This window comes from Ornithorhynchus anatinus, chromosome 5 (genome assembly GCF_004115215.2).
Source record: "Ornithorhynchus anatinus isolate Pmale09 chromosome 5, mOrnAna1.pri.v4, whole genome shotgun sequence".
Taxonomy (NCBI): Eukaryota; Metazoa; Chordata; class Mammalia; order Monotremata; family Ornithorhynchidae; genus Ornithorhynchus; species Ornithorhynchus anatinus.
Window position 1 is genome coordinate 16,363,837 of NC_041732.1, and position 140,590 is coordinate 16,504,426.

At 50.5% G+C, this 140,590-nt stretch overlaps 4 long non-coding RNA genes across 8 annotated transcripts; all 4 read left to right on the forward strand.

The window, feature by feature from the left end:
- The first annotated feature begins 58,632 nt into the window (after positions 1-58,632).
- Positions 58,633-106,043, forward strand: LOC114812202. 2 transcript variants are annotated; one of them, XR_003759854.1, is made up of 5 exons: positions 58,633-58,732; positions 68,715-68,871; positions 100,073-100,175; positions 104,082-104,172; positions 106,005-106,043. It is a non-coding gene; the product is annotated as an uncharacterized LOC114812202 (long non-coding RNA). The 2 variants fall into 2 exon arrangements; XR_003759852.1 differs by having other exon boundaries at positions 68,727-68,871.
- LOC114812203 lies at positions 94,700-96,777 on the forward strand. The gene is made up of 3 exons (XR_003759855.2): positions 94,700-94,838; positions 96,017-96,116; positions 96,619-96,777. It is a non-coding gene; the product is annotated as an uncharacterized LOC114812203 (long non-coding RNA).
- A 23-nt stretch (positions 106,044-106,066) lies between the features above and the next one.
- On the forward strand, positions 106,067-115,085 carry LOC114812201. Of its 4 annotated transcripts, XR_003759850.2 has the most exons (9): positions 106,067-106,107; positions 106,657-106,801; positions 108,019-108,121; positions 110,069-110,123; positions 110,335-110,447; positions 111,527-111,632; positions 112,171-112,315; positions 113,574-113,725; positions 114,886-115,085. It is a non-coding gene; the product is annotated as an uncharacterized LOC114812201 (long non-coding RNA). The 4 variants fall into 4 exon arrangements; XR_003759849.2 differs by lacking the exon at positions 110,335-110,447 and having other exon boundaries at positions 110,033-110,123; XR_003759848.2 differs by lacking the exon at positions 110,335-110,447.
- A 1,008-nt stretch (positions 115,086-116,093) lies between these two features.
- On the forward strand, positions 116,094-118,873 carry LOC114812204. The gene is made up of 2 exons (XR_003759856.1): positions 116,094-116,347; positions 118,545-118,873. It is a non-coding gene; the product is annotated as an uncharacterized LOC114812204 (long non-coding RNA).
- Positions 118,874-140,590: the final 21,717 nt, after the last annotated feature.

Genomic DNA, 140,590 nt, shown 5'->3' on the forward strand with positions numbered 1-140,590 from the left:
GAAGAGGGCCAAGAACTGACCCTTGAGGAACTCCAACAGTTAAAGGATGGGAGGGGGAGGAGGCTCCGGCGTAGGAGACCGAGAATGATCGGCCAGAGAGGTAAGAGGAGAACCAGGAGAGGACAGAGTCCGTGAAGCCAAGGTGAGATAAGGTATGGAGGAGGAGGGGATGGTCGACAGTGTCAAAGGCAGCAGAGAGGTCAAGGAGGATCAGAATGGAGTAGGAGCCATTGGATTTGGCAAGAAGGAGGTCATGGGTGACCTTAGAGAGAGCAGTCTCGGTAGAGTGGAGGGGACGGAAGCCAGATTGGAGGGGGTCTAGGAGAGAATGGGAGTTAAGGAATTCTAGGCATCGATTGTAGACGACTCGTTCTCCTCCTCCTCCCCCCTCCCTCTCCTTCCCCTCCTTCGAAGCCCATATCATTCGCCTCTACCACCCCCTCCAGTTACTTGTCGCTGTCATCTACCGCCCTCCCGGTCCCACCTCCGACTTCTTCAACCACCTTGACCCCTTTCTCACCTTCCTTCTCGCCTTCTCTCTGCCCACTCTGATCCTTGGAGACTTCAACATCCATATGGATGTACCCGACGACTCCTCTGCCGCCCGCCTGCTATCCCTCCTCGACTCTGCCGACCTCCTCCTCCACCATACCGCGCCCACTCACCGACTCGGTCACACCCTCGATCTCGTCATCTCCTACCGCTGCACTATCTCCTCCCTCACCAACTCTGAAATCCCTCTCTCTGACCATAACCTTCTCACCTGCCTCATCTCTCACACTCCCTCCCCCTGCAAATCTTCGCTACTGCCCCACAGAGACCTCCGCTCTCTCGATCCCATCCGTCTTTCCAATAGCATCTCGCCTCACCTTGCCGCCCTGTCCTCTCTTCCCACTCTCGACGATCAGGTCTCCGCTCTCAACTCCACCCTCTCTACTCATCTCGACTCTCTCGCCCCCCTTTCCCTCCGCTGCTTTCGCTCCACTAACCCACAGCCCTGGATCACCTCCTCTGTCCGCCTCCTACGCTCCTATGCTCGAGCTGCCGAGCACTGCTGGCGAAAGTCCAAGCACCAAGCCGACCTCACACACTTCAAATTTATCCTTTCCTGCCTTAACTCTGCCCTCTCCTCCGCCAGGCAAAACTTCTTCTCCTCCCTCATCGACACCCATGCCCGTCACCCCTGCCGATTGTTCCGGACCTTTAACTCTCTCCTTAGGCCCCCTGTTCCTCCCCCTCCCCCATCTCTCACCCCCAATGATCTGGCCGCCTATTTCCTCACGAAAATCAACACAATCAGGTCTGAGCTCCCCAAAGTCACCCCTCCGCCTCTCCCCTCCCCCCCACCAACCCTCTCCCCTACTTTCCCATCCTTCCCTGCAGTATCCTCAGAGGAGATCTCCTCCCTCCTCGCAAGTGCCACCCCCTCCACCTGTGCCTCGGACCCCATTCCCTCTCACCTTATTAAAACCATCGCCCCTGCCCTCCTCCCTTCCTTAACTTCTATTTTTAACCACTCAATCTCCAATGGCTCCTTCCCCGCTGCCTTCAAACATGCCCACGTCTCCCCCATCCTAAAAAAAACCCGCTCTTGACCCCACTTCCCCCTCCAGTTATCGTCCTATCTCCCTACTACCCTTCCTTTCCAAAATCCTAGAACGAGTCATCTACAATCGATGCTTAGAATTCCTTAACTCCCATTCTCTCCTGGACCCCCTCCAATCTGGCTTCCGTCCCCTCCACTCTACCGAGACTGCTCTCTCTAAGGTCACCCATGACCTCCTTCTTGCCAAATCCAATGGCTCCTACTCCATTCTGATCCTCCTTGACCTCTCTGCTGCCTTTGACACTGTCGACCATCCCCTCCTCCTCCATACCTTATCTCACCTTAGCTTCACGGACTCTGTCCTCTCCTGGTTCTCCTCTTACCTCTCTGGCCGGTCATTCTCGGTCTCCTTCGCTGGAGCCTCCTCCCCCTCCCATCCTTTAACTGTTGGAGTTCCTCAAGGGTCAGTTCTTGGCCCTCTTCTGTTCTCCATTTACACTTACTCCCTCGGTGAGCTCATTCGCTCTCATGGCTTTGACTACCATCTCTATGCAGATGACACGCAGATCTACATCTCCGCCCCTGTCCTCTCCCCCTCCCTTCAGGCTCGCATCTCCTCCTGCCTCCAGGACGTCTCCACCTGGATGTCTGCCCGCCACCTAAAACTCAACATGAGCAAGACTGAGCTCCTCATCTTCCCTCCCAAACCCGGTCCTCCCCCAGACTTCTCTATCACCGTGGATGGCACGACCATCCTTCCCGTCTCTCAGGCCCGCAATCTCGGTGTCATCCTTGACTCGTCTCTCTCGTTCACCCCACACATCCTATCTGTTACCAAGACGTGCCGGTTTCACCTCTACAATATCGCCAAGATCCGCCCTTTCCTCTCCACCCAAACGGCTACCTTACTGTTACAGGCTCTCGTTATAGACTGTAAGCCCGTCAAACAGCAAGGACTGTCTCTATCTGTTGCCAACTTGTTCATCCCAAGCGCTTAGTACAGTGCTCTGCACATAGTAAGCGCTCAATAAATACTATTGAATGAATGAATGAATGAATGAATATCCCGGCTAGACTACTGTGTCAGCCTTCTCTCTGACCTCCCTTCCTCCTCTCTCGCCCCGCTCCAGTCTATTCTTCACTCCGCTGCCCGGCTCATCTTCCTGCAGAAACGATCTGGGCATGTCACTCCCCTTCTTAAACAACTCCAGTGGTTGCCTATCAACCTCCGCTCCAAACAAAAACTCCTCACTCTAGGCTTCAAGGCTCTCCGTCACCTTGCCCCTTCCTACCTCTCCTCCCTTCTCTCTTTCTACCGCCCACCCCGCACGCTCCGCTCCTCTGCCGCCCACCTCCCCACCGTCCCTTGGTCTTGCCTATCCCGCCGTCGACCCCCGGGCCACGTCCTCCCGCGGTCCCGGAACGCCCTCCCTCCTCACCTCCGCCAAACTGATTCTCTTCCCCTCTTCAAAACCCTACTTAAAACTCACCTCCTCCAAGAGGCCTTCCCAGACTGAGCTCCTCCCTCTACTCCCTCTGCCACCCCCCCTTACCTCTCTGCAGCTAAACCCCCTTTTTCCCCTTTTCCCTCTGCTCCTCCACCTCTCCCTTCCCATCCCCACAACACTGTACTCGTCCGCTCAACTGTATATATTTTCATTACCCTATTTATTTTGTTAATGAATTGTACATTGCCTTGATTCTATTTAGTTGCCATTGTTTTTACGAGATGTTCTTCCCCTCGACTCTATTTATTGCCATTGTTCTTGTCTGTCCATCTCCCCCGATTAGACTGTAAGCCCGTCAAACGGCAGGGACTGTCTCCATCTGTTGCCGACTTGTTCATCCCAAGCGCTTAGTACAGTGCTCTGCACATAGTAAGCGCTCAATAAATACTATTGAATGAATGAATGAAGTCACACAGCAGACATGTATTGGAGCTGGGATTAGAACCCAGGTAATAATGTTAATAATAATGTTGGTATTTGTTAAGTGCTTACTATGTGCAGAGCACTGTTCTAAGCGCTGGGGTAGACACAGGGGAATCAGGTTGTCCCACGTGGGGCTTACAGTCTCAATCCTCATTTTACAGATGAGGGAACTGAGGCACAGAGAAGTTAAGTGACTTGCCCACAGTCACACAGCTGACAAGTGGCAGAGCTGGGATTCGAACTCATGACCTCTGACTCCAAAGCCCATGCTCTTTCCACTGAGCCACGCTACTCCTTCTGACTCCAGGCCCATGGTCTATCTAATAATAATAACTGTGGTATTTGTTGTGGAAGCACAATGGTCAAGGTCCTGCTTTGGTCCACCTTTCTCTCTCACCAGTCCCTCTGCCTAAGGCCCACTTGACCACTTTGGGTGTGCCTGATGGGTTGATTGACTCAAAATGAAGAGCCAAACTCGATCTCAATCAAGCACAGTACGACGTGGTAAAACCACGCCCTTGAACCAGTCAAGTCCCTGGCCCTACTTATCACCTTTTCAAAAGCGGTCCAGAACTAAACAGGAAATGCCCCAGGGACTCACTGCTTTCTATCCTAAAGTACTTCTATTGTATTGTTCTGATCATTAAGAATGCTGTACTAATGGCATAGAAAGAAGCTCTGTATTGCTTGAAATCGAGTGCCCGATGAAGCACTAGTAGTAATAAAACTTGTTTCTGACCTACCTTTTTCTGAACACAAGGTAGAGTCTGTAAAGTTTTTCTTCCACATTGTTGAGTCCTTACTTTACACCAGTGTAGTAAGCGCTGGGCCAGATACAGGATAATTGGGTTGGGCAGTCCCTGTCCCAGATCGGGCATAATAAAGCTCTAATCCCTAATTTACAGATAAGGTAATTGAGGCCCAGAGAAGTGAAGTTACTTGCCCAACGTCACACAGCAGACAAGTGGCGGGGCTGGGATTAGAACCCAGCCCCTTCCGCCTCCCAGGTTCTGTTCTATCCTCTAGCGGAGCCGGGATTTGAACCCATGACCTCTGAGTCCCTAGCCCGTTCTCTTTCCACTGAACCACGCTGCTTCTCTAAGCAAAGCACACAGAAAGTGCTTTAACAAATGCCAGTATTACATAAAAATTTGAACTACCTCTTCATGTGACCTGGGTGGGTAGGGGCTAGGTAGAAGATGTCATACATATGAAAATGTTTAGGATAGGCCAAGGCATTGACCTTCAAACAGCAGCTGCCCGGCAAGGGCACTAATTGCTCTGACCAGGGGGTCCAATATTATTGATGATGGTGGCAGGATCCTGCTGACTAACGATTCCCATCCTGACTAGCTGACCAGCAGAGTCTATGCTGGGGTCTGAGAGGAAGTCCACAGGGTTTCTGCAGATTTTCGCTGGGACAGATCCAAGTTAACCAGGCCAGGGACAGACCCTGCCTGACTAGAGACTTTCCGGTCTGAGTAGGAGGGAGAAGAGGCATCAAATCCCCATTTGGCAGTTGAGAAAAATGAGGCACAGAGAAGTGAGGTGTGGTACCCAAGGTCACACAGGAGGCAAGTGGGGGAGCTGGAATTAGAACCCGGCTCCTCTTGCTCCCAGGTCCATGCTTTCTCCATTATTCATTCAATAATATTTATTGAGAGCGTACTATGTGCAGAGCACTGTACTAAGCGCTTGGAATGTACAATTCAGCAACAGATAGAGACCATCCCTGCCCAAGGACAGTCTCACAGTCTAAATGGGGGAGATGGACAGCAAAGCAAAACAGAACAAAGCAGAACAAGACAACATCATCAAGATAAATAGAATCAAGGAGATATACACCTCATTAACAAAATCAATAGGGTAATAAATAATATATGCAAATGAGCACAGTGCTGAGGGAAGGGGAAGGGAGAGGGAGACATACTAATGTCTGTCTGCCCCCCCCAGACTGTAAACAGGTGATGGGCAGGGAAACGCATCTTCCAACTCTGTCATAGTGTTCTCTCCCGGGCGCTGAGTACGGGGGTCAATAAATCCGAGTGATCGATTGAAGACCTCATCTGAAAAATGGAGATGAAGACCGTAAGCCTCATGTGGGACAACCAAAGTGGGTAAGTGGAAAGAGCCCGGGCTTGAGAGTCACAGGTCATGGTTTCTAATCCCGGCTCTGCTGCTTGCCAGCTGTGTGACTTTGGGCAAATCACTTAACTTCTCTGTGCCCCAGTCACTTCATTTGGACGGGTTGGGCCGCAAAACCACTCAAAACCATTAGGGCTTGCTGCATCCCAAGATCATTTTAGGGAATGATCCTGCAACGTCCTTGAGTCTTAAAAGCTAATGCCCCTACTAGATAATCTAATAGATAATCTCCAGCCTCATGAGCGGGGCCTCCCCTTGTCCTTTAAAAAGGGAGACTAATCTATCCATCTTGTATTTACTCACCCTGCCGTGTCCACTCTTAGCTTCTTGAAAGCAGTCTGCAGGCTCTCTTTCACATCTTTGGCTTCGGATTTCATGGTGGGATGTGTTATGCCCATTCCTTGTTACCGCCGCTCTGATTGCCTGTCAGTAAGGCCCGGACCAAAGATTCATCCCCGGACCCCCATTCCTCCACCCTCCAGCCTGAAACTCTTTGCCACCCTAACTGATTCTAATCTCATTTCCTCTTCTCCCACTCTCTCCTGTGTTGGCTTTGCACACCCTTTATTGACCCCTCAGCCCCACAGTATTTGTGTCCCTATATGCAATTTATCTCCATCACCATCTACCCCTCTAGTCAGTAAGGTCATTATGGGCAGGTGACATGTCTACCAACTCTGTTTATATTGACCTCTTCCCAGCTCTACAGACAGTGCACTGCCTACAATAAGTTCTCCATAGAAATGATAGATGGATTTCTCCCGCAGACACTCCCTGGCTGTGAGAGCAGCTGCCAAGAACTCCCTGTTGCTGACAACACCAGCAGCTCTCCAGGGTTTGTGCTTCTGTTGTCTCAGCAGAGTCGTGAGCCCCGGGAAGGGGGATTAGGAGGAGGAGGAGGAGCAGCAGCAGTTTGTTTTTTTAATGGCATTTGTTAAGCGCTCACTGTGTGCAAAGCACTGTACAAAGTGCTGTGATGGATACAAGGTGATCAGGTTGGACACAGTCCCTGTCCCACAAGGGGCTCACAGTCTTAATCCTCATTTTACAGAGGAGGGGATTGGGGCACAGAAAAGTGAAGTGATTTGCCCAAGGTAACACAGCAGACCAGTGCGTGCCAAGCACTGTACTAAGCGGTGGGGTCGATACACGATAACGGGTCGGACATAGTCCCAGTCCTAAATAGGGCTCGCAGTCTTAATCCCCATTTTACAGATTTACATTTTACAGATGAAGTAACTGAGGCTCAGAGGAGTGAAGTAAATTGCCCAAGGTCATCCTGCAGACATGTGGTGGAGGTAATAATAATAATAATGATGGTATCTGTTAAGCTCTTACTATGTGCTAAGCACCATTTAAGCTCTAGGGTAGATACAAGGTCATCAGATTGTCCCACGTGGGGCTCACAGTCTTACTCCCCATTGTACAGATGAGGGAATTGAGGTACACAGAAATTAAGTGGCTTGCCCAAAGTCACACAGCTGCTAAGTGGCGGAGATGAGATTAGAACCCCCGTCCTCTGACATCCGGGCCCGTACTCTTTCCACTAGGCCATGCTGCAGCAACTCCCTTTGAATCTTAAAAGGGGGATTAAGATCGCGAGCCCCACATGGGACCTGGACTGTGTTCAACCTGATGAGTTTAACTCTTATCCTGGCATTTAATTCAGTGCCTGGGACATGGTAAGTGCTTCACAAACACCATGGGGAAAAAAAAATCAGTGCCACCGGAAGCAGACGGTGCAGACTCCTGCCTGAGATCGAGTCAGCGACAGTGTTGGCTGAGAGGACAGCAGGCAGGTATTGTACTAGAAACGGCATGGCTTCTGGGGATCTACGTCAGGAGGAGGAGGACCATGTTTCAAGCAGTGGGTCCATCCCATTCCTCTCTGAGAAATAGAGTTTGTGGTGAGCAGGAGCGCAGAATCCATTTCCTCAGAGATTATTCTCCTACCCCATGAGCAACAAGGGCCAAGGAGGAATTGGAAGGAAAACTGAATTATCTTGCCGAAAAGTCTGAGGAGGTCTTGAATTGCTGAGGAGAAACTGAGTTACCTTGCTCAAAAGTCTGAGGAGAACTTGAATTGCTGAGGAGAAACGGAGGAATTTTTCCAAAAAGTCTGAGGAGGACTTGAATGGACCGTGGCCGTGACAGACCTCTCCTGAGATCCAACCTCACCTTGCGCGGCTGGTGAAGATGAGGGACGTTGTCCGATCCGATTATATCTGATGAAAATCTCATACCACAGCAACCAATCATGAGATAGAGGAGATGGAGGCCCAGGGCGTAAGCCGGTGCTGGAGGAGCAAAATGCCACCAGGTGATGTTAGAGAGGCGCGGCCCTCCAGATTCATTAATTCAATCGTATTTATTGAGCACTTACTGTGTGCAGAGCACTGCCCTAAGCACTTGGAAAGTATAGTTCAGCCACAAAGAGACAATCTCTGCCCACAACGGGCTCACAGTCTAGAAGAGGAGAGACAGACTTCAAAACAAGTAAACAGGATTCAATAGCATCAATAAAAAGAAATAGAATTACACATCAGAACAAGTAAAACAGCTACTAATATAAATAAATACAATCATAGATATGTACGTATATACCCAAGGGCTGTGGGACGGGGAGGTGTGGTAGAGCATAGGTAGTGAGTCGGGGCTAGGTGGGGGTGGAGGGGGAGCTGAGGCAAAGGGGGGCTTAGTCTGGGAAGGCCTCCTGGAGGAAATGAGCCTTCAGTAGGGCTTTGAAGTGTGATTGATGGATTTGAAGAGAGAGGGCATTACAGGCCAGAGGTGGGACATAAACCAGGGGTCGACAGCGGGACAGGCGAGAACGAGGCACACACTGGAGGAGCGGAGTGTGCGAGCTGGGATGGAGAAGGGGAGAAGGGAGGTGAGGTAGGAGGGGGCAAGGGGATGGGGAGCTTTGAAGCCAATAGTAAGGAGTTTTTGCTTGATACAGAGGTGGATAGGCAACCACTGGAGATTTTTGAGGAAAGGGGTGACGTGTCCAGGACGCTTCTGTAGAAAGATAATCCAGGCAGCAAAGTGAAGTATAGACTGAAGTGGAGAGAGATGGGAGGTTGGGACATCAGAAAGGAGGCCGATGCAGTCATTCAGTCAGGATAGGTTGAGCGACTGTACTAATGTGGTAACAGTTTGGATGGAGAGGAAAGGGCAGCTCTTGGCGATGTTGTGAAGGTAAGACCGGCAGGTTTTGGTGAAGGATTGGATGTGTGGGCCGAATGAGAGATCGGAGTCGAGGATGACAGCGAGGTTGCGGGCTCGTGAGACGGGAAGGACGGTTATGCGTCCACAGTGATGGGGAAGTCAGGGAGAGCCCAGGATTTGGGAGGGAAGATAGGGAGCTCAGTCGTGGGCGTGTTTGAGTTTTAGTTGGTGGGAAGTCATCCAAGTGTCCTGAAGACAAGAGGAAATGCGAGCGTGGAGGGAGGGCAAGAGAATAGGGGAGAAGATAGAGAGTTGGGTATCATCCACATAGAGATGACACTTGAAGCCGTGGGAGTGCATGAGTTCACCTAGGGAGTGAGTATAGATTGTGAATAGAAGGGGACCAACAACTCACCCTTGAGGAGCACCTACAGTTAAGGGATGGAGCGGGGGAGGAGTTCGTGAAGGAGCCTGAGAATGAACGGCCAGAGAAATAAGAGGAGAATCAGGAGATGACAGAGTCACTTAAGCCAAGATTGGATAATGTTGAAGAGGAGGATAATGTTGAGGAGAAGGGGATGGTCAACGGGGTCAAAGGCAGCTGAGAGGTTGAGGAGGATTAGGATTGGAGGAGAAACCATTGGATTTGGCGAGAAGTAGGTCATCGGTGACCTTGGAGAGGCAGTTTCAGTGGAGCGGAGTTGATGGAAACCAGATTGGACGGGGTGCAGGAGAGAACTGGAGAAGAGGAATTTGAGGCAGCCATAGATGACTCGCTCCAGGAGTTTGGAAAGGAAGGGTAGGAGGGAGATGGGGAGATACCTGGAGTGGATATGGGTTCAGGGAAGGGTTTTTTTAGGATGAGGGAGACATGGGCATGTTTGAAGGCAGAGGGAAAGAAGCCATTGGAGAGTGAGCGGTTGAAGATGGAGGTTAAGTGGGGGAGGAGGGAAGGGGTAAGAGTTTTGTTAAGGTGGGAGAGAATGGGGTCTGAAGCCCAGGTGGAGGGGGTGGCACTTGAGGGGAGGGAGGAGATCTCAGAAGATGCTGCTGGGAAGGAGCATGGGAGAGTAGTAAGAGGGGGTCGAGAGGAGGGGGGATGGAGGAGGGGGAGGGATGATTTTGGGGAACTCAAGCCTGATGGTGTTAATTTTCCTAAGGAAGTAGATGGCCAGATCACTGGGGGTGAGGGATGAGGGAGGTGGAGGAACAGGGGGCCTGAGGAGGGAGTTAAATGTCTGGAATAGCTGACGAGGGTGATAAGTATGGGTGTCAGTGAGGGAAGAGAAATCATTTTGCCTGGCAGAGGAGAGGGCAGAGTTCAGGCAAGAAAGGACAGATTTAAAGTGGACAAGGTTGGCCTGGTGTTTAGATTTCTTCCAGTAGCGTTCAGCAGCTCGAGCGTAAGAGCCGAGGAGGTGGCCAGTGGAGGTGATCCAGGGCTGTGGGTTAGTGGTGCGATAGTGATGAAGGGATAGGGGATCGAGCGAGTTGAGTTGAGTAGAGAGGGAGTTGAGACCATCTATTTGGTCATCAAGAGTGGGTAGGGAGGCAAGGTGGGGTGTCATGCGCTGAGAGAGATGGATGGGGTTGAGAGACCGGAGGTCTCGGTGGGGAAGTAATACAGATTTACGGGGAGGAGGAGTGTGAGGAGGCAAGTGAGAAGATTATGGTCAGAGAAAGGGAATTCAGAGTTGATGAAAGTGGAGCTTGTGCAGCGGTTAGCGATGAAGAGATCGAGTATGTGTCCAAGTTGGGGAGGGGGCCAAGTGGGGTGGAGCAGGAGGTCGGCAGAGTCCAGGAGTGATAGAAGGCGGGAGGCAGAGGAGTCACATTCATTAGAAGCAGTGTGGCTTAGTGGAAAGAGTCAGAGGTCGTTGGTTCTAATTCGTTCAGTAGTATTTATAGAGTGTTTACTGTGTGCAAAGCACTGTACTGAGCACTTTGAAAGTACAATTTGGCAACAGTTAGAGACAATCCCTACCCATCTAGAAGAGAGGAGACAGACAAAAAAACAAAACAAAGCTTGTGGACAGGCATCAATAGCACCCTGGCTCCACCCCTTATCAGCTGTGTGACTTTAGGCAAGTCACTTCACTTCTCTGTGCCTCAGGTACCTCATCTGTAAAATGGGGATGAAGACTGTGAGCCCCACGTGGGACAACCCAATTACCCCGTACCTATCCCAGCACTTAGAAAAGTGCTTGGCTCATAGTAAGCACTTAACAAATACCATGATTATTATTATCCTTATTATCTGGGAGAAAAGCAGTGCTGCCTAGTGGATAGAGCCCGGGCCTGCAGGAGAGAAGGACCTGGCTTCTAATCCAAGCCCTGCCACTTGTCTGCTGAGTGACCTTGGGCAAGTCACTTCAGTTTTCTAAGCTTCAGTTACCTCATCTCTTAAATAAGAATCATAACAATAAAAGAATGATAATAATAACCGTGGTAGTTGTTCAGCACTTACTATGTGCCAAACACTGTTCTAAGCACTGGAGTAGGCACGAGGTAATCAGATCAGTTACAGCCTCCGTGAACCGGGGGTGTTCTGTCTTGGACATGTTGAGTTGGAGGTGGCAGGAGGACATCTAGGTGGAGAGGTTCCGAAGGCTGGAGTAGAGGTGAGCCTGAAGAGAGGGAGAGAGAATAGGGGAGGAAATGTAGAGTTGGGTATGATCAGCAGAGATGATGGTTGAAGCCGTGGGAGCGAATGAGTTCACCGCAGGAGTGAGTCTAGATGGAGAACAGAAGGGGACCGAGAACTCAGCCTTGAGGAACCTCTCCCGTTAGGAGATGGGAGGCGGAGGAGGAGCCCTCCAGACTGCACTCTATCCACTGTGCAGGAATGAACCCTTCTCAGCCAAAGAAGCACTGTGAGAGAGAGTAGTGGCTTCTGGGGATCTAGGTCAGGGCGACACGGTGTCGATTATGGTTTCCGGTCCATTTGTCTTTTAGAAGCACAGTTGTGTGGGCTCCTGTGTCCAAGTAACCAGGGGTGCAGGTGGGAGAGCAGAAGGTAGATATTGTACTAGAAACAGGTCTGTTGGGCCTGCAGTTCTGGACTTCCAGTCCCTGTGAAATGAGCCTCTCCCAGGGATCGGAGAAGTGCAGGGTGGGCAGGGATTAGTAGGACAGAGTGTAGCAAAGAGCTTAGCTGCACTTTTCTGGTTGATGACTGTGGTATTTGTTAAGCGCTTACTGTGTGCCAGGCACTGTACTGAGCGCTGGGGTGGATACAGGCTACTCAGGTTGGACACGGTCCCTGCCCTACATGAGCTCACCGTCTCAATCCCCATTTTATAAATGAGGTAACCGAGGCCCCAAGAAGTGAAGCGACTTGGCCAAGGTCACCCAGCAGACATGTGGCCGAGCCGGAATTAGAACCCATGACCTGCTGAATCCCAGGCCCCTGGTCTATCTACTACGCATGTCTGAGGCCATCTATTTGTTTAGAGGAACAGGGACAGACATGAATACGAATAAATTCTTTATAATCCATCTTTGAAAGCACGTAAGTTTTCTGCCAAGCCCGTCCCACTCTCTCTCCAGCTGTGAGCACTGTTATTTCCTGGCAGCAGGTGTGGTCCTCATCTGTTGACAGAAGGCAGGATGGGGGAACTGGACCCTCCGCCTCACTAATCCAGGTTCCCCAGTTCTACATGTCCATCGCCTGGGGCCAGAGGAGAAGCTCTCGTGCCGCCTCACTCCCGTGAGGCCAAGGATCCTCTTCCCCTTTTCCAGGGAGGCTTTGATGGTGAGTCCCAAGACCCCAAAGTTCTGTGTCCCATCGGCTCTAAGGCCACTGACCTCTTTCTCCAGCAATGTGCATGGTTGGGGCCGGGTGACCGAGTCGAGAACACGACCGGCTGTGGCTCTTTCTGCAGATACAGCTCATCCCAACTCCCCGGCCCTGAGGACTGTCACCCTGCACTTGGGCAGTCAGGTCAATTCTCAAGTGCAGCCCACCACTGAAAGCCTTGTAGTGCAGTTCCAGTCTAAGGAAAGGTGGCGGGGAGGAGGGGGAGGGGGAGTGTGTGTGTGTGTGTGCATGTGTTTGCATGCATAAATGTGTGCATGTGTGTGAAAGAAGAGGTGAGATTTTGGGAGAGTAATGAGGAGTTGCCACTGTCATCCAGGAGGCTGGTTTGGGAATCAGGAATTGGGACTCTGTTCAGGAAGCTGGCTTTAGGTGACCAAATGAGCAGACCAAGAGCCCTGCACATAATAGTAATAATGCTGGTTTTTGTTAAGCGCTCACCATGTGCCGAGCACTGTTCTAAGCACTGGGGTAGATAAGGGGTAATCAGGTTGTCCCACGTGAGGCTCACAGTTTTAATTCCCATTTTACCAATGAGGAAACTGAGGCCCAGAGAAGTTAAGTGACTTGCCCAAAGTCACACAGCTGACAAGTGGCGGAGCTGGGATTAGAACCCATGACCTCTGACTCTCAAGTCAGTGCTCTTTCCACTAAGCCATGCTGCTTCCCACCTGTCCACAGGTGGGGACCCCATCCATGTCTAATAGTGGTAGCTTCTATGGGAGTGGGGACCCTCACCAAGGCCACAACCTGGATAAGAGCAGCGGATTTCCCAGCTCTAAGGGAAGGTGTTGTTTATGGCTGGTGAATATGTTTATGAATTTCCATGCTTCAGAGTGCATCTGTGGAGGAGGAGAGAGTGAGGAGGGGGCTGCCATACCCAGCACAGAGGCTGGGACCGAAATGGGAACCGGGACTCTGTGCAAGGAACTGGTTCTGTCTGAATTGACTGTGGGATGGAGGAGCCCCAGGAATGCTAATTCTACAAATGGATCAAACCTTCTTGCCCCTGCATCCCTGTCTGCATATCCACGCAGAGAAGCTGTGTGGCTCAGTGAAAAGAGCACGGGCTGGGGAGTCAGAGGTGGTCGTGAGTTCGAAGCCCGTCTCCTCCGCTTGTCAGCTGAGTGACTTTGGGCAAGTCACTTCACTTCTCTGTGCCTCAGTTACCTCCTCTGTAAAATGGGCATTAAGACTGTGAGCCCCACGTGGGACAACCTGATCACCTTGTATCCTCCCCAGAGCTTAGAACAGTGCTTTGCACATAGTAAGCGCTTAACAAATGCCATTATTATTATTATTATCATTATCCTCAGTCCTCCTGTCTCTCCCCACTCCAGTCCATACTTCATTCTGCTGCCGGCATCATTTTTCTACAGAAACATCCAGGACGTGTTTCCCAACTCCTCAAGGAACTCCAGTGGTTCCCCATCCACCTGCGCATCAAGCAGAAACTCTTCACTATAGGCGTTAGAGCACTCGGTCACCTTGCCCTCTCCTACCTCACTTCATTACTCTCCTACTACAGTCCAGCCCCCACCCTTCACCTCTCTCATGCCAACCTTCTCACTAATTCTTGAATTCATCTGTCCCGCCATCAACCTATTGCCCACCTCTTGCATCTGTCCTGGAAAGCCCTCCCTCCTCCTATCCAACAGACGGTGACTCTACCCCCTCGCCTTCCAGGCCTCACTGAAGGGACGTCTTCTCCAAGAGGCCTTCCCTGACGAAGACCTCCTTTCTTCTTCTCCCACTCCCTTCTGTGTCACCATGATTTGCTCCCTTCACGCGTCCCCCTCTTCCAGCCCCCCAACAGTTACATCTGAAGCTGTAATGTATTTTTTTTTTTATCAGTGCTGTCTCCCCCTCTACACTGTAAGCTCATTGTGGTCAGGGGATGTGTCTGTTGTATTGTTATAACGTACTCTCTCAAGTGCTTCATACAGCAGTCTTCACACAGTAAGCACCCTGTAAATAAGGTATACTGACTGACTGATTCATTCTGCTCAGCCAGAGTCTTGGCCTTATTGGTGGGAGTGAGGAGCAGAAGCCCTTTTGGGCCACTGGTCTTTGGTCTTCTGTCCTGGCAGAAACGTGAACCCCGGTAACCCCGCCCCAAATGGTCACACCACCACTGGCCACCGACACCTCCCAACTTTCCCCTCCCCATCCTTGACTTTCCCCCCGAGACCCAATATGAAGCATCTCACACCCCTGCCTCTCCCCTCCCCATCTCTGACTCTCCCCCAGTGACCCGGCAGGGACCATCCAAAACCCCTGACTTTCCCTTCTCCACTAATCTCTGTGCCTCAGTTTTCTCATGTGTAAAAAGAGGATTCAGACTGTGAGTCCAGTGTGGGTCAGGGACTGCGTCCAACCCACGTATCTTGCATCTCTCCCAGCGGCTAGTACAGTGTCTGGTAGAAAATAAGCGCCTAACAAAGACCTTAATGGTTACTGTTATTATCCAGGAAGTCGGATGTGGCCAGTCTGGGGGGGATTGATCAGCATAAGTGCTGTTCTCATTTCTCTTGCCACCTGACTTTTTAAAATTTTGTTTATTTCAATGATGATTTTAATGTTATTTGTTTAGGCGTTGCTTCTTTCTGCTGCACTGCGCTGTTTATCTACCAACTGCGTTCAAGCACTGGGGTCACTAGCACAAACGGATCCGGGCCGGAATGCCAGATCATTCAATCGATCGGTCGATCGATCGGTGCTATTTATTGAGTTCTTACTCTGTGCAGGGCACTGTACTACTTATTTATAAGATTGAAGTACTTCCCATGTGCCAAGACCTACTAAGCTCTGGGGTAGAGAAAGGATGCAGAGAAGCTGCATGGTCCTGCGGAAAAAGCCCAGGCCTGGGAGTCAGAAGACCTGGGTTCTAATCTCAGCTCTGCCACTTGTCTGCCGTGTGACCTTGGATAAGTCACTTAACTTCTTTGTGCCTCAGTTCCCTCATGAGTAAAATGGAGATCAAGACTCTGAGCCACATGTGGGATAGGGACTGTGTCCAACTCAATTGACTTGCATCCACCCTAGTGCTTAGTGTAGTGCCTGGAACATAGTAAGTGCTTAACGTATACTATAATTATTATTATTGTAATTATTATTTTTAAATGCTCCCCAGCGCAAAGTACACAGCGCCACAGATGGTGAACACCAGTTGGAGACCTCCGATCAATAGATCGATACGGTCGTTTCCTTCCTAAAGCCGTCCCCTCTCAGACCGACTCTGAGAGAGGACAGATCGTGGCGGGTCCCTGGCCTGGAAAGACACAGACGCTTGCCCTGGATCTCCTGAGAGGCTGGCGGCAGGTCCGCTGGCTACCGATATGTTCTCATTCCTTCAGTCATATTTATTTAGCTCTTCTTGTGTAAAGAGCACTGTACCCAAGGGCTTGGGAAAGTACAATACAGCAATAAAGAGAGACAATCCCCCACACACTTACACTCTGCGGGGGAGAAAGACATCAATACAAGTAAATAGACATCACTAAACATAAATAAAATTGCAGATAAGTGCTTTGGGGCAGGGAGGGGGAGAAGGGCACAGGAAGCGAGTCCAGGTGATGATGATGATGATGATGATGATGATGGTATCTGTTTAGCGCTTACTATGTGCCAAGCACTCTCCTAAGAGCCGGGGTAGATACAAGGGAGCCAGGTTAACCCACCTGGGGCTCACAGACTTAATCCCCATTTTACAGATGAGGTAACTGAGGCACAGAGAAGTTAAGTGATTTGCCCCAAGTCACTCAGCTGATAAGTGGCAGAGCCAGGATTAGAACCCACCACCTCTGATTCCCAAGCCCCTGCTCTTTCCACTAAGCCATGCGGAAGGGAGTGAGAGGTGAGGAAAAGTGCGACTGAGTCTGGGAAGGCCTTATGGAGATGTCCCTTGGGATGTCCCTTCCCGCTTTGAAAGGCGGGAGAGTAATTTGCGGATTTGAGGAGGGACAGCGTTCCGGGTCATTGGTAGGACGTGGGCCAGGGGTCGGCGATGAGACAGGCCAGAGTGAGGCACGGTGAGAAGGTTAGCACCAGAGGAGTGAAGAGTGGGGCTGGGTTGTAGGAGTGAAGGGAGTTGAGGTAGGAGGAGGTGGCAATGTGACGGAGAGTTTTAAAACCAATGCTGAGGAGTTTTTGTTTGATAAAGAGGAAGATAGGCAGTCGCAAGAGATTTTTGAGGTGGGTCGTGACACTGCCCCAACGTTTCTGTAGAAAGATAATCCGGGCAGCGGAGCTAAGTGTGGAGTGGAGTCAGGCGAGGCAGGAGGTTGGGATGTCAGAAAGGAGGCTGATACAGTAATCTAGGCGGGAGAGAATGACTGATCGTACTAACACGCTGGGGGTCGTGATGGAGAGGAAAGGGCGGATTTTAGCCATATTGTGAAGGTGAGACCGATGGGAGGTGGGACCTGGACTGTGTCCAAGCTGATGAGCTTATATCTATCCCAGTGCTTAGTTCAGTGCCCGGGACAGAGTCACTGTTTCACAAGCACCATGGGAAAAAAAAGCCAGTGCCACCAGAAGGTGATGGAGAGTTGCAGGCTAAGAGAACCATGTCCCCATAACCCCATGGGGCGATAGAGAAGGGCAGCCTCCCAGACCAATGCCTGAAGCTGCGATGGGGTACTAGAGAAGCCCAGCTTCCCAGAACAATGCCTAGTAGCCCCATGGGGCAGTCGAGAGAAGCAGCATCCTAGAACAAACCTACTGCTGTACCATACTCTACAATCCTATACTGCCACGAAGCACAGCCACGCTGAACAAGCCAGCTGTCACCAGAGGGTAATGGAGAGGCACAGCCTCGCAGTATAAAAGATTAGTGCCACAAAAGGGCAGGCTGCTGGTCTCCGAACTGAGGATGGTTCTGGTTCCAGGGGCTAGGGAAATCTCTCCAGAGCAGCTGCTCAGTGTTTCTCCTTGGCCTCAGGGATCATCCCTCTTACAGTGTGGGCACATTCCACTCCCAGATTTATCCCATTACTTAGTGACCCGTATCGCTCTCCCAAAGGGAGTCTGTGCATTTGCGTGTATCGTAGGGGGGAAGAAGAGTGTCGAGGCAGCGGTCACTCATGGGAGAACAGGGGCTGGGGTGCCGTGCAGGAAGCTAGTTCTATCTGACTTGACTGGGAGTGAGAAGGCCCAGATCCCTTAATTCTATAGACAAGTCAAGCTTCCCGGTGACTGTAGCCGAAACTCTTCACCATTGGCTTTGAAGCGCTTAAGCACTTTGCCCCATCTTACCTCTCCTCGCTGATCTCCTACTGCAACACAGCCCGCACAGTTTGTTCCTCTGGTACTAAACATCATGCTGCACCTTGATATCGTCCATCTCACTGCCGACCTCTGGCCGACATCCCACCTCTGGCCTGGAGCGTCCTCCTTCCTCATATCAAACAGGTGACTGCTCTTCCCCACTTCAAGGCCTTAATGAGTCACTTCACTTCTCTGGGCCTCTGTTCCCTCATCTGTAAAATGGGGATGAAGACTGTGAGCCCCATGTGGGACAACCTGATTACCTTGTAACTACCCAGTGCTTAGAACAGGGTTTGGCACATAGTAAGCGCTTAACAAATACAAAAATTATTATAAATGAAGACATATCTCCACCAGGAAGCCTTCCTTGACTGAGCAATCCTCTTCTCTTCTCCCTGTCCTGTGCCACTCATACCTGCTCCTTCATTATCTTCTCTCCCTTCCCCATGGCACATATGTATAGATCTTTGTATATCAGAAATTTATTTATTTATCCACTTATTCATTTATATTAATGTCTATCTCTCCCTCTAGACTGTGCCATCCATGTGGACAGGGAATATGTTTGATGTTATATTGTAATCTCCCAAGAGCTTAGAGGAGTGCTTTGCACCCAATGAACACTCCTTATAGATGAATAATAATAATAATGCCCTATTTGCAGGATCACCACACAGCCTCAGCCCTCAGAGAAGGGACCTTTCTGGGCTCAACCCAGAAGCTTGTGGGGGTCTAATATCAGGCGGAGGACAGAATGTCTGTCAGTGTCTCGACCCTATTTTTCTCTGAGTAGCAGAGTGAACAGCCCCCTGCCTGAGATCAAGTTCACAGGGGTGTGCGCTGAGAGGACAAAAGTCAGATAATATTGGACAAGCAACTGAATTCTATTCACTGTGCAGTTCTGCACCCTCACTAAGTCAGTTTGGGTTGATGGAGCGCTTACTGTGTGCAGAGCTCTGTATTAAGCACTTGGGAGAGTACATTCCCTGCCCACAATAAGCTTACAGTCTATGGGAGACTGGAGGTCCTGGAGTAGCACAACTAGGGGTACAGGTGGGAAAACAAGCAGGGTTTTTTTGGTTTTTTTTACTAGGAACTGAATTCTATACTGTGCGTAGTACTGGATGGTCCATCTAGAGCTCCATCCACCTCCGCATCAGATAGAAACTCTTCACCATGGGCTTGAAAGGGCTCAATCCCCTTTCCACACCAACTTCACCTCGCTATTCACCTACTACAAGCAGCCCACACCCTTGGCCTCTCTAATGCCAACTTTTTCATTGTACTTTGATCTCCTCCGTCTCGCCACCAACCTCTCACCCACATCCCACCAATGGCCTCAAATGCCCACCCTCCTGACAGACAATGACTCTACCCCGCTTCAAAACTCTACTGAAGGCCCATCTCCTCCAAGAGACCTTCCCTGACTAAGCCCTCCTTTCCTCTTCTCCCATGCCCTCCTGCGTCGCCCTGACTTGCTCCCTTCACCGCACCCCCCCCCCTTCTCGTCGCCCAGCAGTCACGTCCAAATCTGTAATGTATTTTCTTATATCAGTGTTTGTCTACCCCTCTAGACTGTAAGCTCAGTGTGGTCGGAATGCATCTGTGGTATCGTTACATTGTACTCTCCCAAGTGCTTCATACGGTGCACTTCACACGGTAAGGGCCTAGTAAATAGGATCGACTGACTGACTAACTCTGTTCAGCCAGGGATTTGGCCCTGCGGGGCTGAAGCCCTTTCAGGCCAGTGGTAGATGGTCTTCTGTTCCAGTAAAAACTTGAACAGTAACCCCAAACCAAATGGTCGCACTGCCACTTGCCTGGCCATGTGAACTTCTAACCCCCGTGTCTCTGCCCTCCTCATCTCGGACTCTCCCCCCGTTACCCTGGATGGACCCCAACTAACACCCCTGCTTTTCCCCTCCCTGACTCTGACTTTCCTTCTCCATTAATCTCTCTGCCTAAATTCCAAATGAAGACTGTGAGTCCAGTGTGGGACAAGGACTGTGTTCAACCCAGTGACCTTATATCTACCCCAGCGGTGAGTACAGTGTCTGGCCCATCATAAGTGCTTAACAACTACCCCAATTGTTTCTATTATTATCCGGGAAGTCGGATTTGGCCATTCTCTGGGGGATCGATCAGCATTGGTACTGTTCTCATTTCTCTTGCCACCTGACTTTTTAAAATTTCAGTTTTGATTATTCTAATTTCAGGTATTTGTTAGGCCTTGACTATTTCTGTTAGGCCACACAGATATGCGGATATTGAAACTTCACAGATCGCAGGGTGTAGACAATGCAGAAGGGAGAAGGAGTCTGGGGGAAAGAGGGTTTCATCGGAGAAGGCCTCTTGGCGGAGTTGTGACCTGCATGGTTTGGAGAGGGGGCTAATGGTGGTCTGGCATATGTGGAGGGAGGGAGATGGAATTTCAGAGCAGGGGAAGGACTTGGGCAAGGAGTCAGAGTCCAGATAGACGAGTCGGAGCCTCAGTGAGTAAGCGGGCGCTGGCGGAGCAAAGTGCCATCGGGTGGTGATAGAGTGGCTCGGCCTCCCAGAAGCAAGATCTGGGAAAGAAACAGCATTGCCTAGTGGATAGAGCCCCGGCCTGGGGGGTCAGAAGAACGTGGCTTCTAATCCAAGCCCTGCCACCTGTCTGCTGAGTGACCTTGGTGCAAGTCACTTGTCTAAGCCTCAGTCACCTCATCCCTAAAATAATAATAAGAATAAAAGCATAATAATCATCACAATAATAATGATCGTGGTATCTGTTAAGCACTTACTATGTGCCAAACACCGTCCTCAGTGCTGGGGTAGCTATAGGGCAATTAGGTCAGATAAATCCCTGACCCACATGAGGCTCACGGTCTTAATCCCCACTGTACAGATAAAGTAACTGAGTCTCAGAGAAAAATAATAATTGCAGTATTTGGTAAGCGCTTACTATGTGCCAAGCACTGTTCTAAGTGCTGGGGTAGATACAAGGGAATCAGGTGGTCCCACCTGGGGCTCACAGTCTTAATGCCCAGTGTTCGGATGAGGTAATTGAGGCTAAGAGAAGTGAAGTGGCTCATCCAACGTCACACAGCAGGCAAGGGGCGAAGATGGGATTAGAACCCACATTTTCGGACTCTCAAGCCTGTGCTGTATGCAGTAAGCCACGCTGTGGGGATGTGTGTATGAGAGGCTAAGCTTAAAGGGGAGAATAGTGAGGAAAGGGCTGCCACATCTAATACTGGGCTTGGGGCTCTGTGCAGGGCACAGGTTTGGTTTGACTCGACCGCAGCACCGAGAAGACCCCAGGCCTGAATTCTGTAGAAAGGTCCAACATCCCTGTGCCCGGTCCGGTCTTCTGGGCCACCCTGCCTATCCTCAGCCCCACAGAGAAATGAACCCTTGTCAGCCAAAGAAGCTTTTTGATCTCTAGTGGCTTCTGGGGATCTATGTCAGGGCGACACAGTGTCGATTAGGGTTTTTAGTTCATCCTTCTTCGAGAAGCGGTGTTGTGTGGGCTCCTGTGACCACGTCACGAGGGGTGCAGGTGGGAGAGCAGAAGGGAGATATTGTACCAGAAATAGGTCTAGTGGGTCTGCAGTACTGGACTTCCAGTCCCTGTGAAATGAGCCTCTCCTGGGTATCGGAGGAGAGGGGGCTGGGCAAGCGGTAGTAGAGCAGAGTGTGGCGTTCAGCTTAGCTGCGGTTTTCTGGGGTGATGAGGATCGTGGTATTGGTTAAGCACTTATTGTGTGCCAGGCACTGTACGAAGCGCTGGGGTGGATCCAGGCTAATCAGGTCGGACACGGTCCCTGTCCCACACGAGCTTACAGTCAGAATTCCCATTTTATAGATGAGGTAACTGAGGGCCAGAGAAGTGAAGTGACCTGCTCAAGGTACCCAGCAGACAAGTGGCCAAGCCGGAATCAGAACCCATGACCTGCTGAATCCCAGACCCCTGCTCTACCCACACTACGCCATAAATGTCTGTCTCCATCTCGTTGTCTAGAGGGATGGAGGTAGACATGAAGATGAATAAATGATTGATAATCCATAATTTAAAGCAAGTAACTTTGCGGCCACCCCGTACCACTTCCTCTCCACTTGTGAGCACTGTTATTTCCTGGGAGCAGATATGGTCCTCATCTGTTGACTCAAGACAGGATGGGGATACCTGGACCCTCAGAATCTCTAATCCAGGTTCCCCAGTTCTGCGTGTGGGTCGACTGGGGCCGGTGGAGAAGCTCCAGTGCCGCCTCACTCCCATGAGGCCAACGATCCGCTTCCCCATCCCCAGAAGAGGCTTTGAGGGTGAGTCCAAGACCCCCTAGTTCTGAGTCCTGTTGGCTCTAAGCTCTGGGAGGGAAACCCTCATGGGCCTCCTCCTCCTCCAGCAATGTGCAGGTTGGGGCTGGATGACTGAGGGAAGAACCCCACTGACCGTTGCTTCTTCTGCAGATGCAGCTCATCCCAACTTCCCAGCCCTGAGGACTATCCCCCTGCACTTGGGCAGATAGGTCAATTCTCAAATGTCCCCCCACTATTGAAAGCCCTGTAGTGCAGTCCCACTCCAAGGACAGGTCTTGGTGTGTGTGTGTGTGTGTGTGTGTAGATGTGTGTGTGTGTAGGTGTTTGTGTGTGCACACACGTGCGTGCCTGCATAAAAGAGGGGGTTAGCTTTGGGAAAGGTAATGAGGAAGGGGGTGCCACTGTCATCAAGGAGACTGGTTCTGGACTCAGGAACTTAGACTCTGTGTAGGGAACTGTCTTTGGTGGACCAACTGAGCAGGCCAGGGCCCTGCACGCCCCCATCTGGAAGTGGGGACCCCCTCCATGTCTAATAGAAATAGCTCCTATGGGAGCGGGCGCCCCCCTCCGTGTCTGCAGCAGATTTTCCAACTCTAGTCCTTTTGGAGATATGGAGCCAGGAGCTGGGCTGCCACCTCGATCTCATCAACGATCTAGCAGGTCTCTGTCACTGCAGTCACTTACAAACTAAGCTGCAGTCTTGAGACTGTACTTCTTCATTCATCCATTCATTCATTTAATCGTATTTATGGAGCGCTCGTCAATTGAAGCGATTCTTCTACTTTGCTTCCTCAGATCGCAGGTGAAAGCGTTCAAGTCAGAGGTGGTGTTGGAGTGAATCCAGGTCCCTTGGCCACGCTGAAGCACGGGGCCCACTCTCCTCCAGAACCTTCGCTTCCATTGGAAGTATGAAATCAGATTGTTTTGATTGCTCGTTCTTGGTTTTGGTGGTCTTGGTTGTGTCGGTGCTCGGTAGAGGCTCGATCGCCGCCCCTGAGCGTCACGTCTCTTCTTTTGGCCAATCTCTCAGGTCACCTTGTTCTTGAGGCCTTTCCCCCCCTTCCCCGCAATGCCTTAGGAGGTTGGACTGTTCCAACGACCCATGCCCGGGGCCAATCGGGAGACGCGGGGAGATGCCAGCGTACATCCGCCGAACTCTCCCCGCGGGATGAGTCGATGTCGATCTGACCGTGACAGATCGTCCTCACGGTCTGCTGAACTCATCGGGAGGGGTGTGTTTCTGTCGAATTTCCCGGGCACAGCCTTCGCCGCCGTCCGCCAAATTTCCCGGGAGGGGCGAGTCGGATTTCCCATCTCCATCGGGAAAACTGGCAAAGTCGTCGGGGGGGACGTTTCGCAGCGATCCGACGGCACCGCCCATCTGGGCTTCACGAGAGAATGGATAACGATCGCTGTCGGTAGTGTTCCCGAGCGCTTATCGTGTCCAGAACGGCAGGATCGAGCACTCGGGAGAGTCCGACAGACTCGGCCGACACGTCCATGACCCACAGTGTCCTTATGGTCTCGCGGCGGGTAGATAGACGGTAAAGTAAAATTTTTAGCTAAGAAGGATGTGTGGTATTGTTCAAGGGTTTAATATAGGGTGGGCCCTGTATTCACCTCTACCGGGGTTCATGGTCTAAGTAAGGCGGGGAGGGAGAAGGTTCGAATATCTCTTTTACAGATGAGAAAAGTGCGACCCATCAAAGAGGGACCAAGTGGGCCAGGAATCGAGGGAGGTCAAGAGTAGGAGGTAGGAGGTAGGTAGCGTCTATTCAGGAGCTCGTATTCTTAGCGAAAAACACTTGACTTTACTTCTCTGCAGAAAAAGATCTACTCAGAGGTCCTGCCCCTCTCTCCTATGCAGACACAAACGTCCTCACCCCGAAGTCCCGGCTCTCCCATCGTCTGGGGTGTGACCTTCATTCATGGTCCCTTTCCAGCACCACGGCACTAAGTTACATATCTGTAATGGAATGATTTAGATTAATGTCCGTGTCCTTCCCTCTAGACCTTAAGCACGTTGTGGGTGGGGAATGTCTGCTTATCACTGAGTCTTACTCTCCCCAGTGATCAGTACAGTGCTGTCCATACAGCAAGCCCTCAGTAAAGCAGAACATTTGACTCCATCCAAGGCCAACCCCGATATACAGCTAAGAGACCCATGACTTATGTCTACACGGGTATACCTGAATGCACTTATTTTACTTTATGCAGATGATGGTGTACATGATCTTATTTTACTTTAGGCAGACACTTATTCTCACCCTCTTATCTCTACAACACAGGACTTATTTCTACATGGGCACCCACAGACATTTCATTTCCAGACTGACCCACAGGCTTGGACCAACAACCTCTGAATTGAGAGATGGAAGACTTACCTCAGCTCCACTTGCTGCTTCACACCTGTTGCCTGCATCGCTTAGCCCTTTCAGCTCTCCATCTAAGAGAGAACAGGTGGTGTGAAGGGTCCTTTTTTTTTCTTTTTTGGACTTCATCCTACCCTTGAAATGGAAACAGCTTGGCTTAGTGGAAAGAGCAGTGGCTTGGGAGTCAGAGGATGAGGACCCGCCACTTGTCTTTTGGGTGACCTTGGGCCAGCCCCAGAACTTCTCTGTGCCTCCTCTGTAAAATGGGGATGAAGATTGTGAGCCTTATGTGGGACCACCTGATGACTCTGTATCTGCCCCAGTGCTTAGAATAGTGCTTGGCACATAGTAAGCGCCTAACAAATACCCTAGTCATCATCAAATAGGATGAATGAACATCTCTTATTGTGTGGCCTGCTGTAGCAGAGAGGGGAGGTGATGGGCCCCAGAGACTGGAGACCTGGATTCTAGTCCCAACTCTGGAGGTAGAATCTTACATCCCTTCTAATGGAGTAAGTGGGCTCAGAGTGCCCAGTGTTGAGACACTGGGGCAAAACCTTTAACCAAACTTCATCAGTAACTTGGAAATTTGGGTTTTATTTTGACTTGACTTTTCATGAGGCTAATGGAGAACAGGTAAAGTCAATTTACACTAGGAAGACAGGAATATTAACAGTTCAGTATGATAGGAAGGATCTCCTCCTCTCTTCTCTCTCTCCCTTTTTGTGTTTGTGTACTTTGCTTCTTTCTGCTTTTCCTCCTCCTCCTCCATGGCTCCATTTCAGTGGCAGGGCAAGTTGGGCCGTTGCCTTGACAATTCATGTTGATGAGGGGAAGGCTGTCAAGGCTAGGGAAATAATAATAATCATAATGACATTTAAGCACTTATTATGTGCAAAGCACTGTACTAAGCGCTGGTGGGATACAAAGTGATCAGATTGTCCTGTGTGGGGCTCACCATCTTCATCCCCATTTTACAGATGAGGTACCTGAGGCACAGAGAAGTTAAGTGACTTGCCCAAAGTCATACAGCTGACAAACAGTGGAGCCGGGATTAGAACGCATGACCTCTGAGTCCCCAGCCCGTGCTCTTTCCCCTGAGCCACGCTGCTTCTCTAAATTCATTTAATAGTATTTATGGAGCGCTTACTATGTGCAGAACACTGTACTAAGTGTTTGGAATGTACAAATGGGTAACAGATATAGTCCCTGCCCTTTGACTGGCTTACAGTCTAATCGGGGGAGACGGACAGACAAGAACAATGGCAATAATTAGAATCGAGGGGAAGAACATCTCATTAAAACAATAGCAAATAAATAGAATCAAGGTGAGGTACATCTCATTAACAAAATAGATAGGGTAATGAAGATATATACAGTTGAGCAGACGAGTACAGTGCTGAGGGGATGGGACGGGGGGGGGGGGAGCAGAGGGAAAGGGGGAAGAAGAGGGTTTAGCTGCGGAGAGGTGAAGGGGGGGGTAGAGGGAGCAGAGGAAAAAGGGCAGCTCAGTCTGGGAAGGCCTCTTGGAGGAGGTGAGCTTTAAGTAGGGTTTTGAAGAGGGGAAGAGAATTAGTTTGGCGGAGGTGAGAAGGGAGGGTGTTCACGGACTGCGGGAGGACATGGCCCAGGGGTCGACGGCGGGATAAGCGAGAACGGGGGATGGTGAGGAGGTGGGTGGTGGAGGAGCGGAGCATGCGGGGTGGGCAGTGGAAAGAGAGAAGGGAGGAGAGGTAGGAAGGGGCAAGGTGATGGAGAGCCTTGAAGCCTAGAGTGAGAAGTTTTTGTTTCGTGCGGAGGTCAATAGGCAACCACTGGAGGTTTTTAAGAAGGGGAGTGACATGCCCAGAGTGTTTCTGCAGGAAGATGAGCCGGTCATTGGAGTGAAGAATAGACTGGAGCGGGGCGAGAGAGGAGGAAGGGAGATCAGAGAGCAGGCTGACACAGTAATCTAGCCGGGCTATTATGAGAGCCCGTAGTAGTAAGATAGTCGTTTGGGTGGAGAGGAAAGGGCGGATCTTGGCAATATTATTAAGGTGAGACCGGCAGGTTTTGGTAATGGATTGGATGCGTGGGGTGAACGAGAGAGCTGAGTCAAAGACAGGGGAAACAGCGTGGCTCAGTGGAAAAAGTCTGGGCTTCTGAGTCAGAGGTCATGGATTTGACTCCCGGCTCTACCACTTGTCAGCTGTGTGACTGTGGGCAAGTCACTTAACTTCTCTGTGCCTCAGTTACCTCATCTGTAAAATGGGGATTAACTGTGAGCCTCACGTGGGACAACCTGATTACTCTGTATCTCCCCCAGCGCTTAGAACAGTGCTCTGCACATAGTAAGCGCTTAACAAATACCAACATTATTAAAGGCGACACGACACGAAGGGAGGGGGAGAGGACAGGTGCCGAGATGTAGATCTGTGTGTCATATGCATTGGGCAGCCTCTGTAAAGCAAGTGATAGCTACTCGGAGTCTCCCTTTGGCCATCCTTTTTTCTTTTGTTTATTTTTGGGAGGTGGTATTGTAATAGAACCTCTCCCAGCTTTTAAAAATTTACAGCACCTAAGAGAAAATAGTCCTATGACTAGGACTCCTACTTAATGAGGGTTTAAACGGCTTTGTTATCTAGTAGCTCTTTCTGCAAATTTCAATAAAAGGTAAGGAGGTAGCAAGGAATGGGTACTCTGAAAAGTTTACGATCTTCATTTGCAAATTTCAATAAAAGATAAGGAGGTAGCCAGGAATGGGTATGGTGCCAGGTTTATGATCTTCATTCATGGTGTCCATTAAAATGGGGAAGATTTTACTCAGAAAAGCTTTCAGGATAAAAATCTCGGATCAGGCTTCCAAAATTTAAAACCTAATATTTATTTTGTAGAGCAACATTTTGACACCTGTTTAGTTTTGCTTTTCTTTTTAAGAAAAAAGATTGGGTTCAGGGAGTAGCTCTCACTTGAGTTGGAGAAGCAGCGTGGCCTAGTGGAAAAAGCACAGGCTTGGGACTCAGAAGGTCCGGGGTTTGAATCCCAGGTCTGCCAATTGTCAGCAGCATGGCTTAGTGGAAAGAGCACAGGATTTAGGTGTCAGAGGTTGTGGGATCTGATTCCGGCTCCACCCCTTGTCAGCAGTCTGACTTTGGGCAAGTCACTTCACTTCTTGGTGTCTCATTTACTTCATCTGTAAAATGGGGATGAGGACCGTGAGCCCCCCGGGGGACAACCTGATTACTATGTATCTACCCTAGCGCTTAGAACAGAGAAGCAACGTGGCTCAGTGGAAAGAGCCCGGGCTTGGGAGTCAGAGGTCATGGGTTCTAACCCCGGCTCTGCCGCTTGTTAGCTGTGCCTCAGTGACCTCATCTGTAAAATGGAGGTTAAAACTGTGAGCCCCACGTGGGACAACGTGATGACCTTGTATACCCCCAGCGCTTAGAACAGTGCTTTGCACATAGTAAACCCTTAACAAATGCCATCATTATTATGATGATGGCTTCACTTTTCTGTGCCTCAGTTCCCATTTCTATAAAATGGGGCTGAAGACAGCCCGACAGGTACCAGTCCAACCCGATGTGCTCGTTTTCACCTATTCACCCCAGCACTTAGTACAGTGGCTTGCCCCTAGTTAGCACTTAACCAATACCACCATGATGATTAGGATTACAATCCCACCCTAACCTATCCATCGCTAGGACGTGAGGCTGCTGTGCTTTCTTCCAGGTCTCCAAGCCGCCGGGACAGGGGATCAGGAGACTCACCTTCAAGACCTCCTTGGGGAACATAGTTCAGAACACGAAAGTGGGGATAATCGCCGGAGCTCCTCTGCCGGTCCTGCCAGATCCAAGCCAGAAACCTTGGAAGGCATCCCTGGATTAGCGATCCCAGACTTCTGGGTTTCTCACCGTGCCCTCTATCGACGGCAGAGGACCCCGTCGAAACTCTCCTATCGCCAGGAGAATCATGAGTCTCAAAGGTGGAGAGGGAAGGCTTGAACAGTTGCAGACCACCTTCCTTTTTTTTTTTTTTTACAAATACTCTTTCCCCTCCTCCCCTACGATAACCCCCCCACCGGGAGAAGTGAGGTATACAGACTTGACACTTAATAGGAAGACATCCCTCTTGCCTGCAAACACAAGCACTCCCTGCAACAATCTCAAAGTCTGTTAGTCCATGAAGGACTTGTAGGCCAGGGCCTGGAGGTCAGGATAGACTGGACAAAATTCAGTTCTGAATACAGTGCCTGCCTTCCAAGCTCCCTAGCTTCACTTCTGACAACTCGATCTCAGCACTCTGCTTTTCAGAGAGAGAGAGAGAGAAAAGAGAGAGAGAGACAGTCGACACCCTCCTTGCCTGACTCCACATGCTAGACACTCAGAAGCTATTCCTGGCAGGCCTAGACAGGTCCCTTCTCGAGGGGCTGAAGATATGCAGGATGACAAGACTGTGGGCACAAGGAGCTTTGACCCATCTGGAGAATTAAGGTCCCCAGGTCCCCCAGTCAAGTCAGGCAGAGACAGTTCCCCGAACAGAGCCCTAGCCCCTGATTCCAGAACCAGACTTGGTAGCAAGAATAGTATCCTCCACTTCACTCTTCCTGCCCCAAAGGTCACCCCATTACTCTCTCTCTTTATCAAACACCCACACCCACACACTCTGCCGCCGCCCCCCCCCCCCCACCCCCACCATTCCAAGTAAACAAAAAGTCTTTTCTTTCTGTTGGCAACCTGGACCGGGGTTCCATCTGTCAGTGGAGGAGTGTGGGAGAATTGGGAGAGGGGGTAGTGGGAGGGAGCGAGGGGAGGGGCAGAGGGAGGGGGAGAGAAGAGAAGAGGGAAAAGAAAAGGAAGGAAAAAAATAAGAGAGACCAGAGATTCCCCGCTGCTGCCGGGGCTGCCGGAGACATCCCTCGCCGTGGCCTCGGGTCATCTATGGGAAGCAGCGTGGCTCGGTGGAAAGAGCCCGGGCTTGGGAGTCAGAGGTCACGAGTTCGAATCCCAGCTCTGCCGCTTGTCAGCTGTGGGACTGTGGGCAAGTCACTCAACTTCTCTGGGCCTCAGTTACCTCATCTGTAAAATGGGGATGAAGACTGTGAGCCCCACGTGGGACAAGCTGATTAACCTGTATCTACCCAGCGCTTAGAACAGTGCTCTGCACATAGTAAGCGCTTAACAAATACCAACATTATTATTATTATCTACCCTGGAACTCTGGGAGGAGAAGAGAACTTAAATGGAGAAGAGGAGGGAGGGTGGGTGTGTTTCAGAATGTGACATCTCTATGTTTGGGGAAGTCCAGAGTCCTTGGAAATGGCTGGATTGCCCCTTTCCTCCTGCCCTTTCCAAAAGCATCGAGCGTTACTGCTTATGGAGCGGAGGGAGGAGCGGGCTGCAACTAGTCCATTTGAGAATGACTGATGCATTGAGCTGATTGTAGCTCAGTGGGGGGGAAGGAATGCTTTTAAGACTGAAGGAATCGCGGCGCCCCATTTCACAAGGGCTCACGGAGGTGGCCATCTCTACCTGGATACGGACTCTGTCTGCACTTGCTTTCTAAAAGATCCATCGAAGCTGGCAGCTTGACAAGTCAGGCACCCCAAGTTGGAGGTAAAAAAGGCCACTTTCCTATTAGGAATGCCTACCGGCCCTCTTGTACTCTCCCAGGTGCCTAGTGCAGCACTCTGCAGACAGTATGGGCTCAATAACTGCCACTGACTATGGTTTGAAGGAGAAACCCACTTTTAAATGTTTTTTTTTTAAATGTTTTTTGTGAAGCGTTTACCAGGTGCCAGGCGCTGTCCTCAGCTCTGGGGTAGGTACCAGTTTATCGGGTTGGGCTTAGTCCCCGCCTCCCCAGGTGTACTGAATGACCGATGATTCCCCATTTTCCAGATGAGGCACAGAGAAGAGAAGCGCCTTGCCCAAGGTCACGCAGCTGACAAGTGACAGAGACAGGATTAGAAGCCCGGCCCTCTGATTCCCAGGCTCTTATTCTATCCAGTTGACCACACCGCTTCTTGTCGGCTTGGAATCTATTGTGACCAGACCCCTTTCTTTGGCTGATAAACCCTACAGGGGGATTGTGAAAATGTCCACAGTGCTTCTCATGTAACATGAGGCCAGATGTCATAGAAATAAAGTCTTAGTTTTATTGTGGGCAATGACATGCTCATCGAATGAGCTCTTTTCCTAAGAGCACAGCAGAATCAAGGAAACCATTGTTTATCGAGTGCTTATCTGTGCAGAGAGCACTGTATTGAGTGCTTGGGAGTGTTCAAGATAAGAGTTGGCCCGACATGTTCCCTAATCATGAGGAGCTAACCGAATGAAACAGGGGGATGGGGAGGAGCTCATTCATTCATTCAGTCGTATTTACTGAGCATTTGTTGCATGCAGAGCATTGTACGAGGCGCTTGGAAAGTGCAATTCGGCAGGATTTAGAGACAATCCCTACCCAACGGGATCACCGTCTAGAAGGGGGGAGATAGACGAGACAACAAAACCAAGCAAGTGGGTAGACATCAATAGCATCAATATAAATAGAATTATAGATCGATATGCATTCTTAATAAAATAAATAGAATAAGAAATATGTACTTATATACCCAGGTACCTTGGGGTGGGCGGGGGTGTGGAGCAGAGGGAAGGAGTCGTGGCAATGGGCAGGGGAGGAAGAGCAGAGGAAAAAGGGGCGCTCAGTTTGGGAAGCCCTCCTGGAGGAGGTGACCTTTCCGTAGGGCTCTGAAGGAGGGGAAGGAACTTTGTATATTGGCAGACTATTCAGCCTCAGTACTCATAGTGATTTTTGTTTTTTCAATATGGTTTTATGGAAAAAACCAATGACACTTCTAGAATAAGATCACTTTTTTTGAGACTAGGATGGGGAAAGGAAGCCAGTTAACTGTCTTTGAAAACACGATCGCTTCAAACCGTTCACTTGGCAAGGTTCTGGCTAAGGCATGGGAAGACATGGAGGTGATGTTTCCTGTGGGAGCCTATTGGACCTGGGGTGGGTTGGGAGAGATCCAAGGTAAATGAAAAGCAGCCTGGCCTGTGGCTAGAACCTGGGCTTGGGAGTCAGAAGGACCAGAGTTCTCATTCTTACTCCTCCATTTATCTGCTGTGTGACTTTATCTGACGGATATCTGCCTCAGTGACCTCCCGGGAAAAATGGGGATGAAGACTGTGAGCCCCATAGGGAACATGGGCTGTGTCTAGCCTGATGATCTTGTATGTTTCTGATCATCTCCAGTGCCTGGTGTAGTGCCTGGTCCCTAGTGAGAGCTTGACCAATACCTTAAAAAAGGGAGAATGGCAAAATTTGCATGGAGACACTTGCCTGGGGTCAATAACAGAGATTGCCGATTAGTCTGTTTGATTGTCTGTAGTTCTCCGAAGAGCGTGGAGTGCGTTAAAAAGCCAAAGCTAGGTTTGAATACAGTCCGGTTGCCCCGAGCACCTCATTCAGCGGGCCGATAATATCGTGACCTATTTTTACGTACCCCTTACTGTTGAATAATAATGTTGGTATTTGTTAAGCACTTACTATGTGCAGAGCACTGTTCTAAGTGCTGGGGTAGGTACAGTGTAATCAGCTTGTCCCACGTGAGGCTCACACTCTTAATCCCCATTTTACCCATAAGGGAACTGAGGGACAGAGAAATCAAGTGATCTGCCCACAGTCACACAGCTGACAAGTGGCAGAGCCGGGATCCGAACCCATGACCTCTGACTGCCAAGCCCGAGCTCTTTCCACTGAGCCATGCTGCTTCTCTAATAATAATGTTGGCATTTGTTAAGCGCTTACTATGTGCAGAGCACTGTTCTAAGCGCTGGGGGAGATACAGGGTAATCAGGTAGTCCCACGTGAGGCTCAAGATTAAGGCTTCTTAATCCCCATTTTACAAATGAGGTCACTGAGGTACAGAGAAGTTAAGTTTTAAACTCCAGAGTTTATTTCATAAATCCTAATAATAATAATGAAAAGTATCGTATGCTAGGTGAGTGGTATTTTTGGCCCTCTGGATGCAGGGTACAGGGGCAGGCCCAGGAATGGAATCCAGGAATTTTACTTCCAGACCTGCACTCTCCCTGTCCCGTCTGCAACCTCTGATCTATTCTTTGGGCTTTCAGCCCCGGCCAGGGCAGGGCAAGCAGCAGACTCACTGGCCAGATGCCCAAAGATTATCTTTGGGGCGGTGACCCAGAGGGTTCAGGTCGCTCCCCCGATGGTCGTGGAGGCAGCTAACGTACCAATTAAAAGCCAACGTAGTACGTCAGCAAAGGTTGGAATCGACTCCGGAAACAGATTTCCTCACGGACTCCCTCGGGCTTGTCTTGTGGGTCATTTACATTTGGATGATTTTTCCAGAGTGCACTCCTAAACACGGAAATCTTCCTCCAGTGCCACAGAGAAGCCGCATGGCCTAGTAGAGAAAGCATGGGTCTGGGAGTCTGAAGGTCATGGGTTCTAATCCGGTCTCCACCACTTGTCTGCTGTGTGACCTTCAGCAAATCACTTCACTTCTCTGGGCTTCAGTGACCACATCTGTAAAATGGGGATGAAGACTGTGAGCTCCATGTGGGACAAGCTGATTACTGTGTATCTATCCCAGCACTTAGAATAGTGCCTGGCATAGAGGAAGTGCTTAACAAATACAATAATAATAATTTTAATGAAGTCTCTCCTGGATGCAGGGCACAGGAGCCTGGAGCATCATTGGAGGGACTGAATCTTCTCCACAGGTCCTGTCTGAAACCCATCTGGGGTTGAGGTATCTGCCGCTTTAAGACAGCGAGCCCGAGGGGCCGCGTTTTCCTAACGTGTCCTCCGAGGTCCTCATCAACGCTTCCGTCTCCGGGAGAATAAGTCGAGTCACGCCTGGAGAAAGAACAGTTAGGAGATTTCAGACAACTAGCTCCTTTTTTGGGCCAGCACTTCCCGTCCTGACACCCAAACACTGACCCTAATATCAGGAGGAGTGAGGTGTTTAACACACCACCGCAGTTCAACGGACCACAGCACACTACCCTATTAGCATTTATCTGTCACCTTACTCAGAACCCCAGCTCTTAGTCCCGGGGGTGGGCAGGAGGGTGGGGTGGGGCACCCATTCTCCAGGGCCTGGAGGTCCAGCACAACGGCCCAGTCCAATGTCTATGTACAAAGCCTTCTCACTCTGCTTTTCCTTACCCGAATCCCAGCGAATTTCATCTCCCTGTGGAGGCTTCACAAATCTCCTTCTCAGGGAGGAATGGGGTGAACATAGGGCTGCCATCCTGCCCTGCTCCTGACAGTGGACTCTCCCCAGGAGCCACCCCTGGCAGTCCCAGAAGGGTCCCTGCTTCAGGGACTAAGGATGTGTACTGCCCTATAGCCAGGACAGTGGGCCCAGGGAGGTTTGGGCCATCTACAGAAGTAAGGGTCCCAGATTCTCAGTCTCACCGTCAAATCAGAGAAACTCAGGGCCCTGAACAGACCCCAAATCCAGTTTGCACAACCAGCCTCCGGATCAAGAATAGCAGTCTTCTCCTCACTATTCCTCTCCCCAAGCTAACCCCAAGATTCTCTCTCACGCACACATACGCAAAAAAGACTTCTCTTACTGATGACAACCTGGTCCACAGTTCAATCTCTCAGTGCTCAGTGGTGGGGCAAATCCAGGAATGAGCTTGACTGTGCCCTCACTTCAAAGGTGTGAGCTCTTCAAAGTCACCCCTCCCCCTTCTCCATCCCCCCCGACCTGCTCTCCACCCTCTCCTCTACTTTGCCATCCTTCCCAGCAGTGTCTTCAGAAGAGATCTTCTCCCTCCTCTCCAATGCCACCCCCACCCCCATTCCCTCTCACCTTATAGAAACTCTCGCCCCTTCCCTCATCCCTGCCTTAACTTCCATCTTCAACCACTAGCTCTCCAACAGCTTCTTCCCCTCTGCCTTCAAAACGGCCCACGTCTCTTCCTGTCTAAAAAAGGCCTCCCTTCACCCCACAGCCCCCTCCAGTTATCATCCCATCTCTCTCCTACCCTTCCTTTCCAAACTCCTAGAACGAGTCGTCTACATGCGCTGTCTCGAATTTCCCTCCTCCGATTCTCTCTCGGAACCCGTCCGTTTGGGCTCCCAGCCCTTCCGCTCCACTGAAACTGCCCTCTCAAAGGTCACCTCCTTCTGGCCAAAGCCAATGGCTCCTCCTTTATCCTAAACCTCCTCGACCGCTCAGCGGCCTTATACGCCCTAGACAGTTTCCTTCTCCGCGACATGTTATTCATTCATTCATTCATTCATTCATTCTTATTTACTGAGCGGTTACTATGTGGGCAGCACTGTATTGAGCACTAGGAATGTACAATTCGGCAACAGATAGAGACCATCCCTGCTCAATAACAGGCTCACAGTCTAAACGGGGGAGACAGACAGCAAAACAAAACAGAACAAAACAAGTAGTCGGGCATAAATATCATCAAGATAAATAGAATCCAAGGTATATACGCATCAGTAACAAAATAAATAGAGGAATCAATAATATATGCAAATAGGCACAGTGCACAGGGAAGGGGGAAGAGCAGAGGGTGGGGGAAGGGAGAATGGGGAGGGGAGGAGGAGCAGAGGGAAAGGGGTGCTATCTAGGGTTATCCAACCTGGGCCTCATGGACACCATCCTCTGCCGGTTCTCCTCTCATCTCTCCGGCCGTTCATTCTCGGTCTCCTTCGCGGGATCTTCCTCCCCCTCCCATCCCCTAACTGTAGGCATTACTCAGGGGTCAGTCTCGGTCCCCTTCTATTCTCCATCTACATTCAATTCCTCGGTAAACTCACTCTCTCCCACAGCTTCAACCATCATCTCTATGTGGATGATACCCAGAGCGAAGGAGGGGGACGGTGGCAGTGATCCAGAGCCGTGGGTTAGTGGAGCGAGAGCGACGAAGGGTTAGGGGAGCAAGTGAGTTGAGTTGAGTAGAGAGGGTGGAGTTGAGAGCATCTATTTGGTCATACAGAGTGGGTAGAGTGGGTAGGGAGGCGAGGTGGGGTGTGATGTGCCGAGACAGATGGATGGGGTCGAGAGAGCGGAGGTCTCTCTGGGGGAGTGATAGACATCTATGGGGAGCGGGAGTGTGAGAGAGGAGGCAGGTGAGAAGGTTATAGTCAGAGAGAGGGATTTCAGAGTCAGCGAGGGTGGAGACGGTGCAGCGGTGAGAGATGATGAGATCGAGGGTCTGACCGAGCCGGGGAGTGGGCGAGGTGGAGTGGAGCAGGAAGTTGGTGGAGTCTAGGAGGGATAGAGGGCGGGAGGCCGAGGAGTCTCCGGCTACATCCGGGTGGATGTTGAAGTCTGCTAGGATCCAAATGGGCATGCCAAAAGAGAGAAGGAGGGTGAGACTGAGTTCAAAATGGTTAAAGAAGGTGGAGGTGGGACCAGGGGGACGGTAGATGACAGCTACAAGAATCTGGAGGGGGTGGTAGAGGAGGAGGTAGAGAGGTCTTCAGAGGAGGGGAAGCAAAGGGAAGGGGGAGGAGGGATGGTGCGAAAATAGCAGTGGGGTGCAAGAAGGAAGCCAACACCTCCTCCCCTCCTTCCCCCCACCTTTCCATCGGTGGATCCTGGGATGCCTGCGTGACCGCACTCAAACCCTGTTCCTGGCTCCAAATGGCTGGATACACCTGTCCCGGAGGGGCTGCCCAAGGCAAGAGAGAATAATTAGAAGCACTGTGGTCTTTGTTATGCATTACTATGTGCCAGGCAGTGTTCTAAGCGCCAGGGTAGACCCAGGGTAATCAGCTGGACACAGTCCCTGGTCCACATGGGACTCACCATGCTAATTCTCATGGTAGAGATAAGAAAAGTCAGGCGTAGAGAAGGGAAGTGACTTGCCCAAGGGCACGCAGCAGACATGTGGCCGAGTAGGGATTAGTCTCCATGGCCTCTGACTCTCAGGCCTGGGCTCTTTCTGCCTCCTCCCGCTCCCGTTACAACATCACTCGTGCGGTCGATTGTCTTCATTTAGGGTTTCATTTTGTGCAAAGTAGTCCATCAGGTGGACATCCTGGACATCCTGGTGTGTGCAGAGCACTTCCCTAAGCGCTTGGAAGAGTACAGTATGGCAATAAAACCAATTTCCTGCCTGCAATAAATTGAAAGTCTAGAGGGGGAGACCACCTTTAATAAATGGCAATAAAATGACAGATATGTCCATAAGCCACTGGGAGAGTACCAAACAGTAAATTTTGGTAAGAATAATTCTGGTCTGTGTTAAGTGCTTACTCTGTGCCAGGCACTGTCCTAAGCCCTTGGGGGTGGGGGGGAAGGGTACAAGCCAATCAGGCTGTACACCGTCTCTGTTCCCCACGGGGTTTCCAGGCTTAATCCCATTTTATAGAAGAGGTCACTGAGGCACCAAGAAGATCGGTGATTGGACCCAAGTCACCCAGCCGACAAGTGGCCAAGCCAGGAAAAGAATCGGTATGCACCTTCCCTACCTCCCAGATCTTACAGTCTAGAGGGGGAGTCAGATGTGATTGGAGAGAACTAAAAGTCTAACTAGGTACCCTAAGAGCTTGGGAGAGCACAATACATCACAGTTCTTAGCGACGTTCCCTGCCTGTAAGATGCTTACAGCCTAGATGGGGAGAAGCAATGTGGCCTAGTGGATAAAGCAGAAGGCTGGGAGTCAGAGGGCCGGGGTCCTGTGCTGTGTGACCTTGGACGAGTCAGTTCCCTCCTCTATTCCTTAAATGACTTCATCTGTAGCATGGGAATGAAATCCTACCCCCTTCCATGTCAACTGTGAGATCCAAATGGGACAGGGACTGCGACCAACTGGGTTCATCGGTACCTCCCCCAGTGCTTAGAACTGTCCTTGACACATAGTAAGTTTCTAACAAGTACCGGAATGATCAGGATTATTCTGATCAAATGAGGGATATATAATAAGTGTTGGGGCACTGTGGGTGTGTGGCAGGGGGGAAAGAGGGTACAAACTCACGGGCCACCACAGCACCCACCATGGCTCCTCCTCTGTCCTTTAGTGGCTGCTCAGCACAGCATGGGCCCCCAGAAAGGACCCAGACAAATTAGCTTCTGTGCTCTCTCCCCCTATATGGGTGGGGTTTTATGAATCATAGTAATCACCACCAGAATAATCCTAGTAATATTAAGACTAATGGTATGTATTAAGTAGATGTACCATGTGCCAGGCACTGTTCACGGCACTGGGATGGATCCACACCAATCCGTTTGGACACAGTCCCCCTCCCACATGGGATGTTAATCCTCATTCGACAGATGAGGGAATTGGAGGGCCAGAGAAGAGAAGTGACTTGGCCCAGATCACACAGAGGTCAAGTGGTGGAGCTGGGATTAGAAGCCATAATAATGATGGGATTTGTGAAGCGCTCATGATGGGCAGTGCCTGCACTGTCCTCAGTGCTGGAGTACATCCACGCCAAAATGTTTGGCCCCAGTCCCTGCTCCACGTGGGTCATGCGCATGAACACGCACTCACCGTCTCAGTCCCCATTTCCCCAATGAGGTCACTGAGGCAGAGAGATGTAAACTGACCATCTCCATGTCACACAGCAGACAAGTGGACTTATTGGACTCCAAGGGCCACGCTGTAGCCCACTATGGCATCCTCTCATTTCTGTCCGGCCGCTCCCCTCCGGGCCTCCAGAAAAGGCTCTGTCACACGGGAATCGGGCTCCGGGCCGGTGGTCGGATTAGGGTTCGGGTTAGGGCTCAGTTTAGGATTAGGGTTAGGGTCAAGTGTAAGTTTAGAATGAGGGCTAGTTCAGGGTTAGGGCTAGTGCCTGGGCTAGGTTTAGGGCTAAGGCTGTGGTTAGAGTTCAGTTTGGGGCTAGGGTGACTTGGGACTTGTGGGAGGATGAGTGTCAGGGTCAGGTCTGATGCCGGTGAGCTTCAGGGTTAAGGCACATCAGGGTGGGGTTAGGGGCAGGGAATCCTTCTGGGGCAGCTTTTGGGTCCATTTTGGGTCCGGGTTAGGGTGCGGTTGGGGGTTTGGGTTTCATTTCGATTTCTGAGATGCCGAGGGTGAACGGTTTGGGCTCAGGTTCACGTGAAGTCACTTGTAAGGATGAGGGTTTTTGTTTGGTACAGGTTGGGAGGTGTGTCAGCGGGATGGGTTTGGCTTTTGGGTCAGTTCCCGATGGAGGTCATGGGTGTTAGGATTCACTCATTCATTGGTTCACTCGTATAGATCCAACATTTACTGTACTAAGCGTTTAGGCGACGTACTAAATGCTGTACTAAGGATTTGGGAGAGTACGGTCTGATGGCAGACAAAGACCCTGCCTACAATGAGGTGACAGTCTAGAGAGGGAGACCAACATCCGTATTAAAAGGAGTAAATAAATAGAGAAATACAAAAAGGACCCATAGGTGCAGATCTATCACTATGTGCAGTGGGGAAGGGAAGAATGATGAATGAAGAAGCAAGTACGAGCGGCAGAGGAGGGAGAAGTAGAAGAGGAGAGGAGGGCTCAGTCAGGGCAGGCTTCCTGGAGGAGATGTCCCATCACTAAGGTATCGAAGCCGAGGAAATGAATGATCTGTCTGATAGGAGGGGTGAGGGTGTTGCAGGACAGAGGCAGGATGTGGGCAAGAGGGTGGCAGTGACATAAGTGAGGTCGAGGAAGAGTGAAGTCTTTTGCACCAGAGGAACCCAGTGTGGGGGCTGTGTCCTAGGAGAGCAGCGAGGTGAGATAGGAGAGGACAAGGTGGTGAAAGGCTTTAAAGCTAGTGGTGAGGAGTTTCTGCTTGATGCAGAGGTGGATGGGTAATCCCCGGAGTTTCTCAAGGAGGGGGGAATCCTAGTCAGACCTCTTTTGTAGGAGAATGATTCAGGTGGCAGAATCATTTCCGAAGCAGAATCGGTATGGACTGGAGTGGAAAGACATAGGAGGCAGGGAGGTCGGTAAGGAGGCTGAAACAGTAATCCACGTGGGATAGGATCAGTGCTGGCATTCCTGCTGCAGCATTTTGGATGGAGAGGAAGGGGTGGATTTTGTCGCTGTCGTCGAGGTCGAACTGACAGGATTTCGCAGTAGCTGAAATACGCGGGTGCAACGAGATAGAGGCGGCAAGGATCCTAGCGAGGTTTCAGATTTATGAGACAGGCAGGATGGTGGTCCTGTCTGCAGTGATGGGAACGTGGGCAGGAGGTCAGGGTTTGGGTGGGAAGAGAAGTTCAGATTGAGCCATATGAAGTTGGAGGTGAAAGGTGGACATCCGAGTGGTCATGTCCTGAAGGCAGGAGGAATAGTAGGATGTTTTCAAGGAAGGGGGAGGATGGCACCGGGTGATGGATGGGTTAGGGTGAGGTCACTTGAGTGTCAGGGTTGGGTTTGAGGTGGGGGGGGCATGGTTCCACCTTGGCGGCTTGGCGGGGCGGGGGACTCAGAGAGGGTTTGCATCTGTGATCTCTTTGGGTCTTCTCCTTTGCTCCTCATCTGTCCCTTGCACGCCTCCTCAAATGCCATCATCAGGAGGTTTCGATTCCATCCCAGGCCACGGTGGCCCTCTCCAGCCCCTATTCCTGGATCATCCCCATCAGAGTGATTTCACAGAAGTGTGCCTGTCCCTACACTGAGCGTTCGCACAGACGTCAGCTCCTCGAGCCAGATGCCATCTCTCTGTACCCTCACTCTCATTAATTTTGGGGGTGGGGGTGGGGTGGGGAGGGGAGGCTGAGGCACAGAGATGTGAAGTGAGACGCCTAAAATTCCACAGCGAATTTTGGGTGCAATCGGGATGAGAGTCTTTACCCTTCGGGCTCAGACGTTGTCGGGGAGATGGAGGAGATAGAGACTGGACGGGAATTCGGTTTCTTCCCCGTTGGAGGTGCGGAGGGTGGCGGGGAGACGTTTTGGAGGCTGAGGATGCGGCTGGAGCGGAGGGGAGAGGCTACCCCTGGGTCGAGGGGCTTGAGACCCTCCTTCCAGCAGGACGTCCCGTTCCCTTTCGCTCCCGTCTTGTCCGGGGTCGTGCCCCGGTCCCGATTCCTCTTGTCCCCCGGTGGTCCGGGGGGACATCCCCATCCCCCGGAGGGAAATCCCGGACCAGCCTAAGAGAGAAAGGGCATCGCCGCCTGGTCCCCCGCCTTGTCCAAGCCTCCGGGCTCCGTCCATCGGCGGGCCGGGATTCCCAGGGGCCCGAAGTCCACCCTCCATCGTCTTTTCCCGGACACGCAGATCCCCGGGGATCTTTCCTCCCCCCGCTTCATCCCGGGTAGGCGATTTTTCCAGGTGTTGGGAATGAAGGGTGGGCGCGGGTGCTGAACTCCGCCCCTTCCCCTGGCTAGATAAAGGCCGTGGGGAGGAGCTGCCTTTCATCGGTCTTTGGGGTCTCCTGGCCGGACCGGCCGGACTTGGGTCTGCCCGGGGGAGGCTGCGGTTTGTTGGGGAGCTGGAGGACGGACGCTGCCGGCGGCAGGTGGACACTGGCACGGAGTCGTTGGTTTGTGGGAGCGGTGAAGACGGGGGAGGGGAGGAACTTTTGTCCCGTTCGCGAGGTGTCTACGGCGGGAGTGAGCGGCCTGGGCGGGGAGGGGCGTCCCCGTTTCGGCCCACGCTTTTTTTGTTTTTTTCCGGGATTGGCCCGGGGCGGATGGGCGATTTGTCTCTCTGACACGAGCCTTTGCAGGGCGACGATCTGCTCCGTGTTGGTGTCGATTCTGCCTTCTGTTCTCTGTCGCATCGTCCCGGAGCTGGAGAGCTTCAGCCGTCGCCTGCACTCACTCTGCGTTGGAGTTCTTGCTTCCCGCGGGCGATCTCCGCAGCTGCCTGCAATTCCGGCTCCCAGGAAATCAGGATCTGCAAATCAGGATCTGGTGCTCCTCGGAAAGGGGAGGTTTTGTTTTCTTTTCTGTCTGGGTCTCGCCCTGGGAGTCGTGGGATGAGCTTTTAGGGGCAGGTCCTTGACGTGCAGCCTCCCCCCGGGAGGGAGGAGGTGGGTTTTGGACAAGGGGCCCGGGGCTCTCTGGGTGGGGCCGTGGCTGTGTCTGCGGGCCTGTGGGGTGGAGAAGTTCTGGGTTCCAGAATTTCTCTTTTAAAAGGATGTCACCTCCGTGGGCCTAAAGCCCGGCATGCGGGGTGACCCTGGACACTTTGGGCTCCCCGAGCAGGGATCTCCTTATTCTGGCCCGTGGTGGTTTCTGGGAGTCGAGTTCGAGGAATGAAGCTGGAAGACCCCGCCCGTCTCCCACTAATTCTATTCCTCTTTGAAAAGGAGCGTTATGAGATGGTGTGTCTTCAGATCATCATGAGATGAAAATATCATCGGGATCATCATCAGAGTAATAAATAAGCTCTCAGTATATGCCTGGAGCAGTAATCTTCCACAGGACGGAGACGATCCCATCGGTTTGTGCACACTCATTGTAATAATAATAATAATGTTGGTATTTGTTAAGCGCTTACTATGTGCAGAGCACTGTTCTAAGCGCTGGGGTAGACACAGGGGAAGCAGGTTGTCCCACGTGTGGCTCACAGTCTTAACCCCCATTTTACAGTTGAGGGAACTGAGGCACCGAGAAGTGAAGTGACTTGCCCACAGTCACACAGCTGACAAGTGGCAGAGCTGGGATTCGAACTCATGACCTCTGACTCCAAAGCCCATGCTCTTTCCACTGAGCCACGCTGCTTCTCTTGTACCATGTACCATTGTACCATCTAGGGCTCATAGTGTTCTACCACACTGCCCCGCTGAGGACCCTGAGGCCGAGGGAAGTGAAGTGCCCATCCCCAGGACGTACAGTAGAGGAGTGGTGGAGCCGTGCCGAAGCCCCTCGAAGTTCTGAGTCTTCGCTCTGTGCTTCATCCTCTCCATCTTCAGACTTCCCAGCGTGATGTCATTTCTCAGTTGTGCGGCTGTTTGGATGCACCCCAGGCAGAACTGTTAACTGAATCTGATCTATTTTGAGTGGAACCTTTTTTTAAAAAATTATTTTTAATATATATATACTTGGTATGTGTAGTACAGGTCCCTCAAGCAGTAACACAATTGGAATAGCTGGTTGCTTAAGAGTAGCCCTTGCCCTGGCCTTTCCTGGCCCTTGCTTGAACCTTCTGTTGCTTGCAAATAATGGAATTTTCCCCATGTATAAGGGGTTGTTCCCAGGTAAGTGGGAGGATGCCGTGAACTGTTTGTGTGTGTTTCAGGAAACCATCTTAATTTGGAGTCCTGTAGCATCCTACCAGTTTTGGAAGTAAGGACCCAAGAAGTTCAGTCCAGTCCTGGGTCTTGCAGGGTGTCTCCCACGCCTGTTCAATTAGCAGTTGCTTTGGACATCTCTTGTTTTTGTTCCAGAGCTTCCTTGGCCTGGCCTTGTCCTGGTGGTTCAAATGGAGAAGCCAGAGTGTCTGTGCGTATCCTCTGATATATTTGGAAGGTGAGGTTGATGGATGTTGGGGTGGGGGAGGCACGTCTCTTAGCCATACTCTGTAGGGCTGGCCTGTTTTTACCTAATTTTTTTTTTTTTATTTTTTTTTTTAGGTCTCAAGAATGCTATGCCTTCTTCACTCCTACTGTAGTGCCAAAGAGCCCTGTTGGGAGGCATCTGGATTCTAGTGTCATCTCATGGTAGGTGAGAAGGAATGATAATTGGCTTTGGTCCTTAGAAACACAGACTCCACTATATCATGGACTCCTATGACGATGACCTGGATTGTATGTCTGCTCAAAAATTTCAGAACCTCCTTTCACCCCTAATGCCCATTTCTTCTTATTTGCCATGAATCTAACTGTAAGTAGGACATCTAGTGACATGCACTTAGAACAAATATTGAGTACATTCTAGGACTATTCCCCCCTCCCCCCACAAAATAGTCTGGACTCCTAAGGTACTGCATTGGTTTGTGCATTGGTTTGTTCTCCAAAGAAATCCATATCCCTGACCGTGACACGGAGAAGAGAAGGCATAGTGTTTCCACAGCCATGAGGATCGTGACTGGGCAGCTGGTGTGAAAACTGGATCCAGAGGGAAGGTTTTGCATTGTAAATTTATATTTTGTGCGTGTGTGTGTGTGCACATGTACATGAGAGAATGGACGTGGTTAGGGGGAGTTAGATTGGACAAGACGGCATTAGGGCAGAGTTGGCTATTGTGAAAAAGTGATTCCTGGGAAAGAGGTCCAGGGCTCTGTGCAGGGCAGTGATTCTGTTTGTTTGGACTGGGGGTGTGAGGAGACTCAGGGCCCTTAATTCTATAGATGGGTCTCAGCTCTGCATGCTCCCAGTCCTGTGGGCAGAATCGGTCTGTACAGACACCGTCTCCTTCGAAGGGACTCTTCTGGGTTGGACAGTTGCTTCCATGGAAGAGAACAGGGCAGTGTTTCAGTGAGGAGAGAGGCAGGGAGGTTCCTGGTGTCCTGGATCCCTTATGAGGAACAAGACATGTGGGGCCTCGAATGGGAGGTGGAGGTCAGTGCCGAAAGACAAAACGAGTTGTTTGGAGTCGGTGCCATGAAGCGTCAAGTATAGAGTGAGGAAAAGGAACCCCTGAGGAACGGCAGTGGAGTTGGATTGCATTACCTCAAGAAAGGTGGTGTGCCTCAGGGAAAGCAACCCTATGCACTTGAAACTTGGGGTAGGGATTCCTCTGGGGAAAGAGGGGTCAAGTCAAGCAGTAGCATGGAGTGGAGTGAACCATGCTCTCTTGGGAATTGCCTTGGCCATCTGTTGGTCCCCAAGAATGGATCTTTCCCTATCTATCGGGGTGTGGGAGGCATTGTAAACAGAGCCTGTGAGGGAGAGTGGAGGATGGGTGTGTATGTATCTGTGTGAACACTTCAGATTTATTTGAATTATCTGAAGGACAAAAAGAGATTTATCAGGGCTTAGAACAGTGCTTGGGACATAGTAAGCGTTTAACCAATACCATCATTATTACTACTCTCTGGATTCCTTTATTGGCCTACCAGATTTTTCAAGTAAGCTTCCTAGAAATCAGGTACAGTGAAGATTAGTGCAGATTCCCCCCCACCCCTGTGAATCTGGTATTTGCCTTCGAGAGCGCTTGTCCTTTGCTTCCAGGCTTATTTTGGCATGGGTGTGTGGTGCTCTGTGGCAGGGGGAGCTAAGTGACGAATCTCGGGTGTCGGGTTAAAATTTGTGTGGTTTTGACAAGAGGTTGTTTTGGTGCAGGTGGAGACCTGTCTTTAGAGAAACTGAACGGCTTGCCTTTTTTTCCCATTTGTTTTTCATCCCCCCCAGGCCACCATCCTCTCCACTCCTCATCTCCAATCCCAGGCTACCGCATGGGGGAATCCAGAAATGAGGAAAACTTCAAAAACATCTCATGGCAGGTGAGAAGGAAGGAGAGTCATCTCTGGTACTTAACCACAGGGATTCCATTCGGTCATGGCTTCTGGGCTTCATCGTCTCTCCCAAGTTTTCCCAAGAGCCTCCTTCAGTTAGAAATACTTTCTCCTGACGTATCGCGGGGACAAATGAGCGTGCGTCACACACTCATTTGCAGTTAATGCGTCTTGAGTTCATCCTAGGACTACTGTTGCCTCCTCTGCAGATCCTGGAAGGTCCTGCATTGGCTCTGTCCCCGGATTAGTCAGGATGTATTGAGAAAGATCACCTCTTCCTCGGGAACAGAAATTCTGTTTTTTTCATTCTCTCCAAATAAAGCCCAGAGAATCACGTTGAGGCGTGCGGTGGATCCGGAACAAACACGAACTTCTGCCGAGTGGTCTGTGCGGTTTCTCTGATCGGCTTAGCTAGGAGGCAAGGCCTTCCCCAGTCTATCCGGGATCCATCCTAAAACCTTAGCTGTCATTCGGGTCATCCTCTTTGACTCCTCCCATCATTTTTTGCCAACGGGGGAAGAACCGGAAACGATCGACTCGGCTCGGACCCATCTTGTGCCAACGTTGATGAAATACAAAGGTCACTTGGAGGCTCCCTGGCCCCGAGGATCATCTGCATGTGAAGGGGAGAACAACAGAATCCAAGGGAAGGTGTTGGCCTTTGTGAATTTTGAGTGTGTGTGTGTGTGTGTGTGAAGAGAGAGAGAGAGAACATTTTGATGCGGTGAGGTAGAGTTGGGTTTGGGGAGAGAATGAGGAGGCCACTGTCGAGTCAGAAAGTTGTTCTGGATCTGGGGGCTGGGGCTCTGTGCAGGGAACTGGTTCTGTTTGGCTTGCCTGTTGGTCTGAGGAGACCCAGGGCCCTTAATTCTATAGATGGGTCTCAGCTCTGGGTGCTCACAGTCCTGTCTCCAGAGCCACTCTGTATATCCTCAGTCTCTTTTGAAGGGACTTTTTTCTGGGTCTGACAGTTGCTTCCAGGGAAGAGACCAGGGAAGTGTTTTGGTGAGGAGCAAGACAGGCAGGTTCCTGGTTTCCTTTGGCATCATTTTAGAAAAAAAAAAATCCTTGGGGATTTTAGCATGAGATGGATGTTAGTGGGGAGGGATAGAATAAGTTGCAGGGAATGAGTTTTTTATGGAGAGTATAGAGTCAGGTTTAGAGTATTGCACCCTGAGGCCTAGTACTCGAATCGGACTGCCCTCTATCCCAAAATGTGGGAACTCCTTGGCCTCGGGGGCAAACAGCCTTCCACCCCAGAAACTTGTGATAGAGATTTCTCTGGGGAGAGACGGGTGAAATGAAGGAATAGGGTTGAGTCTAGTGTCCATTCTTTTCCTGGGTATTGCTTTGACCCTCAGTAGCTCCCAAAGGTTGGATCTTGGCTTATCTGGCAAGGGTTGTTTCCATGGGAGTAGGAGGACACGGACCACAGTGAAATGGAAAGAAACAGAGAGAGGGAGAAAAGGAGAATGAGAGAGCGTGTTTGAGCATGTCTCTGCGTCAACACCCCAGATTGATTTGGAATCCTGTCGTGGCCTACTAGAATTTTAAGTGGGTTGATGAGAAAAGAGGTGTGGGAATGAGTGTTGCAGGTTCCCCCCACCCACCCCTGTTTGGCCAGCATTTGCTGTGGACAGGTCTTGTAGTTGGGATGCAGACCTTCTTGGGACTGGCTGTGAGGGGATCCAGTGGCTGGGGAGGGAAGAATAGAGAAGCTAGGGTGTCTTGGGTTGTTCTTGCGTGTGTTTTTGCAACAAGAAGTAGATTTGGGGGTGGTTGAAAAACTGGTTTGAAAAAAAATTTTTTTCTTTCCACTTTTGTTTCAGCTAGCCCAGAGTACCATCAGCTCTCCCCCCCAATGGTCATGTCACAGAGCACTGTTGGGCAGAATCTGGAGCCTCAGATCATTTCAAAAATCTCATGACAGGTGAGGAATCACAGTTTGGTCAGGTCATCGGAAACCATGATTCCTTGAATTCTTTGATTGTCCTGCACTATGCTTTCAAAATGTTGACAACTGGTTTGAACTCCTAGTGCCCTTTCCTCTTTGATCATGAAGATCACTGCCCATGCCTAATCCAGTCATATGCCTTTTACTGAGTCCTGAAGAAACCCTCCACGTATCTGGTGGAAGGTCCTGTACTTGATCTGTTTGCTGATAGCCCTTCATTGCTCCTGAAATATCAGCCCCTCCCCTGGGATGGACAAAAGAATAAATTTTCTAAGAATTTTTTTATGAAATTTTTTTTGCTTCCATTTTCCAGAGAAAGACGAGAGAGAGGTATGTCGTGGCCCGAGGTGGATCGGAAACTAACACAGGACTCCCCAAAGCAGTTTGTGTATTTGGATCGATTTGGCCGAACTAGGAGGTGGGGCTTTACCTGGTCTATCGGGAGGTCCCCTCATACGACTCGGGTGACATTCAGTTCACTGATTTTAGGATCTGCCATCTTTGGTCCAAGCAAGGGGAAGATTGTGGAAAAAATTGCCTAGATCTGGGCTCATCTCTGACCCAGCATGACAAAGCCTACAGACTTCCTAAGGTCTCCACAGTGATGAGGATGGTGACTGTGCAGCAACTGGATCGTAGTTAAGTTTTTGGTTTTGTGGAAAACTAGAGTGTGTGTGTGAGTGTGTCTGTTTGAGGGACCAGACAGGGTTGGGTTGGGCAGGAGGGCATTGAGTCCATGTTACTGTGGATAGAGAAGCTGCTTCTGGGAAAGGAGTTCAGGGTTCTGTGCAGGCCAGTGGTTCTGTTTGGCTGGACTGTGGGTGTGAGGAGACTCAGGGCCCTTAATTCTATAGATGGGTCTCAGCTCTGGATGCTCACAGTCCTGTCTGCAGAATCAGTCTGTACAGACCCCGTCTCCTTCGAAGGGACTTTTGGGTTGGACAGTTACCTCTATGGAAGAGAACAGGGCAGTCTTTGGGGAGGAGAGAAGCAGGGAGGTTTCTGGTGTCCTGGATCCTTGATGGAGAAAAAGACACGTGGGGCCTTGAATGGGAGGCGGATATCAGTGCCAAAGGACAGAAAGAGTTGTTGGGAGTCAGTTCCCTGGAGCATCAAATATAGAGTGAGGAAAATGAACCCCTGAGGAACAGCAGTGGAGTTGGAGTGTCTTACCTCCAGAAAGGTGGTGTGACCTTGTCCTCAAGGAAAGCAAGCTTTCACACCTGATACTTGAGGTTAGGGATTCCTCTGGGGAAAGAGGGGTTAAGTCAAGCAGTAGCTTGGAGTGGGCAATGTTCTCTTGGGAATTACCTTGACCCTCTGTTGGTTCCCAATAATGGATTTTTCCTGATCTATTAAGTGTATTGGAGGGCACTGGAAACAGAGTATGAGAGTGGAGGGTGTGTGCATGTCTGTCTGTCTCACCACTCCAAATAGATCTGGATTCCTTTATTGGCCTACCTGATTGTTTTAGGAAGCTTCCTAGTAATCAGGTATGGTAATGGTAGTGCAGATTTTTCCCCACTCCAGTTAATCTAGTATTTGCTTTGGGTGTGTGGTGTTTCATGTCAGGGGAAGCTAAGTGAGGAAGCTAGGGTGAGTTGTGGGTTAAAATCTGTGTGTTTTCAACAGGAGTTTTGATTTGGTGCTGGTGGAGACTGCTCTCCTTTAGAGAAACTGAACAGCTTGCCTTTTTTCCCATTTGTTTTGCAGCTCCCACCCCTGTCCAAACCACCATCCTCTCCACTCCACATCTCATATCTCCGGCCATCAGAGGGGGATCCAGAAGCAAGGAAAACTGCCAAGAATCTCATGTCAGGTGAGCAGGAAGACTAGTTATCTCTTGTACTTGGAAACGATTCCACTGAGTCACAGAATCCTCAGCCTCTGGGCTTCATTGTCTTTCCAAAGTTTTTTCACCAGCCTTCTTCAGTTAGGAATCCTTTCTTCTCATACCCTCTTTTGCACTTAGAGTCCTGAATGAATCTTAAGACGACTGTCATATTCTCAGATTCTGCAAGGTCCTCCATTTGCTCTGTTCCCAGATGAGTCCGGGTGTATCGAGGGAGATCAACTTTTCTTCGGGAATAGAATTCAGTTTTTTCCTCCTCTCCAAAGAAAGACAAGAGAGCCACGTTGAGGAGTGCGGTGGGTCTGGCATAAACACTACCCATCTGCCAAGTACTCTGTAGTTTCTTTGATCGGCCTACCTAGGAGGCGAGGCCTTTCCTGTCGTAGCCGGGGACCATCTTAAAACCTCAGCTGTCACTCGGGTCGTCCTTTTTGACCCACCCTTCATCATCGCCAACAGGGGGAAGAACCCGAAGCGATCGACTCGGTGTGGGCCCATCTCGTGCCCACGTTGACAATGTACACAGACCACTTGGAGGCTCCCCGGCTCCGAGGATCCTGACCATGTGATGGGAAGAAAAACAGAATCGAAGGGAAGGTGTTGCACTTTGTGAATTTCTGTGTGTGTGAGAGAGCATTTTGAGGGGGTGAGGTCGAGTTGAGTTCCAGGAGAGAGCGTGGAGGCCGAGGAGACCACTGTTGAGTCAGAACATTGTCCTGGATCTGGGGGCCGGAGCTCTGGGCAGAGAACTGGTTCTGTTGAGCTTGAATGTGGGTCTGAGGAGACCTTGGGCCCTTAATTCTATAGAAGGGTCTCAACTCTGGGTGCTCACAGTCCTGTCTCCAGGGTCACTCTGTCCATCCTGGGTCTCCTTTGAAGGGACTTTTTTCTGGGTTTGACAGTCGCTTCCAGGGAAGAGATTAGGGAAGTGTTTGTTTAGTGAGGAGCAGGACAGGCAGGTTTCTGATTGCCTTGGTCACCTTTTCAGACAAGGAATTCTGGAGACTTGAGTGTGAGATATGGGTGTCAGTGGGGAGGGATGGAGTAATTTCCAGGGCATGAGTTTCATGGAGATTCTAGTGTCTAGTATGGAGCGTTGTGCACGGAGGCCTAGTACATGACTAAGACTGCCCGAACTATGGAAATGTGGGTACCTTGGCCTGGGGGAAACCTGCCGTACCCCCAGAAAGTAGCGATAGGATTTCTCTGGGGAGAGAGGGGTCCAGGGAAGAAGTAGGGTCGAGTGTAGTGTCCAGTCTTTTCCTGAGCATTGCCTTGACCATGAGCTGGTCCCCAAGACTGAATGTCTGCTTTTCCATCAGGGGTTGTTTGTAGGGGAGTGGGAGGACACGGTCCACAGTTGAAACGGAAAGAAAGAGAGGGAGAGAGGAGAATCAGGGAGTGTGTGTGTGTGTGTGTCAAGTCCCCCCATAGATCTGGATTCCTGTAGTGGTGTGCCAAATTGTTCAGTGGGGTTGAGTATCAAACAGGGATGGGGAAGAGTGTTGCAGATTTTCCCCCCACCTCCAGTTGGGTCAGTATTTATTTGGTCGGGAGAGGTCTTGTTTGGATGCAGGCTTTCTTGGGACTGGGTGTGAGGGGATCCAGTGTCACAGGCAGGGAAGAATAGAGAAGCTTCTCTGGTGTCTTGGGTTTCCTTGCCTGTGTTTGTCACCAGAGGTGGATTTTAGGGGAGGTGGAAGCAGGTGTGCAGTAGGAAAAATGGAATGGTTTGTCCATTTTTTTTTGTTTCCATTATCTTTTCAGGTAGCCCAGAGCCCCACTAGCTCTTCTCCACTCCCATGGTCCTGTGAAGAATATACTGTTGGCTTGGAATTTGGAGCCTAGGATCACTTCAATAATGTCATGGAAGGTGAGGAGGAATAACTGTTTGCTTTTGTCATCAGAAACAAGGATTCCTTGAACTTATGGATTCTCCTGTAGATTTGGCCTGATGGTCTGTTTCAAGTGTTCACCATGGCTTTAAATGGCTCATGCCCCTCCTCCATCTTTGATGATTGTGAAGATCACTGCCTGCGCTGAATACAGTGAATAGCCTTTGAGTGAGTCCTCACCAAACCCTGCAATTTTCTGGTTCCTGGAAGGACCTGTAGTTGCTGCATTTGCAGATTTTTCAGGAGCAAGGGATGAAAATCACTCTATGGGATGGACAAATCAATTTTTTTTAAATTTTGCTGCCTCCTCCTCTCCGGTGCAAAATGAGAGAGGCACGTTGAGGCATGAGGTGGATAGGGAAATCACATGATGCAACACAAAGTAGGGTGGGTAGTTTGATTTTTATGGGTCAAAGTAGGAGGTGGGGCCTTAGTTGGTCCAGCGAGAGGTCCCCTTATAAAATTCAGGTGGCATTAAGGGGATTGTTTTTTGTAGGAACAGGGGAAAGAAAGTTGAAAAAACTGAGTCAGGCGTGGCTCAACTCCGGTCAACCATGATGCAACTTCCAGATCACCCGGGGCCCGCACAGCGATGAGGAGGGTGACTGTGTGGCCACAAGAGCAACTGGATCCAAGGGAAGGTGTTGGGTTTTCAGAAAAATGTGTGTTGCGTGTGAGAGAGAGAGGGAGAGAGAGAACATTTTGAGGGGGTAAGGTTGAGTTGGGTTCTGGGAGAGAACGAGGAGGCCACTGTCGAGTCAGAAGGTTGTCTTGGATCTGGGGGCTGGGGCTCTGGGCAGAGAACTGGTTCTGTTTGGCTTGACTGTGGGTCTGAGGAGGCCCTGGGCCCTTAATTCTATAGAAAGGTCTCAACTCTGGGTGCTCACAGGCCTGTCTCCAGGGTCACTCTGTACATCCTCGGTCTCCTTTGAAGGGACTTTCTTCTGGGTCTGACAGTCGCTTCCAGGGAAGAGATTAGGGAAGTGTTTGTTTAGTGAGGAGCAGGACAGGCAGGATTCTGGTTTCCTTGGTCACCTGTTCAGACAAGGAATTCTGGGGACCTAAGAGTGAGATATGGATGTCAGTGGGGAGGGATGGAGTAATTTACAGGGCATGAGTTTCTTGGTGATTGTAGTGTCCAGTATGGAGCGTTGTGCACGGAGGCCTAATACCAGACTAGGACTGCCCTCTCTAGGGTAATGGTGGGTTATCTTTGGCTTTGGGGCAAGCAGCCATCTACCCCTCCAGCTAGTGATAGGGATTTCTCTAAGAGAAGGGTCACGGGAAGGAGTAGGGTGGAGTGGAGTGTCCAGTCTTCTCCTGGGCATTACATTGAGTATTAGCTGGTCACAAGATTGGATGTCTGCTTTTCTATCAGGGGTTGTTTGCAGGGGAGTGGGAGGACACGGTCCACAGTTGAAACGGAAAGAAAGAGAGAGAGATAAGGAGAATCAGGGTGTGTGTGTGTGTGAAGCCCCCACATTGATCTGGATTCCTGTAGAGGTGTACCAAATTGTTCAGTGGGTTGATTATCAAACGGATAGAGAGGAGTGTTGCAGATTTTCCCCCCACTCCACTCGGGTCAGTATTTGGTCGGGAGAGGTCTTGCTTGGATACAGGCTTTCTTGGGATTGGGTGTGAGGGGATCCAGTGTCCCGGGGAGGGAAGAATGGAGAAGCTCTGGTGTTTTGGGTTTCTTTGCCTGGGTTTGCCACCAGAGGTGGATTTTAGGGGAGGTGGAAGCAGGTGTGCTGTAGGAAAAGCGGAATGGTTTGTCAATTTGTTTTGGTTTTTTTTCCATTTCCTTTTCAAGTAGCCCAGGGCCCCACTAGCTCTTCTCCACTCCTATGATCCTATGAAGAATACTCTTGGGTTGGAATCTGGAACCTAGGCTCATTTGACAAATGTCATGGAAGGTGAGGAGAAATATCTGTATATACGAACGGGGAAGAAAATGGGGAAAAATTGAGTCGGGTGTGGCTCATATCAAGATCAACCGTGACGCAACTTCCCGACCACCCGCGGCCTGCACGGCGATGAGGAGGGTGACTCTGCGGACACAGAGCAACTGGATCCAAGGGAAGGTGTTGGGTTTTCAGAAAAATGTGTGTTGTTTGGGTGGGTGTGTGTGAGAGAGAGAGAGAGAGCATTTTGATGAGGTAAGGTTGAGATGGGTCCTGGGAGAGAACCAGGAAGCCACTGTCCAATCAGAAGGTTGTCCTGGATCTGGGGGTTGGGGCTCTGGGCAGAGAACTGGTTCTGTTTGGCTTGACTGTGGGTCTGAGGAGACCTGGGCCCTTAATTCTATAGAAAGGTCTCAACTCTGGATGCTCACAGTCCTGTCTCCAGGGTCACTCCGTCCATCCTCAGTCTCCTTTGAAGGGACTTTTTTCTGGGTCTGACAGTCGCTTACAGGGAAGAGATTAGGGAAGTGTTTGGTGAGGAGCAGCACAGGCAGGTTTCTGGTTTCCTTGGTCACCTTTTCAGACAAGGAATGCTGGAAACTTGAGCGTGAGATATGGAGGTCAGTGGGGAGGGATGGAGTAATTTCCAGGGCATGAGTTTCATGGAGATTATAGTGTCTAGTATGGAACACTGTGCACAGAGGCCTCGTGCATGAATAAGATGGCCCCAACTATGGAAATGGGAGTACCTTGGCCTCGGGGAAACCTGCCGTACCCCCCAGAAAGTAGCGATACGGATTTCTCTGGGGAGAGAGGAGTCCAGTGAAGAAGTAGGGTCGAGTGTAGTGTCCAGTATTTTTCTGGGCATTGCCTTGAACATGAGCTGGTCCCAGAGATTGGATGTCTGCTTTTCTGTCAGGGGTTGTTTGCAGGGAGGTGGGAGGACATGGTCCACAAATGAAATGGAAAGAAAGAGAGAGAGGGAGATAAGGAGAATCAGGGAGTGTGTGTGTGTGTCTGTGTGTGTCCATCTGTCTCACTACTTCAGATAGATCTGGATTCCTTTAATGGCCTACCTGATTTTTCAAGGAAGATTCCTAGAAATGCTGGGTAGTGCTGATTTCACCTTTTCACTGTTGATGCAGTATTTGCCTGGGAGAACTCTTGTCCTTTGCATCGAGGCTTTCTTTGGTATGGGTTTGTGGTGCTTTGTGGTGGGGGTAACTAAGTGAAGAAGCTAGGGTGTCTGTGGGTTCAAATCTGTTTATTTTTAAGAAAAGGTTGATGTGGTGCTGGGTAGAGACTTGTCTCATTTAGAGAAACTGAACGGCTTGCCTTTTTTCCTTTTGTTGTTCATGCCCCTCCCGCCCCCCCCCCCCCCAAGACCACCATCCTCTCTGCTCCTCATCTCGTATGGCGGGGCACCGCAGGGGGGATCCTGAAATGAGGAAAACTTCAAGGAATGTCATGGCAGGTGAGAAGGAATGTCAGTTTTCTCTTGCAGTTAGAAACCAGGCTTCTGAGCTTCATAGTCTTTCCAAACGGTTTTCACCAGCTTAATTCAGTTAGGAAACATTTTTTCTTGATGTGGCGCGGAGATGACAGACTGTGCGTAGCCCCCTCCATTTGCAGTTAGTGAGTCTAGAATTCATCGATTAGACTGTAAGCCCATCAAATGGCAGGGACTGTCTCTATCTGTTGCTGACTTGTTCATTCCAAGCGCTTAGTACAGTGCTCTGCACATAGTAAGCACTCAATAAATACTATTGAATGAATGAATCCTAGGACAACTGTCGTATTCTCTGTATATTCTGGAAGGTCCAGCATGGGCTCCGTTCCCAGAACTGTAAGGGTGTATTGAGTGAGTTCACCTTCTTGGGAATAGAATTCTGTGTTTTCCTCCTCTCCAAGGAAAGACCAGAGAGCCACGCTGAGGTGTACTGTTGGTCCGGGAACAAAGACTCCCTTTCTGCCAGTATTCTGTGCAGTTTCTTTTATTGGCCTAGCTAGGAGGTGAGACCATTCCCCAGTCTATCCCAGTCTATCTGGAGACCAGCCTGAAACATTGGCTGTCATGCGAGCTATGCTGTTTTGATCTACCACCTTTTTTTTTCTTTTTTTTGCCAATAGGGGAGAAAAAATGGAAAACGTTTCGGTGTGGGCCCATCTTGTGCCAACGTTGTCGATGTGCAGAGACCAATTAGTGGCTTCCGGGCTGTGACGATCATCTACATGTGACGGGGAGAAAAGCAGAATCCAAGGGAAGGGAACATGTTGGGCTTTGTGTGTGTGTGTGTGTGTGAGAGAGAGAGAGAGAGACAGCATTTTGTGGGGGCGAGTTTGAGTTGGGTTCAGGGCTAGAGCGTGGAGGGTGAGGAGGCCAATGTGGAGTCAGAAGGTTGTCCTGGATCTGGGAGCCGGGGCTCTGGGCCGAGAACTGGTTCTGTTTGGCTTGACTGTGGGTCTGAGGAGGCCCTGGGCCCTTAATTCTGTAGAAGGGTCTCAACTCTGGGTGCTCAGAGTCCTGTCTCCAGGGACACTCTGACCATCCTCAGTTTCCTTTGAAGGGACTTTTTTCTGGATCTGATAGTTGCTTCCAGGGAAGAGACTAGGGAAGTGTTTGGTGAGGAGCAGGACAGGTAGGTTTCTGGTTTCCTTTGTGATCTTTTCAGAAAAGGAATCCTGGGGATTGGAGTGAGAGATATGGAGGTCAGTGGTGAGGGATGGAGCAATTTTCAGGGCATGAGTTTCATGGAGGTTCTAGTGTCTAGTATGGAACACTGTGCAAGGAGGGCTAGTACTTGAATAGGATTCCCTGAACTATGGAAATGTGGGTACCTTGGCCAGAGGGAAACCTGCCGTACCCCCAGAAAGTAGCGATAGGGATTTCTTTGTGGAGGGAGGGGTTCAGGGAAGAGGTGGGATTGAGTCTAGTGTCCAGGCTTTTCCTGGGCATTGCCTTGAACATGAGCTGGTTCCCAAAATGGGATGTCTGCTTTGCTGTCAGGGGTTGTTTGCAGGGGACTGGGAGAACATGGTCTATAGTTGAAAGAAAGAGAGAGAGGGAGATTAGGAGAATCGGGGAGTGAGTGTGTGTGTGTGTGTGTGTGTGTGTGTAGCCCCCACATGGATCTGGATTCCTGTAGTGCTGTACCAAATTGTTTAGTGGGTTGAGTATCAAACATGAATGGGGAGGAGTGTTGCAGATTTCACCCCCACCAAACTTGGGTCAGCATTTGGTTGGGAGAGGTCTTGTTTAGATGTAGGCTTTCTTGGGTCTGGGTGTGAGGGGTTCCAGTGTCACGGGGAGGGAAGAATGAGGAAGCTATGGTGTGTTTGGTTTCCTTGCCTGGGTGTGCCACCAGAGGTGGATTTTAGGGGAGGTGGAAGCAGGTGTGCTGTAGGAAAAATGGAAAGGTTTGTTGATTTTGTTTTTTTGTTTCCATTTCCTTTTCAGCTAGCCCAGACCCCCAGTAGCTCTTCTATTTTCTATGAAGAAAATACTGTTGGGTTGGAATCTGGAGCCTAGGATCACTTGAAAATGTCATGGAAGGTGAGGAGGAATGACCATTTGCTTTTGTCATCAGAAACAAGGATTCTTTGAACTTAAGAATTGTCATGTTGATTTGGTCTGATGGTCCGTTCCAAGTGTTCACCATGGCTTTAACAGCCTCGTGCCCGGCCATCTTTGCTGATCGTGAAGATCACTGCTTGTGCTGAATACAGTGATTAGCCTTTCAGTGAGTCCTCAACAAACCTTCCAATTTTCTGGTTCCTGGAAGGTCCCTGTAGTTGCTGCATTTGCAGATTTTTCCGGAGCAAGAGATGAAAATCAGGCTCTCTTATGGGATGAATAAATCAATTTATTATTTTTTTTAATTTTGTTGCTCCCTCCTTTTCTGGTGGAAGAGGGGAGAGGCATGTTGAGTCATGAGGTGGATAGGGAACTCCTCCGATGCAACACAAAGTAGTGTGGGTATTTTGATTTTTATGGGTCAAAGTAGGAGGTGGGGCCTTAGCTGGTCCATTGGGAGTCCCCTTATAAAATTCAGGTGGCACTCAGGGGATTGTTTTTTGTACTTGGCATCTTTTGTAGGATCAGGGGGAAGAAAGTTGAAGAAGCTGAGTTGGGCATGGCTGAACTCCGGTCAACCGTGATGCAACTTCCAGATCACCTGGGGTCCGCACGGCGATGAGGAGGGTGACTCTGCGGCCACAAGAGCAACTGGATCCAAGGGAAGGTGTTGGGTTTTCAGAAAAATTTGTGTGTTTGTGTGTGTGTGTGTGTGTGAGAGAGAGAGAGAGCATTTTGAGGGAGTAAGGTTGAGTTGGGTTCTGGGAGAGAACGAGGAGGCCACTGTCGAGTTAGAAGGTTGTCCTGGATCTGGGGGCCGGGGCTCTGGGCAGAGAACTGGTTCTGTTTGGCTTGACTGTGGGTCTGAGGAGGCCCTGGGCCCTTAATTCTATAGAAAGGTCTCAACTCTGGGTGCTCCCAGTCCAGTCTCCAGGGTCATTCTGTCCATCCTCAGTCTCCTTTGAAGGGACTTTTCTCTGGGTCCGACAGTGGCTTCCAGGGAAGAGACCAGGGAAGTGTTTGGTGAGGATGAAGACAGGCAAGTTTCTGGTTTCCTTGATTATCTTTTCAGACAAGGAATTCTGGAACCTGAATGTGAGATATGGAGGTCAGTGCGTCCTCCATATCTCACATTCAGGTTCCAGAATTCCTTGTCAGTGGGGAGGGATGGAGTCATTTACAGGGCATGAGTTTCATGGAGATTCTAGTGTTCAGTATAGAGCAGTGTTCATTAAGGCCTAATACTGGACTAGGACTGTCCTCTCTAAGGTAATGGGGGGAGGGTATCTTTGGCCTTGGGGCAAGCAGCCATCTACCCCTCAAACTAGCGATTGGGATTTCTCTGGAGAGAGAGGTCTCATGTGAAGGAGTAGGGTGGAGTCGAGTGTCCCGTGTTCTCCTGGGCATTTCCTTGACCATGAGCTGGTCCCAAAGATTGGATGTTTGCTTTTCTGTCAGGGGCTGTTTGCAGGGCAGTGGGAGGACACGGTCCCCAGTTTAAATGGAAAGAAAGAGAGAGAGATGGAGATAAGGAGAATCAGGGTGGTTGCGTGTGTGTATGTGTGTGTGTGAAGCCCCCACATGGATCTGGATTCCTGTAGTGGTTCCTTCTCACTCTAGGCTTCAAGGCTCTCTATCACCTTGCCCCCTCCTACCTCTCCTCCCTTCTCTCTTTCTACTGCCCACACCGCATGCTCCGCTCCTCCACCGCCCACCTCCTCACCGTCCCTCGGTCTCGCCTATCCCGCCGTCGACCCCTGGGCCACGTCCTCCCGTGGTCCTGGAATGCCCTCCCTCCTCACCTCCATCAATCTAATTCTCTTCCCCTCTTCAAAGCCCTACTTAAAGCTCACCTCCTCCAAGAGGCCTTCCCAGAGTGAGCTCCCTTTTTCCCTCTGCTCCCTCTACCCCCCTCTTCAACTCTCCGCAGCTAAACCCTCTTCTCCCCGGTTTCCCTCTCCTCCTCCCTCTCTTCCGTCCCCCCGCCCCCCCCAGCACTGTACTCATCCGCTCAACTGTATATATCTTAATCACCCTATTTATTTTGTTTAATGAGATGTACATTACCCTGATTCTATTTATTTACCATTGTTTTTATGAGATGTTCTTCCCTTTGACTGTATTTACTGCCATTGTTCTTGTCTGCCTGTCTCCCCCGATTAGACTGTAAGCCCGTCAAAGGGCAGGGATTGTCTCTATCTGTTGCCGATTTGTACATTCGAAGTGCTTAGTACAGTGATCCACACATAGTAAGTGCTCAGTAAATACTATGGAATGAATGGTGTACCAAATAGTTTAGTGGGTTGAGTATCAAACAGTGATGGGGAGAAGTGTTACAGATTTTCCCTCCACCCCACTTGGCTCAATATTTGGTTGGGAGAGGTCTTGTTTGGATGCAGAGTTTCTTGGGACTGGGTGTGAGGGGATCCAATGTCACGGGGAGCGAAGAATGAAGAAGCTCTGGTGTCTTGGGTTTCCTTGCCTGGTTTGCCACCAGAGGTGGATTTGAGGGGAGCTGGAAGCAGGTGTGCAGTAGGAAAAAAGGAATGGTCTATCAATTTTTATTTTTGTTTCCATTTCCTTTTCAGCTAGCCCAGAGCTCCAATTGCTCTTCTCCATTCCTATGGTCCTATGAAGAATACTGTTGGGTTGGAATCTGGAGCCTAGGATCACTTGAAAACGTCATGGAAGGTGAGGAGGAATAGCAGTTTGCCTTTGTCATCAGAAACAAAGACTCCTTGAATTTATGGATTATTATGTTGATTTGGCCTGATGGTCCGGTCCAAGAGTTCACCAGGGCTTTAAATGCCTCGTGCCCCTCCATCTTTGATGATTGTGAAGATGACTGCCTGTGCTGAGCATAGTGATTAGCTTTAGAGTGAGTCTTCAAGAAACCCTCCAATTTTCTGGTTCCTCAAAGGTCCTGTAGTTGCTGCATTTGCAGATTTTTCAGGAGCAATGGATGAAAATAATTCTCTCTTATGGGATGGAGAAATCAATATTTTTCTCATTTTTTGGTTTTTTTTTTTTTAATTTTGTTGCTTCCTCTTCTCCGGTGGAAGACGAGAGAGGCATGTTGAGGCATGAGGTGGATAGGGAACTCGCACGACACAACACAAAGTAGTGCGTGCGGTAGTTTGATTTTTATGGGTCAAACGTAGGAGGCGGGGCCTTAGCTGATCCTGGGAGGTCCACTTATAAAAATTCAGGTGGCACTCAGGGGATCGTTTCATACCAACAGGGGGAAGAAAATGGAAAACAATGAGTCGGGCGTGGCTCATCTCAAGGTCAACCGTGACACAACTTCCAGATCACCCGGGACCCGTACGGCGATGAGGAGGATGACTCTGCGGCCACAAGAGCAACTGGATCCAAGGGAAGGTGTTGGGTTTTCAGAAAAATGTGTGTGTGTGTGGAGAGAGAACAGCATTTGAGGGCAGGTAGGTTGAGCTGGGGTTATGGGAGAGAACGAGAGGAGGCCACTGTCGAGTCAGAAGGTTGTCCTGGATCTGGGGCCGCGGCGCTCCGGGCAGAGAAACTGGTTCTGTTTGGCTTGACTGTGGTCTGAGGAGACCCTGGGCCCTTAATTCTATAGAAAGGTCTCAACTCTGGGTGCTCACAGGCCTGTCTCCCAGGGGTCCACTCTGTCCATCCTCGGTCTCCTTTGAAGGGACTTTTTTCTGGTCGTCTGACAGTCGCTTCCAGGGAAGAGGACCTCGGGAAGTGTTTGAAGAGCAGCACAGGCAGATTTCTGCTTTTCTTTGTGATCTTTTCAGAAAAGAATCCTGCGGAATGAAGTGTGCGATATGGAGGTCAGTGGTGAGGGAAATAGAGCAATTTTCAGGGCATGAGTTTCATGGAGATTCTAGGGTCTAGTATGGCAACATGCACTGAGGCCTAGTCCTTGACTGGCGGCTACCGGAACTATGGAAATAGGACTGGGGTGTGAGGGGACTTCCAGTGTCACAGGCAGGGAAGAATAGAGAAGTTCTCTGGTTCTTGGGGTTTCCTTTGCCTGTGTGTTTGTCACCAGAGGTGGATTTTAGGGAGGGTGGAAGCAGGTGTGCAGTAGGAAAAGGGAATGGTTTGTCCATTTGTTTTTTTGTTTCCATTTTCCTTTCAGGTAGCCCAGAGCGCCCACTAGCTTTTCTCTACTCCCATGGTCCTGTGAAAGAACTATACTGTTGGCTTGGAATTTGGAGCCTCGGATCACGTTCAATAATGTCATGGAAGGTGAGGAGGAATGACTGTTTGCTTTTGTCTCAGAAACAAGGATTCCTTGAACTTATGGATTCTCCTGTAGATTTGGCCTGATGGTCTGTTTCAAGTGTTCACCATGGCTTTAAACGGCTCATGCCCTCCATCTTTGATTGTGAGGATCACTGCCTGCCGCTGAATACAGTGAATAGCCTTTGAGTGAGTCCTCACCAAACCCTGCAATTTTCTGGTTCCTGGAAGGTCCTGTAGTTGCTGCATTTGCAGATTTTTCAGGAGCAAGGGATGAAAATCACTCTTAAGGGATGGAACAAATCAATTTTTTAAATTTTGCTGCCTCCTCTTTGGTGGAAGAGGAGAGAGGCACGTTGAGGCATGAGGTGGATAGGGAAATCACATGACGCAACACAAAGTAGGGTGGGTAGTTTGATTTTTATGGGTCAAAGTAGGAGTGGGGCCTTAGCTGGTCAAGCGAGAGGTCCCCTTATAAAATTCAGCTTGCATTAAGGATTGTTTTTTTACTGGCATGTTTTGTAGAAACAGTGGGAAAGAAAGTTGAAAAAACGGAGTCGGGCGTGGCTCAACTCCGGGCAACCGTGACGCAAATTCCGATCACCCGGGGCCTGCCCGGCGATGAGGAGGGTGACTGATGTGGCCACAGAGGCAACTGGATCCAAGGGAAGGGTTTGGGTTTTTCAGAAAAATGTGTGTTGTACGTGTGTGTGTGTGTGAGAGAGAGGGAGAGAGAGAACATTTTAGGGGTAAGGTTGAGTTGGTTATGGGAAAGACAGAGGAGCCACAGTCGAGTCAGAAGGCTTGTCCTGGATCTGGGGCTGGGGCTCTGGGCAGAGAACTGGTTCTGTTTGGCTTGACTGTGGGTCTGAGGAGGCCCTGGGCCCTTAATTCTATAGAAAGGTTCTTCAACTCTGGGTGCTCACAGGCCTGTCTCCAGGGTCACTCTGTCCATCCTCCGGTCTCCTTTGAAGGGACTTTCTTTTTGGGTCTGACGGTCGCTTCCAGGGAAGAGATTAGGGAAGTGTTTGTTTAGTGAGGAGCAGGAACAGGCAGGTTTCTGGTTTCCTTGGTTATCTTTTGAGACAAGGAATTCTGGGGACCTAAGAGTGAGATATGGATGTCAGTGGGGAGGGATGGAGTAATTTACAGAGCATGAGTTTCTTGGTGATTGTAGTGTCCAGTATAGAGCAGTGTACATTGAGGCCTAGTACTGGACTAGGACTGTCCTCTCTAAGGAAATCGGGAGGGGGGAGTATCTTTGGCGGCAAGCAGTCATCTACCCCTCCAGCTAGTGTTACGGATTTCTCTAAGAGAAGGGTCACGGGAAGGAGTAGGGTGGAGTGCGTGTCCAGTCTTACTCACTGGGGCATTACATTGAGTATTAGCTGGTCACAAGCTTGGATGTTGGGGTTGGTTTTGCAGGGGAGTGGGGAGGAGCCACGGTCCCACACTTTAAATGGAAAGAGAGAGAGAGGAGGAGCCTGAGGAGAATAGGGAGTTGTGTGTGTGTGTGTGGTGTGTGTGAAAGGCCCCCACATGGTCCTGGCATTCTTGTAGTGGGTTAACCAAATTGTTCAATGGGTTGAGTATCAAACAGGATGGGGAGGAGAGTTTGCGGATTTCCCCCCAGTCACTTGGGTCAGTATTTGGTCAGGAGATGTCTTGTTGGATGCAGGCTTTTCTTGGGCTGGGTGTGAGGGATTCAGTGTAACGGATAGGGAAGAATGGAGAAGCTCTGCTGTCTTGGGTTCCCTTGCTGATTGCCACCAGAGGTGGATTTTAGGGAGGTGAAGCAGGTGTGCTGCAGGAAAAAGGGAATGGTTTTTTCAATTTTTTTTTTCCATTGGCTTTTCAGCTAGCCCAGAGCCCCAATAGCTCTTCTCCTCTACTGTGATCCTATGAAGAATACTGTTGGGTTGGAATCTGGAGCCTAGGATAACTTGAAAATGTCATCGAAGGTGAGGAGGAATAACAGTTTGCTTTTGTCATCAGAAACAAGGATTCTTTGAACTTTTTGATTGTCATGTTGATTTGGCCTGATGGTCCGTTCCAAGTGTTCTCCATGGCTTTAAATGCCTCGTGCCCCTCCATCTTTGATGATCATGAAGATGACTGCCTGTGCTGAATACAGTGATTAGCCTTTGAGTGAGTCCTCACCAAACCCTCCAATTTTCTGGTTCCTGGAAGGTCCCTGTAGTTGCTGCATTTGCAGATTTTTCAGGAGCAAGGAATGAAAATCAGGCTCTCTTATGGGATGGACAAATCAATTTTTGTTTTGTTTTGTTTTTTTTTTTATTTTGTAGTTTCCTCCTCTCTGGTGGAAGAGGAGAGAGGCATGTTGAGGCGTGAGGTGGATAGGGAACTCCCACTATGCAACTCAAAGTGGGGGTAGTTGGATTTTTATGGGTCAAAGTAAGAGACGGAGCCTTAGCCGGTCCATCGGCAGGTCCCCTTATAAAATTCAGGTGGCATTAAGGGGATTGTTTTTTGTACTCGGCATGTTTTGTAGGAACAGGGGGAAGAAAATGGAAAAAATTGATTCAGGCGTGGGCTCATCCCCGGTCAACCGTGACGCAACTTCCAGATCACCCGGGGCCCGCACAGCGATGAGGAGGGTGGACTGTGCGGCCACAAGAGCACCTGGATCCAAGGGAAGGGTGTTGGGCTTTCAGAAAAATGTGTGGGGTGTGTGTGTGTGTGTGTGTCTGTGAGAGAGGAGAGAGAGCATTTTGAGAGGTTAAGGTTGAGGTAGGTCCTGGGAGAGAACGAGGAGGCCACTGTCGAATCAGAAGGTTGTCCTGGATCTGGGGGCTGGGGCTCTGGGCAGAGAACTGGTTCTGTTTGGCTTGACTGTGGGTCTGAGGAGACCGTGGGCCCTTAATTCTATAGAAGGGTCTCAACTCTGGGTGCTCCCAGTCCTGTCTCCAGGGTCACTCTGTCCATCCTCGGTCTCCTTTGAAGGGACTTTTTTCTGGGTCTGACAGTCGCTTCCAGGGAAGAGACTAGGGAAGTGTTTGTTTAGTGAGGAGCAGGCCAGGCAGGTTTCTGGTTTCCTTGGTCACCTGTTCAGACAAGGAATTCTGGAGACTTGAGTGTGAGATACGGATGTCAGTGGGGAGGGATGGAGTAATTTCCAGGGCATGAGTTTCATGGAGATTGTAGTGTCCAGTATAGAGCAGTTGTAAATTGAAGGCCTAGTACCAGACTAGGACTGCCCTCTCTAGGGAAATGGTGGGCTATCTTTGGCTTTGGGGCAAGCAGCCATCTACCCCTCCAGCTAGTGATAGGGATTTCTCTAAGAGAAGGGTCACGGGAAGGAGTAGGGTGGAGTGGAGAGTCCAGTCTTCTCCTGGGCATTACATTGAGTATAGCTGGTCACAGATTGGATGTCTGCTTTTCCGTCAGGGGTTGTTTGCAGGGGAGTGGGAGGACACGGTCCACAGTTGAAATGGAAAGAAAGAGAGAGAGATAGGAGAATCAGGGGTGTGTAGTGTGTGTGTGTGTGTGTGGTGTTGTGTTAAGCCCCCAACATTGATCTGGATTCCTGTAGAGGGTGTACCAAATTGTTCAGGTGGGGTTGATTATGCAAACGGATAGAGAGGAGTGTTGCAGATTTTCCCCCCGACTCCACTCGGGTCAGTATTTGGGTCGGAGAGGTCTTGCTTGGAATACAGGCTTTCCTTGGGATTGGGGTGTGAGGGGATCCAGTGTCCCGGGGAGGAAGAATGGAAGAAGGCTCTGGTGTTTTGGGTTTCTTTGGCCTTGGGTTTGCCACCAGAGGTGGATTTTTAGGAGGAGGTGGAAGGAAGGTGTGGCTTAGGAAAAGCGGAATGGGTTTGTCAATTTTTGTTTTGTTTTTTTTTCCATTTCCTTTTCATAGGGTCCAGAGCCCCAGTAGCTCTGCTCCACTCCTATGATCCTATGAAGAATACTCTTGGGTTGGAATCTGGAACCTAGGCTCATTTGACAAATGTCATGGAAGGTGAGGAGAAATATCTGTTTGCTTTTGTCATCAGAAACAAGGATTCCTTGAACTTATGGATTCTCCCGTTGATTTGGCCTGAGGGTCTGTTCCAAGTGTTCACCATGGCTTTAAATGCCTTGTGCCCCTTCAATTTTGATGATCGTGAAGATCACTGGCTGTGATGAATACAGTGAATAGCTTTTGAGTGAGTCTTCAACAAACCTTCCATTTTTCGGGTTCCTGGAAGGTCCTGTAGTTGCTGCATTTGCAGACTTTTCAGGAGCAAGGGATGAAAATCATTCTCTCTTATGGGATGGACAAATCTAGTTTTTTTTTTTTTTTATTTTGTTGCTTCCTCCTCTCCGGTGGAAGATGAGAGAGGCAGGTTGAGGCATGAGGGGGATAGGGAACTCCCATGACGCAACACAAAGTAGAGTGGGTAGTTTGATTTTCATGGGTCAAAGTAGGAGGCAGGGCCTTAGCTGGTCCATAGGGAGGTCCCCTTATAAAAATCAGGTGGCACTCAGATTGTTTTTTGGATTGGGCATGTTTTGTACGAACAGGGGAAGAAAATGGGGAAAAATTGAGTCGGGTGTGGCTCATATCAAGATCAACCATGACGCAACTTCCCGACCACCCGCGGCCTGCACGGCGATGAGGAGGGTGACTCTGTGGACACAAGAGCAACTGGATCCAAGGGAAGGTGTTGGGTTTTCAGAAAAATGTGTGCTGTGTGGGTGTGTGTTTGTGTGAGAGAGAGAGCATTTTGATGAGGTAAGGTTGAGTTGGTTTCTGGGAGAGAGCATGGAGTCCACTGTCGATTCAGAAGGTTGTCCTGGATTTGGGGCCCGGGGCTCTGGGCAGAGAACTGGTTCTGTTTGGCTTGACTGTGGGTCTGAGGAGACCCTGGGCCCTTAATTCTATAGAAAGGTCTCAACTCTGGGTGCTCACAGGCCTGTCTCCAGGGTCACTCTGTCCATCCTCGGTCTCCTTTGAAGGGACTTTTTTCTGGGTCTGACAGTTGCTTCCAGGGAAGAGACCAGGGAAGTGTTTGAAGAGCAGCACAGGCAGATTTCTGCTGTCCTTTGTGATCTTTTCAGAAAAAGAATCCTGGGGAATGGAGTGTGAGATATGGAGGTCAGTGGTGAGGGAATAGAGCAATTTTCAGGGCATGAGTTTCATGGAGATTCTAGTGTCTAGTATGGAACACTGCACTGAGGCCTAGTCCTTGACTGGGACTACCCAAACTATGGAAATGCGGGTACCTTGGCCTGGGGGAAACTTGGCCTCCCCTCCCCCCCCAGAAAATAGTGATAGGGATTTCTATGTGGAGAGAGGCATCCAGGGAAGAAGTAGGGTCGAGGGTAGTGTCCAGTCCTTTCCTGGGCATTGCCTTGACCATGAGCTGGTCCCCAAGATTGGATGTCTGTTTTCTGTCATGGGTTGTTTGCAGGGGACCGGTTGGACACGGTCCACTGTTGAAATGGGAAGAAAGAGAGAGAGGGAGATAAGGAGAATCAGAGAGTGTGTGTTTGTGTATGTGTTTCTGTCTGTCCATCTGTTTCACCACTCCAGATAAATCTGGATTCCTTTATCGGGCTACTTGATTTTTCAAGTAAGATTCCTAGAAATGACAGGTAGTGCTGATTTTTCCCCTTTCCCTGTTGATGCAGTATTTGCCTGGGAGAACTCTTCTCCTTTGCATCGAGGGTTCCTTTGGCATGGGTTTGTGGTGCTCTGTGGCGGGGGGAAATAAGTGAGGAAGCAAGGGTGTGTGTGGGTTCAAATCTGTGTATTTTTATGAAGAGGTTGATGTGGTGCTGGGTAGAGACCTGTCTCATTTAGAGAAACTGAATGGCTTGCCTTTTTTCCCCTTTGTTTTTCACCCCCCCCCCCCCCCAGGCCACCATGCTTTCTGCTCTTCATCTGGTATCGCAGGGCACCGCCGGGGGGAATCCCGAAATGAAGAAAGCTTCAAGGACTGTCATGGCAGGTGAGAAGCAATGTCAATTTTCTCTTGCAGTTTGAAACCAGGCTTCTCGGCTTCATAGTCTTTCCAAACGTTTTCCCCAGCTTAATTTAGTTAGGAAACATTTTTCTGACGTGGCGTGGAGATGACAGACTGCGTAACCCCTCCATTTGCAGTTAGTGAGTCTAGCATTCATCCTAGGAAGACTGTCGTATTCTTTGTATAATCTGGAAGGGCCCGCATGGGCTGCGTTCCCAGAACTGTAAGGATGTATTGAGAGGGTTCACCTTCTCGGGAACAGAATTCTGTGATTTCCTCCTCTCCAAGGAAAGACCAGAAGGCACAGAAAGACCATGGAGGTCTGCCGTTAGTCGAGAAAAAAGACACCGTTTCTGCCAGTCCTCTGTGCAGTTTCTTTCATTGGCCTAGTTAGGAGGTGAGGCATTCCCCTGTGTATCTGGGGACCAGCCAGAAACCTTAGCTGTCAATCGGGGTATGCTTCTTTGATCCACCATCTTTTTTTTTTTTCTTTTCTAATAGGGGGGAAAAACGTGAAACGTTTGTTTTGGCCTGGGTCCATCTTGTGCCAACGTGGACCATATACGGAGACCAATTGGAGGCTCCCTGGCTGCGAGGATCATCTACATGTGATGGAGAGAAAAGCAGAATCCAAGGGAAGGGAACGTGTTGGGCTTTGTGTGTGTGTGTGAGTGAGAGAGAGCATTTAGAGGGGGTGAGGTTGAGTTGGGTTCCGGGAGAGAGCGTGGAGGCCAAGGAGGCCATTGTCGAGTCAGAAGGTTGTCCTGGATCAGGGGGCTGGGGCTCTGGGCAGAGAACTGGTTCTGTTTGGTGGGACTGTGGGTCTGAGGAGACCCTGGGCCCTTAATTCTATAGAAGGGTCTCATCTCTGGGTGCTCACAGTCCTGTCTCCAGGGTCACTCTGTCCATCCTCGGTCTCCTTTTGAAGGGACTTTTTTTTCTGGATCTGACAGTCGCTTCCAGGGAAGAGACCAGGGAAGTGTTTGGTGAGGAGCAGGACAGGCAGGTTTCTGGTTTCCTTGGTTGTCTTTTCAGACAAGGAATTCTGGGGATCTGAGTGTGAGATATGGAGGTCAGTGGAGAGGGATGGAGCAATTTACAGGACATGAGTTTCATGGAGATTGTAGTGTCCAGTATAGAGCAGTGTACATTGAGGCCTAGTTCTGGACTAGGACTGCCCTCTCTAAGGAAATGGGCAGGGTGGTATCTTTGGCCTTGGGTCAAGCAGCCAGCTACCCCTCAAAAACTAGCGATTGGGATTTCTCTAGAAAGAGAGGTGTCATGTGAGGGAGTAGGGTGGAGTTGAATGTCCAGTGTTCTCCTGGGCTTTGCCTTGACCATGAACTGGTCCCAAAGATTGGATGTTTGCTTTTCTGTCAGGGGCTGTTTGCAGGGCAGTGGAAGGACACAGTCCACAGTTGAAATGGAAAGAAAGAGAGAGAGGGAGATAAGGAGAATCAGGGAGTGTGTGTGTGTGTGTGTGTGTGAAGCCCCCACATGGATCTGGATTCCTGTAGTGGTGTACCAAATTGTTCAGTGGGTTAATTATGAAACAGGGATGGGGAGGAGTGTTGCAGATTTTCCCCCCATTCCATTTGGGTCAGTATTTGGTTGGGTGAGGTGGTGTTTGGATGCAGGCTTTCTCGGGATTGGGTGTGAGGGGATCCAGTGTCCTGGTGAAGGAAAAATGGAGAAGTTCTGGTGTTTTGGGTTTCTCTGCCTAGGTTTGCAACCAGAGGTGGATTTTAGGGGAGGTGGAAACCGGTGTGCTGGAGGAAAAACGGAATGGTTTGTGAATTTGGTTTTTATTTTTTTTTCATTTCCTTTTCAGCTAGCCCAGAGCCCCAGTTGCTCTTCTCCATTCCCATGGTCCTATGAAGAATACTGTTGGGTTGGAATCTGGAGCCTAGGATCACTTGAAAACGTCATGGAAGGTGAGGAGGAATAGCAGTTTGCTTTTGTCATCAGAAACAAGGATTCTTTGAACTTATGGATTGTCATGTTGATTTGGTCCGATGGTCCGTTCCTAGTGTTCACCGTGGCTTTAAATGCCTCATGCCCCTCCATCTTTGATGATCGTGAAGATCACTGCTTGTGCTGAATACAGTGATTAGCCTTTGAGTGAGTCCTTACCAAACCCTCCAATTTTCTGCTTCCTGGGAAGTCCCGTAGTTGCTCCATTTGCAGATTTTCAGGAGCAAGGGATGAGAATCGGTCTCTCTTATGGGATGGACAAATCTATTTTCTTTGCGTGCATTTTTAAAAAAAATTTATTGCTTCCTCCTCTCTGGTGCAAGATGAGAGAGGCACACTGAGACATGAGGCGGATAGGGAACTCCCACGACGCAACACGAAGTAGTTTGGGTAGTTTGATTTATTGGTCAAAGTTGGAGGCTGGGCCTTAATTGGTCCATCGGGACGTCGCCTTATAAAATTCAGGTGGCATTCAGGGAATTGTTTTTTGTACTCAGCATGTTTTGTAGGAACAGGGGGAAGAAAGTGGAAAAAACTGAGTTGGGCGTGGCTGACCTCCGGTGAACCATGGCGCAACTTCCAGATCACCCGGGGTCCGCACGGCGATGAGAAGGGTGATTCTGCGGCCACAAGAGTAACTGGATCCAAGAGAAGGTGTTGGCTTTTCAGAAAAATGTGTGTTGTGTCCGTGCTGCTGCTGTGTGTGTATGTGAGAGAGAGAGAGCATTTAGACGCGGTAAGGTTGAGTTGGGTTCTAGGAGAGAGCGTGGAGTCCACTGTCGAGTCAGAAGGTTGTCCTGGATCTGGGGGCCGGGGCTCTGGGCAGAGAACTGGTTCTGTTTGGCTTGACTGTGGGTCTGAGGAGACCCGGGGCCCTTAATTCTATAGAAGGGTCTCAACTCTGGGTGCTCACAGTCCTGTCTCCAGGGTCACTTTGTCCAACCTCGGTCTCCTTTGAAGGGACTTTTTTCTGGGTCTGACAGTCGCTTCCGGGAAAGAGACCAGGGAAGTATTTGGTGAGGAGCAGGACAGGCAGGTTTCGGGTTTCCTTGGTTGTCTTTTCAGACAAGGAATTCTGGGGATCTGAGTGTGAGATTTGGATGTCAGTGGGGAGGGATGGAGTAATTTCCAGGGCATGAGTTTCATGGAGATTTTAGTGTCTAGTATGGAGCCTTGTGCACGGAGGCCTAGTACATGACTAGAAAGACTGCCCAAACTATGGAAATGTGGGTGCCTTGGCCTCAGGGAAACCTGCTGTATGCCCCAGAATGTAGCGATAGGGATTTTTCTGGGGAGAGAAGGGTCCCGGGAAGAAGTAGGGTCGAGTGTAGTGTCCAGTCTTTTTCTGGGCATTGCCTTGACCATGAGCTGGTCACCAGGATTGGATGTCTGCTTTCTGTCAAGAGTTGTTTGCAGCGAGGTGGGAGGACACGGTCCACAATTGAAATGGAAAGAGAGTCAGAGGGAGAGAAGGAGAATCAGGAAGCGTGTGTGTCTGTCCATCTGTCTCACTACTTCAGATAGGTCTGAATTCCTTTAATGGCCTACCTGATTTTTCAAGTAAGATTCTTAGAAATGATGGGTGCCGATTTTGACCTTTCCCTGTTGATGCAGTATTTGCCTTGGAGAACTCTTGTCCTCTGTATCGAGGCTTTATTTGGCATGGGTTTGTGGTGCTCTGTGGCGGGGGGAACTAAGTGAGGAAGCTAGGGTGTCTGTGGGTTCAAATCTGTTTATTTATAAGAAGAGGTTGATGTGGTGCTGGGTAGAGACCTGTGTCATTTAGAGAAACTGAATGGCTTGCTTTTTTTCCGTTTTGTTTAGCATCCCCCCCACCCAGACCACCGTCCTCTCTGCTCCTCATTTAGTATCACAGAGCACCGTAGGAGGGAATCCCGCAACGAAGAAAACCTCAAGGACTGTCATGGCAGGTGAGAAGGAATGTCAGTTTTCTCTTGCACTTTGAAACCAGGATTCTGGGCTTCATTGTGTTTCAAAACCATTTTCATCAGCTTAAATAAGTTAGGACACATTTTTCCTGATGTGGCTTGGAGATGACGGACTGCGTAACACCGTCCATTTGCAGTTAGTGAGTCTAGAATTCATCCTAGGACGACTGTCGTATTTTCTGTTCATTCTGGAAGGTCCCCCATTGGCTCTGTTCACAGGGTGTATTGAGAGAGTTCACGTCCTTGGCAATCAAATTTTTTTTTTCATCCTCTCCAAGAAAAGACCAGAGAGTCACGTTGTGGTGTGTAGTGGGTTGGGAACAAAGATTCCCTTTCTGCCCAGTACTCTGTGCAGTTTATTTTATTGCCCTAGCTAGGAGGCGAGACATTTACCAGTCTATTGGGGGACCAGCCAGAAACCTTCACTGTTATTTGGGCTATGTTGTTTTGATCCACTGTCTATTTTTTTTGTTGTTGTTTACCAATAGGGGGGAAAAGAGTCAAACGTTCATTTTGGCGTGGGCGTATCTTGTGCCAACGTTGATGATGTACACAGACCAATTGGATGCTCCCTGGCTGTGAGGATCATCTACATGCGATGGGGAGAACAACAGAATTCATGCGAAGGGAAGGTGTTGGGCTTTCTCTCTGTGTGTGTGTGTGGGGGGGGGGGGGGGGGGGGGAGAGCATTTTCAGAAGGTGGGGTTGAGTTGGGTTCTGGGAGAGAGCGTGGAGGCCGAGGAGGCCACTGTCGAGTCCGAAGGTTGTCCTGGATCTGGGGGCCGGGGCTCTGGGCAGAGAACTGGTTCTGTTTGGCTTGACTGTGGGTCTGAGGAGACCCTGGGCCCTTAATTCTATAGAAAGGTCTCAACTCTGGGTGCTCACAGTCCTGTCTCCAGGGTCACTCTGTCCATCCTCGGTCTCCTTGAAGGGACTTTTTTCTGGGTCTGACAGTCGCTTCCAGGGAAGAGACCAGCAAAGTATTTGTTTCGTGAGAAGCAGGACAGGCAGGTTTCTGGTTTCCTTGGTTGTCTTTTCAGACAAGGAATTCTGGGGATCTGAGTGTGAGATATGGAGGTCAGTGGGGAGGGATGGAGCTAAATTCAGGGCATGAGTTTCATGGAGATTCTAGTGTCTAGTATGGAGCGTTGTGCACGGAGGCCTAGTACATGACTAAGACTGCCCGAACTATGGAAATGTGGGTACCTTGGCCTGGGGGAAACCTGCCATATCCCCCAGAAAGTAGCGATAGGGATTTCTCCTGGGAGAGAGGGGTCCAGGGAAGAGGTAGGGTCGAGTGTAGTGTCCAGTCTTTTTTCCTGGGCATTGCCTTGACCATGAGCTGGTCCCCAAGACTGGATGTCTGCTTTTCCATCAGGGGTTGTTTGTAGGGGAGTGGGAGGACACAGTCCACAGTTGAAACGGAAAGAAAGAGAGGGAGAGAGAAGGAGAATCAGGGAGTGTGTGTGCGTGTGTGTGTCAAGTCCCCACATGGATCTGGATTCCTGTAGTGGTGTGCCAAATTGTTCAGTGGGGTTGAGTATCAAACAGGGATGGGGAAGAGTGTTGCAGATTTTCCCTCCACCCCACTTGGCTCAGTATTTGGTCGGGAGAGGTCTTGTTTGGATGCAGGCTTTCTTGGGACCGGGTGTGAGGGGATCCAGTGTTCTGGGGAGGGAAGAATGGAGAAGCTCTGGTGTCTTGGGTTTCCTTGCCTGTGTTTTGTCACCAGAGGTGGATTTTAGGGGAGGTGGAAGCAGGTGTGCAGTAGGAAAAATGGAATGGTTTGTCAATTTGTTTTTTTGGTTCCATTTCCTTTTCAGGTAGCCCAGAGCCCCACTAGGTCTTCTCCACTCCCATGGTCCTGTGAAGAATATACTGTTGGCTTGGAATTAGGAGCCTAGGATCACTTCAATAATGTCATGGAAGGTGAGGAGGAATAACTGTTTGCTTTTGTCATCAGAAACAAGGATTCCTTGAACTTATGGATTCTCCTGTAGATTTGGCCTGATGGTCTGTTCCAAGTGTTCACCATGGCTTTAAATGCCATGGTATGAGGTGGATAGGGAAATCACATGATGCAACACAAAGTAGGGTGGGTAGTTTGATTTTTATGGGTCAAAGTAGGAGGTGGGGCCTTAGCTGGTCCAGCGAGAGGTCCCCTTATAAAATTCAGGTGGCATTAAGGGGATTGTTTTTTGTACTTGGCATGTTTTGTAGAAACAGGAGGAAAGAAAGTTGAAAAAACGGAGTTGGGCGTGGCTCAAATCCGGTCAACCATGACACAACTTCCAGATCACCCGGGGCCCGCACGGCGATGAGGAGGGTGACTGTGTGACCACAAGAGCAACTGGATCCAAGGGAAGGTGTTGGGTTTTCAGAAAAATGTGTGTTGTACATGTGTGTGTGTGAGAGAGAGGGAGAGAGAGAACATTTTGAGGGGGTAAAGTTGAGTTGGGTTCTGGGAGAGAACAAGGAGGCCACTGTCGAGGTCAGAAGGTTGTCCTGGATCTGGGGGCCGGGGCTCTGGGCAGAGAACTGGTTCTGTTTGGCTTGACTGTGGGTCTGAGGAGGCCCTGGGCCCTTAATTCTATAGAAGGGTCTCAACTCTGGGTGCTCTCAGTCCTGTCTCTAGGGTCACTCTGTACATCCTCGGTCTCCTTTGAAGAGACTTTCTTCTGGGTCTGACAGTCGCTTCCAGGGAAGAGATTAGGGAAGTGTTTTGTTTAGTGAGGAGCAGGACAGGCAGGTTTCTGGTTTCCTTGGTTATCTTTTGAGACAAGGAATTCTGGAGACTTGAGTGTGAGATATGGATGTCAGTGGGGAGGGATGGAGTAATTTACAGGGCATGAGTTTCATGGTGATTGTAGTGTCCAGTATAGAGCAGTGTACATTGAAGCCAAGTGCTGGACTAGGACTGTCCTCTCTAAGGAAATTGGGGAGGGGGGTATCTTTGGGGCAAGCAGTCATCTACCCCTCCAGCTAGTGATAGGGATTTCTCTAAGAGAAGGGTCACGGGAAGGAGTAGGGTGGAGTCGAGTGTCCAGTCTTCTCCTGGGCATTACATTGAGTATTAGCTGGTCACAAGCTTGGATGTCAGCTCTTCCGTCAGGGTTGTTTGCAGGGGAGTGGGAGGACACGGTCCACACTTCAAATGGAAAGTGAGAGAGAGAGGGAGATGAGGAAAATCAGGGTGTGTGTGTGTGTGTGTGTTGTGTGAAGCCCCCACATGGTCTGGATTCTTGCAGTGGTGTACCAAATTGTTCAGTGGGTTGAGTATCAAACAGGGATGGTGAGGAGTGTTGCAGATTTCCCCCCCCCAACCCACTTGGGTCAGTATTTGGTCGGGAGATGTCTTGTTTGGATGCAGGCTTTCTTGGGGCTGGGTGTGAGGGGATTCAGTGTAACGGACAGAGAAGAATGGAGAAGCTCTGCTGTCTTGGATTCCCTTGGCTGCATTGCCACCAGAGGTGGATTTTAGGGGAGGTGGAAGCAGGTGTGCTGCAGGAAAAATGGAATGGCTTTCAATTTTTTTTTTCCATTTCCTTTTCAGCTAGCCCAGAGCCCCAATAGCTCTTCTCGTCTACTGTGATCCTATGAAGAATACTGTTGGGTTGGAATGTGGAGCCTAGGATCACTGGAAAATGTCATGGAAGGTGAGGAGGAATAACAGTTTGCTTTTGTCATCAGAAACAAGGATTCTTTGAACTTTTTGATTGTCATGTTGATTTGGCCTGATGGTCCGTTCCAAGTGTTCACCATGGCTTTAAATGCCTAGTGCCCCTCCATCTTTGATGATCTTGAAGATGACTGCCTGTGCTGAATACAGTGATTAGCCTTTGAGTGAGTCCTCACCAAACCCTCCAATTTTCTGGTTCCTGGAAGGTCCCTGTAGTTGCTGCATTTGCAGATTTTTCAGGAGCAAGGGATGAAAATCAGTCTGTCTTATGGGATGGACAAATCAATTTTTTGTTTTTTTATTTTGTAGTTTCCTCCTCTCTGGTGGAAGAGGAGAGAGGCATGTTGCGGCGTGAGGTGGATAGGGAACTCCCACTATGCAACTCAAAGTGGGGGTAGTTGGATTTTTATGGGTCAAAGTAAGAGATGGAGCCTTAGCCGGTCCATCGGCAGGTCCCCTTATAAAATTCAGGTGGCATTAAGGGGATTGTTTTTTGTACTCGGCATGTTTTGTAGGAACAGGGGGAAGAAAATGGAAAAAATTGACTCAGGCGTGGCTCATCTCCGGTCAACCGTGACGCAACTTCCAGATCACCAGGGACTCGCACTGCGATGAGGAGGGTGACTGTGCGGCCACAAGAGCAACTGGATCCAAGGGAAGGTGTTGGGTTTTCAGAAAAATGTGTGTTGTACATGTGTGTGTGTGTGTGTGAGAGAGAGGGAGAGAGAGAACATTTTGAGGGGGTAAAGTTGAGTTGGGTTCTGGGAGAGAACAAGGAGGCCACTGTCGAGTCAGAAGGTTGTCCTGGATCTGGGGGCCGGGGCTCTGGGCAGAGAACTGGTTCTGTTTGGCTTGACTGTGGGTCTGAGGAGGCCCTGGGCCCTTAATTCTATAGAAAGGTCTCAACTCTGGGTGCTCACAGTCCTGTCTCCAGGGTCACTCTGTCCATCCTCGGTCTCCTTTGAAGGGACTTTCTTCTGGGTCTGACAGTCGCTTCCAGGGAAGAGATTAGGGAAGTGTTTGTTTAGTGAGGAGCAGGACAGGCAGGTTTCTGGTTTCCTTGGTCACCTTTTCAGACAAGGAATTCTGGAAACTTGAGTGTGAGATATGGATGTCAGTGGGGAGGGATGGAGTAATTTCCAGGGCATGAGTTTCATGGAGATTGTAGTGTCCAGTATAGAGCAGTGTACATTGAAGCCTAGTGCTGGACTAGGACTGTCCTCTCTAAGGAAATCGGGGAGGGGGGGTATCTTTGGGGCAAGCAGTCACCTACTCCTCCAGCTAGTGATAGGGATTTCTCTAAGAGAAGGGTCACGGGAAGGAGTAGGGTGGAGTCGAGTGTCCAGTCTTCTCCTGGGCATTACATTGAGTATTAGCTGGTCACAAGCTTGGATGTCAGCTCTTCCGTCAGGGGTTGTTTGCAGGGGAGTGGGAGGACACGGTCCACAGTTGAAACGGAAAGAAAGAGAGATAAGGAGAATCGGGGTGTGTGTGTGTGTGAAGCCCCTACATTGATCTGGATTCCTGTAGAAGTGTACCAAATTGTTCAGTGGGTTGATTATCAAATGGATAGAGAGAAGTGTTGCAGATTTCCCCCCCACTCCACTTGGGTCAGTATTTGGATGGGAGAGGTCTTGCTTGGATACAGGCTTTCTTGGGATTGGGTGTGAGGGGATCCAGTGTCCCGGGGAGGGAAGAATGGAGAAGCTCTGGTGTTTTGGGTTTCTTTGCCTGGGTTTGCCACCAGAGGTGGATTTTAGGGGAGGTGGAAGCAGCTGTGCTGTAGGAAAAGTGGAATGGTTTGTCAATTTGTTTTGTTTTTTTTTCCATTTCCTTTTCATAGAGTCCAGAGCCCCAATAGCTCTGCTCCACTCCTATGATCCTATGAAGAATACTCTTGGGTTGGAATCTGGAACCTAGGCTCATTTCACAAATGTCATGGAAGGTGAGGAGAAATATCTGTTTGCTTTTGTCATCAGAAACAGGGATACCTTGAACTTATGGATTCTCCTGTTGATTTGGCCTGAGGGTCTGTTCCAAGTGTTCACCATGGCTTTAAACGCCTTGTGCCCCTTCATTTTTGATGATCGTGAAGATGACTGCCTGTGATGAATACAGTGATTAGCTTTTGAGTGAGTCGTCAACAAACCTTCCAATTTTCTGGTTCCTGCAAGGTCCTGTAGTTGCTGCATTTGCAGACTTCTCAGGAGCAAGGGATGAAAATCAGTCTCTCTTATGGGATGGACATATCAATTTATTTTTTTTATTTTGTTGCTTCCTCCTCTCCGGTGGAAGATGAGGCAAGTTGAGGCGTGAGGGGGATAGGGAACTCCCATGACGCAACACAAAGTAGACTGGTTAGTTTGATGTTTATGGGTCAAAGTAGGAGGCAGGGCCTTAGCTGGTCCATAGGGAGGTCCCCTTATAAAAATCAGGTGGCACTCAGGAGATTGTTTTTTGCATTGGGCATGTTTTGTACGAACAGGGGAAGAAAATGGGGAAAAATTGAGTCGGGTGTGGCTCATATCAAGATCAACCGTGACGCAACTTCCCGACCACCCGCGGCCTGCACGGCGATGAGGAGGGTGACTCTGCGGACACAAGAGCAACTGGATCCAAGGGAAGGTGTTGGGTTTTCAGAAAAATATGTGTTGTGTGGGTGTGTGTTTGTGTGAGAGAGAGAGCATTTTGATGAGGTAAGGTTGAGTTGGGTTCTGGGAGAGAGCATGGAGTCCACTGTCGATTCAGAAGGTTGTCCTGGATCTGGGGCCCGGGGCTCTGGGCAGAGAACTGGTTCTGGTTGGCTTGGCTGTGGGTCTGAGGAGACCTTGGGCCCTTAATTCTATAGTAAGGTCTCAACTCTGGGTGCTCACAGTCCTGTCTCCAGGGTCACTCTGTCCTTCCTTGGTCTCCTTTTGAAGGGACTTTTTTCTGGGTCTGACAGTTGTTTCTGGGGAAGTGATTAGGGAAGTGTTTGGTGAGGAGCCGGACAGGCCGGTTTCTGGTTTCCTTTGTGACCTTTTCAGAAAAGGAATCCTCGGGACTGGACTGTGAGATGGGGAGGTTAGCGATGAGGGATGGAGCAATTTTCAGGGCATGAGTTTCTTGGAGATTCTAGTGTCTCGTATGGAGAGTTGTGCACTGAGGCCTAGTACTTGACCAAGACTGCCCGATTCATGGAAATGTGGGTTCCTTGGCCTGGGGAAACCTGCTGTACACCCCAGAAAGTAGCCATAGGGATTTCCTTAGAGAGAGAGGGGACACGTGAAGAAGTAAGGGTCCAGTCGAGTGTCCAGTCTTCTCCTGGGCATTGCCTTGACCATGAGCTTGTCCCCAAGATTGGATGTGTGCTTCTCTGTCAGGGGTTGTTTGCAGGAGAGTGGGAGGACATGGTCCACAGTTTAAATGGGAAGAAAGAGAGAGAAGGAGATAAGGAGAATCAGGTGGAATGTGTGTGTGTGTGTGTGTGTGTGTGTGTGAAGACCCTACATGGATCTGGATTCCTGTAGTGGTGTACCAAATGGTTCAGTGGGTTGAGTATCAAACAGGAATGGGGAGGAGTGTTGCAGATTTTCCCTCCACCCCACTTGGCTCAGTATTTGGTCGGGAGAAGTCTTGTTTGGATGCAGGCTTTCTTAGGACTGTGTGTGTGGGGATCCAGTGTCACGGGGAGCGAAGAATGGAGAAGCTCTGATGTCTTGGATTTCCTTGCCTGGGTTTGCCACCAGAGGTGGATTTTAAGGGAGGTGGAAACAGGTGTGCTGGAGGAAAAATGGAATGGTTTGTCAATTTATAGTTTTTTGGGTTTTTTTTTTTCCATTTCCTTTTCAGCCAGGCGAGAGCCGCAATAGCTCTTCTCCTCTCCGGTGATCCTATGACGAATACGGTTGGATTAGAATTTGGAGCCTGGGATTACTGGAAAATGTCATGGAAGGTGAGGAGGAATAAGAGTTTTTGCTTTTGTCATCAGAAACAAGGATTCTTTGAACTTATGAATTGTCATGTTGATTTGGCCCGATGGTCTGTTTGATGTGTTCACCATGGTTTAAGCGCCTCGTGCCCCTCCTTCTTTGCTGATGGTGAAGACCATTTCCTGTGCTGAATACAGTGATTAGCCTTTGAGTGAGTCCTCAACAAACCTTCCAATTTTCTGGTTCCTGGAAGGTCCTGTAGTTGCTGCATTTGCAGATTTTTCAGGAGCAAGGGATGAAAATCAGTCTGTCTTACGGGATGGACAAATCAATTTTTTTTGTGGTTTTTTTTTTTTAATTTTGTTGCTGCCTCCTCTCCGGTGGAGCATGTTGAGGCATGAAGTGGATAGAGTACTCCCCTGATGCAACACAAAGTGGTGTGGGTAGTTCGATTTTTATAGGTCAAAGTAGGAGGTGGGTCCTTAGCTGGTCCTTCGGGAGGTCCCCTTATAAAAATCAGGTGGCATTCAGGGGATTGTTTTTTGTACTCCATATGTTTTGTAGGAACAGGGGGAAGAAAGTTGAAAAAACTGAGTTTGGCATGGCTGAACTCCAGTCAACCATGATGCAACTTCCAGATCGCCCGGGGTCCGCACGGCGATGAGGAGGTTGACTCTGCGGCCACAAGAGCAACTGGATGCAAGGGAAGGTGTTGGCTTTTCAGACAAATGTGTGTTGTGTGTGTGTGAGAGAGAGAGAGAGAAAGAGAGAGAGAGAGAGAGAGCATTTTGAGGGGGTAAGGTTGAGTTGGGTTCTGGGAGTGAACCAGGAGGCCACTGTCGAGTCAGAAGGTTGTCCTGGATCTGGGGGCTGGGGCTCTGGGCAGAGAACTGGTTCTGTTTGGCTTGACTGTGGGTCTGAGGAGGCCCTGGGCCCTTAATTCTATAGAAGGGTCTCATCTCTGGGTGCTCACAGTCCTGTCTCCAGGGTCACTCTGTCCATCCTCAGTCTCCTTTGAAGGGACTTTTTTCTGGGTCTGACAGTTGTTTCTGGGGAAGAGACCAAGGGAGTGTTGGGTGAGGAGCAGCCCAGGCAGGTTTCTGGTTTACATTGTGATGTTTTCAAGAAAGGTATCTGGGGACTGGAGTGTGCGATATGGAGGTCAGTGGTGAGGGATGGAGCAATTTTCAGGGCATGGGTTTTATGGAGATTCTAGTGTCTAGTATGGAATGCTGCACGGAGGCTTAGTCTTTGACTAGGATTACCCCAACTATGGAAATGGGAGTACCTTGGCCTGGGAGAACCCTGCTGTACCCTCCAGAAAGTAGCGATAGAGATTTCTCTGGGGAGAGAGGGATCCAGGGAAGATGTAGGGTTCAGTGCAGTGTCCAGTCTTCTTTTTCTGGGCATTTCCTTGATCATGAGCTGGTCCCCAGGATTGGATGTCTGCTTTGCTGTCAGGGGTTGTTTGCAGGGGAGTGTGAGGACACAGTTCACAGTTAAAACGAAAAGAAAGAGAGAGAGGGAGATAACTAGAATCACGGTGTGTGTGTGTGTGTCTGTCTGTCTGTCCATCTATCTCACCACTCCAGATAGATCTGGAATCTTTATCGGCCTAACTGATTTTTTCACGAAAGATTCGTAAAAATGACGGGTAGTGCCGATTTTTCCCCTTTCCCTGTTGATGCAGTATTTGCTTTGGAGAACCCTTGTCATTTGCCTCGAGGCTTTGTTTGGCATCGGTTTGTGGTGCTCTGTGGCAGGGGGAACTAAGTGAGGAAGCTAGGGTGTCTGTGGGTTCAAATCTGTGTATTTTTAAGAAGAGGTTGATGTAGTGCTGGATAGAGACGTGCCATTAAGAGAAACTGAATGGCTTGCCTTTTTTCCTTTTTGTCATCCCTCCCCGCCCAGACCACCGTCCTCTGTGCTCCTCATCTCGTATCGCAGGGCACCATAAGGGGGAATCCCGAAACGAAGAAAACCTCAAGGAATGTCTTGGCAGGTGAGAAGGAATGTCAGTTTTCTCTTGCACTTTGAAACCAGGATTCTGGGCGTCATTGTCTTTCCAAAATTTGTTCACCAGTTTAATTCAGTTAGGAAACATTTTTCCTGATGTGGCGTGGAGACGACGGGCTGTGTGTCATCTCCTGCATTTGCAGTTAGTGAGTCTAGAATTCCTCTTAGGATGCCTGTCGTATTCTCTGTACATTCCGGGAGGTCCCGCATCGGCCCCGTTCCCAGAACTGTAAGGGTGTATTGACAGAGTTCACCTCCTCGGGAATAGAATTCTGTGTTTTCCTCCTCTCCTAGGAAAGACCAGAGAGCCACATTGAGGTGTGCTGTGGGTCGGGAACAAAGACATCCTTTCTGCCAGTACTCTGCAGTTTCTTTTATTGGTCTAGGTTGGACGTGAGGCATTACCCAGTCTATCTGTGGACCAGCCTGAAACCTTAGCTGTCATGCGGGCTATGCTGTTTTGATCCACCACCTTTCTTTTTTTTTTTTGCCAATAGGGAGGAAAATGGAAAACCTTCGTTTTGGTGTGGGCCCATCTTGTGTCAACGTCAACGATGTACAGAGACCAAGTGGAGGCTCCCTGACTGCGACGATGTGACGGGGAGAAAAGCAGAATCCAAGGGAAGGAAATGTGTTTTGCTTTGTTTGTGTGTGTCTGTGTGTGTATGTGTGTGTGTGTGAGAGAGAGAGAGCATTTTGAGAGGGTGAGGTTGAGTTGGGTTCTGGGAGAGAGCGTGGAGGGTGAAGAGTGCACTGTCGAGTCAGCAGGTCTTCCTGGATCTGGGGGCCGGGGCTCTGGGCAGTGAAACTGGTTCTGTTTGGCTTGACTGTGGGTCTGAGGAGGCCCTGGGCCCTTAATTCTGTAGAAGGGTCTCAACTCTGGGTGCTCCCAGTCCTGTCTCCAGGGTCACTCTGTCCATCCTCAGTTTCCTTTGAGGGGACTTTTCCCTGGAAGCAACTATCAGATCCAGAAAAGAGACTATGGAAGTGTTTGGTGAGGAGCAGGACAGGCAGCTTTCTGGTTTCCTTTGTGATCTTTTCAGAAAAGGAATCCTGGGGATTGGAGTGAGAGATATGGAGGTCAGTGGTGAGGGATGGAGTAATTTCCAGGGCATAAGTTTCCTGGAGACTGTAGTGTCCAGTATAGAGCAGTGTAAATTGAGGCCTAGTACCGGACTAGGACTGCCCTCTATAGGGAAATGGGGGGGGTACCTTTGGCTTTGGGGAAAACAGCTATTAACCCTTCCAACTAGCGATAGGGATTTCGTTAGAGAGAGAGGGGTCATGTGCAGGAGTAGGGTGGAGTCGAGTGTCCAGTGTTCTCCTGGGCATTGCCCTGACCATTAGCTGGTCCCCAAGATTGGATGTCTGCTTTGCTGTCAGGGGCTGTTTGCAGGGGAGTGGGTGGTGGACAAGGTCCACAGTTGAAATGGAAAGAAAGAGAGAGAGGGAGATATGGAGAATCAGGGAGAGAGACAGAGAGAGTGTGTGTGTGTATGTGTGTGTGTGAAGCTCCCACATGGATCTGGATTCCTGTAGTGGTGTACCAAATTGTTCAGTGGGTTGAGTATCAAACAGGGAGGGGGAGAAGTGTTGCAGATTTTCCCCCAACTCCACTTGGGTCAGTATTTGATGGGGAGAAGTCTGGTTTGGATGCAGGGTTTCTTGGGCCTGGGTGTGAGGGCATCCAATGTTATGGGGAGGGAAGAATGGAGAACCTTTGGTGTTTTGGGTTTCTTTGCCTGGGTTTGCCACCAGAGGTGGATTTTAGGGGAGGTGGAAGCAGGTGTCCTGTAAGAAAAGCGGAATGGTTTGTCAATTTATTTTTTTCATTTCCTTTTAATTTAGCCCAGAGCCCCAGTAGCTCTGCTCCACTCCTATGATTCTATGAAGAATACTGTTGGGTTGGAATCTGGAGCCTAGGCTCACTTCAAAAATGTCATGGAAGGTGAGGAGAAATATCCGTTTGCTTTTGTCATCAGAAACAAGGATTCCTTGCGCTTATGGATTGTCATGTTGATTTGGCCTGATGGTCTGTTCCAAGTGTTCACCATGGCTTTAAACGCCTCGTGCCCCTCCATCTTTGTTAATTGTGAAGATCCCTGCTTGTACTGAATACAGTGATTAGCTTTTGAGTCAGTTTTGAACAAACCCTCTAATTTTATGGTTCCTGGAAGGTCCTGTACTTGCTCTATTTGCAAATTTTTCAGGAGCAGTGGATGAAAATCACTCTCTTATGGAAGTGACCAATCATTTATTTTGTGTGATTTTTTTTTTTTAAATTTTGTTGCTTCCTCTTCTCCGGTGGAAGACGAGAGGGGCACGTTGAGGCATGAGGTGGATTGGGAACTCCCGTAACACAACACAAAGTAATGTGGGTAGTTTTGATTTTTATGGGTCAAAGTAGGAGGTGGGGCCTCAGCTGGTCATTCGGGAGGACCCCTTATAAAATTCAGGTGGCACTCAGGGGATTGTTTTTTGGTTTGGGCATGTTTTGTACGAACAGAGGGAAGAAAATGGAAAAAAAATTGTTGGGCGTGGCTCATCTCCGGTCAACTGTGATGCAACTTCCAGATCACCCAGGGCCTGCACGGTGATGAGGAGGGTGACTCTCTGGCTACAAGAGCAACTGGATCCAAGGAAAGGTGTTGGTTTTTCAGAAAAATGTGTGTTGTTTGTGTGCGTGTGTATGTGTGTGTTTGAGAGAGAGAGAGAACATTTTGAGGGGGTAAGGTTGAGTTGGGTGCTGGGAGAGAATGAGGAGGCCACTGTGGAGTCAGAATGCTGTCCTGGATCTGGGGTCCGCGGCTCTGGGCAGAGAACTGGTTCTGTTTGGCTTGACTGTGGGTCTGAGGAGGCCCTGGGCCCTTAATTCTGTAGAAGGGTTTCAACTCTGGGTGCTCACAGTCCTGTCTCCAGGGTCACTCTGTCCATCCTCAGTTTCCTTTGAAGGGACTTTTTTATGGGTCTGATAGTCGCTTCCAGGGAAGAGACCAGGGGAGTGTTTGGTGAGGAGCAGGACAGGCAGTTTTCTGGTTTCCTTTGTGATCTTTTCAGAAAAGGAATCCTGGAGAATGGAGTGAGAGATATGGAGGTCAGTGGTGAGGGAGATATGGAGGTCAGTGGTGAGGGATGGAGCAATTTTCAGGTCATGACTTTCATGGAGGTTCTAGTGTCTAGTATGGAACACTGTGCAAGGAGGTCTAGTACCTGACTAGGATTCCCTGAACTATGGAAATGTGGGTACCTTGGCCAGAGGGACACCTGCCGTACCCCCAGAAAGTAGCGATAGGGATTTCTTTGGGGAGAGAGGGTTTCAGGGAAGAAGTAGGGTCGAGTGTAGTGTCCAGTCCTTTCCTGAGCATCACCTTGACCATGAGCTGGTCCCCAAGATTGGATGTCTGCTTTGCTGTCAGGGGTTGTTTGCAGGGGAGTGTGAGGACACATTTCACAGTTGCAACGGAAAGAAAGAGAGAGAGGGACAGAAGGAGAATCAGGGAGTGTATGTGTGTGTCTGTCCATCTGTCTCACCACTCTAGATAGATCTGGATTTCCTTTATTGGCCACCTGATTTTGTCAAGTAAGATTTCTAGAAATGGGTAGTGCCGATTTTCCCCTTTCCCTGTTGATGCAGTATTTGCCTTGGAGAACTCTTGTCATTTGCATCGAGGCTTCCTTTGGCATGGGTTTGTGGTGCGCTGTGGCGGGGGGAACTAAGTGAGGAAGCTAGGGTGTCTGTGGGTTCAAATCTGTTTATTTTTAAGAAGAGGTTGATGTGGTGCTGGGTAGAGACCTGTGTCATTTAGAGAAACTGAATGGCTTGCTTTTTTTCCGTTTTGTTTAGCATCCCCCCCCACCCAGACCACCGTCCTCTCTGCTCCTCATTTCGTATCACAGAGCACCGCAGGGGGGAATTCCGCAACGAAGAAAACCTCAAGGAACGTCATGGCAGGTGAGAAGGAATGTCAGTTTTCTCTTGCACTTTGAAACCAGAATTCTGGGCTTCATTGTGTTTCAAAACCATTTTCATCAGCTTAAGTTAGGAAACATTTTTCCTGATGTGGCTTGGAGATGACGGACTGTGCGTAACACCGTCCATTTGCAGTTAGTGAGTCTAGAATTCATCCTAGGACGACTGTCGTATTTTCTATTCATTCTGGAAGGTCCCCCATTGGCTCTGTTCACAGAACAGTAAGGGTGTATTGAGAGAGTTCACGTCCTTGGCAATAGAAATTTTTTTTTTTTTTCATCCTCTCCAAGAAAAGACCAGAGAATCACGTTGTGGTGTGTAGTGGGTTGGGAACAAAGATTCCCTTTCTGCCCAGTACTCTGTGCAGTTTCTTTTATTGGCCTAGCTAGGAGGCGAGGCATTTCCCAGTCTATTTGGGGACCAGCCTGAAACTTTCGCTGTCATTTGGGATATGCCAAATCCACTCTTTTTTTTTTTTTTGCCAATAGGGGGGAAAAAGAGTAAAACATTTATTTTGGCGTGGCCCCATTTGTGCCAACGTTGATGATGTACACAGACCAATTGGATGCTCCGTGGCTGCGAGGATCATCTACATGTGATGGGGAGAATAACAGAATTCAAGGGAAGGGAAGGTGTTGGGCTTTGTGTGTGTGTGTGTGAGAGAGAGAACATTTTGAGGCGGTGGGGTTGAGTTGGGTTGCGGGAGAGAGAGTGGAGGCCAAAGAGGCCACTGTTGAGTCAGAACGTTGTCCTGGATCTGTGGCTAGGGCTCTGGGCAGAGATCTGGTTCTGTTTTGGCTTGACTGTGGGTCTGAGGAGACCTTGGGCCCTTAATTCTATAGAAGGGTCTCAACTCTGGGTGCTCCCAGTCCTGTCTCCAGGGTCACTCTGTCCATCCTCAGTCTCCTTTGAAAGGACTTTTTTCTGGGTCTGACAGTCACTTCCAGGGAAGAGACCAGGGAAGTGTTTGGTGAGGGCAGCACAGGCCAGTTTCTGGTTTCCTTTGTGATTTTCTCAGAAAAGGAATCCTGGGGAATGGAGTGTGAGATATGGAGGTCAGTGGGGAGGGATGGAGTTAAATTCAGGGCATGAGCTTCATGGAGATTCTAGTGTCTAGTATTGAACACTGCACTGAGGCCTAGTCCTTGACTGGGACTACCCGAACTATGGAAACCTTGGAGGGAACCCTGCTGTATACCCCAGGGAGTAGCGATAGGGATTTCTCTGGGGAGAGGGGTCCAGGGAAGAAGTAGCGTCGAGTGTAGTGTCCAGTCTTTTTCTGGGGCATTGCCTTGAGCATTAGCTGGTCCCCAAGATTGGATGTCTGCTTTGCTGTCAGGGGTCGTTTGCAGGGAAGTGGGAGGACACGGTCCACATTTGAAATGGCAAGAAAGAGAGAGAGGGAGATAAGCAGAATCAGGGAGTGTGTGTGTCTGTCTATCTGTCCCTCTGTCTCACCACTCCAAATAGATCTGGAATCTTTTATCGGCCTACCGGATTTTTTCAAGTCAGATTACCTGAAATGATGGATTTTGCAGATTTTTCCCCTTTCTCTGTTGATGCAGTATTTGCTTTGGAGAACTCTTGTCCTTTCCATCGAGGCTTCCTTTGGCATGGGTTTGTAGTGCGCTGTGGCGGGGGGAACTAAGTGAGGAAGCTAGGGTGTCTGTGGGTTCAAATCTGTTTATTTTTAAGAGGAGGTTGATGTGGTGCTTGGTAGAGACCTGTCTCATTTAGAGAAACTGAATGGCTTGTCTTTTTGGCCCTTGGTTTTTCATCACCCCCAGTCCACCGTACTCTCTGCTCCTCATCTGGTATCGCAGAACACCGCAGGGGGGAATCCCGAAAAGAGGAAAACCTCACGGACTGTCATGGCAGGTGAGAAGGAATGTCAGTTTTCTCTGGCAGTTTGAAACCAGTTTTCTGGGCTTCTTAGTCTTTCCAAACTTTTTCCCCAGCTTAATTCAGTTAGGAAACATTTTTCTGATCTGGCGCGGAGACGACGGACTGTGCGGAACCCCCTCCATTTGCCGTTAGTGACTCTACCATTCATCCTAGGACGACTGTCGTAGTCTCTGTATATTCTGGAAGGCCCGCATGGGCTGCGTTCCCAGAACTGTAAGGGTGTATTGAAAGAGTTCACCTCCGAAATAGAATTCTGTGTTTTCCTCCTTTCCAAGGAAAGACCAGAGAACCACGTTGAGGTCTGGCGTCGGTCGGGAACAAAGACACCCTTTCTGCCAGTCCTCTGTGCAGTTTCTTTTATTGGCCTAGTTAGGAGGCGAGGCATTCCCCTGTGAATCCAGGGTCCAGACCAGCCTGAAACCTTAGCTGTCATTCGGGCTATGTTTCTTTGATCCACCAATTTGTTTTTTTATTTATATTTTGTCAATGGGGGGAAAAATGTAAAAAGTTTGTTTCGGCCTGGGTCCATCTCGTGCCAATGAGGATGATATATGGAGACCGATTGGAGGCTCCCTGGTTGCGAGGATCATCTACGTGTGACGGGGAGAAAAGCAGAATCCAAGGGAAGGGAAGGTGTTGGGCTGTGTGTGTGTGTGTTTGTGTGTGTGTGTGAGTGAGAAAGAGAGAGCATTTAGAAGGAGTGAGGTTGAGTTGGGTTCTGGGAGAGAGCGTGGAGGGTGAGGAGGCCACTGTCGAGTCAGAAGGTCTTCCTGGACCTGGGGGCTGGGGCTCTGGGCACAGAACTGGTTCTGTTTGGCATGACTGTGGGTCTGAGAAGGCCCTGGGCCCTTAATTCTATAGAAGGGTCTCAACTCTGGGTGCTCCCAGTCCTGTCTCCAGGGTCACTCTGTCCATCCTCGGTCTCCTTTGAAGGGACTTTTTTCTGGGTCTGACAGTCGCTTCCAGGGAAGAGACCGGGGAAGTGTTTGGTGAGGAGCACAACAGGCAGGTTTGTCGTTTCCTTTGTGATCTTTTCAGAAAAGGAATCCTGGAGACTGGACTGTGAGATGCGGAGGTTAGTGATGAGGGATGGAGCAGTTTTCAGGGCATGGGTTTCTTGGAGATTCTAGTGTCTTGTATGGAGAGTTGTGCACTGAGGCCTAGTACTTGACCAAGACTGCCAGATTCATAGAAATGTGGGTTCCTTGGCCTGGGGAAACCTGCTGTACACCCCAGAAAGTAGCGATAGGGATTTCTCGAGAGAGAGAGAGAGGGGACACGTGAAGAAGTAAGGGTCCAATCGAGTGTCCAGTTTTCTCCTGGGCATTGCATTGACCATGAGCTTGTTCCCAAGATTGGATGTCTGCTTTTCTGTCAGGGGTTGTTTGCAGGAGAGTGGAAGGACATGGTCCACAGTTTAAATGGGAAGAAAGAGAGAGAAGGAGATGAGGAGAATCAGGTGGAGTGTGTGTGTGTGTGTTTGTGTGTGTGTGTGTGTGTGTGTGTGAAGCCCCTACTTGGATCTGGATTCCTGTAATGGTGTACCAAATGGTTCAGTGGGTTGAGTATCAAACAGGCATGAGGAGGAGTGTTGCAGATTTTCCCTCCACCCCACTTTGCTCAGTATTTGGTTGGGAGAAGTCTTGTTTGGATGCAGGCTTTCTTGGGACTGGGTGTGAGGGGATCCAGTGTCCTGGGCAGGGAAGAATGGAGAAGCTCCGGTGTCTTGGGTTGCCTTGCCTGGGTGTGCCACCAGAGGTGGATTTTAGGGGAGGTGGAAGCAGGTGTGCTGCAGGAAAAACGGAATGGTTTGTCAATTTAATTTTTTTTTTTCCATTTCCTTTTCAGCTAGCTGAGAGCCCCAATAGTTGTTCTCCACTCCTATGATCCAGTGAAGAATACTTTTGGGTTGGAATCTGGAGCCTAGGATCACTGGAAAATGGCATGGAAGGTGAGGAGGAATAACAGTTTGCTTTTGTCATCAGAAACAAGGATTCTTTGAACTTCTGGATTGTCATGTTGATTTGGCCCGCTGGTCCATTCCAAGAGTTCACCATGGCTTTAAACGCCTCGTGCTCCTCCATCTTTGCTGATGGTGAAGATTACTTCCTGTGCTGAATACAGTGATTAGCCTTTGAGTGAGTCCTCACCTAACCCTCCAATTTTCTGGTTCTTGGAAGGTCCTGTAGTTGCTGCATTTGCAGATTTTTCAGGAGCAAGGGATGAAAATCAGTCTGTCTTACGGGATGGACAAATCAATTTTTTTTGTGGTTTTTTTTTTTTTTAATTTTGTTGCTGCCTCCTCTCTGGTGGAGCATGTTGAGGTGGATAGGGAACTCACCTGATGCAACAAAAAGTAGGGTGGGTAGTTTTGATTTTTATGGGTCAAAGTAGGAGGTGGGGCCTTAGCTGGTCCATCGGGAGGTCTCCTTATAAAATTCAGGTGGCATTTAGGGGATTGTTTTTTGTCCTCCACATGTTTTGTAGGAACAGGGGGAAGAAAGTTGAAAAAACTGAGTTTGGCGTGTCTGAACCCCGGTCAATCGTGTTGAAACTTCCAGATCACCTGGGGTCCATACGGCAATGAGGAGGGTGACACTGCGGCCACAAGAGTAACTGGATGCAAGGGAAGGTGTTGGGTTTTCAGAAAAATGTGTGTTGTGTGCGTGTCTCTGTGTGTTTGTGTGTGTGTGTGAGAGAGAGAGAGAGAGAGAGCATTTTGAGGTGGTAAGGTCGAGTTGGGTTCTGGGAGAGAACGAGGAGGCCACTGTCGAGTCAGAAGGTCTTCCTGGATCTGGGGGCCGGGGCTCTGGGCAGAGAACTGGTTCTGTTTGGCTTGACTGTGGTTCTGAGGAGACCCGGGGCCCTTAATTCTATAGAAAGGTCTCAACTCTGGGTGCTCCCAGTCCTGTCTCCAGGGTCACTCTGTCCATCCTCGGTCTCCTTTGAAGGGACTTTTTTCTGGGTCTGACAGTCGCTTCCAGGGAAGAGACCAGGGAAGTGTTTGTTTGGTGAGGAGCAGGACAGGCAGGTTTCTGGTTTCCTTTGTGATCTTTTCAGACAAGGAATTCTGGAGGCTTGAGTGTGAGATATGGTGGTCAGTGGGGAGGGATGGTGTAAATTCCAGGGCATGAGTTTCATGGAGGTTCTAGTGTCTCGTATGGAGCCTTGTACACGGAGGCCTAGTACATGACTAGAAAGACTGCCCGAACAATGGAAATGTGGGTGCCTTGGCCTTGGGGAAACCTGCCGTACACACCAGAAAGTAGCGATAGGGATTTCTATGGGGAGAGAAGGGTCCCGGGAAGATGTAGGGTTGAGTGTAGTGTCCAGTCTTTTTCTGGGCATTGCCTTGACCATGAGCTGGTCCCCAGGATTGAATGTCTGCTTTTCTATCAGGAGTGGTTTGCAGGGAGGTGGGAGGACACAGTCCACAATTGAAATGGAAAGAGAGTGAGAGGGAGAGAAGGAGAATCAGGGAGCGTGTGTGTATGTACGTGTGTGTCTGTCCATCTGTCTCATGACTTCAGATAGATCTGGATTCCTTTAATGGCCTACTTGATTTTTCAAGTAAGATTCCTAGAAATGATGGGTCTTGCCCATTTTCCCCTTTCACTGTTGATGCCATATTTGCCTTGGAGAACTTCTCCTCTGCATTCGAGTCTTTCTTTGGCATGGGTTTGTGGTGCGCTGTGGCCGGGGGGAGCTAAGTGAGGAAGCTAGGGTGTCTGTGGGTTCAAATCTGTGTATTTTTAAGAGGTTGATGTGGTGATGGGTAGAGACCTGTCTCATTTAAAGAAACTGAACTGCTTGCCTTTTTTCCCCTTTTGTCTTTCATCCCCCTCCAGGCCATCGTCCCGTCTGCTCCTCATCACGTATCGCAGGGCACCGCAGGAGGCAATTGCATCACAAAGAATATTTCAAGGAATGTCATGACAGGTGAGAAGGAATGTCGGTTTTCTCTTGCACTTTTGAAATTAGGCTTCTGGGTGTCATTGTCTTTCCAAACTTTTTTCACCAGTTTAATTCAGTTAGGAAACATTTTTCCTGACATGGCGCGGAGACGACGGACTGTGTGTAACCCCCTCCATTTGAAATTAGTGAGTCTAGAATTCATCCTATCACGACTGTCTTATTCTCTGTACATTCCGCAAGGTCCCACATGGGCTGTGTTCCCAGAACTGTAACGGTGTATTGAGAGAGTTCACCTTCTCGGGAATCGAATTCTGTGTTTTCCTCCTCTCCAAGGAAAGACCAGAGAGCCACATTGAGGTGTATCATCGGTTGGGAACAAAGACACCCTTTCTGCCAGTACTCTGTGCAGTTTCTTTTATTGGCCTAGCTAGGAGGCGAGGCATTCCCCAGTCTATCCGGAGACCAGCCTATATCCTTAGCTGTCATGCGGGCCATGCAATTTGATCTACTATCTTTTATTTAATAATTTTTTTTTTGCTAATGGGGGGAAAAATGGAAAACGTTTGTTTCGGTGTGGGCCCATCTCGTGTCAACATCAACGATGTACAGAGACCATTTGTAGGGTCCCTGTCTGTGACGATCATCTACATGTGACGGGGAGAAAAACAGAATCCAAGGGAAGGGAATGTGTTTTGCTTTGTGTGTGTGTGGAGAGAGAGAGAGAGAGAGAGAGAAAGAGAGAGACAGCATTTTGAGGGGGTGAAGTTGAGTTGGGTTCTGGGAGAGAGCGTGGAGGGTGAGGAGGCCACTGTCGAGTCAGAACGTTGTCCTGGATCTGGGGGCCGGGGCTCTGGGCAGAGATTTGGTTCTGTTTGGCTTGACTGTGGGTCTGAGGAGGCCCTGGGCCCTTAATTCTATAGAAAGATCTCAACTCTGGGTGCTCCCAGTCCTGTCTCCAGGGTCACTCTGTCCATCCTCAGTTTTCTTTGAAGGGACTTTTTTCTGGGACTGATAGTCGCTTCCAGGGAAGAGGTCAGGGGAGTGTTGGGTGAGGAGCAGGACAGATAGGTTTCTGGTTTATATTGCGATGTTTTCAGAAAAGGAATCTGGGGACTGGAGTGTGCGATATGGAGGTCAGTGGTGAGGGATGGAGCAATTTTCAGAGCATGAGTTTAATGGAGATTGTAGTGTCCAGTATAGAGCGGTGTACATTGAGGCCTAGTACTGGACTAGGACTGTCCTCTGTAGTAAAATGGGGGGGGGGTACCTTTTGGCTTTGGGGCAAGCAGCCATCTACCCCTCAAACTAGCTATACGGATTTCTTTAGAGAGAGAGGTGTCACGTTAAGGAGTAGGGTGGAGTCGAGTGTTCAATGTTCTCCTGGGCATTGCCTTGAGCATTAGCTGGTCCCCAACGTTGGCTGTCTGCTTTGCTGTGAGGGGTTGTTTGCCGGGGAGTGGGAGGACACGGTCCACAGTTGAAACGGAAAGAAAGAGAGAGAGGGAGATAAGGAGAATCAGGGAGTTTGTGTGTGTGTGTGTGTGTCCATCTGTCTCACCATTCCAGATAGATCTGGATTCCTTTAATGGCCTACCTGATTTTTCATGTAAGATTCCTAGAAATGACGGGTAGTGCTTATTTTCCCCTTTCCCTGTTGATGCAGTATTTGCTTTGGAGAACTCTTTTGCATCGAGGCTTCCTTTGGCCTGGGTTTGTGGTGCTCTGTGGCAGGGGGAATCAGTGAGGAAGCTAGGGTGTCTGTGGGTTCAAATGTGTTTATTTCTAAGAAAAGGTTGATGTGGTGCTGGGTAGAGACCTGTGTCATTTACAGAAACTGAACGGCTTGCCTTTTTTCCTCCTTAGTTTTCCATCCCCCGCCAGACCACCGTCCTCTCTGCTCCTCATCTGGTATCGCAGAGCACTGCAGGAGGGAATCGCGAAATGAAGAAAACGTCAAGGAATGTCATGGCAGGTGAGAAGGAATGTCAGTTTTTTCTTGCATTATGAAACCAGGCTTCTGGGCATCATTGTCTTTCCAAATTATTTTCACCAGCTTAATTCAGTTAGGAAACATCTTTCCTGATGTGGCGCGGAGACGACGGACTGTCCGTTACCCCACTCCATTTGCAGTCAGTGACTCTAGAATTCATCCTAGCACGACTGTCGTATTTTCTGTACATTCTGGAAGGTCCCGCATGGGCCGCATTCCCAGAACTCGAAGGGTGTATTGAGAGAGTTCACATCTTCGGGAATAGAATTCTGTGTTTTCCTCCTCTAAGGAAAGACCAGAGAGCCACGTTGAGGTGTGATGTTGGTCGGGAATAAAGACACCCTTTCTGCCAGTACTCTGTGCAGTTTCGTTTATTGGCCTAGCTAGGAGGCGAGGCATTCCCCAGTCTATCCGGAGACCAGCCTGAAAACTTAGCTGTCATGCGGGCTATGCTGTTTTGATCCACTACTTTTTTTTTTTTTTTTTTTGCCAATAGGGGGGAAAAAGCGTACAATGTTCAGTTTGGAGTGGGCCCATTGTTGCCAACGTTGATGATGTACAGAGACCAATTGGAGGTTCCCTGGCTGTGAGGATCATCTACATGTGACAGGGAGAAAAACAGAATCCAAGGGAAGGGAACGTGTTGGGCTTTGTGTGTGTGTGTGTGTGTGAGAGAGAGAGAGAGAGACAGCATTTTGTGGGGGCGAGTTTGAGTTGGGTTCAGGGCTAGAGCGTGGAGGGTGAGGAGGCCACTGTCGAGTCAGAAGGTTGTCCTGGATCTGGGGGCCGGGGCTCTGGGCAGAGAACTGGTTCTGTTTGGCTTGACTGTGGGTCTGAGGAGACCCTGGGCCCTTAATTCTATAGAAGGGTCTCACCTCTGGGTGCTCCCAGTCCTGTCTCCAGGGTCACTCTGTCCATCCTCGGTCTCCTTTGAAGGGACTTTTTTCTGGGTCTGACAGTCGCTTCCAGGGAAGAGATTAGGGAAGTGTTTGGTCAGGATCGAGACAGGCAGGTTTCTGGTTTCCTTGGTTATCTTTTCAGACAAGGAATTCTGGAACGCAAATGTGAGATATGGATGTCAGTGTGGAGGAATCGAGTAATTTATAGGGCATGAGTTTCATGGAGATTGTATAGAGCAGTGTACATTGAGGCCTAGTCCTGGACTAGGACTGCCCTCTCTAAGGAAATGGGGGGGGGTATCTTTGGCTTTGGGTCAAGCAGCCAGCTACCCCTTAAACTAGCAATTAAGATTTCTCTAGAGAGAGGTGTCATGTGAAGGAGTAGGGTGGAGTCGAGTGTACAGTGTACTCCTGGGCATTGCCTTAATCATGAACTGGTCCCAAAGATTGGATGGTAGTTTTTTCTGTCAGGGGCTGTTTGGCGGGCAGTGGGAGGACACGGTCTGCAGTTTAAACGGAAAGGAAGAGAGAGAGATGGAGATAAGGAGAATCAGGGAGTGTGTGTGTGTGAAGCCCCCACATGGATCTGGACTCCTGTAGTGGTTCCTGCTCACTCTAGGCTTCAAGGCTCTCCATCACCTTGCCCCTTCCTACCTCTCCTCCCTTCTCTCTTTCTACCGCCCACCCCGCACGCTCCACTCCTCTGCCGCCCACCTCCTCACCGTCCCTCGGTCTTGCCTATCCCGCCGTCGACCCCTGGGCCACGTCCTCCCGCGGTCCTGGAATGCCCTCCCTCCTCACCTCCGTCAATCTAATTCTCTTCCCCTCTTCAAAGCCCTACTTAAAGCTCACCTCCTCCAAGAGGCCTTCCCAGAGTGAGCTCCCTTTTTCCCTCTGCTCCCTCTACCCCCCTCTTCAACTCTCCGCAGCTAAACCCTCTTCTCCCCGGTTTCCCTCTCCTCCTCCCTCTCTTCCGTCCCCCCGCCCCCCCCAGCACTGTACTCATCCGCTCAACTGTACATATCTTAATCACCCTATTTATTTTGTTTTGAGATGTACATCACCCTGATTCTATTTATTTGCCATTGTTTTATGAGATGTTCTTCCCTTTGTATGTATTGCCATTGTTCTTGTCTGCCTGTGTCCCCCGGTTAAACTGTAAGCCTGTCGAAGGGCAGGGACGGTCTCTATCTGTTGCCGATTTGTATATTTGAAGCGCTTAGTACAGTGCTCTGCACATAGTGAGCGCTCAATAAATACTATTGAATGACTGAATGGTGCCTCAAATTGTTTAGTGGGTTGAGTATCAAACAGTGATGGGGAAGAGTGTTGCAGATTTTCCCCCTACCTTACTTGGCTCAGTATTTGGTTGGGAGAGGTCTTGTTTGGACACAGGGTTTCTTGGGACTGGGTGTGAGGGGATCCAGTGTCACGGGGAGGGAAGAATGGAGAAGCTCTGCTGTGTTTGGTTTCTTTGCTGGGTTTGCCACCAGAGGTGGATTTTAGGGGAGGTGGAAGCAGGTGTGCAGTAGGAAAAATGGAATGGTTTGTCAATTTTTTTTTTTGTTTCCACTTCCTTTTCAGGTAGCCCAGAGCCCCAATAGCTCTTATCCACTCCCATGATTCTATGAAGAATATACTGTTGGGTTGGAATCTGGAACCTAGGATCACTTGAAAATGTCATGGAAGGTGAGGAGGAATAACAGTTTGCTTTTGTCATCACAAACAAGGATTCTTTGAACTCATGGATTGTCATGTTGATTTGGCCCGATGGTCCGTTCCAAGTGTTCACCATGGCTTTAAACGCCTCGTGCCCCTCCATCTTTGCTGATCTCGTGAAGATCACTGCCTGTGCTGAATACAGTGATTAGCCTTTGAGTGAGTCCTCAACAAACCTTCCAATTTTCAGGTTCCTGGCAGGTCCTGTAGTTGCTGCATTTGCAGATTGTTTAGGAGCAAGGGATGAAAATCACTCTCTCTTATGGGATGGACAAATCAATATTTTTGTTTAGTCTTTTTTAAAATTTTGTTGCTTCCTCCTCTCCGGTGGAAGACGAGAGAGGCACGTTGAGGCATGAGGTGGATAGGGAACTCGCACGCCACAACACAAAGCAGTGTGGGTAGTTTGATTTTTATGGGTCAAAGTAGGAGGCGGGGCCTTAGCTGATCCATCGGCAGGTCCCCTTATAAAATTCAGGTGGCACTCAGGAGACTGTTTTTTGGATTGGGCATGTTTTGTACGAACAGGGGGAAGAAAATGGAAAAAACTGAGTCGGGCGTGGTTCATCTCAAGGTCGACCGTGATGCAACTTCCAGATCACCCGGGGCCCGCACAGCCACGAGGAGGATGCCTCTGCGGCCACAATTGCAACTGGATCCAAAGGAAGGTGTTGAGTTTTCAGAAAAATGTGTATTTGTGTGTGTGTGTGTGAGAGAGAGAGAGAGAGAGAGACAGCATTTTGAGGGGGTGGGGTTGAGTTGGGTTCTGGGAGAGAACGAGGAGGCCACTGTCGAGTCAGAAGGTTGTCCTGGATCTGGGGGCCGGGGCTCTGGGCAGAGTTTTGGTTCTGTTTGGCTTGACTGTGGGTCTGAGGAGACCCTGGGCCCTTAATTCTATAGAAGGGTCTCAACTCTGGGTGCTCACAGTCCTGTCTCCAGGGTCACTCTGTCCATCCTCAGTTTCCTTTGAAGGGACATTTTTCTGGGTCTGACAGTCGCTTCCAGGGAAGAGACCAGGGAAGTGTTTGGTGAGGAGCAAGCCAGGCAGGTTTCTGGTCTCATCAGTTTTGTTTTGAGGCAAAAAATTCTGGGGTCCTAAGGGTGATTATATGGATGTTTAGTGGAGAGGGATGGAGTAATTTACAGGGCATGAGTTTCATGGAGGTTGTAGTGTCCAGTATAGAGCAGTGTACATTGAGGCCTAATACTGGACTAGGACTGCCATCTCTAGGGAAGTGGGGGGGTACCTTAGTGATTGGGATTTCTCTGGGGAGAGAGAGGTGTCACGTGAAGGAGTAGGGTCCAGTTGAGTGTCCAGTCTTCTCCTGGACATTGCCTTGACCACAAGCTTGTCCCCAAGATTGGATGTCTGCTTTTCTGTCAGGGGTTGTTTGCAGGGCAGTGGAAGGACACGGTCCGCAGTTTAAGTTGAAAGAAAGAGAGAGAGGGAGAGAAGGAGAATCAGGTGGAGTGTGTGTGTGTGTGTGTGTGTGTGTGTCTTGTCCCCACATGGATCTGGATTCCTGTAGTGGTGTACCAAATTGTTGAGTGTGTTGAGTATCAAACAGAGATGGGGAGGAGTGTTGCAAATATTCCTTCCATCCCACTTGGCTCAGTATTTGGTAGAGAGAAGTCTTGTTTGGATGCAGGGTTTCTTGGGACTGGGTGTGAGGGGATCCAGTGTCTCGGGGAGGGAAGAATGGAGAGGTTCTGGTGTTTTGGGTTTCTTTGACTGGGTTTGCCACCACAGGTGGATTTTAGGGGAGGTGGAAACAGGTGCGCTGGAGGAAAAAGGGAATGGTTTGTTAATTTTTTTGGTTTTTTTTTCCATTTCCTTCTCACCTAGCCCAGAGCCCCAATTGCTCTTCTCCACTCCCGTGATCCTAGGAAGAATACCTTTGTGTTGGAATCTGCAGCCTAGGATCAGTTGACAAATGTCATGGAAGGTGAGGAGGAATGAGAGTTTGCTTTTGTCATCAGAAACAAGGATTCCTTGAACTTATGGATTCTCATGTTGGTTTGGCCTCATGGTCCGTTCCAAGTGTTCACCATGGTTTTAAATGCCTTGTGCCCCTCCATCTTTGATGATCATGAACATCACTGCCTGTGCTGAATATAGTGTTTAGCTTCTGAGTCTTAAAGAACCCCTCTAATTTAATGGTTCCTGGAAGGTCCTGTAGTTGCTGCAATTGCAGATTTTTCAGGAGCAATGGATGAAAATCAGTCTCTCTCTGGGATGGAAAATCAATATTTTTGTGGTTTTTAAAAAATATTTTAAATTTTATTGTGGCTAGGGATCCCCCACTACACAACACAAAGCAGTGTGGCTAGTTTGATTTTTATGGGTCAAAGTAGAAGGCGGGGCCTTAGGTGGTCATTCGGGAGGTCCCCTTCTAAAAATCAGGTGGCACTCAGGAGATTGTTTTGTGGATTTGGCATGTTTTGTAGCAACAGGGGGAAGAAAATGGAAAAAATGGAGTTGAGCATGGCTCATATCAAGGTCAACCCTGACACAACTTCCAGATCACCCGGGGCCTGCCCGGCGATGAAGAGGATGGCTCTGCGGCCACAAGAGCAACTGGATCCGAGGGAAGGTGTTGAGTTTTCAGAAAAATGTGTGTTGTGTGTGTGTGAGAGAGAGAGACAGCACTTTGAGGGGGTAAGGTTGAGGTGAGTCCTGGGACAGAACGAGGAGGCCACTGTCGAGTCAGAAGGTTGTCCTGGATCTGGGGGCCGGGGCTCCGGGCAGAGAACTGGTTCTGTTTGGCATGACTGTGGGTCTGAGAAGGCCCTGGGCCCTTAATTCTATAGAAGGGTCTCAACTCTGGGTGCTCCCAGTCCTGTCTCCAGGGTCACTCTGTCCATCCTCGGTCTCCTTTGAAGGGGCTTTTTCTGGGTCTGACAGTCGCTTCCAGGGAAGCAACCAGGCAAGTGTTTGGTGAAGGCAGCATAGGCAGGTTTCTGGTTTCCTTTGTGACATTTTCAGAAAAGGAATCCTGGGGAATGGAGTGGGAGATATGGAGGTCAGTGGTGAGGGAATAGAGCAATTTTCAGGGCATGAGTTTCATGGAGATTCTAGTGTCTAGTATGGAACACTGGACTGAGGCCTAGTCCTTGACGGGGACTACCGGAACTATGGAAATGCGGGTACCTTGGCCTGGGGGAAACCTGCCCTCCTCCCCCCCCCCCCCACCCCCCAGAAAATGGCGATAGGGATTTCTTTGTGGAGAGAGGCATCCAGGGAAGAAGTAGGGTCGAGGGTAGTGTCCAGTCCTTTCCTGGGCATCACCTTGACCATGAGCTGGTCCTCAAGATTGGATGTCTGTTTTCTGTCATGGGTTGTTTGCAGGGGACCGGTTGGACACGGTCCACAGTTGAAATGGGAAGAAAGAGAGAGAGGGGGATGAGGAGAATCAGAGTGTGTGTTTGTATATGTGTTTCTGTCTGTCCATCTGTTTCACCACTCCAGATAGATCTGGATTCCTTTATCGGGCTACTTGATTTTTCAAGTAAGATTCCTAGAAATGACAGGTAGTGCCGATTTTTGCCCTTTCCCTGTTGATGCAGTATTTGCCTTGGAGAATTCTTGTCTTTTGCATCGAGGATTCCTTTGGCATGGGTTTGTGGTACTCTGTGGCAGGGGGAAATAAGTGAGGAAGCAAGGGTGTGTGTGGGTTCAAATCTGTGTATTTTTATGAAGAGGTTGATGTGGTGCTGGGTAGAGACCTGTCTCATTTAGCGAAACGGAAAGGCTTGCCTTTTTTCCCCTTTTGTTTTTAATCCCCCCCCCCCCAGGCCACCGTGCTTTCTGCTCCTCATCTGATATCGCAGGTCACCGCCGGGGGGAATCCCGAAATGAGGAAAAGTTGAAGGACTGTCATGGCAGGTGAGAAGCAATGTCAGCTTTCTCTTGCAGTTTGAAACCAGGCTTCTGGGCTTCATAGCCTTTCCAAACTATTTCCCTAGCTGAATTCAGTTAGGAAACATTTTTCTGACGGGCTGCAGAGACGACGTACTTTGCATAACCCCCTCCATTTGCAGTTAGTGAGTCTAGAATTCATCCTAGGAAGACTGTCGTATTCTCTGTATATTCTGGAAGGGCCCACATGGGCTGTGTTCCCAGAACTGAAAGGGTGTATTGAGAGAGTTCCCCTTCTCGCGAATAGAATTCTGTGTTTTTCCTCGTCTAAGGAAAGACCACAGAGCCACGTTGAGGTCTGCCGTTGGTCAAGAACAAAGACATCCTTTCTGCCAGTCCTCTGTACAGTTTCTTTCTTTGGCCTAGTTAGGAGGTGAGGCATTCTCCTGTGTATCCGGGGACCAGCCAGAAACCTTAGCTGTCATTTGGGCTATGCTTCTTCGATCCACCATCTTTTTTTTTTTGCTTTTTTTTTTTTTGTCAATGGGGGGAAAAACGTAAAATGTTTGTTTTGGCCTGGGTCCATCTTGTGCCAACGTGGACGATATACAGAGACCAATTGGAGGCTCCCTGGCTGCGAGGATCATCTACATGTGATGGAGAGAAAAGCAGAATCCAAGGGAAGGGAACGTGTTGCGCTTTGTGTGTATGTGTGTGTGTGTGTGTGTGTTTGTGAGTGAGAGAGAGTCACTTAACTTCTCTGTGTCTCAGTTACCTCATCTGTAAAATGGGGATTAACTGTGAGCCTCACGTGGGACAACCTGATTATCCTGTATCTACCCCAGCGCTTAGAACAGTGCTCTGCACATAGGAAGCCCTTAACAAATACCAACATTATTATTTAGAGGGGGTGAGGTTGAGTTGGGTTCCAGGAGAGAGCGTGGAGGCCGAGGAGACCACTGTCAAGTCAGAAGGTTGTCCTGGATCTGGGGGCTGGGGCTCTGGGCAGAGAACTGGTTCTGTTTGGCTTGACTGTGGGTCTGAGGAGGCCGTGGGTCCTTAATTCTATAGAAAGGTCTCAACTCTGGGTGCTCACAGTCCTGTCTCCAGGGTCACTCTGTCCATCCTCGGTCTCCTTTGAAGGGACTTTTTTCTGGGTCTGACAGTCGCTTCCACGGAAGAGACCAGGGAAGTGTTTGATTGGTGAGGAGCAGCCCAGGCAGGTTTCTGCTTTGCTTCCTGATCTTTTTCGGACAAGGAATCCTGGGGCCTGGACTGTGAGATACGGAGGTTAGTGGTGAGGGATGGAGCAATTTTCAGGGCATGAGTTTCTTGGAGATTCTAGTGTCTCGTGTGGAGAGTTGTGCACTGAGGCCTAGTACTTGACTAAGACTGCCCGATGTATGGATATGTGGGTACGTTGGCCTTGGGGACATCTGCTGTACACCCCAGAAAGTAGCGATAGGGATTTCTCTAGAGAGAGAGGGGACACGTGAAGAAGTAAGGGTCCAGTCGAGTGTCCAGTCTTCTCCTGGGCATTGCCTTGACCATGAGCTTGTCCCCAAGATTGGATGTGTGCTTTTCTGTCAGGGCTTGTTTGCAGGAAAGTGGAAGGACATGGTCCACAGTTTAAATGGGAAGAAAGAGAGAGAGGGAGATAAGGAGAATCAGGTGGAGTGTGTGTGTGTGTGTGTGTGAAGACCCTACATGGATCTGGATTCCTGTAGTGGTGTACCAAATTGTTCAGTGGGTTGAGTATCAAACAGGAATGGGGAGGAGTGTTGCAGATTTTCCCTCCACCCCACTTGGCTCAGTATTTGGTCAGGAGAGGTCTTGTTTGGATGCAGGCTTTCTTGGGAATGGGTGTGACGGGATCCATTGTCCCGGGCAGGGAAGAATGGAGAAGGTCCGCTGTCTTGGGTTTCCTTGCCTGGGTGTGCCACCAGAGGTGGATTTTAGGGGAGGTGAAAGCAGGTGTGCTGCAGGAAAAACGGAATGGTTTGTCAATTTGTTTTTTGGTGTTTTTTTCCATTTCCTCTTCAGCTAGCCGAGAGCCCCAATAGCTCTTCTCCTCTCTGGTGATCCTATGAAGAATACTGTTGGATTAGAATCTGGAGTCTAGGATCCCTGGAAAACGTCATGAAAGGTGAGGAGGAATAAGAGTTTGCTTTTGTCATCAGAAACAAGGATTTTTTGAACTTATGGATCGTCATGTTGATTTGGCCCGATGGTCCGTTCGAAGTGTTCACCACGGCTTTAAATGACTCCTGCCACTCCATCTTTGCTGATTGTGAAGATCACTGCCTGTGCTGAATACAATGATGAGCATTTGAGTGAGTCCTCAACAAACACTCCAATTTTCCGGTTCCCAGAAGCTCCTGTAGTTGCTTCATTTGCGGATTTTTCAGGAGCAATGGATGACAATCCGTCTCTCTTACGGGATGGACAAATCAATGTTTTTGTGTGAATGTATTTTTTTTTAAATTTGGTTGTTTCCTCCTCTGCGGTGGAAGATGAGAGAGACATGTTGAGGCATGAGGTGGATAGGGAACTCCTATGATGCAACACAAAGTAGGGTGGGTAGGTTGATTTTTATGGGTCAAAATAGGAGGTGGGGCCTTAGCTGGTCCTTCAGGAGGTCCCCTTATAAAATTCAGGTGGGATTCAGGGGATTGTTTTTTGACCTCAGCATGTTGTGTAGGAACAGGAGGAAGAAAGTTGAAAAAACTGAGTTGGGCATGGCTGATCTCCAGTCAACCTTGATGCAACTTGCAGATCACCCGTCGTCCGTAAGGCGGTGAGGAGGGTGATTCTGCGGCCACAAGAGTAACTGGATCCAAGGGAAGGTGTTGGGTTTTCAGAAAAATGTGTGTTGTATGCGTGCTGCTGCTGCTGCTGTGTGTGTGTGTGTGTGTGAGAGAGAGAGAGAGAACATTTTGAGGGGGTAAGGTTGAGTTGGGTTCTGGGAGAGAGCATGGAGTCCACTGTCGAGTCAGAAGATTGTCCTGGATCTGGGGCCCGGGGCTCTGGGCAGAGAACTGGTTCTGTTTGGCTTGACTGTGGGTCTGAGGAGACCCGGGGCCCTTAATTCTATAGAAGGGTCTCAACTCTGGGTGCTCACAGTCCTGTCTCCAGGGTCACTCTGTCCATCCTGGGTCTCCTTTGAAGGGACTTTTTTCTGGGTCTGACAGTTGTTTCTGGGGAAGTGATTAGGGAAGTGTTTGGTGAGGAGCCGGACAGGCCGGTTTCTGGTTTCCTCTGTGATCTTTTCAGAAAAGGAATCCTCGGGACTGGACTGTGAGATAGGGAGGTTAGCGATGAGGGATGGAGCAATTTTCAGGGCAAGAGTTTCTTGGAGATTCTAGTGTCTCGTATGGAGAGTTGTGCACTGAGGCCTAGTACTTGACCAAGACTGCCCGATTCATGGACATGTGGGTTCCTTGGCCTGGGGAAACCTGCTGTACACCCCAGAAAGTAGCGATAGGGATTTCCTTAGAGAGAGAGGGGACACGTGAAGAAGTAAGTGTCCAGTCGAGTGTCCAGTCTTCTCCTGGGCATTGCCTTGACCATGAGCTTGTCACCAAGATTGGATGTCTGCTTTTCTGTCGGGGGTTGTTTGCAGGAGAGTGGAAGGACATGGTCCACAGTTTAAGGGGGAAGAAAGAGAGAGAGGGAGATGAGGAGAATCAGGTGGAGTGTGTGTGTGTGTGTGTGAAGCCCCTACATGGATCTGGATTCCTGTAGAGGTGTACCAAATTGTTCAGTGGGTTGAGTATCAAACAGGAATGGGGAGGAGTGTTGCAGATTTTCCCTCCACCCCACTTGGCTCAGTATTTGGTCAGGAGAAGTCTTGTTTGGATGCAGGCTTTCTTGGGACTGTGTGTGTGGGGATCCAGTGTCACGGGGAGCGAAGAATGGAGAAGGTCCGCTGTCTTGGGTTTCCTTGCCTGGGTGTGCCACCAGAGGTGGATTTTAGGGGAGGTGAAAGCAGGTGTGCTGCAGGAAAAACGGAATGGTTTGTCAATTTGTTTTTTGGTGTTTTTTTCCATTTCCTCTTCAGCTAGCCGAGAGCCCCAATAGCTCTTCTCCTCTCAGGTGATCGATCCTATGATGAATACTGTTGGATTAGAATTTGGAGCCTAGGATTACTGGAAAATGTCATGGAAGGTGAGGAGGAATAAGAGTTTGCTTTTGTTATCAGAAACAAGGATTCTTTGAACTTATGAATTGTCAAGTTGATTTGGCCCGATGATCCGTTTGATGTGTTCACCATGGCTTTAAGCGCCCCGTGCCCCTCCATCTTTGCTGATGGTGAAGAGCACTTCCTGTGCTGAATACAGTGATTTAGCCTTTGAGTGAGTCCTCAACAAACCTTCCAATTTTCTGGTTCCTGGAAGGTCCTGTAGTTGCTGCATTTGCAGATTTTTCAGGAGCAAGGGATGAAAATCAGTCTGTGTTAAGGGATGGACAAATCCATTTTTGTGCGATTTTTTTTTTTTTTAATTTTGTTTCTGCCTCCTCTCCGGTGGAGCATGTTGAGGCATGAAGTGGATAGAGAACTCCCCTGATGCAACACAAAGTGGTGTGGGTAGTTTGATTTTTATAGGTCAAAGTCGGAGGTGGGGCCTAGGCTGGTCCTGCGGGAGGTCTCCTTATAAAAATCAGGTGGCATTCAGGGGATTGTTTTTTGTACTCCATATGTTTTGTAGGAACAGGGGGAAGAAAGTTGAAAAAACTGAGTTGGGTGTGGCTGAACTCTAGTCAACCATGGTGCAACTTCCAGATCACCCGGGGTCCGCACGGCGATGAGAAGGGTGATTCTGCGGCCACAAGAGTAACTGGGTCCAAGGGAAGGTGTTGGCTTTTCAGAAAAATGTGTGTTGTGTGCGTGCCGCTGTGTGTGTGTGTGTGAATGAGAGAGAGAGAGAGCATTTTGATGAGGTAAGGTGGAGTTGGGTTCTGGGAGAGTGTGTGGAGTCCACTGTTGAGTCAGAAGGTTGTCCTGGATCTGGGGCCTGGAGCTCTGGGCAGAGAACTGGTTCTGGTTGGCTTGGCTGTGGGTCTGAGGAGACCCGGGGCCCTTAATTCTATAGAAGGGTCTCAACTCTGGGTGCTCCCAGTCCTGTCTCCAGGGTCACTCTGTACATCCTCGGTCTCCTTTGAAGGGACTTTTTTCTGGGTCTGACGGTTGCTTCCAGGGAAGAGACCAGGGAAGTGTTTGGTGAGAGGCAAGTTTCTGGTTTCCTTGGTTGTCTTTTCAGACAAGGAATTCTGGAGGCTTGAGTGTGAGATATGGATGTCGGTGGGGAGGGATGGAGTAATTTCCAGGGCATGAGTTTCATGGAGATTCTAGTGTCTAGTATGGAGCCTTGTGCACGGAGGCCTAGTACATGACTAGAAAGACTGCCCGAATTATGGAAATGTGAGTGCCTTGGCCTCGGGGAAACCTGCTGTATGCCCCCGAATGTAGCGATAGGGATTTTTCTGGGGAGAGAAGGGTCCCGGGAAGAGGTAGGGTCGAGTGTAGTGTCCAGTCTTTTTCTGGGCATTGCCTTGACCATGAGCTGGTCCCCAGGATTGAATGTCTGCTTTTCTATCAGGAGTGGTTTGCAGGGAGGTGGGAGGACACGGTCCACAATTGAAATGGAAAGAGAGTGAGAGGGAGAGAAGGAGAATCAGGCAGCGTGTGTGTATGTACGTGTGTGTCTGTCCATCTGTCTCACTACTTCAGATAGGTCTGAATTCCTTTAATGGTCTACCTGATTTTTCAAGTAAGATTCCTCGAAATGACGGGTAGTGCCGATTTTCCCCCTTCCCTGTTGATGCAGTATTTGCCTTGGAGAACTCTTGTCCTCTGCATCGAGGCTTTCTTTGGCATGGGTTTGTGGTGCTCTGAGGCGGGGGGTACTAAGTGAGGAAGCTAGGGTGTCTGTGGGTTAAAATCCGTGTATTTATAAGAAGAGGTTGATGTGGTGATGGGTAGAGACCTGTCTCATTTAGAGAAACTGAACGGCTTGCCTTTTTTCCCCCTTTGTCTTTCATCCCCCCCCAGACCACCCTCCTGTCTGCTCCTCATCTCGTATCACAGGGTACCGCAGGAGGGAATTGCGAAATGAAGAAAAGTTCAAGGACTGTCTTGGCAGGTGAGAAGGAATGTCGGTTTTCTCTTGCACTTTGAAACCAGGCTTGGGGGCTTCACTGTCTTTCCAAACTTTCGTCACCAGCTTAATTTGCTTAGGAAACATTTTTCCTGATGTGGCGCGGAGATGACGGACTGTGCGTAACCCCCTCCATTTGCGGTTAGTGAGTCTAGAATTCATCCTAGGACGACTGTCATATTCTCTGTATATTCTGGAAGGTCCCGCATGGGCTGTGTTCCCAGAATTGGAAGGGCGTATTGAGAGAGTTCACCTCCTCGGGAATAGAATTCTGTGTTTTCCTCCTCTCCAAGGAAAGACCAGAGAGCCACCTTGAGGTGTGATGTTGGTCGGGAACAAAGACATCCTTTCTGCCAGTACTCTGTGCAGTTTCTTTTATTGGCCTAGCTAGGAGGCGAGGCATTCCCCAGTCTATCCAGACCCCAGCCTGCATCCTTAGCTGTCATGCGGGCTATGCTGTTTTGATCCACTACCCATTTTTTTTTTTTTGCCAATAGTGGAGAAAAAATGGAAAACGTTCATTTTGGAGTGGGTCCATCTTGTGCCAACGTTGACAATGTACAGAGACCAATTAGAGGCTCCCTGGCTGTGACGATCATCTACATGTGACGGGGAGACAAACAATCCAAGGGAAGGGAACGTGTAGGGCTTTCTGTGTGTGTGTGTGTGAGGGGGACAGAGAGAGAGAGAGAGAGAAAGTGTGAGACACAGCATTGGGAGGGGGTGAGTTTGAGTTGGGTTCAGGGCTAGAGCATGGAGGGTGAGGGGGCCACTGTCGAGTCAGAAGGTTGTCCTGGATCTGGGGGCTGGGGCTCTGGCCAGAGAACTGGTTCTGTTTGGCTTGACTGTGGGTCTGAGGAGACCCTGGGCCCTAAATTCTATAGAAGGATCTCAACTCTGGGTGCTCCCAGTCCTGTCTCCAGGGTCACTCTGTCCATCCTCGGTCTCCTTTGAAGGGACTTTTTTCTGGGTCTGACAGTCGCTTCCAGGGAAGAGACCAGGGAAGTGTTTGTTTGGTGAGGAGCAGCCCAGGCAGGTTTCTGGTTTACATTGTGATGTTTTCAAGAAAGGATGGAGCAATTTTCAGGGCATGGGTTTCATGGAGATTCTAGTGTCTAGTATGGAACGCTGCACGGAGGCCTAGTCTTTGACTAGGATTACCCCAACTATGGAAATGGGAGTACCTTGGCCTGGGGGAACCCTGCTGTACCCTCCAGAAAGTAGCGATAGAGATTTCTCTGGGGAGAGAGGGATCCAGGGAAGATGTAGGGTTCAGTGCAGTGTCCAGTCTTCTTTTTCTGGGCATTTCCTTGATCATGAGCTGGTCCCCAGGATTGGATGTCTGCTTTGCTGTCAGGGGTTGTTTGCAGGGGAGTGTGAGGACACAGTGCACAGTTGAAACGAAAAGAAAGAGAGAGAGGGAGATAAGGAGAATCAGGGAGTGTGTGTGTGTGTGTGTGTGTGTGTGAAGCCCCCACATGGATCTGGATTCCTGTAGTGGTGTACCAAATTGTTCAGTGGGTTAATTATGAAACAGGGATGGGGAGGAGTGTTGCAGATTTTCCCCCCATTCCATTTGGGTCAGTATTTGGTTGGGTGAGGTGGTGTTTGGATGCAGGCTTTCTCGGGATTGGGTGTGAGGGGATCCAGTGTCCTGGAGAAGGAAGAATGGAGAAGTTCTGGTGTTTTGGGTTTCTCTGCCTAGGTTTGCAACCAGAGGTGGATTTTAGGGGAGGTGGAAACCGGTGTGCTGGAGGAAAAATGGAATGGTTTGTGAATTTGGTTTTTGTTTTATTTTTTTTTCATTTCCTTTTCAGCTAGCCCAGAGCCCCAGTTGCTCTTCTCCATTCCCATGGTCCTATGAAGAATACTGTTGGGTTGGAATCTGGAGCCTAGGATCACTTGAAAACGTCATGGAAGGTGAGGAGGAATAGCAGTTTGCTTTTGTCATCAGAAACAAGGATTCTTTGAACTTATGGATTGTCATGTTGATTTGGCCCGATGGTCCGTTCCAAGTGTTCACCGTGGCTTTAAATGCCTCATGCCCCTCCATCTTTGATGATCGTGAAGACCACTGCTTGTGCTGAATACAGTGATTAGCCTTTGAGTGAGTCCTTACCAAACCCTCCAATTTTCTGCTTCCTGGAAAGTCCCGAAGTTGCTCCATTTGCAGATTTTCAGGAGCAAGGGATGAGAATCGGTCTCTCTTATGGGATGGACAAATCTATTTTCTTTGCGTGCATTTTTTAAAAAAATTTATTGCTTCCTCCTCTCTGGTGCAAGATGAGAGAGGCACACTGAGACATGAGGCGGATAGGGAACTCCCACGACGCAACACGAAGTAGTTTGGGTAGTTTGATTTATTGGTCAAAGTTGGAGGCTGGGCCTTAATTGGTCCATCGGGAGGTCCCCTTATAAAATTCAGGTGGCATTCAGGGAATTGTTTTTTGTACTCGGCATGTTTTGTAGGAACAGGGGGAAGAAAGTGGAAAAAACTGAGTTGGGCGTGGCTGACCTCCGGTGAACCATGGCGCAACTTCCAGATCACCCGGGGTCCGCACGGCGATGAGAAGGGTGATTCTGCGGCCACAAGAGTAACTGGATCCAAGAGAAGGTGTTGGCTTTTCAGAAAAATGTGTGTTGTGTCCGTGCTGCTGCTGTGTGTGTGTGTGTGTGTGAGAGAGAGAGAGAGAGCATTTAGAGGGGGTAAGGTTGAGCTGGGTTCTGGGAGAGAGCGTGGAGTCCACTGTCGAGTCAGAAGGTTGTCCTGGATCTGGGGGCCGGGGCTCTGGGCAGAGAACTGGTTCTGTTTGGCTTGACTGTGGGTCTGAGGAGACCCTGGGCCCTTAATTCTATAGAAGGGTCTCAACTCTGGGTGCTCCCAGTCCTGTCTCCAGGGTCACTCTGTCCATCCTCGGTCTCCTTTGAAGGGACTTTTTTCTGGGTATGACCGTTGTTTCTGGGGAAGAGACCAGGCAAGTATTTGGTGAGGAGCACGACAGGCCAGTTTCTGCTTTCCATTGTGATCTTTTCAGAAAAGGAATTGTGGGGACTGTACTGTGAGATAGGGAGGTTAGTGGTGAGGGATTGAGCAATTTTCAGGGCATGAGTTTCTTGGAGATTCTAGTGTCTCGTGTGGAGAGTTGTGTACTGAGGCCTAGTACTTGACGAAGACTGCCCGATTTATGAAAATGTGAGTATCTTGGCCTTGGGGAAACCTGCTGTACACCCCAGAAAGTAGCGATAGGGATTTCCAGAGAGAGAGAGGGGGCACGTGAACAATTAAGGGTCCAGTCGAGTGTCCAGTCTTCTCCTGGGCATTGCCTTGACCATGAGCTTGTCCCCAAGATTGGATGTCTGCTTTTCTGTCAGGGCTTGTTTGCAGGGGAGTGGGAGAATACGGTACACAGTTTAAACAGGAAGAAAGAGAGAGAGGGAGATAAGGAGAATCAGGTGGAGTGTGTGTGTGTGTGTGTTTGTGTGAAGCCCCTACATGGATCTGGATTCCTGTAGTGGTGTACCAAATTGTTCAGTGGGTTGGGTATCAAACAAGAATGGGGAGGAGTGTTGCAGAGTTTTCCTCCACCCCACTTGGCTCAGTATTTGGTCGGGAGAAGTCTTGTTTGGATGCAGGCTTTCTTGGGAATGGGTGTGAGGGGATCCATTGTCCCGGGCAGGGAAGAATGGAGAAGGTCCGCTGTCTTGGGTTTCCTTGCCTGGGTGTGCCACCCGAGGTGGATTTTAGGGGAGGTGGAAGCAGGTGTGCTGCAGGAAAAATGGAATGGGTTGTCAATTTGTTTTTTGGGTTTTTTTTTTCCATTTTCTTTTCAGCTAGCCGAGAGCCCCAATATCTCTTCTCCTCTCTGGTGTTCCTATGAAGAATACTGTTTGGTTGGAATCTGGAGCCTAGGATCACTGGAAAACGTCATGAAAGGTGAGGAGGAATAAGAGTTTGCTTTTGTCATCAGAAACAAGGGTTCTTTGCACTTATGAACGGTCATGTTGATTTGGGCCGATGGTCCGTTCCAAGTGTTCATCATGGCTTTCAATGACTTGTGCTCTCCATCTTTGCTGATTGTGAAGATCACTGCCTGTACTGAATACAGTGATTATCATTTGAGTGAGTCCTCAACTAACACTCCAATTTTCTGGTTCCCGGAAGCTCCTGTAGTTGCTTCATTTGCGGATTGTTCAGGAGCAATGGATGAAAATCAGTGTCTCTCTTAGGGGATGGACGAATCAATGTTTTTGTGTGAATTTTTTTTTGTTTTCAAATTCTGTGGTTTCCTCCTCTGTGGGGGAAGATGAGAGAGACATGTTGAGGCATGGGGTGGATTGGGAACTCCTATGACGCAACACAAAGTAGGCTGGGTAGTTTGATTTTTATGGGTCAAAGTAGGAGGTGGGGCCTTAGCTGGTCCTTCAGGAGGTCCCCTTATAAAATTCAGGTGGGATTCAGGGGATTGTTTTTTGACCTCGGCATGTTGTGTAGGAACAGGAGGAAGAAAGTTGAAAAAACTGAGTTGGGCATGGCTGATCTCCAGTCAACCTTGATGCAACTTGCAGATCACCCGTCGTCCGTAAGGCGGTGAGGAGGGTGATTCTGCGGCCACAAGAATAACTGGATCCAAGGGAAGGTGTTGGGTTTTCAGAAAAATGTGTGTTGTGTGCGTGCTGCTGCTGCTGCTGTGTGTGTGTGTGTGTGAGAGAGAGAGAGAGAACATTTTGAGGGGGTAAGGTTGAGTTGGGTTCTGGGAGAGAGCATGGAGTCCACTGTCGAGTCAGAAGGTTGTCCTTGATCTGGGGCCCGGGGCTCTGGGCAGAGAACTGGTTCTGTTTGGTTTGACTGTGGTTCTGAGGAGGCCCTGGGCCCTGAATTCTATAGAAGGGTCTCAACTCTGGGTGCTCACAGTCCTGTCTCCAGGGCCACTCTGTCCATCCTCAGTCTCCTTTGAAGGGACTTTTTTCTGGGTCTGATGGTCGCTTCCAGGGAAGAGACCAGACAAGTGTTTGGTAAGGAGCAGGACAGGCAGGTTTCTGGTTTCTTTGGTTGTCTTTTCAGACAAGGAATTCTTGGGCCTTGAGTGTGAGATATGGTTGTCAGTGGGGAAGGAAGGAGTAATTTACAGGGCATGAGTTTGATGGAGATTCTAGTGTCTAGTATGGAACACTGTGCACGGAGGCCTAGTACATGAGTAAGACTGCCTGATGTATTCCAATGTGTGTGCCTTGGCCTCGGGGAAACCTGCCGTACGTCTCAGAAAGTAGCAATAGGGATTTCTGTGGGGAGAGAAGGCTCCAGGGAAGAAGTAGGGTCGAGTGTAGTGTCCAGTCTTTTTCTGGGCATTGCCTTGACCATGAGCTGGTCCCCAGGATTGGAAGTCTGCTTTTCTGTCAAGAGTTGTTTGCAGCGAGGTGGGAGGACACGGTCCACAATTGAAATGGAAAGAGAGTGAGAGGGAGAGAAGGAGAATAAGGGAGTGTGTGTGTGTGTGTGTCTGTCCATCTGTCTCACGACTTCAGATAGATCTGGATTCCTTTAACGGTCTACCTGATTTTTCAAGTAAGAGTCCTAGAAATGACGGGTAGTGCCGATTTTCCCCTTTCCCTGTTGATGCAGGATTTGCCTTGGAGAACTCTTGTTATTTGCATGGAGGCTTTCTTTGGCATGGGTTTGTGGTGCTCTGTGGCCGGGGGAACTAAGTGAGGAAGCTAGGGTGTCTGTGGGTTCAAATCTGTTTATTTTTAAGAAGAGGTTGATGTGGTGAAGGGTAGAGACCTGTCTCATTTAAAGAAACTGAACGGCTTGCCTTTTTTCCCCTTTTGTCGTTCATCCCCTCCTCAGACCACCGTCCTGTCTGCTCTTTATCTCGTATCGCAGGGCACCACCTCAGGGAATTGCAAAATGCAGAAAACGTCACGGAATGTCACGACAGGTGAGAAGGAATGTAGGTTTTCCCTGGCACTTTGAAACCAGGCTTCTGGGCTTCATTGTCTTTCCAACCTTTTTTCACCAGCTTTAATCAGGTAGGAAACATTTTTCTTGATGTGGCGCGGCGCCCACAGACTGTGCGCAACCCCTTCCATTTGCAGTTAGTGTAGAATTCATCTTAGGAAGACTCTCGTATTCTCTGAACATTCTGCAAGGTCCCGAATGGACTGCGTTCCCCGAACTGCAAGGGCGTTATTGAGAGACTTCACCTTCTCGGGAATAGAATCCTGTGTTTTCCTCCTCTCCAAGGAAAGACCAGAGAGCCACGGTGAGGTGTACCGTTAGTCGGCAACAAAGACCCCCTTTCTGCCAGTACTCTGTGCAGTTTCGTATATTGGCTCATCTAGGGGCTGACGCATTCCCCAGTCTGTCCGGAAACCCCCGTGAAACCTTAGCTGTCATGTTGGCAGTGATTCTTTGATCCACTCTCCTTCTTTTTTTTGTTTTTTGCCAATGGGGGAAGAAAACGTAAAACTTTCGGTTTGGAGTCGGCCCATCTAGTGCCACTGTCAAAGATGTACAGAGACAAATTGGAGGCTCCCTGGCTGCAATGATCATCTGCATGTGATGAAGAGAAAAGCAGAATCCAAGGGAAGGGAATGTGTTGGGCTTTCTCTCTGTGTGTGTGTGTGTGTGTGTGTGTGTGTGTGTGTGTGTGTGAGAGACAGCATTTTGAGGAGGTGAGGTTGATTTGGGTTCCGAGAGAGAGGCTGGAGGCCGAGGAGGCCACTGTCGAGTCAGAAATTTGTCCTGGATCGGGGGCCGGGGCTCTGGGCAGAGAACTGGTTCTGTTTGGCTTGACTGTGGGTCTGAGGAGACCCTGGGCCCTTAATTCTATAGAAAGTTCTCAACTCTGGGTGCTCCCAGTCCTGTCTCCAGGGTCACTCTGTCCATCCTTAGTTTCCTTTGAAAGGACTTTTTTCTGGCTCTGACAGTCGCTTCCAGGGAAGAGACCCGGGAAGTGTTTGAAGAGCAGCACAGGCAGATTTCTGCTTTTCTTTGTGATCTTTTCAGAAAAGGAATCCTGGGGAATGAAGTGTGCGATATGGAGGTCAGTGGTGAGGGAATAGAGCAATTTTCAGGGCATGAGATTCTAGTGTCTAGTACGGAACACTGTACTGAGGCCTAGTCCTTGACTGGGACTGCCCGAACTATGGAAATAGGACTGGGTGTGAGGGGATCCCGTGTCACAGGCAGGGAAGAATAGAGAAGCTTCTCTGGTGTCTTGGGTTTCCTTGCCTGTGTTTTGTCACCAGAGGTGGATTTTAGGGAAGGTGGAAGCAGGTGTGCAGTAGGAAAAATGGAATGGTTTGTCCATTTGTTTTTTTGTTTCCATTTCCTTTTCAGGTAGCCCAGAGCCCCACTAGCTTTTCTCTACTCCCATGGTCCTGTGAAGAATATACTGTTGGCTTGGAATTTGGAGCTTAGGATCACTTCAATAATGTCATGGAAGGTGAGGGGCAATAACAGTTTGCTTTTGTCATCAGAAACAAGGATTCTTTGAACTTCTGGATTGTCATGTTGAATTGGCCCGCTGGTCCGTTCCAAGCGTTCACCATGGCTGTAAACGCCTCGTGCCCCTCCATCTTTGCTGATGGTGAAGAGCACTTCCTGTGCTGAATACAGTGATTAGCCTTTGAGTGAGCCCTCACCCAACCTTCCCATTTTCTGGTTCCTGGAAGGTCCTGGAGTTGCTGCATTTGCAGATGTTTCAGGAGCAAGGGAAGAAAATCAGTCTGTTTTACGGGATGGACAAATCAATTTTTTATGTGATTTTTTTTTTTTTTTCACTTTTGTTGCTGCCTCCTCTCTGGTGGAGCATGTTGAGGTGGATAGGGAACTCCCCTGATGCAACAAAAAGTAGGGTGGGTAGTTTTGATTTTAATGGGTCAAAGTAGGAGGTGGGGCCTTAGCTGGTCCATCGGGAGGTCTCCTTATAAAATTCAGGCGGCATTCAGGGGATTGTTTTTTGTCCTCCACATGTTTTGTAGGAACAGGAGGAAGAAAGTTCACAAAACTGAGTTTCACGTGGCTGAACTCCAGTCAACCATGGTGCAACTTCCAGATCGCCTGGGGTCCGTACGGTGATGAGGAGGGTGACTCTGTGGCCACAAGAATACCTGGATCCAAGGGAAGGTGTTGTGTTTTCAGAAAAATGTGTGTTGTGTGCGTGCCTCTGTGTGTTTGTGTCTGTGTGTGTGTGTGTGTGAGAGAGAGAGAGAGCATTTTGAGGGTGTAAGGTTGAGTTGGGTTTTGGGAGAGAAGGAGGAGGCCACTGTCGAGTCAGAAGGTCTTCCTGGATCTGGGGGCCGGGGCTCTGGGCAGAGATCTGGTTCTGTTTGGCTTGGCTGTGGGTCCGAGGAGACCCGGGGCCCTTAATTCTATAGAAGGGTCTCAACTCTGGGTGCTCCCAGTCCTGTCTCCAGGGTCACTCTGTCCATCCTCGGTCTCCTTTGAAGGGACTTTTTTCTGGGTCTGACAGTGGTTTCCAGCAAAGAGACCCGGGAAATGTTCGGTGAGCAGAAAGGCAGCTTCTTGTTTTATCGGTCATCTTTTTAGATGAGAATTCTGGGGACTCGAGTGTGAGATATGGATGTCTGTGAGAGGATTGGAATAGCCTGCAGGGTATGAGTTTCATGGAGAATGTAGCATCAAGTCGGGAGCTTCACACCGTGAGGCCTAGTACCCGCCTCGGTCTGCCCTCTATCCAGAAATGTGGGATCTCCTTGGCCTCGCGGGCAAGCCGTCCTCTACCGCAGAGAGCCGCGTCGGGGATGTTTGTAGGGAGAGAGGGGTCGTGTGAAGGAGTGGGGTCGAGTCTGGTGTCCGGTATCATCCCAGGCTCTGTTTTGACTGTGACTTGGTCCCCAAGGTTGGATCTTTGCTCATTTGGAAGGGGTTGTTTGTAGCGCAGTGGGAGGGCACGGTCATCAGTTTAAATGGAAAGAAAAAGAGAGGGAGAGAAGGTGAATGAGAGGGTTCGTATGTGCACGTCTGTATGTTCAGACTCCAGATGGCTGTGGATTTCTGTAGTCGTCAGCCGAATTATAAGTAGACCGAGTAGAAATCAGGGGCCGGGAGGGGTGTCGTCAGTTTTTCCCGACCTCTTTTGCATCAGCCTCAGCCCAGGAGAGGTATCGAAGTTTGGATGTAGGCCTTCTCACGTCTAGGTGTGAGGCGATCCAGGGTCTGGGGAGGGAAGAATAGAGAATCTTGGGGGTTTTTGGTTGTTCTTGCCCCAGTTTGCACCGAGAAGGTGAATCGCGGGTGGTAGAATCAGGTGTTCTGTAGGAAAAACTAAGCGGTTGGTCAATTCTGTTTACTTGTTTTTGCACTGCCTTTCCAGTTAGCTCAGAGCCCCCTTAATTTTCTTCCTTCTCCTCATCCTCTGAAGAATAGTGCCGGGAGGAATCGGGAAGAATCCGAAACGATCGGCTCGGTGTGGGCGGATCCCGTGCCAACGTCGACGATAGATACAGACCCTTTGGAGGCTCCTTGCGTCAGAGGAGTACGAACGTATGACGGGAAGAAAAAGAGAAAGCAAGGGTCGGTGTTGGGCTTGGAGACATTTTTTTGTTTGTTCGTTCATGTGTATGTGTATGAGAGAGAGAGAGATCCTTTAGAAGGCGTTGAGGTAGACGTGGGTTTGGGGAGAGAACAAGGTGCCCACTGTATAGTCAGAATGTCGTTCTGGATCTGGGGGTTAGGTAGGGTTTTCTGCAGGGAACTTGTTCTGTTTCCCTTGTTGGAGGATCTGAGGAGATCCAGTGCCCTTAATTCTATAGAAGGGTTTCACCTCTGGGTGCTCACAGTCTCGTCTCCAGAGTCATTCTGTCCATCCTGTCGCCTTTGAAGGGACTTTTTCTATGGCCGTGGCAGTGGCTTGCAGGGAAGAGTTCAGTAGGTATCTGGTTCCTGGGTCATCTTTTCAGACAAGGAATCCTGGGCATTTAATGTGAGATATGGAAGTCAGTGGTGAGGGATGGAGTCATTTGCAGGGCACGAGTTTTATGGCGATTTCATGAGGGAGCCTTGTACAGTGAGCCTCAGGGGTTTACTACGATTGTCCTCTCTAGGGAAATGTGCGGTATCTTTGGTCTTGGGCCAAGCAGCCGGCTACCCCCAAAACTAGCAGCAGGGATTTCTCTGGGGAGAGAGGGGTCAAGTGAAGGAGTAGGGTGGAGTCTAGTGTCCAGTTTTCTCCTGGGCTTTGCCTTGAACACTCGTCGCTCCTAAAGATGGAGGGGTGTGTTTCTGTGTCAGGGCTTGTTTCCAGGGGAGAGGGCGGACACGGTCCACAGGTAAACTGCAAGGGCCTGAGAGAGGGCGAGAAGGAGAGTGAGTGTGTATGTATAGGTCTGTCTGTCAAGTTATCAGATTCATCTGGATTCCTATAGGGGTCTCCCAGAAATTTAAGTAGGTTGAGTAGAAACCTGGGGTGGCGAGGAGGGTAGTGGGTTTTTCGCCCATCTTTTTGGGTGAGCCCACGCCCGGGAGCGGTTCGATAGTTTGGACGAAGGCCTTCTCGTGGCCGGGTGTGAGGCGATGCATCGGTCGGGAGGCGAGAATAGAGAAGCTGGAATGTTTTTGTTTGCCCTTGTCCTTGCGTGCAGCGAACAGTTGATTTGGGGGTGGTAGAATCACGTGTGCTGTAGGAAAAAGGGAATGGTTGGTCTCTTTGTTTTTTTTTTGCATTTTATCTTCAGCCAGCGCAGAGCCCCACCCGCTCTTCCTCACTCCCACGGTCCTCCGCAGAATGGTAGCCGGGAGGCATCCGGACGAACGTGCCACGATCAAGTCGATGTGGGCCTATCTCTCGGCGACGTCGAAGATACACACGGACCATTCGGAGGAAACCCGGCTCTGAGGGTCACGAAGCCATGACGGGAAGAAAACCAGAAGCCAAGGCAAGGTGTTGGGTTTAGTGAATTTTTGTGTGTGTGAGAGAGGGAGCATTTTGAAGGGGGTGTGGTAGAGTTGGGTTTGGGGAGAGAACGAGGAGGCCACTGTCGAGTCAGAAGGTGGTCCTGGATCTGGGGGCCGGGACTCTGGGCAGAGAACTGGTTCTGCTTGGCTTGACTGTGGGTCCGAGGAGACCCGGGGCCCTAAATTCTATAGAAGGGTCTCAACTCTGGGTGCTCCCAGTCCTGTCTCCAGGGTCATTCTGTCCATCCTCGGTCTCCGTTGAAGGGACTTGTTCCTGGGTCTGATAGTCGCTTCCAGGGAAGAGACCAGGGAAGCGTTTGTTTGGTGAGGAGCTGGACAGGCAGGTTCCCGGTTATTTTTGGCCTAGTGTCGGCAGAACTTTGTGGATTTTAGTGTGAGATGGATGACAGGGTTGAGCGATGGATCGAGTCGCAGGCAACGAATCTCACAGAGAGTCCGGCGTCGAGTCGGGAGCCTCGCACTCTGAGGTCCACTCCTCGAATCGGACCGCCCTCTATCGGGAAAAGTGGGATCTCCTCGGCCTCGGGAGAAACTCGTCATCTCCCCCAGAGACACGGGCTGGGGATTTTTGTGGGGAGAGACGGGTCGGGTGAAGGAGTAGGATGGAGCCTAGCGTCCACCGTCTTCGTTTGCGTCGCTCGGACCGTGAGTCGCTCCGAAGCGTCGGGAGTTCTCCGACCCGGCCGGGGTCGTTTCCAGGGGAGCGGGAAGACACGGTCCACGGTCAAACCGCAAATCGCCGAGGGAGCGAGGGACGGAGAATGAGAGAGCGTGTATGTGTCTGTCTGGGTGTCAAGACCCCAGATTGATGTGGAGGCCTGTAGTGGCTTAGACGCATTTTAAGGAGGTAGAGTAGAAAACAGGGATGGGGAGGGGTGTAGTGGGTTTTTTCCCCACTCCTGTCGGGTCAGCCTATGTCCAGGAGAGAATGCAGGCCTTACCGCGATTGGGCATGAGGCGGTCCGGTGGCTGAGGAAGGGAACGATAGAGAAGTTTGCGTGTGTTGGGTTGTCCTTGCCTGGGTTTGCCTCCAGAAGTGGATTTGGGGGTGATGGAGTCGGGTGAATTGTAGAAAAACTGCATCCTCTCAACCCAAATTTATTTATTCCCTTTTAGTTTGTTAGTCTAGAGCGGCCTCACCTCCTCTCCACTACCATGGTCATGTCACTAAGGAGTGTTTGGAGGAATCTTGAGCTTTGCATCACTTCTCCCTACGTCCAGGTAGGGGAAGAGTCGTAATACTTTGCGCTGGTCATCAGAAATAAGGTTTCTTGGAACTCACGGAGTGTCAAGTTTGTCGGGTTGCCCCTCTGTTCAAAGTGTTTCGTTGGCGTTGCTTGTGGGTCTGAGGAGCACCGGGATGTTTGTGTCCTTCCTTCTTTGATGATCGTGAAGATCCCTGCTCTTAGTTAATAAGGTCATCAGGCCCCGAGTCGGTCCCGAACAAGTCTTCCAATCTTTCGGTCCCGAGATGGACCTGTCGTTGCTCTGTCTGCAGAGTTTTTAGCAGCAATGGATGAAAATCAGCCTCTCTCACGAGAGGGACGAAGAAATTTATTCATGTGTGAAAGGTTTTTGGTTTTTATTTTTAATTTTGTCGCTTCCTCTTCTCCGGAGGATGGCGAGAGCGTCACTTGAACGTATGAGGTGGATCGCGAACTCACACGTGACGGCACAAAGTCGTTTTTGTAGTTTGATGTATCTGTTGAAGTAGAAGGTGGTACCTTCCCAGGTTCCATAGGGCGGTCCCCTTGGGGAACCAAAAAAAAAAAAATCAAGTCACATTTTCGGTCCTATCCAAAGGATGACGAGAGAAGCACGTTGCGATTCTCTGGCCCGCCTGGTCTGGAGCAAACACCCTTTTCCTGCCAAGGACTCTGTTGAGTTTCTTTGTTTGGCCTAGGTAGGAGGAGAAGCCTTCGCCACTGAATTTGGGGACTCTCTTCAAATATCAGCTGTCACGTGGGGCACGTGTTTTGATGCACCATCACTTTTGCCAGTAGGGTGAAGAACCCGAAGCCATCGGCTGGGTGTGGGCCCCTATCGTGCTAACGTGGATGCTGTATACGGGTCACTTGGAGTCTCCCTGGTTCCGAGGATCATCCCCATGTGGTGGGGAGAATTACTGAATCCAAGGGAAGGTGTGGGGGTTTGTGAATCTGTGTGTGTGTGTGTGTGAGCATTTTGAGGGGGTCAGGTCGAGTCGGGTTCCGGCAGAGAGCCGGAGGCCGAGGAGGGCACCGTAGCGTCGGAATGCGGTCCCGGATCCGCCGGCCGGGGCTCCGGGTAGAGCATCGGTTCGGTTTGGCTCGCCTCTGGGTCCGAGGAGACCCCGGGCCTGAATTCTATAGAAGGGTCTCGACTCCGGGTGCTCACGGTCCCTTCTCCGGGGTCATTCCGTGTATCCTCGGTCTCCTTTGAAGGGGCTCTTTTCCGGGTCTGACGGTGGCTTCCAGGGAAGAGACCAGGGAAGTGTTTTGTCGAGGAGCACGACAGTTAGGTTTGTGGTTTCCTGGGTCATCTTTTTAGGCAAGGAATCCTGGAGACTTGAGGGTGAGATTGGGATGTCAGTGGTGGGGGATGGGGTCATCTTTAGGGCATGGGTTTCTCGGAGATGGTAGTGTCCAGTATGGAGCCTCGCACACTGAGGCCTAGTCCTTGACTTGGACTGACCTACAAATGGAAATGGGGAGCCTCCTTGGCCTTGGGGCAAGTGGCTTTCTATTCTGGAAATTAGAGATAGGGATTTTTTGGGGTGGAGAGAGGGTGGAATCTCGTGTGTAGTCTTTTCCAGGGCATTGTCTTCGGGATCGGCCGGTTCTCTAGATGGGGGGTCTCTGCTTTTCCGTCGGGGGTCGTTTACAGGTTAGCGGGTGGACACGGTCAATCGCGATCCCGCCGGTCCCCGAGAGGGGAGAGAAGGACAATGAGAGCGTGTGTATGGATAGGCCTCTACGTCCAGATCCCAGATTCCATCCGGTCCAGTCCGTGGCGCCCTCGTCCCTCTCCGTTCCTAGAGGCGTCATCCGACCGGATCACGGCGGGTGAGAAGAAATTCCCTCGGGCTCTCCGTCCCAGTCATCGCGCCGAGTCCCGTGGGCAGAGCATCTCCCGGCTTCCCTAGGTCACGCACTCTGTGCGGTCGCCCCCGTGGCGTCTCGACTCCTGAACCGACCCCCCCACCCCACCCCAATGTCAAATATGGGACTGTTGACGTCAAGATCTCGTACTTCACAAGTAGGAAATGAGCATGATGCTTTTTCCTCGATGTTCTAGGGAGTACCGAAGTATGGGCATTGAGGCTTTCTTCCACAGAATATGTAGAATTTGTCCCTCCCATCCCCACAGCACATATGTATATATCTGTATATATATGTATTTGTAATTTATTTATATTAACATCTGCCTTCCCCTCTAGACCGTGAGCTTGTTGTGGACAGTAGGCAGCGATTACAGTGAGGAGAGTAGCGCCTGAAGCGGTCGGCAAAGGAGAATCGGGCCTCGGACGCACAGCCTCGCCTACCGGCCCCCGGCTCCCGGTCTAGCACGGGCCGCCCGAAGCGGCCTCGCCTTCAGTCGGCTGGCACGGGAGCCTTTTTTTCATGTCCGTCAGCCAAGGGGTCCTTTCTGGGGAGATCGCGGATGGACACGGCAATTGTGAAGATGGGACTCGGACCAGCTGGAGCGGAGCCCTCTCGGTAGAATTAGGAGGGCTCTGGAATTCGAAATGAACTTTAAGGACACGTGTCGGAATGTAAAATTGGGTGTGTGTGTGTGGGGGGGGGGTGTCTTTGAGTGTGTGGGTGTGTGTCTGTGTGTCGGTGAGAACGCCTCGGGGGAGCGAGTGTCAGCGACGTGGCGGGAAGGAGTAGGGAAGAAGAGGAGCTGTGTGTCGTCCTCGGCATCTATCTCCCGATAGGTCAGACCCGGGCTCCGGGCCGGGACCGGGTCCGGTGAGGTTGGGCGGTGGGTGTGAGGAGACCGGGGAATTTGAAATATCTAGCAGGGTCTACGCTCTGCGTGTTCCAGCGTCCCTTTCTGAGTCACACCGTCCATCCTCCGTGTACCACAAAGGGTATTTTTCATCATCCCGGTGGTTCCCGGTAGCGAGATGGGCGGGTGGCCCGTCACCTGAAGAGGGATGGGGGAGATGACGCTTTTGTCGTCCTCACGGGTAAATCTATGCCGAGGAGCGGCGCGTGAGCCGGACGTCTCTAGAGAGAGATGGAACGAGAGGTCGGGTGCTTCGATCGCTCGGAGCGAGGTTTTGAGTCGGGAGGCCTCATCTCGGTGGCTGGAGATGTGAAAAAGGAGCCGGCCTGTCTCCAGCACGGTATGGTGTCTCGTGTAGCGGGCGGACCTGGGGTTGCTCGGGGCTATCGGAGGTAGGGAAAGATATTGAGGAGAAAAGACTATCGAGGAAGTCTAGCATGGATTGTAATCGGTCCAATTACAGGGGCGGATGTGGTTCGGGGGACTCTGGGTGGCTCCTCGAGAATGGAGAGTCTCCCAGAAAAGCACTGGGTGTCTGTGACTCGAGGGAGAGCAGCAGAATCCTCAGGAAGAGAAAATGCGTGTGGGTGTCTGTATGCACGTGCGTGTGCGAATACTTGCTTCTTCTTCGGTATCAACTCGACCCATTCTACAGTCGTACTAGATACGGTGCCGTGGATCCAGTTTGGAGCCAGGGGGCGTTAGGTCCCTTCTTGCGAAAGGTCAGATGGTCATGGTCGCCGAAGGGCGGGGTCCGACCCCGCGCCTTACCTCTTTGGGCTCCGTGGCCGCAGAGCGGTGAGGAGAACGGCCCTCGGTTGCGTGCGGGGAGGTTCTCGGGTGGGTTTAGTATCCCGGGTGGATTGGGGTGAGGTGCAGGATGGTCTCCCACAGGTGCTTGGAGAGGTCTGTGTGTCCCGTGGCCTCTCTTTTGGCCTCGGGCCTCCCTCCGAGATCTCACCGAGCTCCGTGGCTTTGGGCCGGAGGCTTCGGTGGCGGAAAGGGAGACTCGAGGAGGTCCCGGGGCGCTCCGGGTCGGGGAGCGATCGATCTACCTCGGCTCTCCTCCTCAGATACAAGGAACGGACCGGTGTCCGGAGTGTCATCCGCCCTCTCCGTCCCTTGTGCCCGGTCGCGCTGTCTCGCCCCGCCGCCGGTCCGTCGGCATGGTCTCCTCTCGGTCGGTCACTGACCGGTCTTAGGTTTTGCGTAGAGTCGTGGGTCCCGAGGTAATGTGGGATATAGAGTTGGGTCGATTCACCGTTTTGGGGGGGATCCTTTCGAATTCGGGGCAGGGAGCTGTTTCCACACTGTCTAGAGCTAAGGGAGTAAGGTCATTTTCTCGTGGGGTCGGGAAGAGGTTCCCGGTTCCTATTTTCATCGAAAGGTCCACGAGGTCCCCGGCCAGGCCATGCAATCGTTCGTTGTGGTGACGAGTCTATTTGGGTTCAGAGGAGGGGCCGGGGGTTCGGGACGGGACGGTGCGTCCCGGGCCCCTCCACGGTCCCGACCACCTGTCTGTGGGTGGGCCGTTTGGGATTCGGTCTCACGGTCGGAAAGAGGGTGCGGAGGGCCAAAGGATCGTCCGCGTCACGGCCCACGCGTCGCCGACGTGGAGGCTGGACCGGTCGCCCGGCTCCCTTTTCGTTTCGGAGGATGTAGGTGGGGCCGCCGTGAAAGAAAGTGTACTTTGGACAAGCGGTTGGGGATCTCATGATGGGTTTTTCCGTATGGGAGAGAGAGAGAGAGAGAGCGAGAGTGTGGGGGAAGGAGTGGGGGTGGGGTGTAGTTTGGTGTGAGGATTGGGTTCGGCACACTTCTTTTGGGGCAGACCGAGTTCGGGGGTTGGGGGAGTCCACTGTGCACATGGAGCCTCCGGAAAGGTCGGTCTGGATCCCAGGCCGGCTTCTGGTCACCTGTGGTCTGATGGTGGATTGTCCAAATAGCTAGATGGGTCTCTAGACCGTGTGTTCATAGTCCCGTCTCCAGAGTCTCTACGGAACCCTTAGACATCCGAACGGTCATGGCAAAGCAAATGTGTCGAGTTTGGGCCAAAGAATGGCGTGGTGGTAGCGCAGGGTAGGTCTGGGTCGCGCCGGCGACCATCAGAGACCTTGAAACCTTCGCATGCAGCGGGAGGCGTCGGTCCGAGCGGAGCGACCCGTCGTGTGTCGGGGAGCGTCCGGGCCAGAGGGCAACCGGGTCACTTCGGAATGGGCGTCGGCAACCCCGAGGTCGTCGTCTCGGGGTGTGTGGGTCCCTTGACGGGCGAGGTGTCACGGCTGCGTTGGGTCGACCCTTTTGAGGAAAGGAAAGCATCGTGGAGGATAGACTCTTTTTTGTGAAGCACGGGGTTCAGGCATGTGGCGAAGGGGCGTCTGTGGAGCGAAGGACTCTGTTTTGCGATGGATGGTTGGGAGGGTCTGAGGGGTGAGGGGTATCAAAACAGGCGGTTTTTAGCTACGTGGGAAAGGAGCGTGGCGTTGAGGCCTGGGGGTCCAGTCCCGCATTTGAGGAGTTTATGTCGCTTCTCATCGTCGTTTAGGTAGAGAGGATGGAAACCGATATAGCTAGGGGTCACGGGGTGGATCGTCACCTGGGGCTCAGGTGTGTCGCGGTTCCGTCAGAGTAACCTAGTCTGAGATCCGGTCTTTGTACGTCAGTGTTCGGGCTAGCGTCTGCGAGCGGGCACGGGCGATGCAGAAGTCTGGAAGTCGGTCGGCGTCGGCACGTCTGTTTTCGCCTTAGGGAGCCTTTCGGTGGTGGTGAAGGAGGGTGTCTTGGAGAGAAATGGTGCGGCTCGCCTTTGCCTGTGTTTTTATTCTCGGTGGTCGCGGTGGCACGGTCTAATGGGTCCAGTAGTGGTTTTCCAGGTGCGGAGGGATCTAGGTCGGGCTACGACCCCGAGGGTGACGTCGATAATTTCCCTGTAGGCGAGGAGTGCGTTTTGGATCTGGCCTCGAGTCGCGGTCTACCGGCCGCATTTCACTCGGTCCGGTGAGGCCCGTCCTGGACGTCTCGAGCTGGGTATTTGAGCGTTTGCCACGGAGGGGCCTTTGTGTGTTATGCCTTCAGTCATCCTGTCTGTGGTATCCAGTTGTGCAATGGCTCGGAGAGGGGTTTTCCAGGGCGATGTGAGGAGTCGTGAGAATCTCGGGGCCAAGAGAGGAGTTTGGCGGTCGTTGTGGTGGACACGTTTCTCGACGGCGCAGGTGAGGTCGACGTCACGGGCGGGTGATGTCGGCTCGGAGAGTTCGGCGGGCCGGGAGGATGATGGAGACCTTTTGGGAAGTGACAAGTTTCCCATTAGGGGGTTTGGGATCTTTCCCGCTGTGATATCCGTATCTGGGGCCTCGGGGGCTTGTTTCTTGCTGGGAGATACGTGAACCTTGGTGGGCCTCCGATCGAGGGATGGGATCCTACAGCAGGATCGCTCAAAGGTCGAAGAGGATGAGAAAGATTCAGTAGCGCTGTGTTCCTCGGATAGTCCATGTCGGTGGTGGTTAGGGATGATTTGGTGGTATTTTGTCTTTAAGGATTGTTCCTGTGTGTGTGGTAGTGATGAAAGATGTATCTTGGCAAAAGTGTCGGTGTTGTATTAGGCGTGTGTTAGTCTGTGTGTGTGTGCGTGAGAGAGAGAGAGGGAGATGGTAGGCCAGCAGCAGAGGGTTTAGGGGAGAGAGCCTGAGAGCAGATGGGGTGCTGGGCTCTCCAGTAGCTGTGAATGTAAAGGATGATCGGGCCTCCGTACCGGGGGATGGGTAGGCTAGAGCTGGAATGGCGAATGTGAGGAGTCGTGGATCTCTGGACTCTCTACAGAGGTATGGGCTCTGGCCGCGGTTCACGGTGTCGCTAGAGTTTGTCGCTTCACTTTATGTTTTCCCGGGAGGGCTTCCTCTGGGGGCGGTATTAGATTTTGGGAAAGACGGTTGGGCTGTGGGTCTGGGATGAGAGCAGCCAGTGAGCTCGTGGTGTGGTTTCTGTGAGCGGTTGGGCAATGTCTAGTGAGGAATGTACCGGTTCGGGTCTGTTGTAGGGGAGAGGTGGCACGAGATGCTGTCCTCCTGGCGGTCGGCAAGGCACGGATAGCGTTTGGCGTCCGGTCGCCGTGTGTCCGGGGAAGGGAAGAGATTCCTTAGAGGTGTGGCATGGTTGGTTTAGCCATGGGTGAGATCAGGTGTCTCACCGTGAGGTGTGTGGGAGGGGGTTGATCCTTGCAGGGCTGAAAGTTGTCCATGGGTAGTGTAATCGGCAATGGGACAGGTAAACGGAAAGGTCCTGAGCCGCATTATTTATTTAGAGGCAGCGGGTGGCGAGTAGCGGTTCGGTAGTGTGGGGCTCGGGAGCGTGTGGGTGCGAGTGTGCGTGAGTTCCTCTCGGTCCGTTCGGGGCCGTGTCCCGTGACGTGGTCGTCGGTCTTGGGGCCCGGAACATCTCGCCTCCAGAGCGGGTCGGGGCCGTCACGGGCAGCCAGAAGCGGCGACGTAGACACCCGTCGGGGAGCGGACGCGTCCCCATCCCCGAGGCCTCGTCCGGCCCACGGATTCGGCGTGGTGTCATTTTGGGTTGGGGCGTGGGGATCGCCTGCGTGGTCAGCGAGTCCGAGTTCGCGGCGTGTGCGTTCGGGGCGGGGGTAGGTGTTCCGGGGATGGGTCCGGAGTCTGCCGGGAGGATCGGGGTGAGGTGGAGGCCTGGGCGGAGGAGGGTACGGCATGGTGCGCAGGGGTGACGTTTTCCTCGACGGTGGATAGGTGTCACGTGGCGCTAGTTTGCATTCCGTCTTCCGGGTCCCTCCCGGTAAAGGTGGAGCCCGTGTGTGCCGCGGTGTCCCTCGGCCCATCGCCCTGCCAGCCGAAAAGGTCGCCGGTGAGCTCTTCCGTCTTAGTGATCTCACAGCTTCTCAAAGCGAAGAGGTCTCGACCGCAGGAGACGTCCCCCGGGATGTGTCCTTTGCCTTTTTTGGGGAGTGGCTCTCCCCTTCTGCTCGGGTATGGTGCCGTGATGCCGTTTGGGAGAAACCTTGGCCAAGAGCTACCTCGATTCAGTGGAGCCAAGGAGAGGTGAAGGGTCGGTCTGGGATCCCGACCGTTCGGGCGCGTCGGAGTAGATACCCGTCCGCCCTCGGACTGGAACGGATGGGGATCCGATCGCCTCGAGGACGGTCTGTGTGTTCCAAGCGAGCGGGGTCGCCCATCACAAAAAGCGTGCGTGTTCTCCGTGCGCCGGTGTGGAGATATCGGAAGCGGTCGGGGTTCTCGTCGAGCATTCCCGGGTAGGAAATATCGTCCCGTGAGGGTCCCGGAGTCGCGCCGATCGTCCCGGAAGGGAGGATGAGGTCGGAACCGTCGCCACGGCGGGGGAGGTCTGTCGGCGGACCCCGTTCGGGGGATACGGATGCTGGGTCTCTTCTTCGTCTGTGGTAGCGTTGTGGTGCGGTCAAGGGGAAGATGGCATTTCCGGGAAGATGGAAGAGGTCGAGTCATCTCGAGAGGTCAGGGGTCGCGTTCCTGTGTGTAGGAGAGATGTGGGGTGAGGGAGGGCGACGGGGCTCGTGATGCTGTGAGGTGTGTGCCCGACGGGTTTTCTGGGGAACTTCAGGTGGTCTTCGAGGTCCGGTGCGGGGCACGGCCGGGAGTTGGGTCGGTGGCGGTGGTGGTTGGAGAAGAATCCGGATGCCGAATGTAATGGGGGGTGGCGGGGGGGAGAGTCCCTAGGTGGGTTTTCCAGTAATATCTGCAGGGTCACTGTAGATGATGTCTGGTGGTCGTGGAAATGACTCTAGGTGTCGGTTGGTGGTCAATGAAGATAGGGTCTGGGAGGTCCTGGAGAAAAGGTTGTTTTGGGGGGGAACTTGGCCTGGGCCCTGGAGGTGGCAGGGTGTCTGTGTCGAGTGGATGTGTTGTTGCGAAGCCACCCCCAGGCATCCCCGAGTCTGTGTGATCGGTGTCACTTCTGTCCATCGGGGGGATGTAGGGGCGTTGTTCCACCGACCTCCCTGTGGCCCGGCGAGTATCCCTTCGCATCCCTCCGGCCAGCACGGATATGGAGGCGAGGAGAGAAAGCAACCGGCTTGTCGGTGGCCTGCGCTCGGACGGTGTCGGTGGCTTGCGTTGCTCAGGCGTTTTGATGGATGAGGGGGTTGTGGACGGTCTGAGGTAGGGCGGAAGGGCTTTGGGGGAACGGCAGGGAAGGGAAACGTCGATGCATCCGGTCGTGTGAGAAGATGGAGGGGATCTGGGTGCGACCTCTGTGGAGAAGAGGCTGTAGAGTGTCATTGTGCCCCTGGGTTCTGTGAAGGTGGTTAGGGTAAGGATAGATGGGGGTTTTTCTGGATGGTGGTCGTCTTGTTGGGTCGCCCTGGGGGGTTTAGGGTGCCCTGGTGCCTGGGCAGTTTTGGAGGGTGTGTGTTTTGGGGGCTTGTGGGGGAATCGCTTGGTGAGGAGAGGTATGTGTGAGTTCACCGTGGTATGAAGAGTGGGGTAACTGCCTGAGGTTCACGCAGTTGAGGGGGGAGTCTCAGCACAGGTGAGTCCGGTTCAGAGTGTGGGCTCTGGTCTTATGGGTGTTAGGCGTTCATCACTGTATACCGACCTGTAGAGTCTGAGTCTCGGCAAGCTGGGTCAAAGCGGTTCGCCTCTTTCGGCATGGACTTTGGAGTTTGGTGTTGGGAAACGTTGGAGTTTGGAGGTTCTTGAGGTTCTGTTTAGTCGGTGAGGACCCGTCACGGGGGGTGGCTTTCAATGGATTACATGATCGGTCTATGTCCGGGAATTAATCAGGTGACGATTCCAGGGCACGTCTCACTCGTGTAGGTGCCGGATGCATGTGTCCCACTGTGCCTTCACTGGAGTGATTGTGTAGATTGGGGTTTCTTGGAGGGAGTCGGGATGGCGTCGAGTTGATGTGTAGTGGGAAGAGATCTGTGGCTCTCGGAGGTCTCGGTTTCGGCGGTGCCGCGCGAGGGTCCAGGGCCAGCCCGTCCGTCAGGCGTGGGCCCGGATCGGGGTTCGATTTTCCGGGGGCTAGTCCGGAAGGACGAGTGACCTTCGATGGTCTTTGGGTGTCTCATCCATGCTACCTTGAGTGCTGTGTGGATGAGGTTGTGTGGTTCGTGTCTGGATGGAGAGCTTTTCCATCTTTTTTGGGTTGGCTGCTTATTGAAGAACCTATGTGATCATTTGTATCTTATTGGGAAATTCCAACGGTCGGTCGCAACAGCAGTTGTGGGTGTCTAGCGTGGGCTAGGATGCGTCGCCGCTTTTGCGATGGAGATGTGGTAGAGAGAGAGTGGGGTGTGGTCAAGGGGTAGATGATCCTATGGGTCCCGGTGGGGTGTGGCTTTTGCTTGAATCGGCCATTTTAGGAAGCCCCCACTCTGCCTGAGGCGGCCATTTTGGGAAGGCCTCACTCCCTCTTCCCTCTTGAGGTGATTCATCCCTCCCGCCCCCGCCCCGGGCGACGACGTCCTTGTTCTCACCATGTTACCTTGCCTTAGCCGCCGCCTACGGCCGCCACCCACCCCGGACAACCTCAGGGCCCCCCCGCCACCACAGGGTTATTTGGTCATGAGCTCTGGGACACTCTCGGCCGCTGGCCGCTTGACTTTGATCGGGTAGGGTCGGCTCGTCCCCCGACCCTGGTCATCGCCAGCTTATTAACACTATTGTAGTGTGCCTTACTGTAGCATGTTGCTATATTTGCGATCTCGCTTTTTAGTGTTTATTGTCGTCAGATTTTGAATTTGATCAGGTCGCCCCTTAATTGAGTCTACCCCCGACCCTGGTCATCACCCCTTTTATTAACACGACGATATTGTATCATACTGTATCATGTTGCTATATTACCGATTTCGTTTATTACTGTTTATTGTTGTCAGTGCTGCCACCCACCTCTCTGGCCTCGCCATGTCCCTTCCTCCCCCCCCCCCCGCCCCTTCCTATCCTCCCTTCCCCTTCCCCTTCCCCTCTCGCGCTCAGCTCTTTCCCGCTCTCTCCTCTGTCTCCTCCCCCCTCCTACTCTCCACCCTAGAACCCCACTTTACCAGCGCTACCCCTCTTCCCCCTCCCCCTACTCTTCCCCCCACCTAACCCCCTCTTCACCCCCTCCCCCCTTCTCTCTTCCCCACCCACGCCCCATCCCAGTCCTCTTGTCCCACCGCCACCCCTCATCCCCCCTCTCCTCATCCAGGGCCCCGCCACCTCCTTCCCATCCAAACCCTCCCCTCCCCCCCGCCCTCCCCCCCTCCTCCCCTTGCACCCACAGCTACTTTCAAGTGTGGCCTCTGGAACCCCCGCTCTATTACAGGTAAGCTACCTTTCGTCCATGACCTTTTCCTCTCCCGCTCTCTCCTCCTCCTCGCCCTTTCGGAAACGTGGCTCTCTCCCGAAGACACGGTCTCCGCCGCCGCTCTCTCCAGCGGAGGCCTCTCCTTCTCCCACTCCCCCAGACTCACCGGTAAGGGAGGAGGCGTCGGCTTCCTCTTCTCGCCCCGTTGCCGCTTCCACACTATCCCTCCTCCCCCCACCCTTCCCCTCCTTCGAAGCCCATATCATTCGCCTCTACCACCCCCTCCAGTTACTTGTCGCCATCATCTACCGCCCTCCCGGTCCCACCTCCGACTTCTTCAACCACCTTGACCCCTTTCTCACCTTCCTCCTCTCCTTCTCTCTGCCCACTCTGATCCTCGGAGACTTCAACATCCATACGGATGTACCCGACGACTCCTCTGCCGCCCGCCCGCTATCCCTCCTCGACTCTGCCGACCTCCTCCTCCACCATACCGCGCCCACTCACCGACTCGGTCACACCCTCGATCTTGTCATCTCCTACCGCTGCACTATCTCCTCCCTCACCAACTCTGAAATCCCTCTCTCTGACCATAACCTTCTCACCTGCCTCATCTCTCACACTCCCTCTCCCTGCAAACCTTCACTACTGCCCCACAGAAACCTCCGCTCTCTCGATCCCATCCGTCTTTCCAATAGCATCTCTCCTCACCTTGCCGCCCTGTCCTCTCTTCCCACTCTCGACGAGCGGGTCTCCGCTCTCAACTCCACCCTCACTACTCATCTCGACTCCCTTGCCCCCTTTCCCTCCGCCGCTCTCGCGCCACTAACCCACAGCCCCGGATCACCTCCTCCGTCCGCCTCCTACGCTCCTATGCTCGAGCTGCTGAGCGCCGCTGGCGAAAGTCCAAGCACCGAGCCGACCTCACACACTTGAAATTTATCCTTTCCTGCCTTAACTCTGCCCTCTCCTCCGCCAGGCAAAGCTTCTTCTCCTCCCTCATCGACACCCATGCCCGTCACCCCCGCCGATTGTTCCGGACCTTTAACTCTCTCCTTAGGCCCCCTGTCCCCCCCCCCCCATCTCTCACCCCTAATGATCTGGCCACCTATTTCCTCACGAAAATCAACACGATCAGGTCTGAGCTCCCCAAAGTCACCCCTCCGCCTCTCCCCTCCCCCCGACAAACCCTCTCCCCTACTTTCCCATCCTTCCCTGCAGTATCCTCAGAGGAGATCTCCTCCCTCCTCGCAAGTGCCACCCCCTCCACCTGCGCCTCGGACCCCATTCCCTCTCACCTTCTTAAAACCATCGCCCCTGCCCTCCTCCCTTCCTTAACTTCTATTTTTAACCACTCATCTCCAAGGGCTCCTTCCCCTCTGCCTTCAAACACGCCCACGTCTCCCCCATCCTAAAAAAACCCGCTCTTGACCCCACTTCTCCCTCCAGTTATCGTCCTATCTCCCTACTACCCTTCCTTTCCAAAATCTTAGAACGAGTCGTCTACAGTCGCTGCTTAGAATTCCTTAACTCCCATTCTCTCCTGGACCCCCTCCAATCTGGCTTCCGTCCCCTCCACTCTACCGAGACTGCTCTCTCTAAGGTCACCCATGACCTCCTTCTTGCCAAATCCAATGGCTCCTACTCCATTCTGATCCTCCTTGACCTCTCTGCTGCCTTTGACACTGTCGACCATCCCCTCCTCCTCCGTACCTTATCTCACCTTGGCTTCACGGACTCTGTCCTCTCCTGGTTCTCCTCTTACCTCTCTGGCTGGTCATTCTCGGTCTCCTTCGCTGGAGCCTCCTCCCCCTCCCATCCTTTAACTGTTGGAGTTCCTCAAGGGTCAGTTCTCGGCCCTCTTTTGTTCTCCATTTACACTCACTCCCTCGGTGAACTCATCCGCTCTCACGGCTTTGACTACCATCTCTACGCAGATGACACGCAGATCTACATCTCCGCCCCTGTCCTCTCACCCTCCCTTCAGGCTCGCATCTCCTCCTGCCTCCGGGACGTCTCCACCTGGATGTCTGCCCGCCACCTAAAACTCAACATGAGCGAGACTGAGCTCCTCATCTTCCCTCCCAAGCCCGGTCCGCTCCCAGACTTCTCCATCACCGTGGATGGCACGACCATCCTTCCCGTCCCGCAGGCCCGCAATCTCGGTGTCATCCTTGACTCGTCCCTCTCGTTCACCCCACACATCCTATCCGTTACCAAGACCTGCCGGTTTCACCTCTACAATATCGCCGAGATCCGCCCTTTCCTCTCCACCCAAACGGCTACCTTACTGCTACGGGCTCTCGTTATATCCCGGCTAGACTACTGTGTCAGCCTTCTCTCTGACCTCCCTTCCTCCTCTCTCGCCCCGCTCCGGTCTATTCTTCACTCCGCTGCCTGGCTCATCTTCCTGCAGAAACGATCTGGGCATGTCACTCCCCTTCTTAAACAACTCCAGTGGTTGCCTATCGACCTCCGCTCCAAACAAAAACTCCTCACTCTAGGCTTCAAGGCTCTCCATCACCTTGCCCCTTCCTACCTCTCCTCCCTTCTCTCTTTCTACCGCCCACCCCGCACGCTCCGCTCCTCTGCCGCCCACCTCCTCGCCGTCCCTCGGTCTCGCCTATCCTGCCGTCGACCCCTGGGTCACGTCCTCCCGCGGTCCTGGAACGCCCTCCCTCCTCACCTCCGCCAAACTGATTCTCTTTCCCTCTTCAAAACCTTACTTAAAAATCACCTCCTCCAAGAGGCCTTCCCAGACTGAGCTCCTCTTCCCCCTCTACTCCCGCTGCCATCCCCCCTTTACCTCTCCGCAGCTAAAGCCTCATTTTCCCCTTTTCCCTCTACTCCTCCACCTCTCCCTTCCCATCCCCACAGCACCGTACTCGTCCACTCAACTGTATATATTTTCGTTACCCTATTTATTTTGTTAATGAATTGTACATCGCCTTGATTCTATTTAGTCGCCATTGTTTTTACGAGATGTTCTTCCCCTTGACGCTGTTTAGTGCCATTGTTCTCGTCCGTCCGTCTCCCCCGATTAGACTGTAAGCCCGTCAAACGGCAGGGACTGTCTCTATCTGTTGCCGACTTGTTCATCCCAAGCGCTTAGTATGGTGCTCTGCACATAGTAAGCGCTCAATAAATACTATTGAATGAATGAATGAATGAGTGTGTGTGTGTGTGTGTGTGTGTGTGTCATTGTTGGCTGCCCTAGGGTGGTTGGGCGTGGTCGTGTGTCAGGGAACTAGGGTCTGTAGGGGATGTGGATTGTCGATGGAGTCCAGGTTGTTTCGGGTCTTTGTAGATGGTGGGGTGTCCGCAGGAGTCGTTTGAATGGATTTAATAGGCTCCCTTCGGTGTGTGGAGGGATCATGTCAGTGTTCAGTCAGTAGCGGTCATCCTTAAAAATATAGAGTATTTTTGGCAAGAAGAGGTGTACAGGTCCGATGGGAGTAGGTGGTGTCTCTGGCACGTTGGACCGTCTGCGTCAGCCATTCGGAAGGTGGTTTGGAGTGGGGGGGAGAGGAGGGAGGGCTGCAGAATGCTCTTGGGTGCCCGGGCGAGGTGTCTGTCTGGGTGTTGCCTGGCAGCCTTGGGGGATGTGGTGGGGGGGTGGTATGGGGGTTGGAGGGAGGTAGTGAGGTGGGTCATGTGTCTCCTCTTATCGTTCAGACAAGCAGATGATATGTGGAGGGCCTTCATCGTGGCGGTGTTCATGTCCGGCCCCACTTGGAGCATTGGAGCTTGGAGGAGCATGAGGTGGACCTCGCAGCTGGGGAAAATAGATGTTTTTAGCCGGTGGCCTTGCTTGGTAGAAGGTGTGCGGGATGGGGACTCTGGCAATCCAGAAATGAGTGTCCTATTTGAGTCAATTGGGGTGTCCTAGATGTATACTGGCAAGTATTTATTTGACAGGTGTGGAGCTGGGTGATGGAGTGTCTTGGCCGGTCAGAAAATGTGGGAGGAGTCTTCCAGGCGGTTGGGATATTGGGAATGCATCGATGGGGGCTTCTCATGAACTTGGTTTGGTAAGTAGAAAAAGTCATGAACCTCTAGGATGGGAATGTAATTTGCTTGCACTTTGGAGAAGATGTCCAGTGAATTCCAATGAATGGGGCAATGCCTCGGTGCAGCCTTGCACATATTTTGGAGGAACACGTCCAGGTGATCCCTTGGTGGGTGAGTAGGCGGTTTAAATCTCATTTGTCCGGTCGTGGCGGGGGCATGTGAATATCCACGATGTTTTGGTCCACAGTAACCGACCGCAGGACTGCGCCAAAGTGTGGGTGATGGCCACGGTCTGGCTCGTGAATGTGGGATGGGTCCCGCGTCCAGCTTGTTTGTGTTGAGTGAAATCTTGTTTTCATTGGAGGGTTAAGTGAAGATGCTGGGTTTAGAAATCCCAAAAGGGTATGGGACAGTGGCAGGGGGTGTGTGGTAGGTGCTTGCCGGGGATGGGTAGGAACGGGCGACGTGGTTTAAGGAGGGGAGAGCAGTAAGCACGAGGGAGGTTTTTGGCCACTTGCATGGAGATTTTGGAAGGGCTTGACGGTGGTCGTGTGGAGGGTATGGTCTTGGCTTGTCACGTTTGCGTTTTGGAGGTGACTCCAAATGCTTTCTGTTGTGGGCCATCAGTGGCTCCTAGCTGGTGGCAGTTGGTTTGTGTTGGTCCTTTTGGATGGTGAGCGTTTTGGATTTGCACAGGGAGTTTTTGGGAACGGTGGTCGCAGGTGGATGGAGCGGTGAAGGTGGAGAAGTCGTTTGCTTCAAAAGTGGTGGGAGGGGCCTCGTGGCAGAGGCGTTGCCCGTCCGGTGGCCCAAGGAGGGTAGGGTCAGCAGCGGCGGTGGCTGAAGTTTAGAAATATCGTTAGTTCAGGGGGTTTAGCCTTTTGGACGTGTGAGTCGTTGGGGAAGGGTGGATATCTGTGTCGGTGTCTCTATCACGTAGGTGAAGGGTGGGTGGAGGGGTGGAGCAGGGTAGAGGCTGGGAGGTAGAGATCGGGCACCCATAGGATGTTGTGGTCTTCCCTAGGTGGACTTGGCCGGTTTAGGTGGCACTTTTCCCGAGAGGGTCATCCAGGTTCTGGAGCTGGGTTTTTCTATGTGGAGGTGAGGTGCTGGGGAAGAGACAGCGTGTCGGGAGTCCAGATGTGTTTTTGAGAGTGTCTTGAGCAGGTTGGAGTGGGCTTGGATCGGGTTCTTGAGGGGAGATGAGGAACCGTGGGTTGTGGTGAATGTGTGCTAAACACAAGAAAGGGGCCTTGAGCCTGGCCTGGTGTCTGGGTTGTTTGTTGGATGTGTGTGGCTTGGCTGAAAGCGCTTTTGGGCCCTTGTAGTCTGCAGAAGGGTCCAAGGTTGGGTGGTGAGGCTTTCTGTCGTGTATTTTAGTGGTCAATGTTTGTGGAAGGTGCTTGGGTGGTCAGTGATATTTGTCGGTGAGAGGCGGGTGGTGGTTCTGGAGGAAGTTGGAGGTAGGCCTGGGGTGTCTGGAACATCTTGGTGGGTTGAGGAGAGAGTGGTGATTAGCTCTGGAGGTACATTGTTGTTCCTGAGAGGACTTAGGAGTTGTTGGTGTTGAGGCCCATTGGAGACACCTTTGGAGGTGTCATTGGTGGACAGGTGTTCCTAACTTTTGAGGAGAATGTATTGAACAGGGGTATGTTTTTAGAGGTAGGAAGAGCTTTTCTGAAGTTTGGGCTATGTATGTGTGTGTGTGTGTGTGTCTTTCTTTCGGGGTGGGGGCTAGGGAGGAGTATGACCATCTGGGTGGGGGTCCTACTGTTTGGTTTGGAGTAGAGTTTACCTGTCAGGTGTGGCAATATAGCCCTGGAATTAGGAAGCACCCTGTTGGAATGGTCCAGAAAGGAAAGATGAGTAAAGATTTTGGCATGTTGGGCAGTGGTTAGGCAGGTCTCTGTCCAAGCTAGGCATAAGAGATCTGAGATAGTGGTGGTCTTGGGGGGGGGGGGGGGGGGGGCTTGTGTTTCCCAAGAGGTTGGGTGGTATTTAATGGGAGTGTGGCTTGAAAAAGCAGCGGGAAAGAGTGGTTGCTCGGTGTCTAGTTGCTGCCGGTGTCGCTTTTTCCCCGTGTTGGGTGTTTTCCTTAGGGTCGTGGCTGCTGTGGAGTTGATAGTTTGGGTGTCTCCTTGGTCGTTTGGTGGTTGTGGGAGTTGAGGGGAGATGGAAGGTCGCTGGAGTGCATTTTAGAACTGGGTATGGCGTAGTGGGTTTGGATCATTGTGGGATTGGGAGTGTAAGAGGAAGGTTTCCAGGATGTGACATCTCGTGTGGTTCTGGACTAGTGTCGGATTGTCAAGGAGCCTGTAAGTTTTTGAAGTGGGTTGAGATCTGGCCTGGGGTCCGGTATGGCGTGGGAGGGTCGAGAGGTGGAGGCATGTTTCAGAACGTGGCTTTGAGGGTATTATTTGTAGGTAGGTTAGGTGTTGTGCCTTTTTGTTAGTGACTCCCTAGCGAGTGGGTTGGTGGAAGCTTTTTAGAGGTGGGAGTGGTCAGTGAGACAGCTGATGAGCGTTAGGCATTCCTGGGCCCGGAGTGGTGATATTTTTCAGCTGGTAAGGGTTGAGCTCCAATGGCAGTGTTGGGGAGGGGTCACCTCGCACAGTGTTCTTCCCTGGGGGAGGAGGAGTGGATGTGGTGTTAGTGTTGTGGAGAGAGGAGATGTTTGGACGAGCGGTGAGTTGGGGAAGGTTTTGTGTTGGTGACCTGTTAGGGTCTTGTTGGTGAGTTGTGAAGGTGCATTTAAATGTCGCTGGTGAAGGGGGTTTTTGGTAAGGTGGTGGGTTTGTTACCCTTGGACCCAGGTGTCCTAGCCCTTGGTGTGGCTCATCTTTGAATGTCATTTTGGTGGTGGTGTTTAAGCGGAGGTTTTGGAGGAATTGTCAGATTTGGTGGGCTGTGATGGTGGGAGTGGAGAGAGTATTCGGGGTCGGTGTCTCGAGGAGTTTGTTCGTTGGAGACGTGTTGGCCTTTTGAGAGTTGGGCACCTGGGTGTGTGGGTGGGGTGCTATGGAGTGGGGAGGGGGGAGGAGGTGGTGGTACCCATGCTCTTTCCTGCTTTGGTGTGAATGTGCAGGATTGTATGGGTGTGGGTGTGTGTGTGTGCCTGTTGCAGGGGTGGTGTTCACAATGCCCTTGGATCGGGTGCAGTGGTGGATTTGGGTGTTTGCTCAATCATTCCCTTGCTGTGTGTTTAGATCAGTGGTAGCTTGGGGCACGGTTTGGGGGTTACAGGTGGTGTCGGAGTGGTAGGTCGGGTAAAAGCGAGAGGTAGTTTGAGGGGTTGGGCCTGTTTGGGTTGGTGGTGGGGGCTGGGGGCGATTGGCATGGGCTGTCTCTGGTGGGGAAGTAGGAGTGAGTGGGTCGAGGGGGAGCAGTGTGATGAGTGGAAACTTGAGTGGCCTGGGTTTTGGAGTGGTCTGTTTAGGTGAGTGGGTCTTGGGGTCAGGGGTCTGGTTTGGTTGCAGATATTTAGGTGTTGCAGAGGTGGGAGGTGTAGTGAAAGGTGTCGATGGCTATGTCTTAAACTCTGCTTTGTCGATAAAAAGTGTGAGAGTCGGAAGGGACGGTTGGGGGGATGCAGGGTCATGGGGACGTGGTGTGGAGTGGAAGTGTGTCTTTGGGGGGGTGCGTGGGGGTTAGAGTGTGTCAGTGCATGGGAGTTGGTTGCTTGTAGGGTGATCCGGAGTTGGCGAGTAGTGTCTCAGTGGCCTGAAAAAGGAGGGGTGTGATGTATTGGGGGGTCGAGAGTGTCAGGCAGAAGAATTCCATTCCCAAGGGAAATATTTTGTCTGGGGGTGGGGATCCATGGTTACCGAGTCAGACGGGTTTGTGGGTGGTCGTGGAAGGATGGGGTAAATAGGTCTGTGTGTTGAGTTGGAGGTGGATTGTCGAGCGGGCGCCTCGGAAGGCCAGTCTCCTTTGAGTTTGGGAATGTCTCTGTGGGTTGGTGATGGTTGGCTTGGTAGCGATGGCAGTTTGGACAAGGTTGGAGGTGGAGGGATGCAGTGTAGCTACAGGAAGAATCAGCTGCTGTAAGGGAGAGATCTTGTGTGGACTCAGTTGGGTTGAATTGCCTTGGTGGGTTTGCCCTTGGATGTGAGGGAGATTAAGGTTGGAGAGTTTAGGCTGAGTTTGGATAGTGGGGAGAGGAAGTGTTGTGGAGACATTAGCTGTGGCCTTGTTGATGGGGGGGGGGGGGAGGGGGTCCCTGTTGGTGGGATTGGGACGTGGAGTAGTTTTGGTGGGGTAGGTAGAAGTGATTGGGTCGGCCCTTTTCTACAGGGTGGGAAAGGACCTTTTGATACTTGGGTGATGGGTGACCTTTCAGAATTTCCAGGAAGTGGCGGGCGCTTGGTCCTGTGTCTTAGCAGTTGAGAGGGAGCATTTGGAGCTGATCCTTTTGGGACCTGGGGAGATGTTTGTTGCCTGGAGGACCTTTGGATGTCTGGGATAGGTGATTGGCCCCGTACTTTTCTATAGTGGAGATCTTCTTTGAGAGCAGAATAGAATGGGCGCGTGAGAAACGGGTAAGGGGTGAGGTAATTATGGGCTAGTGTGAGTGGGTTTATTGGGTGGTGGGAGTTGAGTGGCATGGGGACTTTCTGATTGCATTTGAGTCTGTGTGTGTTGATTTTGGATCGGTGCCTGTTGTTGGCCGGTTGAGGGGTCAGTGTGGCAGCGTGTGTGATGTTAATGTGGGGCTGATGCCCTTTCTGCAGTGGGTTGAGGTGGTGTGTACGTAAGTGGTGTCATTCCAGTGGCAACCTTACCCCTCCGGAGAAAGGTGTATCTCGTGCTTGAGCTGGGAGGGTGCCTGTGTTTGTCTGGATGTAGCTTTGGGGGTTGGGGTTGGTCATGGTAGTGTACAGTTGAGGAAGGTGTTGGCTTTTCTTGCTGGGATGAAGAGGGAGTTGGTGAAGTGGTCTTTCTTTGTGTCCTTCCAACCGTCTCCCTGCCAGTGGATCGGCTTGAGTTTGAAAGAGCTAAGTCCCATGGACCTGGCTGTGTGGAGTGCAGCATTGGGTTGGTGTTTGACCGTGAAAGCTGTCTGAGTAGCAGATGTGGCCACTGACTTGTCTCCCTAGGTGTGTTGCTAGGTGAGGGCTTCCTGGGTGCTGTGGCTCATTGTCTCTGAGGCGGAGACATGGATTCTGATTAGAGAAGGGAGGTGGAGTGGTCAGGATGTTTGCGTCCTGTTGTTGAGTGGATCGTGTTATCTGGACGGTGGTTGGTTCCAAGGGGTGGTGTTTGGGGGAAGTGGGTGGAGCAGGTGTGGACATGCGCGTAGTGTTAGAAGAAGAAAAAGCCTGTATGCCTGGAGATAGTGAATGTTTGGTTGGGCTCTTTATGTGGGGTGGGGGGGGGGGCGGGTCAAGCCTTGGCTTGGTTTCCAGGCCCATATAGCATTGGGCCTCTGAATGTTTACCTGTCACTTGGAACCCCAGTCTCTGCTTCACTTTTGGTGGTTTGGTTGTAGTTATGCTGTTGCTTCTTGGTTTACCTGGCTTGAGATGGTCAAGGTCTCTTTTCCCGATTGCCCAATTCCAAATGTCTACGTTGCTTTATGGAGAGACTGCTTTGAGCTTTGCATGCCCCATTTTCTGCAGACCTGAGAGGATGCCAGAGGGTGTTAATTGGCTGGGTGCTTATTTAGTTGGTGGGGAGAAGTGACACATAAAGGCAGAGTCCTGAGCAAGTTTACATCAGGGACCCCACAGCTATCCCAAAGGAAGAGACCCACCACAACACGAAGATGCAGGTGAGAATGGGAATAGGCCAAGGGTAACAAAGGGTAAGTGTTTGGACCTGTCCTGTTTAAAGATTGGACACATTAACGTTTAGTTTCAATGGTACCATGGGTTACTAGGGTTGTTTGTTGAGTTGACAAGGAGAGTTTTGGCAGATATCTGGATTCTGCCTACTTTCTATGAAATGTTTACAGGGACACGTGGGGAGAAGGGTTTGGAGTTGGATGGTGGTTGCTGGGAATGTTGTCATATTTGGCCGTTCCAATATAGATTAGAGCCTGTGTGGTGTGGTTTGTGTCACATTGGGTTCAGAGGAGATTAAAGACCCTGGGGGTCTGGTGACAGCACCAAAGTCTGGAGGAGTTTCTCCAAACCCCTCAGATGGGTCCCAAAATCCTCATAAGTGTTTGGGAGGTGCAGAGTGGTAAAGTTGGGGAATGTGTCCAGTGCAAAATTGTCATTGGATGATCAGGGTTAGTGGTCTAGGAAGCCTCCAAAAGCCGATTGAGTAATCATTCTCCTAAATGTGTTCCAGCTGACATAGGAACCCGTTGTGGTGGGTTTTCTCTCTCAGTACAGGTTTGTAGAGAAGACTGCTTTTCCTGCAACTAGGACTCAGATGTTGTGATGGGTAGTGAAAAGCTGTTGACCGGGGTTGCCTGTGCAGCCGTTGTAGGCAGGGGCTTAAGGGTTGCAGAGGTGATGGGTGTAATAAGTGTGGTGAATGGAAAAGTTAGGAGGTCACGAAACAGTGTGATTGTGTAGCCACAAGATATTTTTCTAGACAGGCAAAATGATTGATAAGTGACCTGGTAGGCAGGGAACATGTCTTGGGAAGTGTGTCTTGTTAATTGGAGGTAGGTTGGGTTCTGTCTTGAAAGTTGGTGCGGTCTACAATTGCCAAGGCTGTAGCAGATTTAGGGCTGGCTGGGTTGCTTGTCTTAGGGTGAAGAGGACGGGATTCCATACATCTTCTTGCTTGTGGGGTTGTCATGGCTAGAATAGGGGTTGGGAGCATGGGGGCTAGGAAATTGGGGTCTTTGATTCCTGCCCATCCATAAACTAATACATATGTATGTGGAAAGAGAGGATAGGGTATGAAGGTGGGTGAAGCCTGTGGACGCTCAACTTGTGCAAGCAGAGATGGCTGCTCTCAATGCATAAATGGTATGGTGGGGATTAGAGAAAACTTAGGGATGCCAGTCAGTCATGAGCAGGAAGTTTGCCTCTCATGTGTGTTGAATGCCCCAAACCCTCAACCTTCTGTCATGGCCCTCTTAGAGTTTCTCCACTTTGTGGGTGGGGGGAAGAGAAAGGCACTTGGAGGGGTGAGGGGTCTCCCCCCACAGGCTGTTGCCATATGGGCATTGAGGTGTGTGGAGTCGCAAGTCTTGTGTGTGCATCCAAGGAACATTCTCCAATAGGTGTTAAAGGCTGGGGGGGAGGCATGAAGCCCAGCTGTTATGAGATGGAGGGACAATGGTTTGAATCCATGTAAATGTTGGCAGGTAGGATAAGGGAAGGCTTTGAATGTGGAGAGTGTGGGCATGTGGATTGGCACTGCAGTTGAGGACTTATTGGTTTGGTGACTTTGGTGGTTGTGTCTGGCTTGTATGGCCAATGGGCAAAGTGGATCTGGAGTAGAAGAGGAATGAGGGCCACTTGGATTTCATGTATGGGGTTTTTGGCAAGTGTTGATTTTCTTCAAAGTGCCTCAGGTATCTTGCAAAACAAGGTGATGCTGTTGGATGGACAGGTGAAAAAATGTTAGGTACTGAAGTGCAAGTGCCTTTTACTGTCGTTAAGGTTTGGAGCATGCAAACTCTTTGCAGAACGATTGTGACGACGTAAACTTAGCTGTTCACATGTTTGGATAAACACCCCTTTAACTCACTTATAAAATTAAGCCCCCTTGCTTGCCCTGGCATAGCTTTACAGGTTTTGGGCCACTTTGTGTGTAGCTGGATGTGTGTGGGTGTGAGGGGTTTCTGTGTTCTTCACTGACTGCCCACAGTTCTCTTAAAAGAGCTTGGAATATAACCATTTACACTGTTGCAGTGGAATGTAAACAACACAACCTGAACTTCTTAAGAGCTACTCTGACGCTGTGGGCCACAATCATCCAACAGCTACCCACTATTGCACCGAAAGGTGCTTGTTTAGGCAAGAGATGGGCTTTGCTACATGAAAATCCATAGCAGGGTGATTGCAGAAAATAATAGAGTGGAAAGAGCAAATAATCCTGACCAAAGGTTGGACAGGACATAATAATGTCCTGGAGCCCTCTTTATACAAATGCAAATAGTGGTGAGAAGTCATAACCAGTTAGAAATATTTCCATCAAGGCTTATATCTTGAGAACTCTAGATATTGAGAAAATCTACTAGTACAGGTTTGCTGTAGACAACCGGCACAAGGCTTTACATTTGATTGTAGCAAGAGGTGGCAGGGTTGGATCCCTAGGTTTGTATGTACGAACCTAACACCAAGACCACGTGACAAGAACCATCTTTATCAGTCTGATTCTGAAACAGTAAAAACACCCAGAATGACGAGGAGAGGAAAAGGAGGGGGTTGAGGATGGCCACAGAGGGAAAATGACACTTGGCAACTTGATCGATGGCAATGGTAGGGACCCAGAAGTATGGGTTAGTAGAAAGGAATGGAGGGCTCCTTAGCCTTAGGGAGACAAATCCAATTTTGATGAAAATCACGCAGTTAAAAAGCAACCCTAACTTCCATATCTCTGAGGACCAGAAAAACATAGAGCATATTCCTGTAAATGGACAAAAACAAAGTTGAGAGGAGCTATAAAAAAAAATCCAAGGTTCCCTTTTTTGAAATGAGGAAAGATAAACATGTGTGGGATCAGGTTTGTTAAAATATAGACCTTTTCCCTGGAATAGGCTAAGAGTAGAGAGGGTCTGGTTAATTTAATGTCCATTAGTAGTAGGAGATAAATACACTTAATTGTTGGGGTTGCAGAATGCCTTTGGGTGTCAACAACAATGATATGACAGCACATTGGCTTCTGATAGCACATTTATCACAGGTATCAAATTATGCATCAGAGCCAAGCCTTTCAGCTTGCAAGAAACAGCAAGTCACAAAAAGTAAAAGGAAGGAAAAGAGAAAAGAAAGGTTCCGGTCCAGACATAAAGGTGAGAGAACATTTGACATCAAGTAATGTGTTGGGCCGATTCATACAATGAAGAATAAGCACCGAGAGAAACTACTCCCAATGCCAACTGTAGAGATGTTTGTGAAGGAAATGCCATAAGAAAAAGCATGGAGTCTCGATAGAAGACAATATAAGGTCTCCAGAGGTAATGCTTTTATTTGGTAGCAACTAGGCCAATAATGTGCTTCCCTCATACCTATAAGACAAGAGGTAAGGGTAGACAGCACATGACCA